Here is a 112,575-nt window from a genome sequence, read left to right as displayed (position 1 = left end):
GGGTGGGGGGGGTGCGAAAATAATAAGAATCCCACGTCTCAAACAACCAAAGACTTGACAAGGCCACAATGGAACTTGCGGATGTGTCTGTACAGATCCCCCGACTGCGTGAAGCGTCTCTCGCACCACTTGCAGCCGTGGGGCTTCTCACGGGTGTGCACGACCGCGTGGCGGCTCAGGTTGTGTGAGTACTGGAAGCTCTTCCCGCACTGCCCGCAGGTGTAGGGCTTCTCGCCCGAGTGCGTCCGCTCGTGCCGCTTCAGGGTGTACATGCAGGAAAAAGTCTTCCCGCAGAGGGTGCAGGTGGGCACCGCGCCGTCGGGGGAGAGGCGGCTCCTGGCGCCGTCCTTATCACGGAAGTGGGAGCTGAGGTGCAGCTGCAGGACGTGAGGGCTGGGGAACACCTTGCTGCACAGCGGGCAGATGCAGATGTGCCCCGGAGGCACCAGCACGCCCGCAGAGATGTCCGCGGGGTCCATGTCGTCCTCGCTCTCCTCTCGCTCTTGGTCTAGGTCCTCCTCCCGGCCGTGAGAGCTGCCATTCCCTGCGAACATGTGTCCTAACCCTGTCACCAGGCTCTTGGCCGAGTTCCCAAAATGCTGACTCTCCGGACTGCCGGCTTCGCCGTCCTCCCGCTCTGACAGCGACTCTTGTTCATCCTTCACCAGTGGCTCGGTGCCCTGCTGCTGGCTGTCGGAAGCCAGCTGTCCGAAGGCATAGGAGGGCTGCAAGGAATCTCTCCCCAGCACGGGTTTGAAAGACAAATCCAGCGCGCAGTCGGCCTCGCTCGACACCGGGGGACGGCTGGCAGACCTCTGGGACAAAGGTCCCACACAACTATTGACATTCGCCTTTGTTTTTCCAGCTGCCGCTGCGCAGGGCTCTGCCTCGGCCGGGCTGAGGCTGGGGGGGCCGCAGGGCCAGGCGGGGTGGGATCCCACCTTCTCCTTGCCCACAGCCCGCTCGTATTCCAATCTCGCTTTGCCCCCCGGCTCGAACTCATCGAGGAAACGCTCCGCTTTGTCCAGCACGGCCGCCTCATCGCCTGGCTTCTCCTCCGAGCCCGATTCTTTATCTTTCAACTTGCCCTTGCAGACTTTCACAATGTCATACATGTGGAGGTAGCTGGCGGCGGCCAGCACATCTTCCACCGGGAGGCTGTGGAACTCCAGCTTTCCCTCGTACATGAATTCGAGCAGCAGGCTGAAGGCAGGGGCCGTGACAATGTCACTGTTCAGATGCACAATATCCCTTTTGTCTAACTGGTCCCTGTAGAAAAGATGGAAGTACATGCTGCAAGAGGCGAGGACGGCTCTGTGCGCTCGGAACTGAGCTTCTCCAACCAACACAGTACAGTCACACAGGAAGCCCTGGTGACGCTGCTGACTCAGACACTGCAGCAACTGGCGGCTATGGTCTGGAAACTCCATTCTTCCTTCATAACCTGTTCAAAACAGGAAAAACTTGAATGCTACTGTAAACTAAAGCCTCCTAGCAGCTGGAGCAAACAGATCGGCTTTGGGGTAACGCGAGGCAAAAGGAGAGCCGCAGAGATAGCGTTTGCTGCTAATTGGGTGTAATGGTTTTATTAAAGGGGGGAGTAGGGGGAAAGAGAAGGGGGCGCGACCATAAGAAAATAGGAGAAAAAAAGAGGAAAAAACAGCACAACAGCTCCTCATCCCCTCGCACCTGCTCCAAACAGGAAAAACTTGATTGGAAGTAAACAAAAGCACAAAAAGCAGCAGTCCCTCCACCTTTGTTTCTTTCACTTAATAAAATTAAGAGGAAAACACGGGGAGGAAAAAAGAAAAAAGAACAACCACCGAACTCCACAGCTCTTCCCGGCCACCCATCTCGGGGCATCCCCCAACACAGCCCATCCCCGTCCCGTACGCAGCCCTTATTTAAACTTTCTCCCTCGTCGTTATGCACCGAACCACAACACAACCCGCGGGAGGCGCTGGGGACGGGGCGGAATCCCCGGTACGGGTAGGGGGGGGGGGGGGGGGGGGGAAAGGGACGGACGCGGGGTGGGCAGAGAGACGGCACCCCCCGAGCTCCGCATGCAGGAAATAAGAGGAAAAAAAAAAAAAAGAAAAAAATAAATTAATTTTTTTTTTTAAAAGGAAAAAAAGTTTCCCTCGAAGTTATTAAAAGCTGAGGGGGGATAAGCGGCGGGAGGAGGGCAGGGCCGGGTGCGGTGCCCGCCGGGCTCTTACCTTCCCGGGGCGCGGAGACGGAGCCGTGCAGGAAGAGCGCGGAGCGGTGCGGGTGCGAGCGCGGCGCGGCGGGAGGGAGGCAGGCGGGCGGGCGGAGGGAAGGAGGAGTGCTCGGTTTGCTAATTACACCGCAAGCTGGAGAGTCAGCTGCTCTGACTTCACTGCGATGGAAATGCTACCTCCAGCTGTGCGCCTTTTAATGCCATATGTTACTCCAAATCTCGCTACCAGCCAACCACAGCTTGCTGCCTTTTAAAGTTCCAGCAACCCCATTTATAGCCCGCGATTAAATCCCACAAACTTGCCCCGAGCCCGCCCCCAAGGACCCCCCCCCCCCTTCCTCACCGCAAAGCTCGTTCCCCGCACCACCGCGGTGACCTTCGCCGGAGCGAGCGAGAGAAGGGAGGGAGTGGGGGGGGGGGGGCCCGCGGGCCCGTTTCTCGGCCGCCCCCCCCTTCCCCTTCTTTGTCGGCTCCGCCCTCCGCAACTTTGCGGGGCTGTCTCTCCCGGGGCTCGGCCGGCCCGTACTCACCGGCGGGCGGCGGCGGGGCTGTGCGGCCGCATGTGCGCGGTGCACGGCGCTCCGCGGGCGCGGCGCGGGGCCGGCGGGGCTGCGGAGCAGGTTGTTCGCCGGCCGCTCTCGCGATACTTTCCTTCCGAGCCGCGGGTGTGAGTGAGTGCGTGTGTGGGAGCGTGTCTGTGTGTGTGTGTGCGCGGCCCCGGCTGGTGCACACAATAGCCCCCGCCGGCCCGGCCAGCCCCGGCGGCCGGTGCGTGCTGCCGGCTGCTCCCTCCTCCTGCTCTTTCTCCTCCTCCTCCTCCTCCTCCTCCCTTCCTCCCCGCCCGGCCGCAGCGTTGGCCGTCCCGCTCCCAACTCCGACGCAGCCCCGCGGAAGGAGCGCGGAGCGGTGCGCCCTGGGAGCGCTGCGGTGTGTCTTTTCCAATATATCTTCATGCATCAGGTTTATCAACCGGCATATTTGTCACTAATTTAATCCACTTCTTTGCTGTGACTGTTTTGCCACTATTCCTTTACAGACTTCAACCATTGAATTGGGTTGGCAGTGAGTGCCAGCCTATTTGGAGCACCTTCAGTGACCGCGTGATCCCAAAGCTCTGCATAATGTAATGCCGTTATGCACAGTGCTCGAACTGGGAAACCCCAGCCCAGAATGGGGAGGTGCCCACTCTAGTGGACAAATTAAAGATGCTGGGGCTGCATCCGTTGCTGTTCGGCACAACCGAGGGCATTAAAAAAGAACAGAGGATTTAATTCCTGCTTGGATTCTTAAGCTAGGAATCATAGGTTCATAGAACATCATGAGTTGTTAGAGACCCACAAGGATCATTGAGTCCAACCCCTGGCTCCACACAGCATCACCCAAATCCAAACCTTATGCCTGAGAACAGTGTCCCAGCGCTCCCTGAACTCCAGCACTGGGCGCTTCCCACTGCCCTGGGCAGCCTTTTCTGTGCCCACCGCCCTCTGGGACACAGCCTTTCCCTAACCCCCCCTTGGGCCCCCCCCTGTAACAGTTCCATGCCGTTCCCTCAGGCCCTGCAGCGGCCAGCGCTGTCCTGCTCCCTGTGAGGAGCTGCAGATGCCATCAGGCCTCCCCTCACCCCCTTCTGCTCTGGGCTGAGCAAACCAAGTAATTGTCTGCAATTTAACAGTGCTCTATTTTTAGTAAACTCGTTACAATTCCATAGTAAACCTGTGATCAGTACCCAGGTTGAAATGCCATGCCGTACACCCGTGCCTGTTCCTTCTTAGCTCGCGCTCCGCATGATGCTGGCTTGCTTTCCAGTAGCTCCTAAACCCTGTGCTTGCCTTCACGCCAGGCAGCAGCAGACACACAATGCAGGTGTTGTGCTGATTTACCTGCGCCTGTATAAAATACTGGTAGTACAACTTGCTAGTGTAAACAGGCCCAGAGCGATTACTCGAGGCAAGGCAACAGGAAGAACTGCCCCAGAAGCTTTATTCTGTGAACTGCTCCGTTCTGAAAGCCCTTGTGAAAGCACAAAGTCACAAGCAAGCAACTGGTTCCGGCCCCATCCCCAAGCAGGGGACCCCATACCATTCAGAACAGGCTCGGTTTTCAGCCTTACCCCGAGGGGAAGGAGCTGTCGGGCCCTCATATCCTGTAGGAAACACTTGGACAAGGGCCTAAGCAGGGGGACATCACCATCATCCCATTGCCAGATGTGGGGATGGCTGCATGGAGCAGGGGCTGATGGAGAAGGCTGGGAGCTGACATATTGGGCACTCTTTGTGCCACATGCATTCCTGGGCTCTGCTAAAACCCTTCTGCAGTTTTAGGGCAGAGTGGAAACTTGGCCGTAATGGCAGGGCTTTCCTTTGCCAGCCCCAGTCCCTGTTCTGTATGCTGCCAAAGCCCACAGAAATTAGTAGAAAACCAACTGGATTGGGTCCATGGAGCCTGAGGACTCGCTTCCATTCCTTCCCCTTTGATCCCAGGAGAGAGCATGTTTACCCAGTGGGGCCTCTCCGTCCCTCTTCGTTGGCCAAATGCAGAAGTGGTAGCAACAGGTTTTTCACGCGGTTTAATCGTTTTCTTTCTCACCTCATTGGGTAGCAGCCTCTTTTGTTTGTTTCTACATGATTTCCGTGCTTTTATGTTTTGTTTTGTTTTGTTTTTCTTTAGCATGGCATCTCCTTTCTGGGAGTCTGGTCACATTTCAGAGGGAGAGGCAGGAACTGTGTAACACTGCAGGCAATGGGGATGTTTCAGATCTATTGGTCATAGCAAGGTTGGTTTGCAAAAGTTCTTCCCAACTTTTCCAAACATTGACTTGTCCCATGCAGACATTTGCATGCATCAGAAGGACCGAATGCTTCATCTTGTCTTCTGAAATAGACCCATGCTATTAAGAGAAGGAGCTGCCACTGGCATCCGTGGATCTTCTCCACTTTGCAATCTGTTCCAGCACTTACCTGCAGTCAGAACCAAGGTCAGCTTTCAGGGGTTGCCCAGTTTACATCCAAGCCATAGACGAGCGGGGTGAACTTTCCACAGATCCTGTCCTAGCACATCTTGTGGGACTCAAGGAAGCATTAACATGCACTACTGCCATTCCAGGCATTAATCTGAGTATATATCACAGACATGCTCCTGGGCCATGTGCTTATGTGCATCCTATTAGCTCTATGGCTGTCCTGCTGATTCATCCCTGATAACAAGACCTTTGTGCACTGGACTGTTGGTGAGCATATATTGCAGTGCCTTACATTTCCACTGTCAAGCCATCCTACAGAATGCATAGACACCTGTTAGCCTTAACCTGCATATATAAATCGCATATTAACTCATATTTTCTGTTGCATCAATAAGGACAGGCTGATCTAGGAACAAGCATTAGAGGTGCAATGGGCTCTGCGGGTTCTGAGCCATCAGACACTTCCCATCGCACCTGCACTGCATCTCCAGCAGCAGCAGCTGGGAGAAAGCTTCTTCCTCCTCATTATTCATCCTTCACAGTTTCACTCTGCCTGCCGAACCCTCAACTTCTGCTTGGTCTTGTTACAATCTGCTGTGTTTTGTATTTCTAGAAAGTGTAAACGAAGGTACATTTTCAGCCTGTAAAAATCTGTTGGTGTTTTTTTTCATGCACAGGGCTTGTACAGGTGGAGGAAATATGTGTGGGATTGATAAGGCACGATCTCCTCTTTGAGAGGATTTTTCCCTTTAGTCCTTGCTAATCACCCTAGCAGCCGTACTTCAATGTTGCTCTTATTTGCTTGCTTACATTCAGAATCTAATATACATTTACTTTGGAATTATCTAATACAATTAAGCAACTTGCTTCCTTTTTGATATTTGCTTTATTTATTTATCCATCCATCAATCCCCAGGAAGCAAAACCAGGAGCCCATGTTATAAATTAACAGGTGGATGGAAGTTTGTAGCAGGATATATAGAGGGTGACAATGAGAGGCTGTAAATAACGGCAGATTGTAAGAGACAAAATTGGTGTCTGCTTTGGGACCAGGCATAAAATTCACCAGGCCCAGGCAAAGCTCTTTAAATCAGCAGCTGATATGTTCTCAGATAAGCTAAGCGGCATTGTAGGGTCCAATGTGGAGTTACAAATATCGTGCTAAAGGAGAAGTTCTTAACTGGTGCTGCTCTATTTGTAGGCAAATAGTACTCTTTGTTAACAATGCACTTTATTTTAGTAACTCCCAGAAGAAAGCAGAGCTAAATATTGCAGACGTGTTTTGCTATGTTGGAAGTGGGAAATCTCACAATGGAAACGCTTGCTAAGCAGAAATATAACCTAGAATAAAAGGCTCAGTACAAGTGGTGTTTGGGTGCCAGTTGAGCAGCGGTTCCTTGGAAAGTGCTTTGTCCCAGGGTAAATCAACCTCACCTCCAACTGTTACCCTGAACTTTGCGAGGCAGAGGATTGATGTGCCCATCTCACTGCCTGCAAAAGGTCTGCTAAGTGCGATGAGTTGTAGGTTGTTGGGTTGGCCAACTGTACTAGAAAGAGCACTGTCATCCTGGTTTGATACATCTGCCATCTCAGGTGTGAAAGGACTCCATCTTTTCCCAAATGCGTGGCATATAATTTTAGTCTTTTCTTGATTTTTGCTGTTCCCTGGCGGTTTTGTATTAAACCAGACAGAGCAAATATAAACAAGTGCAAGCATCCCAGATACAAGTTAAAACAACCAAATAAACATACACACGTACGTCTCACTTGTCTCCATTTCACATCCTAAATCCTTCACTCATGTCCTACATAGCTCACACCATGATTACTACAAACTCTTAGCTGGCCTTAGTGATGCCCATTTCTGCCTTCTCTAAGCCACACAGATGGCTGCAGAAATCACCTCTACTATTTCTTTATCCTTTTTTATTCAAGTTCTGAATCACAACCAAGCTCCTTGCTCCCACCTTCAAGACCTTCTGCATATGGAGTGCTTACACTGGCATCATTTCCTAGCCCCTTTCCCACTCACGCTGGACATTCTCTCACACCCTTGTATCATTTTTATGCTATCCAGGGGGTGTCTCTTACTCAAGGATCCATGCTTCTTCACTATTTTGTCTCTAAATGTATAAACTACCAGTTTTAAAATGTAGTAGGCTTCTTCTGCACGGGCATCTCCTACCAGCATGTCAGCCTCTCTTTGCTCTCATTCTCCCTGATCTGGTCCGAAGAGATGAGGATGGGACGAAACAGCACTGGACAAGAAGGGTTTTGTGGGGAGTGGGAGCTGTGTGCAGAAGGAAGCTGGGCTTGTTGTGCTCCCAAACTCCGCTCAACTCCTTTGTGAGCCCGGATCCAGACTGGGCTGCAAATTGAGAACTGGGGGCTACAAATGGGGAGAGGAAGACTGACCATTTTCCTAGCCGAAAAGAGCTGCTGTTGTCTTACAGTAGCCATCCCACTGGTCGCTCTAGTTCCTTCTAATGTATTCCAGGTGGAGGGAAAGTCCAGAGAATGTAATGTAAGAAATGCAAATAAAAATATCTTTCTAGACTTCCTTCTCTTATGTGCTGTCTGCCAAATCCTTCACTCCCCTCCTTTACTGTTTTGCCTATGGATGTTTTATGCTTTTATCTTTCTGTTCTGGTAAAAGAAGAAATACTTGCTGTGAGTTTACATAACTTGCTTTTTACTGCTCTGGAAATGAATGTGGAACTCTGGTCTTAATTAGACTCTCAGTGTAGGAGAGAACTCTCCTGTTCTAATTAATTGCTGAGATATGTGAATAGCATTAAGAAGGTGGTTGCTGAGTTCAGTGGATGTTGGCTACTCAAAGCTTGTTGCAGGGCTGGGTCTGTGGGACATGAGTGAAATACAGGATGGTGGAGATGTTAGCAGAGAGTTAGAGAAGCTGTGGACGCCCCATCCCTGGAGGTGCCCAAGGCCAGGCTGGATGGGGCTCTGGGCAGCCTGAGCTGGTGGAGGCAGCCAGCCCACACCTGGGGGTTGGAGCTGGGTGGGCTTTAAGGTCCCTTCCAACCCAACCCATTCTGTGATTCTATGATTAGGAGTTGGACTCAATGATCTTTATGGGTATCTTCCAACTGAAAATATGATTTTATGATGCTATGGTCATTTGCAGAAAATGAAAAACAGACTGTGCTAAAAGTAAAACTGAAATCTGAACAATCTCTATCTGCTTCCTGACCAGGAGGTCACACTGCTGATTTAACTCATCTCTACAGGTAAGGCAGACAAATGTGGAGAGATTTGTACAGAGGAGAGATGGCAAAGAAATCATAAATTAGATGGTATTTGAAGTGATGGGAAAATCTGGATAAATAGGAAAATCCTGGCAGAACAGCAGGACAAAAATGGTGAAGTTCTCAAGAGAGGCTGATAAAAAGTATATTTTACATACTGGAAAAATAAGATGGGTAAAGGCTAAACCCCACAATCCCTTACTCACGCAAGGAATCCTGTTGACTGAAATACTTGTGTGGAAGTATTTCTGTGGGTAAGGATCTGTTGGACCACCTCCAGGAGCAGGCTGAGGCCGATGTGTTCGCAGGGACTTCCGTCTGCCACCTCGGCAGTCGCAGGGCGCGTTTTGCCAAATAAATCAAAAGCCCCTCAGCTCAGCGTGTGGGGACACGGGGTGGCAGGATGGTGACACCAGGAGCAGGGCCAGCAGTCGCCAGCACAGCCCCTCTGCTCGGGGACACCGCTGCCAGCACAAACTTACACAAGTCGGGTTGGCGGCTGGCCTAGAACAACACGGGGCTGTTTTTTCCCTTTTGTGCCTGACTCTCTTGAGCTGGAACAATGTGAGAGTTTTTAGTTTTGTACGCAGAAGGAAGAAGGAATACAACCGTTGGTTTTTTTTTGTTTTTTTTTTTTTTTTTTTTAAGTTATTTTTTTCTCTGCTGTACTCATTTCTGTGCGTGGTCTGGTACAAAGCCAGGTCAGCACATATTTTGTCCCGGCGACAAGTGTACGCGCAAAGGGCACAAGAGGCAGCTGTGGTTGAGCAGGGCACCTGCAACAGCCACGGACACCAGAACAAACCCACAGAGTGTGTCCCAAACTTTTATTTTTCTGCAACAGGCTGTTGAAAGGCTACAGCAGCCTTTCTGAGAGGGCAACAGAACGAAGCTTTCAGGGGCTTGATTGATAAATGCGATAAAAAGTCCTACTCACTTTTAGTGCTAGTGACTGAGGGAGCCAAACTGCAAATCCCACACTCATCCAGGGGTTGCATGGGTGTGGGTCTGGCCGTGCGTAGCAGTTCCTACACCCTGTAGCTGGTGGAGTCACCCTGCTGCTGATGGCCCTGGAGGACCAGCACTGGAATAGCTCAGTCCTTCCCCAAGGAAGTCAGGGGAGGAATTGCTCCTCAGCAGCAGCCGGCACCTGACGTCCCTCCAGCATTTTGAAGAAGGGCTGTGAGTGCATGTGGCCCTGATGTGCTGGGAGCCCCTCCTGTGCTTAGTGCCAGGCAGGTGCTGGCTAGCCCGGGACCTAAAGAGTTAATTTCCAAGTGGCTTCTTAGAGCAGATGTTCCCATGTGTATCCCCTCCTTCCCTCTTCTGACACATTTCCTACACAAACAGCAGATTGCATTGCTGCTGTCCTTTTGATCTGCGGGAGGGGGAGGAAAATCCCACACAAATGATATTAGTTCTCTGCTCAGGCAGCCTGGTGACGGCGCGCACAGCCATGTGCCTCCCTCCTGCCTCGTGCTATGCAGATGTCTGCTCTGGAACATCTCCTCTGGTCCTTGCACACCTCTGGAGCTGCTCTCCTTAAAGCCTGTGAGGGAGCATGGCAGTACAGCTGGGCAAATTGGGGGAAAATTGTTATTACAAAGCATTGCTTGCTGTCTAAGCACAGAGAGAGTGGTCGCACACCTCCCTCTTTCCTCCGATATAAAAACAAAACAAATCAGATAAACTTAGAAGGATGGCTTAAGGAGAGCATCCCTGATGGGACTGCAGATACCCTTGACACAATACCTTCTGGGTGCCAAAACTGGCTGCTAGAAAAAATATAGTCAATAAACTTGTTGAAAGGCAATGTCACAAGGCATTGGTTTTGACTGGGAGAGCCACAAAGTGCTGGCAGCACAAAGAGTGTTCTGGAGAACTATCATGGTTTGATCACCCTATTTTTGTGCTCAGCCCTCCATATCACTGCTGTTCTTTGATAGAGAGAAAATACTAGGTAATATGTGCCTTTGGTCTGACCTGAGGCGGCCTTTGTTGTATTATTATCTCTGGATAAAGATAAGGAAGAAAGCTTGATGTCGCTCAGCTCCAGGTGGGAGTGAGAGAAGCCATGTAGACGTATGGTGGAGATAATCACAGAATAATCCAAATTGGAAGAGACCCACAAAGATCATCAGGTCCAAGGAGGTGAGTGAGGTAGTCACTGATATTTCTCGTATCATTCTTATAACTCCTTCCTGTGACTGAACTGGTCTGAAGAAGGTCAGCAGCTACGCATAGAAGACCAAGTATCATCATTCCTTTGGAATGGCTTCGGGATGGAAGCACCTGATTGTTATAAGAAGAATATGTTTTGAGGCAAGGAGTGCAAAGGCTCGGACGTGACATCGTGGCAAGCCATAACAGCAAGGAGGGGAGTGACTGGTTGAAATGCTCTAAACAACAGATTATTTTAAACCAGAAACAATTCCAAAGACTCTCTGCGTATTTGCAGATGTTCTTCATATATAAGGAGAGTCACATGTCGTCAAATAACCCAAGCACTCACTTTGAGAGGAGCTGGTTCCTTGCAGCAGTCATGCAAAAATTCACTTTGTGGTGACAGCAGCACAGGGAAGAGCACGCTTGTCATGTTTCTGGAGGGAGAAGTGCAGGCTGGTTTTCCTTCACAGTGTTCCAGCTGCAGCAGCTTTTCCATGAGTTTTTGTGATGGTTTCTAGACAGAATTTTCTGTCATCTTCTATTTTTCCATTATTGTTGGATTTACCAAATTTCACCTTGACTCCAGGGGAAAGAAGAAACCTGCCCAATTCTTCGTGTTCCTCATTTACACTTTCTCAATATTTTTCTATTGTAAGCCATCATGTGAACCCTTATTACAAAGTACTGGAGTAGAAAAGCTGGAGTTGGCCATTCTTTCAACTCCCTGTAACTTTTCCCAAGCTGATGAAATGATGACAAGTTGGAGACTGAAAACAAAAGCAGTGGGGAGAATGGGGACAAATGGATCCTTTCTAATCCTCACCTGGCATTTCCCCAGTACCTTTCACTTTATTTTGTTTAGCACTAGCAACAATAGGAAACAGAAGTTTTTATCAAGTAACCAGATGTCCTTTGCAATGCTTTGAAAAGTGAATGTTTGGATTATTTGTGTGTTGGCCTTCGTTGCTGTACAGTCTCAGGACTATTAAAAATAGGTTTTGTTTTCTGGCAGCAGAAAAGACACCAGAGTGCTTGAAGCAAATTAAATTTCAAATTCAGAAGAAATAAGGTGAAGGAAGGGGAACAGTAATGGGAGAAAAATTGAAAAAGTTAAAAATAAAAGCTCTGGAGACAAGCGTGTTCAGACAGACATCCTGGCAAGGGCAGTTGCAGCCCCCAGGAGCTGGTGTGAAAGACAAGGAGCTCATCCAGTTTGTGGGAAGATTCCACTGGCCTAGTGGATATACTTGCTTTTAGATGTTATTCTACCCAAGAGATCGTGTTCTATGATATCAGTAGAAGCTGAAAGTAATTTTTTGTGTTTCCCAAGGTAGGCCATACGCTTCATTCCCATCTTCTGCTTGACCCACAGTGTAGCCCGAGCTCTCCTCCTTTTACAGGTTGTCCCAGCAGCATTAGCAGAGCTCTTGGTTCCAGAAGTTGATTCAGGAGACCGTGGGATGCATCTCAGCTTTGACTTCTGGATTAAGCTGTGCTGCAGCACACATACGGCACAGCTGAGGAGCAGAAGGCGAGGAGGTGTTTTTCAGCTGGTAGGAAATGTTTCTTCCTAAGTCTAAATTTTATCAATTTCACTGCATTACATATATTTAGGGATTGTACATGTCCATATATTTCCTACCAATGAGTCTATAACCTTGTGGCAGCCCATAGGCTTAGTAGACTTGCATGCAGCAGGACTCAAATTCTTTCCTTCTAACATCAAGCCATTCATTCATTACTGTGTGATTTATTCAAAGGCTGTAGCATGGAAAATAAGAAATGCCCGTTGTTGCCAATAATACAATCACGTGAGGCTTAATCCTGTAAACACATGAAGTAAAGTTACTTACAGTCCAAGTCTTTGCTGAATGCAGCCATTTGAATGTAAACTCCTCAGCCTGAACATGCATCTGCATAGTATTTAATGCAAAAGGTTTGATCCAGCCTGGGGTCTTTGTGCTAAATATATAATTATTATTATAGTGAGTGTATTAATGATTTGTTTGTGCGCTGCTCTTACATCTAGTGCCAAATATTATAGAGATCGCGTATCTGGGAAGAATTTAGCCCTTAGTATTTTATATCTGTAATAATCCATGACTGAGTTGCTGGATTCCATCTCATTTGTATATGCCATATTTTTTTTTTTTTCCAGAACATCTGTTTAAACCCATGCTGGATAGCTGCCAGATTAGTGGAAAGGATATGGTATAAAGAAGACTTTTGTTTCCTTCAAGCAAGGAGAAAAAATAAGTTACAAGTTGGTGCATATTGCTGAGGAGAAGCAACTTTTTCTCTCCAGAAGCAGATGTCCTGTAGCGTTTGAAAATGAAATGTTTTTGTGTCTTGCAGGCAAAGGTTCTGCATTTCAACAGTATTGATTGTCGGTTCTTACAGGCTGTCAGCCTGCCGTGGTTAACCTACCAGTTGTTTGAGAGACAATCAAGAACAATTAAGAATCACATTTCACAGTTTCAAATGCATCCATATTGCCACTTTATTCAAAATCCTTTTTTTTCTTGTTGGAAAGTACACTGGTGAGAGAGAGGGAGTTTTCTTTTTTCCCCTTGCCAACCATATTTTCATTGCTGGCCAAATTAAAAGAGATATATATTGCTCATAAACTTGCTGCAGTTTCTTGATTAAAATCTTACATGCAGCACTCCTTTCAACATCAATCTATAATAATAAGGAGTGAGCACATTGCATTTCATTTCTTTGTATTGTGCCTGAGAAGTAAAGCAGCAGGGAAACATCTCAGAAAGATTCAGCTGCCGAACAGCCTCACAATGAGAAAAAGGCCGTTCTTTCCAAGGACAAAAACTTGGTGATTGAAATGAGGAAAAGAATGGGTAAATTAAAATCAAGAGGAGCCAAGTGCTGAGCAACTGAGGTTACACTGGTGTTAGCTGCGCAGTGGCTTTGCAGCTGATAGCAGCAAGGTAACAAAGTGCTGAGATCAACCTGTTGCACCAAGACAAGCAGCCCACACGACATGAAGCATGGCATGCTAGCACAACTCCAAGGCCAGTGGTGCCTGGAAGTCTCTCATCACCCCTCTGCCAAACACTTTTCAAGTCTCTGCTAGCTGCTGGCCTGTTGGAGGGATGTGTTGGGGACACTGGGTTTGGGTGCTCTCTTAGCACAGATCAGTGGTGGGGATTGGACCTTTTCCCAGGTAACTAGTGATAGGACAAGAGGTAACAGCTTTAAGTTGCACCAGGGAAGGTTCAGGTTGCACATTAGGAAAGATTCCTCCTCAGAAGGCATGGTGTGGTATTGGCACAGCTGTCCAGGGTGGTGGTGGAGTCACTGCTCCTGGAGGTATTCAAGAATGGGGATGGGTTGAACTAGATGATCTTAGAGGTCTTGGCAACCTTAATGATTCTAAGTTTCTATGATTCCACGATGTGTTGCAGTATGCCAGGCTCTGTGCATGCTGTGTCGTCGCCTTGACTGGTAACTTCAGTCCAAATACTTAGGAATCATCTCAGCCTCATGAGATTGGCTCAGAAGGACCAATGTTATGTGGAGTAACACAGGCAGGTTTTTCTATTGGGATTATGCCCCTTGCAGAACACAGCATTCTGCATTGCACACATGGAAGGCTATTAAGTGTAAAGCCTAAAGCAAAACCGTGTACATAAATCAGAGACTGTCAAATTTCTATGAGATCAACCAGCAGAAGATGTCAGCACATGCTTGTAATTAAGGGGCTCAGAAAGGCTCCCAGTCTGTGACATCATCCTGTCTTGCTTTCCCTCCTGTCCCATCATCATTTAAAAAATAAAGAAACACACAAAAGCAGCACAGAAGGATTAACAAAGTGAAATCTCCACAAGTTAGAATCTCAAGATAATATTTCAGAAATGATTGTTGACAATTTTGGGCAGCAAAAGCATCAAATGAAAAGTGCTGAAAATGGGGAATCACACGAGAAAAAAGGGAAATTATGCAGCTGAATAATATTGTGAAGCCATCTCCCACACGAAAATGTACACAGGTTCTGATACCAAAGTTGGTGTGAGCATAAAAGTGAAGAGTTTCCCATTCAGTAAGACTTCGTCAATTCAAAACTTAGATGACAGGGATTTCTGTGCAGGACCCTTCTCTGAGCACCTTCACCTCTCCCCTGCACAAAACACAAGTTTGTGGTTTCACAATCACATTTTCCTATTTTTAAAACATGTTGTCTCTGCTTCTTGCTTTATGAGAAAGACAGCGAAACTGTAAGAGAAACTCTTGACAGAGGAAACAGAAATGGGTTTACATGCGAGCAACTGAACAAAGTAAACACTGATAAAAATAGAAAGCAAGGTTTATTTTCTCTCTGATCTTTCATTTTGGTGATATTTGTGATTAAGGAGAACTTCCAACACTTCAGACAAAAGGGAGATTTTTAAGGAAGTGAAATAATAGAGAGTTCAGATGTTATCGTACAATGAAATCGTATCTTCTTTTTACTGACAGCAGGATACAAAGATTTCTTGTACTTAGAACTCTACTCTAAACCAGCAAGAATTCTCTATTTAAAAGAACTGCAGGTCTTTGCATCACTCTGAATAGCTCTGTCTCTTTGAAACCGATTCTTCTAGGATTAAGCGTTCAAGAAAACTAAACGTCCTTTTGGCCCCCTCTCCTATGTTTGACCTGAAAAGTTTTCATTGGAGTGACTTAAGCTGGAGAAAATGTCAACTGCCTCAAAAACATGAATGTGATTTATGGTCCCCAAATCTTGGTCCTGATACCAGAGACGAGAAATGTAAGCTTGCTTTGACAAAATGTCTTATGCTGATCTTGATCCAACTGTTGACACTGACATTAAGCAAACATACTAGGGTATAATTACATTTTACACCGATCCATAAAATATTCATGCAATAGTAATGAATACATATATGCAATCGTACAATATCATCATCATAAACTGTGGTCAAATACATATGATATTTGCAATGCTTATACTTTGTGCATATTAATACGTATTCATTAGAACTGAAACTAATTAGCGCACCGTCGGTGACAGCTGAGAATATTAAGTACCACTCCTGAATTACACTTTCACAGGCAATTCTGAAGTGACGCTCATTTTCACGTTGTGGGTCAGTTTACTTCTCCAGCTATGGCAATATTTTTTTGCGATGGAAAGGATAATGTTTATACTGTCATGAGAATGTCCGAGCGATTCCTGTGACTGCTAACCAAATCAGGGAGTTGAAAGCGTCCTTAACTGTACCAATGATAGTCTGTTTTCATATTTAAAATTGGCCTTTCCCACAGCTCATTCAAGTTTATGTTGTAGCCACATGTCCCACAGATAAATAAACAGATGCTCTATATAAAGAGTTAGATCATATTCTGAATGAGTGAGGAACATATGTCATCATTAAGAGAAGCTACAGTGCCAATGCTGGCATTAAGGTAAAGGAAAGAAAACAAGAACTTGAAATGGAGCAGCATAATCCCAAGGAAGTTGTCAGAACCTGGAGAGAGGTTATTTTCACAGGAACTGCCAAGAAAATATCCTTCAGCAGTTTTTGCCGGAAAACAAAAGAATAGCAAGAGAAATGTTTGATTTTTAATTAAAAGATGTCCTCTGTTGTTGGCAGGTTTTGACTGAAACCAAAAAATATGTTTTTTCAATGTGCCCAAACCCTACGTGTTGTTTGAATAGGTTTTTTTGTGAGAGATTTTAAGTGTGCCGTTCCCTAATTAAAACAGTGACAGAATGAATAAAACCCACATTTCCCAGGAATGCTTTTCCTTGTTAAAAACCTAACTTTCGAGTAAGAAATCTTGCTGATTTATCTTTATACACATTACTGATGAAATAGCTGGTAGCAGATCTTTACTGTCCGAACAAAATTAGATCGGTGCCACTGGCAAACTTGCAGAGGGTAGGCTCTGCACTGCCCATGACAAAGATGTTAAAACAGCTCCAGTCCCAATACCAACCCCTGAGGAGCACCATGTGTCAATGGGATTGCTCCGAGAAAAGCACTGTGCACACATAAAAGTTCAGGAAAACCAAAAATGAAAAATCATCTTGTAAGTAAAAAAACAATAATTGTTATCTGCAAAGGCCTCCAGCAATCGTTTTGGCAATTTGATCATAGCAGATGAGCACGGGATGAACGCAGAACATCTGTGGGAAAGCAAAGGGCTGAAAGACGGAGAGGGTTTTGTAATCGGCAGTGCAGAGGTCACAGATGCAGCCAGAAGGTTTATGCGGGATATCGTTTCAAGTGACAGCTGATTTTCTAAATCACAAACTTTCTACAGGATGTTCGAAGGTATAGAATAATAATGTGCAGAGCACTGGGAGGACAGCTGCTTTGACACCAAATTTCCTCTTTAAATTCTCTAAGCCACGGTTTAGGTCTTGGATGAAATCCACAAGGATTGGGGCATCCAAGGGCAGGAAGGGAGAGAAGGCAGCAAGGAAAGGAAAAAGCCCATTGCTCTGCCTTTGGCATAACACAGTGAATTAAGGAAATGTGGGCGTCAGGCTGCAGAGCCCTGTGGCCGCGTGGTGCTTGGGAGAGGTGAGAAGTTCTGCATCTGTGGATCGTGCTCCAGCTCTGGAGGAGGCTGCTGAATTTAGCACGCTGCTGTTGGCTCCTGTTGCGTTGGTCAGTGGCGGTCTGCAACAGTTTGGCAGTGCGTAGCTGGATCTGTGTGAGACTTGGCTGCCTGTGTGATGTTTTTATGTACTTAATTTGAGAAGTGAGCGCACGACAGAAATTTCTGATGGCCTGATGCAACTAAAAGTGTCCTGTGCTCTGTGTGATTAAGAAGTCCCGTAAAGCCCCAGATTGAGGAACAGCCCTGTCTGGAGGAGACACATGTCCTGCACTCCTGATGTGGAAGGGAAACTCGACTAAGAAAGATGTGGGAAAGGTTTTTTTTGGTGCAGAACCATTCACACCAACAAGCTTTGGGCTACTTCTTGCTGAAGGCTGTGCAATCACTCCAGTTAATACATCCCAATCTCTAGAGAGTGAGGGAAGAGGTAGTATGGCCCAAAGCTTGAGCTGTTTTGTCCCACAGGTTGTGGCTCCGTGGGCATGTTGGCCAGGCTGGTAGCTGAGCTCGTCCCTGTGTTGCTACAGCTATTGCATTTTGTGACAGTTTGTGGGAAACATCTGGCACGGCATCTGACTGACAGCTACAGAAAACTGAGAAATATCAAAGCAGCCACCAGGGATAACAAAATGCCATCTGAGGCATCTTAGGCCTAATTTTCTTCTCACAGCCACTAGAGATAAGCCAAGGGTAATTCAGGCAAAGTCAGGGAGAGACAGGCTAAAAGACAGTATGAGTGTTGGTAAAAGCATCACTGCCTTATGCTCAAAGCACTCAGTTGGCCCATCCAGGTTCTCCTGTTTGTACCATCACTGGTTTGGTGCGTGGCTCTGGTTCAAGTTGTTTTTCTTTCCCCCAGTTTCTCTCTCAAAATGAGGAAAGAGACAGTTCTGGTCACATTGATATCTGTCAGTGCATATAGACAAGTTAATCACAGTTATGGAGCCATTCTACTTCCATTTATGACTGTCTGTAGCTTTGGTGACAGTCCCACAGCCGAAGGGAAAATAGGACTAGGAGCTGGAAGGGGAAACTTATCACAGTTCAACCTAAATGCATGTGCATGGGCATTGTGTTCAGGGCAGATGAGGGCCACTTGCTCAAACTTATCATTGGCCATAGTGGATTCTCCATGCAGAATATCTACAGGAAGTCCAGTATTAAAAAATACAGGTTCTAGAGGACTAGAACCATGCTTTAACATTTGGTTTTCCTTCATCCAACACCTGACCACCTTGCTACCACAAACCAAAGCTAATAGTATGATGTGGGGGGGTGAGGTCTCTATAGAACTCAGTTGCAGGATCCAGGTAGTGAACAAGCTACCTCACATCAGCTGAGATGGGGTATCTACATGGGTACTTACTCCCACAAGCAATAACAATAGCTCCTTACAGCAAGTGTGCACAATTTCAGCTCTGCCTTCCCCACCACGAGAAGTGCCATTCCCCTGCACTTACAGCGTGCACATGGTTGTAACAAATTGATTCAGCTGACAAGTGCTAGCTCGTCAAATCGCAGTAGCTCGATAAAGTGTCTGAGCACTAATAGTGAAACCTCACTGAAAAGACCTCCTTGAGGACGCGTTCATTCTTAAGACATGCTAACAGTGGATGTGGTTGTACAGTGAAGAAGCTCTAGCAGGTAGCCCACAGCCTTCTCCCCTACAGGAAGCTCTGCAGCTTCATAACCAGTGACTGCTGCTGCTATCCAAAGTTGTTGCTTAAAATACTCTCTGCTGTTGGAATACACCAGAACAGCTCTCCTCCCACATCCAGCCCCCATACAGAATGATCTAAATGTTAAAGCAGCGACAAAAAGAGTGTTTTTGGAAATAATTAGGTCAATTAAAATGTAACAAGGAGAGTGGTCTAGACACAAAGAGCATTTAAATTAGCAACAAACTGCTTCGTTTGGGCTCTTTGGTTCAATCGCCTATTTAATCATCAATTCATCTATGTGAATTCCTAGCAAATTTGCTAAATTAACATACCCTGAAGGTGGTGACTAAATTATGTATCAATGTCAGTGATGCCTGTTCTCTCTACAGTGTGAGAGAAGCACAGCCAGGCTGTTTAGAGAGAGGCTTTGGTGGTACACATTCTCCAGGGGTCACACAAAATGCTGCAGTTTAAAAAGGTCTGCAAGGTTTAAAAAAAATTCACTTGATTTTGCATTAATAGACTGAGTTTTCATTTAAGCACTTCTCGCCCAAACCTGAAGCTCATGCACAAAGCCACCGCTAAAACAGAGAGCGCTGAAACAAAATTCATTCTCAACCTGTCCTGTACCCCAAAGCTGCAAGCGGCCACATTTGAAGCCAATGGTAATGAAGAAACACTTTGATAAGTGATACACCTCTCAAGTAGGTGGGTTGGAAAGCAGGACCTGGAAGGGTATTGCTCATCCCGGTGCAAGAAAAGATCAGGTTCATGACCACCTGAGGAACCTGAACATCCAGAAGTCCCTATGAGATGCATCCCAGAGTCTTGAGGGAACTGGCTGATATAGTCACCAAGCCACTCTTGACGGTATTTGAAAAGTCATGGTGGTCAGGTAAAGTCCCTGGTGACTGGAAAAAAAGACACTGTCACACTTATTTTTAAGAAAGGTAGAAAGGATGACTCCCATCAGCCTCACCTCTGTGCTGGGGAACGTCATGGAATAGATCCTTCTGTAAGATATGTTAAGACATGGATGAGTGGGAGGTGGTAAGGGATAACCAGCACGGCTTCACCAAGGGCAGAGCCACTGTCATCTATCTGGACTTCAGTAAAGCCTTTTACATAGACCCTACAACATCCTTCTCTCCAAATTGGAAAGACCTGAGAGCAGCCTTTCAGTATCTAAAGAGAGGCTGTAAAAAAGAAGGGGACAGACTCTTTAGCAGGACTTGTTGTGATAGCACAAGGAGGAATGGTTACAAACTAAAAGAGAGGAATTTTAGATTGGATTTAAGGAAGAAACTTTTTACAATAAAGGTGGTGAAGCACTGGTACAGGTTGCCCAGAGGTGGTGGATGCCCTGTCCCTCTAGAAACCCAAGGCCAGGCTGTACTCTGAGCACCTGATAGCGCTGTGGATGTCCCTCTTCACTGCAGGGGAGTTGGACTGGATGGCTTGTAATGGTTCTTTCCAACTCAAATGATTCTGTGGTTCTATAAGAAAATCTGCAAGTGGGAGATGATGCGGGAACCATAATGACATACCAAGAAGCTAGCCCTGGCCCTTGTACAACCCTTGTCTGAGGCCATACCAGCTGTCAGTGCCTTCTGCAAGTGGGACTAACTCTCAGCTGGGGTGAAGCTGGCCCTGTGGAAGACATATAAAAGAATAACCATCATTTAGGTCATTCCTCCCAGGCAGTGAAACAAGCTAAGTGATAAAAAAAAAAAAAATAAAAAATCTGGTTTGCTTTTAGAATTGATGCCGTGCTAGAAACAAAGGTGTTCTCCAGGGCTCAAATGTGAGCTTCTCTAACACGGTCTGAGTCCTTCAGGCCTGCAATGGACTTCAGCAGGACTGAAGCCATCTCTGAAGGAAACAAGTACAAAGTGCATCCAAAAGGCATCTTTGAAGGAATCTTTTGAAGGAAACATGGTTGGGGAGTCAAGGGAGGATGAAGAAGATGTGCTGGGAAAAAGTATGAGAGGAAAACTGGAAGCAAAATGGTGTTTGAAGTGCCTACCTTCATGCTGCACACTCTACATGCTTTACTCTCCATCCAGTGTACTCTCATTTTGGCCTCAGCAATTTGAGGAAGCCCCTGCTGTGCAGTCAGCAACAGATTGAGTATTCAATCTCAAGCTTTGCCTAAAGCAAAAAGGATGACATTATTTGCCACATGCCATAGCTCTTCTTACAGATTCCCTGCAACGGGACAAGCTTGCCTGGTGAGATCGGTCCAAAGGGTGCTTTCAGGTGCTGCTCCTGAGTGAGGTGCATGTTGCCAGCATGCAGCCATCCTCACCGGGTTACCTGGTGACCTGAGAGCAGGGCTGCTGCCAAAGGGCTCAGTGCTGCTGGGGTGGTGTTCAAGTGCCTAGAGATAGAGGGATGGGTGCAGTCTTGGCAAGATTTGAAAAGCTAGATAAGGAGAAATGAATAACGAGGCATCTGACTTGAGCTGAAGATTTGCTTCTCTCCTCAGGATTGGTGAACTGCTTTGGCTACAGCAAGATGCAGTTTGAATCTTTGCCAGTTGCCTGTATTAAACTGAACCTTTTTTTTTTTTCTTTCTTTCTTAAGATCAGAGATTGCTTTGTTCAATGTTGGAGCACGTCAGAAATTCTTCTGCAATCCTTGGAAGTGTGAGTGCAGGGGGGGCAGCGAGGAAGGAGTTGCCAGATTGCTGCCTTTGGCACTGGTGCTGCGATTCAGTGAGGGTTTTGAGAAACAAGAGGGGCTGCATAGATGTGGGCAGCTCCCTGGGTACCCCTCTGTGCCCGATGCGAGGCATTTGGTTAAAAAATAGGAGATGGTCCCTCTGCGCAGCTTGGGCTGGCTGTTTTCAGAAAGGTTTGCCCTTCAGAGCAGGAGCTTTCAGAGCCATGCTTTCTTCCTCAGCCACTTGCTGGCTTGCAGAATCCGTGCTGCCTTCCCAGATGGGTCCGATAACGGCACGGAGCTGGCTGGCCCCGGGCCCTAGGGTTTTAAAGGGCAGCCACAGCACTGCGGTGCGGAGCAGAGCCAGGAGGGCGGCTGGAAGAACTTTGACTTCAGCAGAAAGTGAAATGATTTGGGCAGTAGATGAATACGGCAAGTATATGCTAAGATCTGCCAGATCTAAAATGAAAATAGAGGCAACTTTGGCATTCCTTTACTTTACAATGCCTGATTGAAGAATTTGGTCACATGGCAGGAAAGAAGGTCATTGAAGGGAACTGTTTGAACAGAAGCTCATTCGTATTTTAAACTGGTCACATGCCTTTTCATCCGTGTCCTCTCTGACATGACTCTCCTTTTCCTTCATCTTTATTTACATTGATCTATTTTGATATTTTGCTGTGCATTGTAAGCAGACTTTTATCTGTTAGCAGCATGAGAGGGTGGCTGAAGCATCCCTGCTGCTGGCGCTGCATACAAGAGGAATCATTTCTGCTAATGAAGGAGCATTACAGCAATTGCATTGACATGATGCATTTTATGCTGACTGGTCAAGATCAATTTTATAAACAAACCAGCTCTCAAGTGCTGCATTTCCATTTGTCTCTGCACTCAAGCACATGACAGACACATTCCTTGTCACGTTCCAGACTGGAACAAAAAGTATCTTAAACAGTAGGGCTCGTTAGCTAACATTATCAGAAGTACTATATAGAGATGTAACCTTAGTGCAGTACTGACTGAGGAATGGGCTTTGTGCTCATGAAATAGCAATGTTTGTAAAGCATGCCATACATAACAAGGAGAATCTCATCCTGCAGAGCAAGGAGACATGTTGGCTGCTTCAAAGAAATAGATTTAGTTCATACCTGAAAATAATTTGATCTTTAGTTTTTCTCCACATTACTTACTATGTCTGAACAGCTTATATGAGCTATTGACAGCAGAAATTGTTGGGGAGTTACGGCTTTTTAAGATCTGACTTTCTCAGCAGTTGCAAATACAAGACCAGAATGCTGATGAGCTCTAAGATGACATATGCATAAAATAAAGGACCCCAAGAATATCATAATTCAAGGCTACTTAAAGTGAAATGTGGTTTTGTAAACATGACGCATATTGTGACTTGGGGAATCTGAGCCCTGAGCAGAAAGCCAAGCTGAATACATTTGCAGAGAATGTGCAGTTAGTACCTCCACCGTGATAAGATTACAATGAGCGTTTTCGACTCCTGCTAACTATAAACAGAAATCTGAGCCGTGTGGGTCAACGTAATGACTCAGCAATCCAAGCACCTCCATCCTGCTGCAGTCAGAGGACTGCAATTTGGTTCCCAGAACCACGTTTATGATTTCCAGGGGGAACAGGAGATGAGTCAGGGAATTAGAGCAACCTTGCACCGCATAACGAGCGTTCGTGGCTTGATCAATGGCACTGGGAAGCACTGCTGTAGGGAACCCCTGCAACAGTGTCGCAGTGTGCTCGCTGCTACAGAGCACAGTGGAGGCTACCAGTGCTGTCTTATGTGTGGGAGGGAAGAAAAAAAGATGGCAAGGAAATGAAGCGAGAATTTTCTGTAGCATCACGTAGCAAATAGTATTTACCCTATTGGGTGTGAGATAAAGCATACTGCATGCTGGCCATGATGCACATAGGAACAAAACTTTATATCCCATAGCTCAAAAAACACTATTATTTTTAAGGTGCCAGCAAGCTGGAAAGCACTGCAAAAAAAGCCCCACAGCATTCCCCTGTGGGAGTGTGTCCTCAGCAGTCAGCTGCAGCACCGGGCAGGTAATTAACAAATGCCTGGATGGAATGAGCGAGGGCTTGTTTATCAATCAACATGCTATTAATTATCTCACGTGTCAATTTTAATTGAAGCGATTTGTATTAATAATAGCAGTCTGCCCAACTTGTATGGCATACCTGCAGGGATATGTGCTTGTTCTTATGTTTTCCTCTTGGCACATATTCTAACCCGGATAACATCTTCCCAATTTCAAAATACTGGCTATTTTTTCGGAGATAACTAGCTGTGTAACTAATGGTTATTCATTAATAGAACCTATACATGGAAAACCATCACCTAACAAATGTCTGAAATTAAAAAAAAATAAAGAATACAAAATAACGCTGTTATGTAAGAAACTGTCTAGCTGAAGACATGCCATAAAAAAAAATCTCCGATGGCACACATAAAGGGGTAACATTATTTGCAAATTACAATAATAGCTTTCCACAGCTGTTCGCATGAAGAGGGAAAGCTGTGTGGCTGATGGTATTTTATTTAAGATTTGGATCCATATGGATTAAGTTTTTTAAAAAATCAATGCCTCTTTTCATTTTACCTGTTCTTACTTTGCTAGAGGAAATGCTGTTGCTCAGTTACTCAGTGACTGTCATAATCCCAGGATCACGTTGAGCCTCTTCTGGAACTGAATCATCCCAGGTGTGCTTTCAATTTAAAACTGATTCTGCGAGGACAAATATTAGGGCAATCACAGCTGCTTCTGTGCTACAGAACATGATTATTATTTTATCATTTACGGTATTGCCAAAGCTGCCTTGTGCTATGCAGTGCCCTGGCACCTCACAGGAGGCAGCATCTGCCCCCAAAGAACCTATCATCACAAAAACCAGAGAGTGGGCTGGGGGAAGGGAATTAATCAATTATTGACTTTCTCTGTATTAAATACAGGAGTGTCTGAGGTACAGAGATTAAATGACTTGGCGAGGTTATGCAGAGAGCCTTTAAAACAGCTGGGAATTGAAAGTAGCCCTCTTCCATCTAAATTCAGACGTGTTGAGTCATCAGTCAATAACAAGACTGATTTCCATGGCAGGAGCTTTTGGAGGCTTTAATCGGGTTTCACGTCCTATTATGCAGGATACCATGTAAATATAGAATAGCAGAGGCTCTCTGCAGGCATGTCCTCAAGCAATCCCCAATGATTTCAGGGGAGCTCTATGCATCCAGAAGGATGTCCTGGGGTAGACCTGATTTCCTAAATAGGGACAAAGTGAGAGTAACACCAGCATTATGTGCTGAGTATGGTAAGAGCTGAGAAGGGGGGTAGCATCCAAACAGGTAATTTTTATAGCGCAGAAATGTAAGTTGTTTTCAGCCTGAATTTTGTGGAGTTTCTGCACGTGCCTGATTCTCATTCCTAATATCTTATTAAATTTATGAACAGTTTCAGTTCATGAGGCAGCATCCTTTTCAGTGGCTGTGTCTGCATTAACATATTGGATTAGGGAATGTGCTTTGGAAGCAACTCCCCTGATCATGCCAATTCACAGAATTATAAAATCATGGAATGGTTTGTGTTGGAAGAAACCTTAAAGCACACCCAGATCAAGTTGCCTGCAGTGGGGAGGTGCCATCCAACCTGGCCTTGAGCACCTTCAGGAATGGGGCACCCACTCTGGGAAGCAGCTGGGAAGGATCTCTGGGAAGCAGCTGCCAGGGCCTCATCTCCCTCTAAGTAAAGAATTTCTTCCTAACATCTAACTTAAATCTCCCCTCTTTTAGTTAAAAGCCAATCCACTGCACTTTGGTTCATATCACGGAGCAGCCTTGGAACATGTGTGCTGGGCTCCCTTCCAGTAAATCCAGAGATGTCCTCCAGAATGGTTTCTCTAAGCTCTGACCACCACCAGGAATTGAGCCCATGAGACCCATTTACACCTAATCTGAAGCGTGACCCTTCACCAACGCACAGTGTGGAGTCAGGACCTCCACACCATTGCACTGCACTAGAAGACAGCTCCTCAAAGACCACGACTGCTCAAGCAGATCCGTCTCATCTTGCTTTCTTACCCACAGGAAACTTCAGGCCGGGGGGGAGAGGAAGAGGTTCAGGCCTGGAGAGGAGCCCTGTCCGTATAAGCAGGATGGAGTAACTTGCTCTGGCCGCAGTGCTACAGCCACAAACCTAAATGTAGGCACAGCTAACAAAAACAGCAAAGAGGTAGCCAAAGGCTAGTCAGAGCTTTCAAGAATTTTCTGACTGCAACAAATCAGTCCAAAGAGAAGATCTCAGTGATCTCACTGAAGACAAGGGGTATCATCCAGGCTGGCTGTGACTCTGGGCAGCCTGGTCTGGTGGTTGGCAACCGTGCACATAGCAGGGGGGTTGAAACTAGATGATCATTATGGTCCTTTTCAACCCAGGCCATTCTATGATTCTATGATTTCTGCACTCATAAGGTCAAACTCAGTCAGACACTGAGGAAATACAGGATAAATGCTTAAACTGGAAAAAAAGAAAAAAAGAAAAAAAGAAAAAAAATGCTCTGAATAGAGTTTTGCACTTACTGCACCATATAGTATCTTATTACCAGGGCTTCTCTTTCACAGAACAGCTTCATGTATTCTAAATACAGCCAAAACACCTCTCTTGTTGCTTCACAAAACCATTGTTTTTTTGGCTGGCGTCTGACTGCACAAACAAGGACATGGCAGGGCTCTGTTTCAAAGAAATGATGTGAAGATATGAATTTATCCTTCTCCTCTTTCCTGGCTTATCCTTGGTTCATGGTAGTGTGATCTTTTCTACCCATGGGTGTGAATACAGATGAAGACACACTAAGAGCAGTTTTATGGCTGCGGGAGCTGGGAGGTCAGCCCAGAATGATGCTGCCCTTCAAAGTTTTCAAACTATAAAATTTTGATGAAGTGATTCAAATTGTAGCAGATTCTCGTGTGCATGCAGATGCCATTAAATTGCACTGAGGAAATTAAAATCCCTTCTCTTCTAGCATCAATATACAAATAATAACAGAAATTTTTCTCTGGATAAATGTCTCAGGTACATGTTAAAGGATTGAAGCCGCTGTCGCCCTAATGCCTAAAACCCTAACAGCTCTGTTAAAGCTCTTGATCTCAAGGAAATTGTAAAGATCATAAGAAAGATTGACTGGCTCTGCATAGGTTCCACCTGGAGCATAGCACAGCCAACATCAGTGTTCCAACAGTGCTGTGCTCGTGCCCAGCTGTGCTGCTGCTCCTTCTGCATTTCCACGTGGAGATCTGCAGGGGCAATCAATCACTAATACTGCACTCAAGTTAATATGCCTATATTGAGCTTAACTGCATAATTTTAAGTGAAGAGCATAATCAGTGATGGATATGTGAGAGATGGGAATGCAACAGGAACCTGACTGTTTTTACTCTGGTTTGTTTGTTTGTTTGTTTGTTTTTCCAATATATGTATATAAGTTCACTATTTCAGTGTCATAGGATTTTCCCTTCTGAATACAACTAGAATTGTGATGTTTCCTCACACAGGTTACTGGAATTTCAGCATTCTCAAGCATTTTCCCAGAACTAAGTACTCATGAAATGTTACTTCATGAACAAGGGGGGAAATCAACAGTTTGAGGTAGAATTCAGTCATCAGCATCAGAAACTCTGTCTTCTGATGTGCTTCTGCAGACCCGAATGATGACTGATCTAGAGTGGGACTTGTGGTTATCACTGTAACAACAAAAACAGCTGTGGTGGTGTATGGGACAGAAGTGATACATACACTATTTTTATATGCTCTATATCTAACTAGTGCATTTTCTATACAAACCAATTCAGTTCCTGTTTATGTTTCCCACAGTGTGTTTGCCATCCTATGTTATGGCTATCATTATTCCAAACGAAGAGGACTGCTCAGCTCTCACTTTGGAGTTTGTCAACACCATTCCTGACTCAGCCAGACAGGCTCACTGCAGGACTGGGAAATGCACCTTCTTCCTCCTGCTCCAGCTGGAGGAAGCGCACTGCCTCCCCAGGGCTCCCCAGCTTCAGCATGCTGGTGACCAGGAAACAGAAGCTGGCAACTGAACAAAGGTCTCCTGCCCTTCCTCTTGAAGGGGTTTTAGCAAGCTATTAGGAAGAGCTCCCCAAAACACCCTAGCAAACAGCATAATTCAGACCGCTGCTGATCAAGGTGCCCGTTTAGCTGGCACTCAGCCTTATATGGACAAGACAAATTTCTAAAAAGCAAAGTCACCATGTTTCAATAGGACTATAATTATTATTCTTTTCTAGATAGCCTGCTATTGTTTTGCTGCTGAGAAATACACCTTCAAGAATTGGATTTGTTCAATTTTAGAAGTACAACTCTGTTTCTGGCACTACTAAACCCATTCTTAATTTTCATATTCAGTAAGCTATATTTTTGTCCTAGACCAAACCTCATTTGGTCATTTAAAAACCTTCAGTACCTAGTTCAAAAACCCCAGGGGCTGTCACATAGTCTTTCCATTTGAGTACACCCCACCTTTTAAAAAGGGAGGAACACATTTCCTGATGGCCCATAGATGTGCTGCCGCTACTTGCATCATAGAACAGAACTTGTTCTACTGGTGGTTAATTCAGTAATTCCATTTCATCTTAATATGCTATTCCTTCTTTTTATGCCTGGTTGGGTATAAAACTTTTTTTTTTTTAATCCGAAGCTGAATAATTTCAACATTTTAAAATGACTTTAACAGTTACATCAAATTCTATCATAGAATCATAGAACCATAGAATGGCCTGGGTTGAAAAGGACCACAATGGTCATCTAGTTTCAACCCCCTGCTGTGTGCAGGGTCGCCAACCACCAGACCAGGCTGCCCAGAGCCACATCCAGCCTGGCCTTGAATGCCTCCAGGGATGGGGCATCCACAACCTCCTTGGGCAACCTGTTCCAGTGCCTCACCACCCTCTGTGTGAAAAACTTCCTCCTAATATCTAACCTAAACCTCCCCTCTTAGTTTAAAGCCATTCCCCTTGTCCTATCACTATCCACCATCGTAAACAGCCGTTCCCCCTCCCCCTGTTTTCATGCTCCCTTCAAGTATTGGAAGGTGACAAATTATTAAAAATGGATGGAAACTATTCTTTTGGTGTGGCATCAACTGTTCTCTGCCATTAGCCCCTGCGTTCATTATTTTAGGGTGATATGATACCAAGGAAGACCTGACGCACCTTATCCTGAAGCACGTAAGAAATGAGAGTAAACAGATGAAATCTGAGGACGCACCCAGGGAAATCTAGGGACTTCCCTCAAAATTAGGGTTTATAGACTATAATCCCCTTGATGATAACTGAGTGATAAAGCACACGTTGTTTGCATTTATAACAATTATTGAGTGATTTCATTGTTCCCACTGAAGAAAAGGCCTGCTTTTGTTCATTGCTGATACAAAGTCACTCTTGTTGCAGACTAGGCACTTCCTACTTTACCTGGATATTTTTATCAGCAGTACGTTGCTGTGTGTGAGAAAAGCCTTACTCCTGTCTCTGAATCTAACTTCCCTCTTAAATTTGGGGAATATCAGCTCCACATCGGGATCCAAACTGCTTAGTATGGATCTGTCTTTCATCGTGGTGAATCAACAGTCCGCGAATCTAAACAATCTCTTTGTGTTTTTTTTTTTTAATTGCACTTCCTTTTTAGCAAACAACGGAGGTTTATTTTCTTCTCTTCAGGACTGAAAACAGTGTTTACTGTATGACCTTATTTTTAAAACTGCTGCTTCATTTGCAGGGGGAAGTCCTAATGACCTTGATCACCATGCAGTCTGGGAGCTTATTAATCAGGACTGGGTTTGGCAGGAAGGCAAGAAGCTCTCCTGCAATCAGATCTATTACCAGAGATCCCCCCACCTATACAGAAGCATCTCACAGACAGTAAAGTCCAGTACTTACACATGCTCTTTATTGCTAGGCATAATTGCAGGCTAAAGACTCAAAATTAGTTCATAAGTGGATATTCTTCTTGTACTTGTAAGTTCTATATGTGCCCTGTTAGCTCTGAGCTTTGCATGCTGACAATTAATTTCCTTTTAAATTTATCTCTGACACCTACCTACATTTTATTCTATGCTTAATATTCTGAACTTAATGCATAGTATGTAGAAATATGATTTTTCTTTTCCATTACGTTAGGGTGTGGACAGTTATCCGCCATTTCATTCTGTTCCGATCCCAGTATAAATCCTTCCACTGACAGCAGATGCAGATCTGACCCGATGCCAGGCAATTGGGCCTGCACCAGGGGGATCTGTGCATTCTGCCAAGTTGCCTGAATGTTGTATTTTTTTAAATTATGCTGAAACAAGCCCCAGTGAACCTAAAGGAGAGCTATGGTGTAGCATTCTGCCAGGAGGAACTGGCCTGTTTGCTGGTGGGAAAAGAGGCTTTTTTCCCTCCATCCTGAAGAAGGGCTTAGTCTTTTCTTTCAAGCTCCTTTAGTGCACTGATGTACACACAATCTGATGATAGACTGAACGCTCAGAAAATTAGTGACAGATAAGATTATTTGGACAGACTTCCTAGTTGATTACAATGGAAGAAGGATATAAAACGTGAATTTCAGTAAGAACGTACACAATGACACAAAGGGAAAATCTCTTAGTATATCAAATAGATTTGCTGCCTGTGTAAATGCAGAGCTGTGTTCCCCAGCTTTACTCTGTAAATGCTTTTTATGCACCTTTATTTTGTTAACAGTGCAAAGCTGTGGGAAGATGTGCCATTTTCTAAATTCTAACGAGCTTCCAATTACAGAAACACGATCATCAGTGATCATATGCTTCTGAACAAATCAAATCACTCTTACGGCCCAGTTAGATTTTATGGCAGTGTCAATTAGAAAATAAACAAAATCCCTTAATGAGTAAACAGGGAAAATTTTGATACTGGAAGCACAGAGAAATCATAAATCTTTCAAAGCCATTTCCACAACATCATTTTTCAGAGCGGAACAGCTCTTAAAATCTGACAAAATACTGCCCTGCTGCAAGCGATAGTTCTTGTTACCGCAGCAATCTGTAACATTTTGGGAATGGCTTTAAACTGAAGGAGGGTTAGGAAGCAATTCTTCACTCAGAGAGCAATGAGGCCCTGGCAGTGAGTGCCCCATTGCTGGAGGTGCCCAAGGCTAGGCTGGATGGGGTCCTGGGCAGCCTGAGCTGGTAGGGGGCAATCAGCACATGGCAGGGGGTTGGAGTTGGGTGGGCTTTGAGGTCCCCTCCAACTGGAGCCATTCTGTGATTGTATGAGATGTGTGTATTGAGAGCAGAACAGCCTAGCAAGCAGCAGGGAGGCTGGGATGCAGCATCTAAATTCATGGCCTGGATTGCTACCCAGTCCCCAGGCAGTCCTGCTTGCTGTGGGAAGGGATACTGAAACATCCTCTAAGTGATACCGCATTATTGAATCAATCAGGATTTAGGAGGCGCAGGGAAAACCTGCAGCGTGTTAAGTAGATTTGTATGGCTTCAGAAAAGCTTCACAAAGTTGCTTTGGTGCTGTACAGGAGCCACACACTTTCTGAGCAGCAGAGGTGCCACGAAACCACCGGGACCCGTGCTTTATCCTGCTTTTTAGAGTTCACTGCCGACACTTCGGGAACTCTTTGACGAGACCGGACAACAGGCTGTTAACGCCGGCAGCTTCCCGCAGCCCTAAGCCAGGAGAAGCCACAAAGTGACCCACACCCGGGGCTCTGGCAACGGGACGGCGGTGCCTCTCAAGGAGGGCAGCCCGAAGCGGGGCCCGGAGCCGGGCAGGCGGCGGGCCGAGGGGAGCAGCGAGGCGGAGCAGGGCGGCCCCACGGCGCGGCGGGGCGGGCGGGAAGCGGAGCGGCGGCGGTAGGACCCGGCGGCCGCTCCCCGGAGGATGTGAGCGAGCGCGTGTGGGACGAGCCCGGCTCCGGCTGCGGGGAGCTCGGCCCTGCGGCTCCGGGGTGCTGCTGAGCGAGGCGAGAGGCGCAGCCTCCTCCTCTCGGCCAGAGGCAGGAGCGAGGCGGAGAGGCGGGGAAGGCAGGCCGGCAGCCCGTGTGAGCCCCATGGGCCGAGCGACTGCGAGAAGGGGAGGAGGAGCCGGCCCGCCGCCCGCCGCCCGGGGATGGTGAGGAGGCGGCGGCTGCCGTGAGCCCAGTTAGGCCTTCGCTCGGCGCCCGCCCGCCGGGCTCTCCCTTCCTCCGCTCGCTCGCTCCCCCCTTCCCTCCCCTTCCCCTGCTCCTTCCCCTGCCGCCGCCGCCGCCCTCCCATCACCTCCTCCCCGGGCTCCCGCAGCCATGTAAGTGACCCGCTCCCCGGGGTGGGAAGGGCTGGGGGAAGGAAGCGCCGGGGCCTGCTCCGCCGCGCGTTGTGCGGGGCCGGGAGGGGCGGCCAGGCGAGGCGAGGCGAGGCGGCCGCTCTCCGCCTTCCCTGGGCGGCGGCCGCCGGGCGCCCACTGACCCGCGTAGGCCGCGGCGGGGGCTGCTGCCGGCCCGGGCTGAGGCGCCGCGGGGCCGCGCGTGGCGTGCGGTGGGGGGGAGGAGAGGGCCGCGGCCCCGCGGGAGCCGGGCCGGAGGGCTCAGGGTGAACGGGAAGCTTGGCTTCCCTGGGATGCGGGGGATGGAAGCGCTGCAGGGTGGGGGGCTCCCCCGGCCGCCCTCGGGGCTTGCGGCGGCTGGGTCGTCCCCGAGCATCTCCGAGGGAAAAGGGGCTCGGGGCAGAGGGAGGCACGGGGCATTTTCCGAAGTGTTGCACAGAAAGCGGCCGAGCGCTCTTCCATCTCCTCCCCCCGCCCCCATTTTTTCTCTTTATCTTTTGTGCGGCCCCGCGCTGCGTTGCGGACTGGGGTGCGTGTCTGTGTGTGTCGGTGCCGGGCAGTGCTGCTGGGCCCCATTGCTTTGACTTTTCCCTGGGGCGGTGTTGTGCAGAGGTGCGGGGAGCTGCCTGCAGCCGACAGCCCCCTCCCTCAATATACCCCCCCCAGGTGAAGTTCTGCAATTGCTGAAACGTTCCTGCAGACTTCTAGGACTTTTCCTTTGGATCCTTTGTAGAACGCAGAATTCTATCGGAGCGTGTGAGCATGCTGTTTGCTGTGTGTTTTACTGACAGAAAGGTACTGATGCAGGTTGCACCTTATTGGGATTTCCCCCTGCCCCTGGGAAAGGATTTAACCATTTTTTTCTCTGCTTTATTTTTCTTCCATCCCACCCATTACAAGAGCTAATCCCTGCTTTACTCTTGTTTGTTGTATTTGTGCCACCAGGAGGGATGTACATTTTGAAATACAGTTACAAAGGGGCGTTACTAGCACTTAATTCAGAAGAGTATTTGTTTACAGGTAAATAAATGTAACACAGTCTATGACTAGTAATTACCTTTTTGTAGCAGCTAATTTCCTGATGACAGCAACGGCATTTGTCTGAGTTAATAGATTTAAAGGCACTGTGGAACTACCTTTGATTTTTTTAAATAGGAGGGTTTTCCTTATGTACATTGTGTATAGAACTGCTTTTGGTTCTGAGCTGCAGCAGTAAATCAAATCTAAGAATTGATCCAGTGTCCGCAAGTAACCTGTAGCTCTGGCATTGCTGGCTTATAGAAACAACCTGTAAGTAATTACGAATAGGATTAAATAGGTTCATGAGTGACTTGGTTTGTTTGGGAGACAGAACAAAACTTCTGTTATAAATACTTTGAAATGGAATTTGATTAAATGCATCTTAAGTTGGTACAGAAGTTCTGAGCAGCACAGTCATTAAATTATATGAGGGTAAACTGTAAAAGGCCTTCTTCTTGTTTTGGAACATAAAGAAGATTTTGTCTAGCCTATGTCTTTGACAGAGAGTATGAAGAGCTCTCTTTTTCTGCCATTGCTTAGTTTTGAAATACGCAGTTCAGTTTGTCCTATCAAACTGCAGTTGTGGTTGCAGCTTGGACAGCTGCGTGTCGTAACTCTGGCCCCTCACCTGAACAAAATCAACCTCCTGTCTATTGATTAGTGAAGACATGAGAGCACAGGCATTCCGAATTGCAGCCTTGTAAACCTAGACTGTGCTGACGGATTGGAAGAAAAGTGGATGCAGCTTTAGAGATCTTTTTTCTTCTCCGCTTACTGTTTTTCCAGCAGTTCTTAGTATCAGAGAAGCATTTCTAAACCTTGTGATAAGCTGCACATACAATCATGAAATACTCATTTAGACATGATGTTCTAAATGGAACATCACATGAGCTAGTAGCAAATATTTGTGACCATGCATAACTCATGGTCCACAATGCATTTTTGTAAAGCAAGCTAAGATGCTGGAAAAACCTGGTCCTTCTGTGCTCTCTTGAAAGCTGTCTGCCCAGATTGAGTAACTGGGTCATGGTGTGTAGCCTCTGTGAGTTCGTGGGGCCTTGAGTGCTTTGGAAGCACTGCTTCTCCTGGGTAGGATTTGCATAATGCAGGAGATGTACTTCACTGGTCAGAGCGTGGTGGAGATACTTCTCTGTATGCTCTACTTAAAATGTTGGCTAGAGCCCAACTTTGTTGTGCTTGTGCCATTTGGATGCAGTTGGCTGTGAGCTTAAAATGAGATCAGGGATATGCTGCAGAAAGAGAGCGTGGGTTGCTTGTGCGATGCATGGGCCCCAAAACACACCTCTGCTCCCCTGCAGTTCTTGTGCAGCTTGCCTACTGCGTGACAGCGCCTTGCAACCAAGTTCTGCTGTTGTGCGTTAAGGGAACGTGCACTGCGTCACGTGAGGGCATCAGGGCTGCCAGTCTGCATCCCGTGTTGGGTGTTGGGATGGGCAAAGCGCTAGTCCAGGAGCGTGCTTTGCTGTAACCTGCTTTCTGATCTGTGCTGACTGGCACAGCTGAGTGACGGGGGTGGGACTGAGGCTGGTGGGTTTGATCTTCCTCTGAGAGAGGCTTACTCCTTCACAAGGATGAATTCATTACCGTGATGCTCCTGCATCCCGTAAGCTTGTTTCAGATTCACTGTTAATGGAAGAATTAATTTTCTTCCTGCTCTGCTTTTGGGTGTGAATAGAAAGAAATATAAAATTTGACCTTGGAAAGAAGGTGAATTGAGAAGGACAAATTGATCTCTTGATTTCAGGGGTATTTGGGAACAAGAGAACGTGAATGTAAGTACAAGAGCATACAAAAAAAAGGAGCTTTCCCAAATACAGGAGAGATGATTCTGCTCCACCTTCTGTTTAAGCTGATTCCTTAAAGCAGCTTCGTTGTTTCAGTGCACAGGGAAATGAGTTATCTCATTACTTATGAAAGTTAATAACCTTTAGGGGATTAATGTATGCATTAGATCAGTATTCACTGGGGCACAGTGCTGATGTTGTGCTATTTGTGATTTGCTGTGCTTCTGCTGTGTGAGGAATATTTTGGTATTGAAAAAGGTATTACAGAAAGTGTATTGAATGTCCAGCAAACTGAATGCTGAGAGAAAGACAGAGTTGTTTAGCTTTTGACAGTACTCAGTCATGTGCAGACACAGACTGAAGCAGCCAGGTCATACTCACCTCAGATGCCCTCTGCTCACTGGGAACCATTCCTAGATGGCCATAAAGGAGGGCTGTAATAATTCTTTTTTTTTTTTTTCCTTCTCTCTAAAGATTTCATGCAAATGGAACTTTCTCTGGTTTACACATCTTCAGAAACACATAGGCCAGTAGTTAACTTGCTCATCTGTTCCAGGAAATTACCATTATTTGCTAGCAGTCTATTTGATTACCTTGTATTTGAATACATTTATTAAGCACAACTTGGATGTGTATTTCGAACTACCAGGTAGAGTGAGTTTGCTGCTGTTGGAGCTTTGGACGTTCTATTGCACAGCAAGAAGGCATTCCCAGCTCCAAGTAAAGTTCCCCCTTAGAAAAGAAATGCTTTGGCATTGCTGAAGGAACAGGGTGGAGCTGATGCTCTAGTGTGGTGGAAGCAGCTGGGCAGGTAGGCACATCCCTGATGGCAGAGCTGCACTAATAAGTGGAGGATGCTTGTTGTATGGGAACTGGAGGTGGAGGACAGTCCAGGCTTTTTGGGCACTACAGAAACTGGAAAAAGTAGTTCTTCTGACCTTTGGTTTTCATTGCTGATTTGCTGTTTTTTGGTCTACATAGTCACTGATTCAGATTGAGATGACAGTTTAGGCTGTGAGGAGCAGGAGGCTGCCAGGTGGTAATCCTAGCAAGTGTTAACACAGAAAAACCTGAAGTATGTTAGAGGTTCTATGATTTTGTGCCATCGCACTTTTTTCTGGTATTAGTAAAAGGATGGTCCTTTCTACAGACTAGTTTGGTTCATAGCTTTCTTTCTTTCTTTTTTTTTTTTTTAAAGTATGAGTCTTGAAAAGGATGTTGATTGCTTAACATGTTAAAATTGCAGAATTGAAGACACAGAGCTAGGCTACACAGACCCCACTTTCTGTTACAGCACCACGTTAGATGCATTTATTTTCACACCTTGGTGTTGTGTTTCCTTACCTAAGCTGTGATAATCTTAGGGGTTTTGCTCAACACTTTGCAAATCTCTCGATGCTGAAGCGAAGCCTTTAGCAAGGTTTGGTCTCTTACTGATGTCAACAAGTAGATCTAGCTGGAGTGACTGTTGTGCATGCATTTTTGAAAGGAGAGTGAAAGCCTGCTGGGTTCATCAAGTTGTGTCTTAATTGCTCTGGATCTGAAGGAGTTTGTTCAAAGACAACTGGTGGCTGTGGGTTGCTGGTCTCTATTTTGCAGCATATGGTTTTCACATATTTATTTATGAATTTAAGAATTCTTACAAGTCTCTTGTTCCAATGTCATTTTTTTGTGTGTGTTTTTCCTCCCTCGGGCAAATGTTGTATCTGTTTCTTTGAGATGATAATTGTAAGCAGTCAGAAATGGCAGATTCATAATTTGGAAAAATATCTGCTGTTTCCAGGGGGAAAAAAACAAATAAAATAAAATGTTACTGGAAATAGTGATAAATAGTTAAAGTTCATAGGTAAAAATACTAGGATTGGCTTTTCTTCTCTCGCATCTCCTCCCTGTCAATTTCTGCTTCTAGTGACCATTCCAATTTGACTTCCTTGCTTTGAAAATAGTTACAGAGCACTGGCAATGAATGGCACAGGCCCCTCTGTCCTTGCTAATGTCTCAGTTCTGGGTTGGATTCATTTTGACCACCTGCTTCTTCCATCCAGGCTTGTGTCTTAGTGAGTTATGTGAAATTAGTTGCTTTTTAATCTGGTTTCTGATGAGTATCACCTGCGTGCTCACAAATAATTGATGCACACATGCCAAGTGCATGCAGAGATGATATATATTTGTTGGTGGGAATGTGATGCCTCGATGTTTGGAGAGAGACCAGTAAAAGCCAGGTCTTTGCTGGCTTGTTACAAGTGCTGCTATGTTAGTTATTACTTAGTTATTGCTTAGAACGTGCCACTAGATTTTTTTGATTGCCTAAGCAATATCAAATGGGATGAACAAATGGATGCTTCTGAGAGCTCAGAAGTCATTAAAGAAAAGCTGCATAGATATATGGTATAGAACTATACCACAAGCAGAAAGTATAATAATATTCAATTCAGGAAAAAAAAATAAAAGCTGATCTTTCTGGAAAGAGCTACTTTCATTGAGGGAAAGAAAGATGAAGAGCATTTTGTGTGATAGTCAGCCATGAGATAGCCAAACCTTATTGAAAATGTGTCTATTTCGAGCTACTTGGACAGAGACTTCATCTCATAAAGCAAGAAGGTAGAAATCCTAAGGTGTCCTTAGGTTATTTCATTGCAAGAAGGAGCAGCAATCTGCAGTGAGTTACAGAAACATGATAAAATTGATCAGGATGCTTCTAAGGGCTGATTTAGGATAACGTGGGCTTATCTGGGAATCGTTGTAGAGAGGCAGGAATTATATCAAATATAGAAAAGGTGATTTTGGGGGAAGACAAGGAGATTTGAGTGAGATAACAAGATAATGTGCAGCAAAGTATTGGGAATTTTTACTCTTGGGAGCACATCCCTAAGATGCACCGTGTATTTGTTGATAGACTGATGCACAGCAGGCTGTAAATAAACCTTCCTGAGGGGATTCTGGAAGTCTTACCTGGAAATATTTAGAATTCGACTTTGCTGAGTCTTGGATTTTTTCCTTGTTGAGGGGAGTTTGATGTTGTTGGAGAGCTGGAAGGTGCCTACTGGGCAGGGACTTGCAGCCACTTCTAATCTAGACAGATATTGTGAGTCTGCCAGCGGTCAGCCAGCTCAGTGAGGAAGCAGGGCTTCAGCAGGCACTTCTTCCAGCACCTTCACCTGCTGAGACACAGCAATCCCTGTGAAGAACAAAGCCCTCATTTAGGATTTGTAATAATAGTTAAAAAAAAAAAAAAATAGCCAACAACCCAGCAGTGAAAACTACTCCCTGTTGTACCCCTGATTTAACGTAAGTGATGTACTTCAAATAATGGTGGGCTTTTGTTTGTTTGTTTGATTCTTTTAGAAGTAGCTGAGAAGGAGAAAGACAAGAAAAAGAACATCCTTTTTGTGGACCCTTCTGCTGGAGATCAGAAATTTCAACATTTGACATAAACTGATCTACCAAGAGACATTCCTGCCATTATGAATGAAGTAGCGATAGTGAAGGAAGGATGGCTCCACAAACGAGGTAAGTGGCTCTCCTCTTCAGGACGACTGGTTTGGGTCCTGCAACATGGGATCTGCCCTTTAGCAAGGTATATTTAGATAGTCAGTTCTTATTTTCTTGCTCGCCTCAGTGGGAAACTGCCTGTAAGGAGTGTGTGTGACTTTCTGTCAAGCTGAGCAGATGTGTTACAAGGGGATTTCTTTGGGTTCATGCATGTGCGTGTGTTCACATAAAACTGCAGCAGCTCTTTGGTTTGAAAATGATGATGAAGATAGCAACCAGAGATGATACTTAGAGTGTTAAAGGTTCAGCTGAGGCAAATCATTTGTTTTATATGTAGATCTGTAGCTTTTCTTTTTCCCTTTGTATGCTGTTAGAAGGTAGAATTGTCTTGAAGTGAGCCTTGATTTGAATGGTGATCAGTCTTTGCGAGCAGTGCTGTTCTCTTGCAGGGACTTGCCAGAGAACACATTTTTCTGTTTGCCTGAACCTCTCTTGGTACTGGTGCCCTGGACACAAAGAGCAACCTTGAGTTTGTGCACTCTGTGTTTTTGCTTTACCGCTAACAAAGTATGATTTTTATCCAACATTTTCTTGACTGGATGGTGAAACTGCAGTAACGCAGTCACGTGTACCATTATGCTTTTTGCATTCTTAAGTGTTGTATTTCCAAAACGCCGGATTTGTACTTCATTTTTGAGAGGATAGGTGGGTGTTTTCAACACCGCTCTTGGCTTACCTGCTTCTTTATATTCTGCTATTGTTTCTTGTAAGAGAGAGAACACTGCTAGGTACTTTCCTTAATATCGTCATTTTTTGGACCAAAACCAGAACCCGTGTGCTCCAGCAGTAGGAGAACTTGTATGGTTTTGCAAACTCAGGATTTTTCCAGAGGGTTTGCAACAACATGCCTGAAGGTGCAAAGGTATAGTGTAATTATTTTTGGAAGAAAATGGGAATTCATTATCATAACCTTGATAAAGGCTGATCATTCATCTGCAACAATGAAGCTTATAATCCATGATTTAATAGGGTGGAAGCTGGATGCAGTTTGGCAAATTATCTGATGCTTGATGTAAAAGTGCTTTGATAAGTTTTTTTCATGTTTTTGTTCTGGTCTGTTTTACTTAAAAGCAAGGATAGGAATGCTCTCATTCACTCATTACCTTCAGTAATGCACCAGATAATTCTGGTGTACTCAGGCTGCCTTATTCTTGTGACAAAATTGTGAATTACACTGTTTGGTTAGAACAGGAGGAAGAAACACAAAGTATGTTTCCCTTTCCCATTTATGTATATAGAAACTTATTAAATAAGTGATACATTTTTAGTTTTAAATGGCATATTTAGGCTGCAGTGTTTTTTAGTCTTCTTGTTACAGTTTTTTTCTGTACTTTTTAATTTTTTATTTTATTTATTTATATTTTTTTTTGAGGAGCACTGCACAAAAATCTGAGGGAGACATTTAGTTTTAAAAATCTGCAAATGGAATTTGAAAACCACACAGATTATCAGGATGATCCAGGTGTTTCTGAAACTTTGAAGCAGTCATATTTCAGTCTTGTTTTAATTTAGCCTTGAGTACTGAATTCACATTGTTTCTGGAATTACAATGAATCTACTTTCATGTAAGGAGACCTTTGCAAGTCCTAGTAAAAGATGCTCTGATCTCTTGATCTGATACTTTTCTTTTTAAAATCACCTTACAGAATCAGATTATTGTCTCGGATGGCTTGCTGGCAGTACTCTGAGATTGTCTGTAGAATGCATTTCCATTTCCAAAATGTTGTTCTGCATAATTGAGATTGCAAATTTGTGCCTAAACTGTCAAATGTATCTTGGTGGTTCTTGGATGCCAGTTGTCCCAGCCTTTTTTAATCAGTTCCCCATTGCTTTTTTGCCTTCTTGGTAGGTACGGTGACTCCTACCTCACCCTGCTTAATATATTTTGCCACTGTTAATTTGGCATTGTCTAATTGGTTTTAGAAAGCAGTGCTGTATCTTCCCAGCTTACTCTGGTGTATTCTGTGTGCCAGTTCCGTTACTCTCTTAATGGTTGTAGCTGCTGTGAGATCTGTTGAGAAACTCAATTCTTTTGGCTTGGGGGAGGTGAATCTGATCCATTTGTGTATATGTTTTGTAAACGACTTTTCTTTTTAATCACTTATTGTCAGACCCTATCAGTTTGCTTGCTCTGCAAGATGAAGTGCTACAACCACAGGATGTTTCCAAAACTGATGTCTGATACTGTGAACTTCTGAAGTCAAGGCATAAACAGTAATTACTGCAGGGAGGGACTGCTAAAGGGTTTTATATTTAGGAAATGTATATTGTTTGTCTTATAAAACTGAAGGTTGGACTGCTTGTGGTCTTTGAAGATCCTAGGGCTTGTCACATGCAAATATTTTGTAGCAACTGGCCAAAATCCAGGTTGGGCAATTAACATTCTCTCTACCTAAATTTCCCCCATAGCTTTGGTTGGATATGGTATCTCTTAGTTCATGTCCTGAGCAGTTGAACAGCGCGACTGTGTGCAGTTAAACAGTTGCTACATCTCAATTAAGCAGAGGCTTAATTTTGGTAGTTTTAATGATTTGTGTATGTATAAATCAGTTGGTAAAGTGCTCTGGAGTCCTTCTGGATGGCAGGTGTATGTAAGCATAAAGCTGTCATTATCAGGAGCAGGTGTTTTGGCCTGGCAGAGAAATAGCAGGGCTTTCTAGAATTCTAGGGTTGTTTTCTTCTGTCAGCTCGCTTTACATTTTGGTTTTTGTTTCCAAGATTAAAAATACAAATGGAGAAATGAAATTAAACATCTCTGCCTGGCTGCGAGCTCCTGGCAGTTCTGTAAGTCAGTCGCTTAAAGGAAGTTCTACTTCCAGTAGCACAGATGTTTGTTTGTGCAGAGGCCAGAGTCATCTCCACGACATGCCTAACCTCAACCAGACAGAAATGTAAGAATTCATGAATGAACTTTTTTCCCACTTGGCGGGACTTGTTGCTGTTACTCCAGTCACAGAGAGGCGACAGACTCTTGCAAGACAAAAACGGTAGTTAAATTACTAACCAGTTTGTGCAGAACTGCGTAGCTGAAGGCTTGAAACATGCACATGAAAAGCATGGAGTGAAGAAACTCCGATTTGGGCCAGTGCACTGTGTGTGTATTCAGCCCATGCAGTCCCTGGGAGTTAAGCAGGGGGATTGTTCATTGGGACACATGGGGGAAGCAGGTAGCTACAGAGGTGCTGTTCTCGTGATTGTATAGGAAGGAGCAAAGAGAAAAATTATCTGTCTAAACTGCTGCTTGCTGAAATATCACTGATCACAGATCACTGGTTTTCTAGATGTTTATAAGGCGTATCTTTACTTCTGGTTGTGCGCTGTGGAACTTGTAGATAAAAGAGAAATACCTGAGTGCATTTCATTAACTTTGCTGCTTCATTTTTAAAGATCTCACTGGATTTGTCATATATTCCTGTTCTGGTCCCTGCTTATGAAAGTCCTTCTATTGTCTTCAGTCTTCATCCTGTTTTTTTTTTTTTTTTTTTAAGTCTTTCTGCAAGGCTAACAAAGAGTGGGATTGTGCATGCTGATGCTCTGTCATCTCTGTCTTCCCTACTATGTCCGGTTTTCCTATTAGGGCATAAACTCAATGGAGAGAGGAGTCTTTGGAGAGAGAGAGAGAGGGTAGGACGGAAGAAGGGGGAGGGAAAAATGTGCACTGATATTTATGAAAGGAAATAGAAATCTAGATTTCTCACTCTGAGAACTTTGAAGCAATTTTGAGCAATAGGAGAAACATTATGGATGTGTATTCATCCATTAATATTTGGCAGCAAATGTGGAGCTGCTTTCTTGTTTGTTTTTAAATAGCCGAAGAACACAGCGCAGTGATTTTAACCATGAAAACCAAAGCATGTCCTCCAAATGTCAATTTGTGTGGGCTTCTGGACGAACAGACTATTTGAGTAGTTGAAGTCTAGCTGCCAGTCTGATGAAAATTGCTAAAGACGCTTAGATGAGAGATGACACAAAAGATACTTATTCCACTGCTGGAAATACTACTAAATTTGTTAAAGAATTGTTTCTTTAATGAAATGGAGCGACACAGATGTTCTAATAAATAACTACAAGTCCTCGGTGGTTTGCCTTCTTACAGCTACATTGCATAAAATGAATGCAGGATCCTCATACAAATAAAAGCTAAGAGTTAAAAACTGATTGTTGCTCTTTTCACCTTATTTAGCAGAGTAATGCAGACTGTAAATTTTACTTCTGTTATTTTGAGGGCAACTTCACACTTCTAGTGTTCTGTTAGTATCACAATGGGATCATAAGATGTTTGACCAGAAGTTAACTCTCTTTCAAGCCAGTGAGTGTCTTGTGTTGCCATTTTCCTTCACCCCTTCTTTCTTTTCTCTTTCCTGTTTTCATCATGTTCTCTACTTGTTTTGGTTTGTGTGTGTGTTTCCTAATTTGGGGGTCTTTTTTTTTTCTCTCTCTCTTATCCTTGGCTTCCGTCTGTCTTGGGTTGTAGCCGGGTGCTTTCTTGATGACCTGTGTAACTAGAGCCATCAAGGTTCACATTACTTCAAGAAGTGTCTGGCTTTCATGGTATTTCAAAGGAGTGGCTGGGGCATTTGATACAAAGGATCCTAAGGTACATCTGAACTCTGAGGATGCCAGCTATAGAGAAGCGCAGCTGCTGTAGAGGGAAAACTGAGGGTAAAAGGAAAGGTAAGAAACAAGATAGGAGCTGAACAAAGAGTGGAAGGGGGAAGTTTGTAACAGGGATACAATCTGATGTCATTTCCAGAGCTGAAGGCTTGGGTGTAAAGGGAAATCTCTTGCTGTTCTTCTTGAAAACAAAAGATAAGCTGTGTCAGTTAGTGGTTTTTGTTGTGTGTCTCTTTTTCAACACAAGGGGCAATAGTTTTGCAATGCTAGCTCTGGGTTGCTTTCATTTTGCTAGCCCTGTTCTGGGAAAAGGGAACTGGGGAGGAACCAGGAAATTATCGACCAATAAATCTGACCTCGATGGTAGGCAAGATGCTAGAGACATTAAGAAAGGATGAGATCACAAAACATCTGGAGAAATATGAGCTGATAATGGCTAGTCAGCTTGACTCTTGGAGGGTAAACCTCATATGACGGAATTATTTGTGGAGAGATCATAGGAAACAAACTGGGTACAGTGTACTGTAAAAAGTCTGCTTTGGACAGCAGGGAGGCCAGATGCTGAGGATTACTGAGCACAGCGTAACTGTAGCGTACTGTGCCTTTGAGAGGAGAAAGAGCTAGTGCTGCCTAGAGATTGCTCGTCTTCCTACCACTGAGCAGCAGACTGCTTCAGCTTCTGATCATCTCGGTTACTTTCCAGTGTCTTTTTTGAAATGTCTTTCTGCCCAGGACTTGGTGTCACAGCTTCACATTTCTGAAAGGCAAAGTCTGAACATTTGTTTGTTTGTTTCCCCAGAAAAAAACTTACTCTCACCAAAATTTGTATTCCGGCATTTTCCCTGCCAACATACAGTTCTGCAGTAAGAATAAAGTTCTTAACCAGTTCTTTGGAGAAGTCATATTAGGTTAGGTCTTTTTCTCTGTGTTTGTGAACTGTTTGGAACTTGCAAGTGGTACCAAGCCCGCTCGGTTTGAATGACGAAGAGGAACAGCTCAGATGTAGATGCTCAAGATTGTTTGTGGCAGTTCTGGAAGTTTACTTTTGTATTCTGCATTATTGTACGTCAGCAGCCAAACAAAGTAGGTCTCAGTTTTATCTCTAAAATTGCTGCTACTTCTTGTTGAAAGAGATCTGAGAATGAGGGATCTAGGACACTGCAAGCCTTATTTAAAGTGAGCCCAGCAATGTTTTATACAGTGGTTTACACAGAAACCGTCTGCATTGTCTTTGATCCTCTCCTCTCCTTCCTGGTTCTTTTATTTTAGAGGAGAAAATAAATATTTGTCCACATGTGGTTTTCTATTTCTTTTCTTTCCCCTTCTCTTAGTAGACATATTGAGAAGTCATCAGGTCTGCATTGAGGAAGAAGTAAGTACTAAGGGAGTATGCTATTTTGAGATGAGGAGAGGGCAGAGAATAAAGCTCTGCACATTGTTCTGGCGGGAGTGATTTTAAGCAGGGAACTGTGCAGTGTCTTTTGAATTTGGTGCCCAGTCCTTCCCTTGGAATTTCTTCCCTGCAAACCAGTGTGAATGCCAGATGCTTCCCTGCCCTTCCTCTGTTTCATGCTCGTGCTCCCGCTGTGTCCACACCTCCAGCTGCACTCCTTGCCTTTGCCAGAACTGGCTCAGGCTTAGCACCAGTAGCCTTAGACTTCACCATCTGAAAGAACTGGCCAGGGTTTACACTGTTAGACTAGGTGGTCACCTGTAGTTGGGTCTCCATTTACCCACAGTTTGCTGTCAGGTTCTCCTAAAAACTGTTTAGGGTGGTTGTTGGCCTCAGGATCATGCAAGGAATAAAGAAACAAACCTTATATGTGTTGGAAAGAGTGTACTTAACTCTGAACTTTTCATTTGAATGAATTTTGAAAGATGGAGCATTGTTGTGAGAAAATAACTGCCAGCCTCGTGTTGTTTTATTTCTTTTCCCTTTTATGTATTGAAGTAACTGATTTACTAAGAGAAGAAATGAGTTGAACTTTTCTGAAAAATAATCTCTCAAGGGGAGAAGACAGGAGGAGGGATTATTATTTTCAGATGCACATTGTACCTGAAACATAATGCATCTTGAAGGGGGAACAAAAAGCAGGAAACTATATGAGGAAAGAGGAAGAAAAAGAATGGAGGAAGAATGACACCATATTAGGTGTGAAGTAGTGTGCTGCTGTGAGAAGTGTTTATTGCAACTTAAAGTGGGAAATAGTGAAGACCAAAGTTAAGTGAGAACATATTATGAACTCTTTGATTATTCTCCCAACTCTTCAAGTTGAGCCAAAAATGTGAAAAGATAGCTGGTCAAACAATGTTGTGAAATTTGTCAATTAATGCAAAAGTGCATGGTTGTGTCTGCAGACAGCTGAGGTAAGCAGTCATCACAGCCTACAGGCAGAAGAAGAGAGCTGTCAGTTGATGCCTTCTCAGTCTCTTGGGTAAATCAGGAGAGTGATTCTGAAGTAGAGATGTGCTCTGAGCCTGTGGTTCTGTGTATGGCTGCAGAGTTGTTGTGCGGCTGCTGGAGCTGAGCAGAGCACCCATTCAGTCAACAGGGCTGTCAGATCACCACGATGTTCAGCTTTAATAACGTACTCTTAATAGGGACCACAAAACATGCATGCCAGGGAGTTGGGCTTTGTGTTGGCTGTGAACCGTGACCTTCACAGGAGATGGCTGTGTTGAGGACTGGAGCTTGCTACCAAAATGTGTGGCGGTGTGCTGATAGGAAAGTCTGACTCATTGAGTTGACACTGTGGATTTCAGGTGCTGACTGGGGTTCGTGGCTGCTTGCAGCAGTCGCTGTTACTTCTCAGATTTGAGGTGCAGGCCTTATGTGTTTGCAAAAATCAGTTCCCACCAATAGATGGTGAGAGTTTTGACAGTTTTGCCCCTTTTTCTTAGGTGGAGGAGTGTGCTAATCCTCACTATCTAGAGGAAAGCTGGAAAATGTAACCTGAGAGGCTTAGTAACAGTTCAGACCAAGGAGAAGAAAAAGGGCTGTTTAATTGTTGTTAATTATAACTCTTAGAGCGTTATGTGATTTAGAATAATTTTGAAGGTATGCTTGTATTTTTCTGAGTTCTTTCCTTCTATATCTGTAACTCTGCCAGTGGATATGGGGATCAAGAAAAACATCCTAATTACACTCCAGAAAGTCTCTGTTAAGAAAGAACAACTTTTGTGTTTGCTGGAAGAGGCTTGATGCCTCTAATGGATAATAGGCACATATAAATAAAACTGTAATTGAACTTACTTTTGTGCATTAAAATCCAGTAAAGTCTCAAGACTTAATAGGAAAAAATACTTGCATAGAAAACACATTGCAAGAATTTTAAGTCTGTTTGTATGCTATACTACATCTGCATACGTACCACTACCATGTTTGGAATAATTTAGTTACAGTGGTCAGGAAGATGCTTACACTAGGTAGGGTTTATGCCCTGAAACACAAGGATGCTCACTGCTTTATCTATTTCTGCCATCATTCCTTGATTTGACTTCACCAAGAGGAGCGTCAGTAAAATGTGACACCCTTGGATAAAACCGTTGAGCAGTTCAAAATCCACTGTTAGGTCTCTTCACAGCTGCACAGAGGGAATGCTGCCTTGTACTTGCTTGTTGCTTTTCATGGGCTTGCAGGCACACATTATTCTGTCTGGATTGTTTTTTGCATGTGTGTCATAGAAATACCCACTCCTATCTATGGGCTGTAGACCTTCTGTAAATAGTTACTGAAATGGAAGTATGTTCATTGTATAGACTATTTACATTCTTTTTAAAAAGTTCTGATCATGCAGTCTCCTTCCTCTCTTATCATCATTAAGTAGAAATTAAACTTCGGGCGCACCGCAAGAAATGACAGCTTATCAGCTGAAGGCTCTCACTTAATTCAAGGCATCACTCAAAGTATGGCTTTAGCATTTTGGCTGTACTGTGTGTTTATGCATGGACCAGACTTAAATCTGTGATAATTTATGATGGCAACACAAGCTGTGGGGTTTGGAAGTAATTTTATAGGTGGAAATTGGTTTCTGAGCATAGGGTGTGAATTCCGTGCTGCTGTAAATTCAGTAATCGAGCCATTCTGTGACAAATATTTTTTGTGTTGCTTTGGCAGTATTTTGAAAACGTTGCTTTAAATTGGTAGGTGAAATGCCACTAATCACTGTGCCATTTTCTTTTTCTCTCTGTGTATGTGTATTATTAAATCTAGCCTTTTAAAGTGGCCTTCATTAGAGAAATGGTGTCTGGTTTAATGCTGCCTCTGATGCCTTTCAGGCAGTTGAACGAGTAGGATAATAATGAACTTTTTCAACCTGAAGTTTTCCTTGCATCAGAGATCTCTGTAGTTTTAGACTGTCTTTTCTGGTACAGGTAAAGCTTTCACACTGCATGAATGTTTGAAGATACACAACTGATTTATCTCCAGGTGCAGAAGCTGAAGTTGTCTTGTTACTTGCATGATAGAAGTATTTATCCTAAATGAGAATTAGGAAAAATTACTTTTTTATACTTGGAAAATCCCTTGGGAACTTGCCAGCAACAGCCTTCAGTTGACTTGTGGAGGCACTGCCTACCAAACACTATTGTGACAGCTCGTTTCTGTTGTTTCTGCAAGGGTTTATCCAGTAAAGTCGAGATATCTTGCTCCAAGAGAAGGGGAGAGATGCGGAGATTACATCATCGTGGAAGAATACCAGAATAGTTAGCTTTAAAGCCATTCAAGACTACATTGGCACCCCTTTGTTATACAGTGTAGCTGAAAACGAACTGCAGCAATAATGAACCAATCCATCTAAATCACAGCAGCTGAACAACTGACTGTTCTATCTCAAAATGCAAATGCGTTGTGCAGAATGGATTTAATTGTAAATGTTTACTTAGTGGGGAATATGAGCCTTTTAGTTTGTGACAATAATCATGAATACAAAGGCCCAAAGAATTTTAGGGTTTACAAAGCTTGTCCTGTTCTCATAACAATATTTCAAAGTCCATTTTTTAAAGAAATCTACCATTTGGCTTTTTTTCTAGCCGGTGAATAGAAATCCTAACTGCCCAATCACTAAGCCACATGTTGAAAACCAAAAGATAAGTTTAGCTATGCGTATTTAGATCGCGCGGGCTTTTCTGTGTATTTCTTTCACATCTGTGTTAGGGCTTTTTAATAGCTTCAGGTAATAAGGAAAAAATGCTGACTTTCAAGGCTCAGATTTGTTTTTACAGTGCGTGTAGTGTTACACAGAGTATCAGCATTCTCTTCCAGGTTCACATAGCGAGGTGCCTCTCAAACAAGTCAAGGGTTATACTTAGGAATTTCTGTTCCAGTTTAAAACAAAACAAAAACAAACCAACATGTTGAAATCTTCCTTTGTTAAATTCTTGAAACCAGGCCCCAGACTGCAGCTCTCGAAGACGAGTCTCTGTCACTACTTTGATTTTTTTAATTAAAATAAAATAGGATTGCAGTCTTTTGGGGAAAGGAAAAAGCTTACAGAGCTTTACTAGAAAAAAGAAAGAGAAAGCGTACATATCGGCCTCCAAGCTGTTACTGGGTATCTTTTGGTGTAAGAAAAGACACATTATTTTGAAAACATACGCATACCAAAAAAAAGCCACCCAGCAGTGTTCATGTTTATGCTTCTGTTGGCATTTTGTGTGTGCGTTCTTTAATATATTTCACATGTGGAGTAGTCCTCCTGAAAAAGAGACAACAAACGCCCCTGAAGAATAGGCCTTTGTGACACTGGAGAAGTTTACTGTGCCAAAGTTATGGTAAGAATTTGTAAATTTTGGCTGCTGGAGTGCTTCCTTCCCCTGCTATGTTTTTAATGTTGGAAACTTATAAGTGTGGAATAGAGAGTGGCTTTTTGTTGTTGTTGGTATTTTTTTAAACTGACAATGCAAACATTCATTTCACAAACTAAACCACCATCCACGTGGCGCTGCTGGCTGTATACAAACACCCTGTTGAGCTTGTTCTGCAGAAATCTGCTGTGGGCTTCCTGGGTTGCACGGAAATGGTTGGCCACTCTTTTCAGGACCGTGGTGCTGACCCAGCCTGTAGCTGCTCAGATTGAGTGTGCCAGATTCATATCCCTGAAAGAAATGCTTTTAATTGGAGCGAAGCCCTCAAAGCCTGGCTGTTTTTCTATGTCTCTTTCTCTCTGTCTGTTTCACAGGCTTCATTTCTGCTATCTTGGGGATTGTTTTGTTTTGCCCGTATTGCTTGGACAAAGCTGAACCTATCAGGAAGATGTTTAGTTTTTCCTCATCACAAAATACATTTCTATGTATGATGTCCTTTCTTCATCTTGCTCTTGTGTTGAACATTGTAGGTTTTGGGTAGGTAAGATCACTTGGGATCAGTACCTGTGGCCTGAGGACTCAGTGATGAGCTAGCCAACAGCACCTTGTTGTCCTTAGAGGGTTTTCTGGAGTTACCAGGGACAGAATTTGAGTCCAAGGCTGGACTGTCATGGTGACAAAATATTTAGAAAACATTTTCTTGCTTGAAACAAAAGCTTGGATTGTGCAACACAAAGTACTGTCCCAGTCTATTAAACGACTCTGTGTGTGCTTTAAAGGGTTCTGACTGTTCCATGACCATCAGCTCTTACCACATTCAGTGTGTTCAGGTAAAACAACGCTTTTCCCCTCTGAACTCTCAGCTTTCCAAGCTGGATTAATGCTCCCCCTTTACACAATGGCCTTATGAAGTTGTAGCAGCCAAATCTGGCCTCATGCTTTGAACAAAGTGGACAGTCCTATTCTAGATCCAGCAAAGCTGCTTATTTTCTGCATCTGTGGTGGCTCTGCTGCATCGTGAGCAATGCGCAGAACTTCAGCCTTGCTGTTGGCATCGGTTGCTCTGATCCTGAGTAACCTGTAGGATCAGGTAAGTGGGTTAGTGGGTAACTGTTGAGTTAGAACGTGGTGCAGTAAGAGTCATTTGTACCATAGGAGTTTCATACTTTCACAGTAATTGCTATTACTTCTCAATGTCTGAGATTTTGTGATGTCCCAGCCTTACTGATACCTACCTTGAGAGGAAGGCGGTGATCTGAAGTGACTGTAGACATTTGCAGTGGCTGCAGTAGATGGTTTATTGGGAATCATGTAAAATGATTTTAAGATGGGAGAGATCTGCGAAAATGAGGTGAAGATTGTTTGCTAGCCAGTTCATCATAACTGCACCATTTGAAGTTCATGCATTTTTTTTTTCCAGTATAATCTTATCTTCGGTGGAAATGCTGGTTGTGATTTTGAAGGAAGGAATGGTTTTACTTGGTACTACTTATATTGCCTTCTCTGCTCAGAGCAGCAGGTGGGCAAGTTTCTTTCTGAAATAGTGACTTTTCCCAGTTCTAAAGCAACTACAACCAAATTGTTTGCAGAGACTGTATTTTTTTTTGATCTTCAAAGAAACTGAAGTTGTTGGACCATAACGTTCTTCAAGAAAACGGGAAACAAAAGTGAAACACTGAGGTGGTGGTGGTGTGGAATATACTTTTCTTAGATTTGCATCATCTTGCAACTTTATATGCTTGGCATGTAACCCTGTCCCATTCAGAGTGCTGCTGCAGAGCTAGTTCCTTTGGACTGCTGCGCTTTTGCTATCTGCTAGTTCCTCTGTTGCATTGAATTGCAAAAGCAGCTGCTTTTCCTTTTCATACCTATTTTTACCGTCCCTAATTTGCTATTAAGATGTTAACTTCTGCCTCCAGCTAGCCTAGCACGTCTCAATGCAGTGACTACAACATGGGGGCAAGCAACTACTTCTGTGCTTTCTCTTGTGCCACCCTTTCACACTTGGAAACGTTCCCTGTAAACATCTGCAGTGCTGCTTTATTATCCTCTTCAAAAGCTTTCGCTCCTTGTGTTGCTTATAAAAGGCCTTGATGAACTTGCATTGCTTTACTGAGACACTGAGACTGCTCTTCACTGTGATGCCCACTGTCTGTCTTCTTTTCCCCTCTTTTTTTCTTTTTTTTTTTTTTCACTGTTCCTGCCTTATAACACAAAACTCTGCAGAACAGGAACTGTCTCATTGTTCTGTTTGTACAGCAGGTGGTTCAGGTCCAGATGTTTATCTGAAATTGCAATGTACTGCAGCAATACAAATTAGGCTTTAGAAAGCTGTATCTAAAATATGGAGAGAAAAAGGTCACATTTACTGTGGTTATTTTTGTGAGGCTTTTATGGTAGCTTTTTTTTTTTTTTTTTTTTTTTTTTAACATTAACAGGTGACTGGTTGGAATGCACAAAAATTAATATATATGAAGTTTTCTTCCCACTTTAAGGCAACGCTTCTCCCTAAGGGCTTCTCAGGAGGAAAGCTTCTCAGCAGCAGCTCCAGGCTACTTGGAGAGGGCTTCCTCAACTCTTCTTAGTTTCTCAAAGAGATTTGTTTACTCCCTTGACGAGACTGGGTGTGATTATAGCAAAACCTCCTTTTTGTGGAGGCTCTTCTCTTTTTGGGTACCATTTTAGAAGTGGAATGACACTCAACAGGATGTGTGGTTGTAGACACGTATTCAAACTTCAGAGGCAATGCATAGCTTGTTGACCATGCACTATCCTGTGCTATTTCTCTCACGATTCATGTGGTAGAATAAAACATGGAGGAACACAGAATTCATTTCTCTTCCTTATGCCTACTACACACAGAGAATATTTATTGATACTCATCTTTCTGCTGCCTCTTATAATCCTCAAATCAGTTACTGGAGGCAAGGAGATTAAAATGAGGGCAAACGGCCAAGCAGACTTGAGGTTTTGTTTCTTGAATTTGATTTGAAAGTGGAAGTTTGATAAAGTTGCACCTCTGCTAGTTCCTTGCAACATAAAGTATTATGTGATTTTTATTTTTATTTTATTTTTTCACCAGCTTGATATTGGTAATCATGTGTAAAGCAAAGTCAGATCTGAAGGAGAATAGCAGACTTCTTTCTAGATGAGAGCAGTTTGGTTTTTGTTTTGAGATTCCTTGTGATGACCAACAAACAGAAAATAAGCAGTAGTTTCTCTGTTGTCAGCAGGCTTTGTCATTTTTCAGCACTGTCTGACGTGTTCAACTACAGAAGTCGGTTTCTCAGGGCAAAGGTTCACATGGTGTAGTAATAAACAAACCTTGCTAGTTCACTACTTGTTAGTAATCTGAATCTGTGCTTTGGAACTAAAAGTTGCTTTTTCTTTTAATTACTGGGATGTCAGGCCTACTAAGAATGCTATGTAGCTTTAAAGCTTGCTGGGATTTGTTGTTGTTATGTTTATTGTTTCTATGAGTAAGTAGGAATGTTTCTAACTTCACTCTTTTCGCTCTTCTGGGAGAGGAACGTTCCCAAGTTGAAATATGGGTTGCAGGATGTGTTGTGGGGCCAGCTCTGTTCTTTCCAGTCTTCTCCAATTAAGGCTGGAGATATTTTATGTTGCTCACGGAGATTAAGTGCCTGGATGGTCATCTTCATCTATAGCTGATGCTGCAGCTGCTTGGGAATCTGTCTGTAGCTGAGTGTAGTAGATGAGATGAGCTCTGAGTTCATGTTTTGTTCATGGTGGCTGAAGTTTATTGAAAAAGTCTGTTGGAAAAATTAGACTTGGGCCAGCTTATCAGCAGAGATGAACAGAATAGGCTGTGGTAGCAGAGGTGACCTGGAAGCTTTGTGCAGCTATCGGGTGCCCGCAGCTAGTACCAACCCACACGTTTCTTCCTTGGCACTGGTCTGGGTACTGGTAACATCCGTTCATGTGGCTTGCTACTGATGGTGCAACAGTTTGTTAGCCTCTTAGCCTGTGTCCAGTATGACGAGCAGCCACGTTTTGGAGTCAGACTTAGTACACCAGGTAATCCATCCGGTGATGGATCTTTTCTGTTTGCATCAGTGTAATTGTGACCACAAGCAGCTGACACTGTCAAGAGGTTGCAAACTCCATAAAGTTATAGAAGCTTGTTTCACAGCTGATGCTCTAGACGTCTGCAGTTGGAATCCCAAATTTTGGCACCTGAGGTGACATTTCACTCAGAAGAAAGATGCTTTGAGGGCAGTGTTAAAGTCTGGCTGCACCCTGAACAAGAAAACTTGAGCTCTTTGCAGCCTCTAACTTTTTTTTATCTGAAACAAGGCTGTTGGGTGAAGCCTGGAGCCAGAATCTGTCTATGGCTCTACATCAGATCTGCGTCTAGATCCCTGTCTGAAAAGAGATAGCTGTAGTCTCAAAGGGATTTTTTAATTTCTTATTGTTTTATAACCCCAAATCTCCAGAGTAGGGAGATTCATGAAGGATGCGTGTCTAATACCAGTTTCCTATTAAAACTTTCACTAATTATTTTGAAATTGTACCTATGGCTTGCCAGGGATTATTTTATTTTTCTACTTTGGAAACTTTGTATGTCTTCCTTCCTTTTCCCACAATAACAGGATAGTGCTGACTATTTTGGAAATTTTCTTTGTTCAGATTTGGATTTCTGAACGCAAACAACACGCATGTCTGCTACCCTGCTCCATTTCTGATGGGCCGAAAGCACTGCTAATAGCAGGGGTAGGTGCTCCCCATTGAAGAGGGATGATAGGTGGGTCAGACTGAAGGCTGAGCATCCAGAAGCTGAGGTGGTGGCTGTGGTATTGTGCAAGGACAGGGTGACGACTGTCCCCCTCTACTCTGCTCTTGTGAGGCTCCATCTGGAGTACTGTGTCCTGGTCTGGAGCCCCCAGTACAGAAAAGACAGGGAGCTGTTGGAGGGGGTTCAGAGGAGAGCCACAAAGATGATCAGGGGACTGGAGCACCTTCCCTGTTGAAGACAGGCTGAGGGAGCTGGGCTTGTTCAGCCTGGAGAAAAGAAGGCTGTGGGGTGACCTCACTGCAGCCTTTCAGTACCTAAAGGGAGCCTACAAACAGGAGGGGAGTCAACTCTTTGAAAGGGTAGATAACTGCAGGACAAGGCGAAATGGTGTTAAGTTGAGGGAGGGAAGATTGAGGTTGGATGTCAGGGGGAAGTTCCTTACCCAGAGAGTGGTGAGGTGCTGGAACAGCTGCCCAGAGAGGTTGTGGATGCCCCATCCACATGTGGTGGGGGCAGTGTGGTGTTCAAGGCCAGGTTGGATGGGGCCCTGGGCAGCCTGGTCTGGTATTAAATGGGAAGGTTGATGGCCCTGCGTGTGGCAGGGGGATTGGAGCTTCATGGTCCTTGAGGTCCCTTCAATCCCTGGCCGTTCTGTGATTCTGTATTAGAGTGCTGTCCTGGAACTGAGAATTGAAGCCAGTCCTCCCCTGCTCCACCATAAACTTCCTTCTGTATGATCATCTCGGATAAGGTTATTTTTATTTCTCTGCACCCCAGTTCCCTATCTGTAAAATGGCGATAGCAGCACTTCCCTACTTCACAGGGATGTTGTGAGGACAACCGCAGCTCAGACTGTGGGGCTCTTGGATGCTGTGGTAACTTGGGGCACAGATGGAAGAAGGGAAATGTTCCGCATAAAAGCTTTCTGTTCTTTAAGCCCAGCAGTAGGTTACAGCCCTGATGCGAGTGTGGTTTCCACTCATGTCATGACTGGTGCCGTGTCTTTTCCCTGAATGTTTCCTTGCTGAAATAGTGTGTGCATACCAGCACAGCACTTAGTGTCCTTATGGGAAGCTATTGTTTGCATCATTGGCTGCAGGCTCTGAGCGAGACTTACTATTTGTATTTGCCTGTGTGGGCCGCTCACAGTGAGTGAATGGAGTACGTGCTTCTGGCAGCAGCTACCCTGTGTATCTCACAGGCTGACTCAGGTGCTGGAAGGAGTTAAAAATCAATGGATCTTCACTTGTGAAATTCCTACTAATCTAGAGGTTTCTGTGAGCAAGACGTGGACTGCAGCCTGGCAAGAATTGTACTTGACACAACTGGTTAAATTTCATAGAAACCACATCCTTTTTGTTGCCACTGACAACATAACATTCCCTAACGTTTGATTTCAAGTGGTGCTTTATTACCCAGATGTACGTGTAAATGTACTTCTGAAGAATTTCTGTCTAAAGACACTACAGGAAAGTGCTGTTTTTTCTATTTTTACATAGTACCTACTTATATATAGATATGTGTCGAGTAGAAGCAGGTAAAACACAAGAACCCTATCTGCTCAACATTTACATTATCATATGTCCAAAGGGAAGGCTGCAGAGAGCTGAATATGTGTTCAGTTGAATCTTGCACATGCAAATCGAAGTGTGTTTTTTGGGGTGATTTTTGGGCTGGGAGGTAGGAGTGTGCTTCGCTTACTGCTTTGCTCCTTGAAACGTGTGGCTCATGCCATCTTCCTTGTTCACCTGCTTTGATAAATGCTATATTTAGTTGTCTCTGCCCATCCACTTGAACAGGACAAAAATAACTTCAGTGTAATCCATCCTCTCAGTCCTTTCCTCTCCACCCCTTCCCTCCCCTCTCCTTTCCTGCTGCTGGATTTAAGGCATTCAGTTGTTTGGCTGTGGCAGATTTTTTTGTTTGGTTTTGTTTTCTTTCCTTACAAGAAGGGCTTGCGAGCAGGAGAAAACGTTTATACTCTGCAATAAAACTGTGGAGAGTACACAGGCTCTCAGAAACACTTCTTCCTCTGTCACAGCTCTTGCTTAGGGGTCAGAGTCTGTGCAGAGTGCATGGAGGGAGGTGAAGCAGAGGGATTGGGAAATGACTTGGATGTGGCATACATCTGTCTGACAAAAAGCCAACCGTGCCAGGGGAGAAATGGACAAAACAAATCGTGTTTCAGTGCTGAACTCTCAGGCTGAACCTAAAGATTGCACAGGAGCAAATCTGCAGATAAGTTTCCGATGGACCTTGACTCCTGTTGTGCAAGTGCTGCGTCGTATTTAGTGCAGAGGAGATGGCCGTGGGTGTCCCTGCTCAGGCTTCTGCTGCATCCCACCACTGAAATGCTCCATTGTAATTAGTGCCTGTCACAAAGCAGTGCTGGCCCAACCACCAGGAGCGGGCAGGTGCCCAGCCCCTTGACTTCAGTAGGCATTAAACACCAAATTACTTACAAGCAAGTTTGTTTACCTAACTTTGGATGTTGACTGTTTTTGTCTACGAATTGGAGAAAGAGATCCACTGAACTGACCAAAATGTTTGCTGCCTATTTTATCTAAAATATTATTGTCTTCCACAACGAAGCTGATTGTGATTTGAGGGAGACTGTATTGTTTTGGTGAAACTGCTTTGGGATGCAGCCTGCCAAGTTTTTGTGTATCTGGAGCTGAGTGTTCAGTGTGTTGTTATTACGAACAGACGCATTGTCTGGAGGTGGTGGGGCTGCATTTCTTCCCACACACACACACGCACAAACACACACATGGACTTCTAATTTAAGCAATTTTTAGTTTGTGTTAAAGGTGATTCTGAGGAATGCAAAGATTTAGGGAAAAGCCTTCAGTCAAGATCGTGAAAAACCTTTGCTTGTTTTTGCAGGACAGGATGTCAGAAGGGTTGTGTTTGGAAACCAGTCATAACTTCAAATATTCACATTCTCCTTTCTTCTTCCTCCTGTGCTCTACAAGCCCAGGAGCAGTGGTGAAGCTCCGACCCAGCAGACATTGCTGGAAGTGTTCAAGGCCAGGTTGCGTGGGGCTCCAGTGTGTGATTTAGTGGGTGGCAGCCAGCCCACAACAGGGTGGGGGGGTTGGAACTGGATGATCTTTGAGGTCTCTTCCAACTCAATCCATTGTATGATGTGGACACAGAAGATGGCAGCCGTGGCGGCACCAGTTGTCACTTCTCGGCATGACTTCTGTGGTGGGAAGTGTGTTGGGCAGTAAAGTGAAACCACTGACCAAACCCAGTTTGCACTTTGGAACCTAAATCCAGAGTTGATCCTCCAGACCACACGTTTGTTAAAAGGGTGTGCTGCCCTTGCCTGCTTCTGTGCAATGGGGTCACACTGGCCCCCATGCTCTGTTCTGCTTTTCAAGTGAAGTTCGCTTTAATTTCTAGGAATGTTAATTCCTTGCTTCAGAAGCACAAATATGCATTTGGAGCCTTTAAAAGGGAGTGGGCCCTGAATTGAAAGTGCACTTCTGCTTCAAGGCATAGCGTAATCCTTTTAGTAGTTTGGATTACTGAGATTGTAGTGGGCAGGCCGGGATGCCTCGCAGACATCTGTTTTTCTGTCTATTGAGTCAAGTCAATATCCTCAAAACTGTAATTTTCACTGTAATGATGGATTACACTTGTCAGAGCGTATAGAGTTTTGTCGTGTGTGCTTAATAAAAAGAAAACAGATTCTTGTGCTTATTTTTGAAGTCAAATACATCTGAACTAAAGCTCAGCGTATGCAAGACAAACTACGCTTTAATTTTACAATTGTCTGATGGGACTTTGCGATTTATTTGTTGTTACTTCCTTAATGATGCTGCAGTCAGAGGCACTGTTTTGCTAAATGTTGTGTAAAAAGTAAATTGTAGCACAGCAGATGTTGGTATTTGGATGGATGTCGGTGCAATGGGGGGACAGCAACAGTCATCTCTGTCAGCTGTCTTCAGACTCCACAGGCCTGCTGTGTGGTTACTTTGGTGTGTAAAAACAGCTCGTTTTGCAACTGGGAAGTTTGGCATTACATTTGGCACAGAGCCATCGAGCTGGGTTTAACGCAAGTGTTTATCCAGCGATTTTCTCAAAATTGGTAACTTGGAGAAAATGTTTATTAAACTTCAGTACAAAGGAAGGGGAAGGGGGAGTTGTAGCTGGATCTTTTCTTTATAAAAAGAAATCAATGTTTGTAATGCTGAGGATTTCTTAATTCCTGCCCCCTCCCTCCCCAGCCCTGTCTGCCTTCAGCTGCCCTTTTATCCTTTCAAACCTTTTTGCAGCTTGCTGTTTATAATTTCCTTTTTAAAGATTAAAACAAGGAAGCATAGCAGATGAAATACAAAGTGTACAGTGTGCAGTCATTACCTTTCTCTCCATTCTGTGTTTTGTTGTGGATTAAGTGCAAAGAATTGAGACTGGAAATGGAGCTGCTTAATTACCCTCTCCTCCTGCCTTTCTGTTGAAATTCCACTTGAATCACAGAACGTGAACCCTGATTTGCAGAGCAGCTGATTTTTTGTGTGATAAATTACTGTAGATTTTACCTTTTGGTTAAATGGGAGGATCCCTGAAGGCCACCAAGAATTTTTTGTACAATCCCATCAATATCAGGCATATTTCTTTGTGAAAACAGCAGTTTGGACTGCATTTTTAATGAACAGGGCAGAGGAGAGCAGCAGTTTTGCAAAGCAGCAGCAGTTTTAATCAGATTTTATACCTTAAATTGGGAACCTTTTGATTAAAGATTCATTGGGAAACTCTGTCGTAACAGAGGCATTTAGTTTGGATTAATTTTTCTAATCCATTCCAATATTTTATTGCCCTTGTGATTAAATAATTAAATGCCTTTGTTGTTTGAAATAGATGCTATTCTTTTGGAAAAGGCAGTAGGAGATTGGGATTCTCTGGTGAAGGAAGAAAAGTAAGCAAACTAAGAATAGTGACCCAGTGGTGAACCCTGTGCTTTGGTAATTTTATAGATGAACAACATTTTTATTACCAAGTGTGATATCACATGGATCCTTTTGTTTTGTTTTATTTGATGATGTTACCAGTAGCTTCCAGTTTCTGTGCCCAAAGGTGGCTTTGTTTAGAAAACCAGAATTTGAAGGAAGTTCTGCCCACTATGAAAATCAATTTAGTTTGCTGTGGATGAATGAAAATTGCAGATTAACTGCTGCATGTGTGCTGTGGCTGCTTTTTGGAAACTTTTTTTTTTTTTTTTTTTTGCTTGTGTTGATATTGAAATTATAATCCTGGTCTTATTTTTTTTTTTTTATTTTCATTGCACAAGTGATGGTGGCGGGGAATAAGAGCAGTAAAGCAAATTTGGGAATAATCTAAACTTTACAGCATCCCCAAAACAGGGAATGAGCTGAGGCTTCATGGTCAGCCTGACCTTGGAGTTTCTGCTGCAGGAATTGGCTCTGCTTGCCTGTAAAAGAGCAGGGTCATTGCAGTGATGTTATGTGCTCCCTAATAGGCTCTGTGCCAGCTCTGCCTAACATACCTGTGTGTGTGAGTGTGTTTAAAGGATGCAGTGCAGCTACTTAAAATGGTTTGCATTGGATTTGGCCATGCTCCAAAAATGAGGTTCTGAACAAGTAGCAATGCTGTGCCCATGGGCTGGGCTGAACCTGCCCCAACCCAGTGCCATCACCCTGCCTGCAGAGACCCAGTGCTGGAAGCATGCAGTACATCCCCTTTTTCAGTACCCTCCTCTCAGATGCAGCAGGCTTCAGCCAGAGCAGCTGGGGCTTGGCTCATCCATTCCCCTCACTGCAGCTGGCCTCTGTCCTCTCTCTTTCTCCAGCTCCCCTCCCACCTTGCTGGCAGCAGCTTTTCCAGGGTGGCTTTGCTTGGCTTGACCCCTGCAGAATGGAGGAGCCCCCAGCAGCTGCCGCACAAGGTGTGGCATCAGATCAGGAACTAGACGAAGGAAATGCTGCATCCTAAGCATGTGCTAAGCAGCAAGCTACAAAGTGGGGTTTGCACGTGGGCTTTGCTGCACACGTGCCTGCTCAGCCCACTGCAGAAGTCCCTGAGGCATGAACATTGCCCCACATGACCTTCTTCAGGAATGCTACCCTAGGTGACCTTTAGGTTTTTCATTTTTATGTAAGTTTGAAGCTTTACATATTGCTCTCAAGTGTTCTCCTTCTCATCCTTAATACATGGTTTTCTAACTCTCCTGGACAGCTGCTGTAGTTTTTGCAGGTTTTTCCTCATCTACAAACTTCAAGGGTAGCTGAACCCAGCCAGGCAAGGGACTGTCTTGGTTTTTGTTTTGCTTCTGTTCTTTAGTAAGAAAACAGACATCTGGAATTTTAGCCACATGTTCCTGATGTAACAGGGTAGGGCACTACAGGCTGGGAAGTACCACTCATGCTCTCATCTTCCTGTGCCCATCTACTTTTTTTTTTGCTTTTGTGCACTGTATGCCTTCTATTTTTGCTGCTTGTATTTAATGAAAAGTGGCTTTAACATACCAAGAAGCTGTTTCAAGATGCTGTTGCAATATGAAAATTAATTCATGGCAATGCTATCAAGGTAGATGGGTCTTTATTCAGATGCATCAGTTATTTTTCATTCCTCCTTCTGTAAGAAGCAGATTTTCACATGACTGCATGTAACAAATCTTGCTTAGAGATGCTGTGATGAGCTTATTAGAATGGATGCTTTTGGGGTTCAAAAATGAATAGTCATGTTTATATTAATACACTTCAGTATTAGAGCAGTAAATTGTGGTACCACTGAAATTCGCCAGGAATTTTGCTTTCTCATTACACTTAAACTCAATGTTTTTGCTGCACGTTGTAAATCTAAATAATTCTGATAGTTCTTAGGTGACAGAAATGCGTCTGCCTGAGCTTGTGACCCTGGTGCAGCAGCAGGGTGGAATGCACTCTGCTTCACAGTGACGGCACATCTCAATCCAGGCCCCAAGCTGGCCCTAGCAGATCTCTTCCTGCCCTTACATTCCTTGGTTTCTCTCACCCATGTGCTGACAAAACTGTTTAGCAGTGACAAGGACATAAAAATTCAAGTGGAACTTGAAGGCTGGGTGAGATGACACAATTCTGTGGCTGTATGTTCTAGCTGCTGGCACTTCTTGCAGCTGTGCTGTGTTTTGGGGTGCCTTGTAGGTCCCCTCCTGTTCCCTGGTGCTGGACAGGCTCTCCCCCTGTCGGCTCTTGCTAAGAGAGGGGAATCCTTGGCGAGGTTTCCTGTGCCTGTGTTGCTTGGCTGAGCTCAGCACCAAGGCTCGGAGGAGCGTTCCCTCTCACATTTCCCAGTGTTGAAGTTGCTTTCATAAATTCACAATATGCAGTTGAGTTGCTTTGCCGAATTCCTCTGAATTGAGCCAGGCAGTCTTGTTGCTTATCTGAAGGATACTTCCATTGCTGAGTTTAGGGTAGTGACTCAGTGGAAGTTATCTGAGAATACTAAATTTGGAGGTGAAACCAGGAGGTTGCCATGATAACAAATATTAGGACTTACTTTCTGGGAAGTGCTTCTAATTCTTTCATTGATGGCCGTTAAACGACTCAAGATAAATGAAGCTTTTTATTAGAACTAGCCTGCTCTCAGTGTGTTCTTCCTGGATTTTGGAGACTTGCTAATGAAGAAACGAGAAAGGAAATCCAAATTAGCCCCAATCATATAAGCAGCTCCCCTTTTTTATGCTGCTGCTTATTTTTGTTACTGAAATACTTGCCTGGCTTAGCTCTAAAGCATCTTTTATGGAGTATTTACCCAGTAGCTGTTTGTGTAAATGTTTTAAATTCTGCATTGATTTTTTTTCTTTTCTTGGCACTTTTAAGAAATTTCCTAAAGCACAACGTGGTCATGCCATTACTGGTTGAGTTTGTATTGTAAGTGGCCTAAAAAGACTCTGTGTATTTATTTATGTTGAAAATTAGGGCTCAAAATGAGAAGCTAAAGGATAACAATGTGATGTGTGCATGTTTTACCCTACATAAAATGCTTATTTGTGAAAGCCCAAGTTCAGTGGCTCAGTTTTTACAAACAGAGCTTGGTTTGATTTGATTTGGTTTCAAACTGCCTCTGAAGTTTGTCCATATCATCTGTTTCAGCAAAACTGCTGCCATAAATCTCTTCTAATGTCCTTTAGATTTTTTTTTTTTTTCCTGCCATTTCTTTACAGTTCCCTAAGGTTTTGATCTGCTTTATGAATGGCACAATGATGCAGGCATGGAGCCTGGAAGAAGCAGCCCGGAGCTCTTCAGTCCTTGGTGCAGCCCTTCGTGTATGGCTGCATCCCAGCAGCTCCCTCCAACTTAATGGCTTGCCCTGTACAAACCTGAGATTTCAGTGGGGCAGAGTGGGGGAGGAGACCTCAAATTGTTTTTTATTCAATTAGAGGTGCCTTCCTCGAGGACCCTCTGTGTGCTGTGTGTAGGCAGCCTTGGGAATACAGGCTAGAGGTGATACTTTTGGACCTATTTTGTTTAAGATGTGGAAGAGCTCTGGCTTGTGTGTGTTTCATTGCTTTGTCCCTGGTTGCACTGTCCAAAGGTTTCTGCAGAGGACGTTGCTGAGGAACATAACTGAGTATGTCCCATTCACATAAGGCATGCCTTCAGATTAGTATAGGAATCACTGTTGTGGATGCTTCTGCTAAGAGATCAAGTAATTAAATCAGCTTTTAGATGATGTATAGAAAAGCTCTTCCTTGTTCAAATACACCAGGGTGTGGTGTGTTTTGGTGTTGGGTTTTTGTGCTTTGTGTTCTTAGTAGAGATCATAACATCTTGGGAGGATTATGTCACGCCCTTTTATGAATACATTCACTGTGTTTAAGAGCCTGATTCGCAGAAGTGCTGATTGTGTTGACTTCATGTTGAGCTCGAGGAAAGTTGGAGGAACCTCCTTTATCTAAAGGAAGATATTTAAAAAGTTACAGAGGTTTATTAGCCTAAGTGCTTCGTTAGCTGCTTGTGCTATCTTCCATCATAGTGTCAAGTTAAAAATTACTTGGGGAGAAATAATTGTTCCGAGCAGATTTAATTCAGTTCAGTGAATCTGACACATCCTCTGTCATGTTTATTTATTTATAAAAATGAGAGTTGGGCACCTGTCAAAAGCAGAGGCACACATGATGGCATTTTCTCTTTGTTACAGGAGTGCTTTGTTGTGTTCAATTCTGTAGCTGCTTGCGAGCCTATTACAGCACAGAGCTCTGTCATTGCCTTGGACACCTCGTGGTAGCTTTAAGTCCTTTTGCTCCCACCGCAAGGTAACAGAGATGAAATTCACTCTTAGGTTTTCAGCACGGTTGAAGAAATCGCTTCCTAACTTCCAGTAATTTATGTAGCAAGTCCTTAAAACTGCTGTTTTTAATGAAACTTCATTTACATCTTCTCCCACTGGAGACAGCTGTAGGTTAGGACTAGCCTGACTAAGCTGTGCCAAAGGTAGGAGTAAGGAGTTTTTTTACATGCTGATTAATTCTCTTTCATTCCTCTGGGAATATCTGGTATTGCTTAAACTGATTGCTGTAAGCAATATGCCAACATTTTTGACCTTCTAAACTGAAATTCAGCACAAAAAAAAAAAAAAAACAAAAAAAACCCAACCCCTCCATGTTTGAGTTTTACATAACCCTACAGTTGGAATACAGTGGTTTTATGAATAAGATGTCATCGGTGGTGGTAGTGGTGATCTCAGAGCCTTTGAAACAGATAAAATTGGAACGTGGCAGTTGTCCATGAGCAAAGCATTGGGTGACAACCTGATTTTGTTACTCCATAATCTGACTTTTGATCGCTCCCATGGCCTGGCTTCGTTAATCAGAGCATCCGTTCCTTGCTTTCATTAAGGGTTTTAATTCGGAGCTGTTGTGTAACTACAGACTGGGGCACCTTCGTGTGTGTGTATTTTCCTACCCAGCTCACGTATAGCATTGACAGAAGCGAGAGGTCGGCGTTATTTGTTGTTTTCCAAAGTTAATTTACAGATGTGGGATGCCAGGTGAAGAGCAACTGCAGCGTGCTGGCTTTGAAGGCGCTGGCGCCGAGTGCGGTGCGAAGATCTCCCTTTGTCAGGCTGAACATTGAATCGCTCCCCTTTGCCCCACCTCCAGCCTCCCTCTTCCTCCCCTCCCTCCCCAAATTCCCCGAAGAGATGATAATGAAGCAGGTGCCATATATCGTAGCTTTGTGCGAGCGTGAGAAACAGCCGCCGCTTCAGAATAGCCGGAGCCGCTCAGGAGGAGGAGGCATTTCTTCTTAACCTGTTGGCAACAACGTCAATCATTGTCCCGTCGCCCGCACCGCGCTGCCATCCAGCTGCACGCAGAGCGGCTCGGCATAAAGCGGGGAGCGGATTTGCGGTGCCCTGAATTAGCTCCTTGTGCCGGCGGGGTCCCCGCCGGGGCGGCTGCAGACGGGCTGCTGACTCAGGCTTGACCTCCCCATTGGGGAGCACCCGGGGCTGCAGTCTGAGCCGCCTCATTGAGATGCAGGGCACGGGCGACGCGGCCGCAGCTGTATGCTGGAGGCGAGGACTGAGAACTCATCCAGAGTGACCAAGAAAAAAAAATAATCAAAGAACTGGCCCCCTTCTGTACTCCTCTGAATAGGCAGACAGAGCAGAGGTCCTCCTCTCTCCGCGAGCGTGTTGGGAAAGACATTAGAGTGCCCTGTTGTTTTTTTCTTCTTTCCTAAAAAAGCTACCTCAAACCTGGCGCTGTTTTGAAACCTTGTTTTGACAGTTTGTGGAGGCGGGGGGGGAGGAAGAGTGCTGCAGCAGCCCAATGGATGGCTGTGCAGCTATTTGAAAAATAAAAAGTGAATTCAGATTTTTCATTTGGGTCGCTCTCGCCCTGCTTAATTGTTTCGTATCAAGTATTTACGATCCAGAATCGGCTCCCTGTGCTTGGGAAGGGTGTGCTTCTGAGCGCTTTAGAAATGCAAAGGAGAAATTCGAGCCCCTGCTTTCTTTTTGAAATCTGTTTTGATTTCAGCTGGTTTGCCAGTGAGCGGACACTGATTTGCTCAACCAGCAGAAACTAGCTGTAAATCCACCTTCCTCTTTCCAGACATGCCAGCGTGCATGAGATGGCAGCTCCTGAAAGCTTCACGTCTTGAGGGAAGCTGGCATCTGCGTCAGGGAAGCCTTATTAGGCAGACAGGGTGCAGAGCGCTCTCCGCTGCCATTGAAGTTTTAGAACTGACTCAGTCTGTCTCTGACCAGTGGCACATGAGCGCCGCGCTTGGCACAGCCCTCGTGTCTCGCTCGGCTGGCTGTGTGCTGCGCGATCAAGGAATGCAACGCGTTCAGAGCGTGTGGGAACGGACCAGAGGCTTACATAACTTAAAGCCCTTGTATTTTGAGTGTTACCTTTAATTGTAATTAATGATGCCGCTTTTGGTGCTCAAAGCAGAATATAGAATGCATTATTTATCCATAGATTCGCAGTAGCCGATAGAGCGTGCTTAATGTAACTGAGACGTTGTTGTTGCTCGGTGTTGCTGGGCTTGTTCTGGTTACTTTGGGGCATAAGAAAGTTAATAGCAGGTCCAGGACTTCTGTAAATATCAAGGGTATCGTTGGATGCTGACTTGGTTAACCTAATGATTTTTTTAAACCGTTGGTATGTATGAGTTGATTAAAAAAATAAGCAACGATTCCTTAAGTATAGTCTGTTCCGAATTAAAGGGTGTGGCGTTGGCTTTGAATGAGCTTGATGCAGCAACAAGCATGCAGCAGTTGGTAAATAAAGATGGATTTTCTTTTGTTCTGCTGGTGCTTGCTGCTCATTATTCTCCACTTACCCCGTAAGCTTCCCAGGGAGTGGCAGCTGTTTCTGATGTTAGACACTCTATCAGTGGTAGACAGCTCCAGATTCGGTGAGATACTGTTGGGGAGAGCAGAGGAAAATAACCTAACCCTGCATTATTGTAAATCCTCAGCAGAATTAACTTTTCATGAACCAGAGGAGTTTTGTGTTTGACTTTCCAAAATATTCAGGCGTAAGTTTGCTCTGCAGTACGTGTGACTGGGAAAAGCTTCTTTGGCATGAGGTGGATTTACATTCTGAGCGTGTATTAAGTATTTTAATATGCAGTGTGTGGGGGCAGACACAAAGCAATAAAGTGAAATCGGTCTATAACGGTCTTGGTGTGTATTTGCAGATATGTACAGTTTGGGAATCTTTGCAACTTGAAAATTGCTTTGAGTAAACAGAACGACACATAAAGGTTTTAAATAATAAAGCTGGCGTGTTATAGAGGAGTCTGTTTGATTCCAGGATTTTATATGTAGGATTTACAACTCATGCTTTTGCTTTTCTGTCTCTGCAGTGTTAGCATTCTGTTACTGAAAACAAAGAAGGCTCTGCCAGGGCATTACACAAGCAATGAATCACAGAGGAAAAAATGTTTTGCTTTGTGAATTGTTCACTTTTCCATGGTGGATCATTATTATTATTATTAAGTGTTGTCTAATAGAATCTGCCACACATGCTTGTGCTTACTCTGTTTCTTCTAGAGAAACAACATAGCTAAAACCATGAGTGACTTCAAGCAACTTCTTGCTTTTATTATTCTTAAAACCGCAACAGGAACAAAAATCACAGGACAAAAATCGAAACAGTTCAGTTCGCTCTTCAGGCACGGTGGCTTAATGAGGAAGGAAAAGGTGTTTTTTGGTCAGGTTGTAGAAAGTTTGTAGTGTTTCTGCTGATTTAGTTACTAAAAAGGATGTAAAGTTGTTTCTTAAGAATATTCACTTTGTATGTTTTGTTGATGACTTTGTTGGTGATCTGAATTTCAGAACAGAAGAATGAGAGTTAGTTCCAACTTGTCTATATAAGATCAGATTAACAAGTAAACTGATTGGGGTGTCACAAAGAAGGCACTGGCATGCTGCTGCAAGGTGCAGGAGTGTAACCTCAGAGCTTGTTACATAATAAAATGTACACTGCAGATGCTGCAGTGTGCCTCATACTGTCCTTGGCAAGAGCAATAATCAATAATGTGTAAGCTTGCCATGTTGCAGCATTCATTAAGTTCCAGATATGGAAAAAGCAGTTTATTTACTTATTTACAAATTAAAAAGTTAGATGAAGAACCTGACCCAGCTAAAGCAATAAGTGAACGAAGGTCCAAGAGGAGTGGTTCTTGTGAAATGCTAATGGACTGCTTGGTCTTTTGTTTCCAGTGAAAGGTAAATGATAGACTTGTACAACAGTGGAGTCACAGAATGGTTTGGGCTGGAAGAGACCTTAAGAGCCCACCCCGTTCCATCCCTCAGCTATGGGCTGGTTGCCTCCCATCAGATGACGCTGCCCAGGGCCCCATCCAGCCTGGCCTTGGGCACCTCCAGGGATGGGGCAGAAAGAGTGAGTGTGGAGGATGATGGTGTGTGTGGAATATATGGAATACACCATGATAAGGACTATGTGATTAGTCCTGTTAGGTGATGTATTTCTAACAGAAACAGATCAGTGGAATAAAGCTGTAAGAAAGTATTAGAGCCAAACTTAAGCCTCTAATAAAACATAAAATAGGATGAGGGAGAGGAGGAGACTCTTGTGAAAGTAGAGTGTGATTTGGTGTAAAAATATGCATATTTCACTGAAAATAACCAGGTATTATTTCAGAATATCTTTTAAAAAAAAAAAGTTCATGTCTCCTGTAAATACAGACTGGGAAGATGCGTAATGTACAGCAGGCAAGACTCTAACACTCTCTAACTTGCCCCTCATGTAGTTGGTTGTTAGTTTTTTTTCTTTGTTTGGTTTTTTTAACATACCATCCAGTGTGGATTTAGTCATAAGCGTGGGCGTGTGATGGAGAAGGAAGGCCTAGCTCTTCTGGGTTTGCTTAGGTCAAGAGAAGAAAACACCAATGTGGAAGGTACATCGCAGAGTCCCGACGGCTGCCTGCCCAGCCCGCTTACCTGGCAGAGCTCTCCGGAGGCACTGGGCCGAGCGCATTCTGTTTTCTTATTCCTGTAGTCCCATCTGGGGTGTAATAGTAATGAGATTGGAGTAATCTCACTGATCTGGGCTGAGTTGGATTGATAATTTAAATGTGAAAGGCTGCATAATCTCCTACTGACCCCAGAAAGTTCTCAGCTTTTAATTAAGGTCAAAATCAAGAAGGTGACAACAAAAGCTCCTACATTTACTGCCTTGCCTATAAATGCCAGGACAGTGCTCTAGGTGAGTCCTTCTGAAACTCCTGTAGTGACACAGACATTTTTGTAAAGCTCTTCTAGGTCAGTATAATACTTGCAGCTGCAACCGATGTCTTTAAAAGAAATACTGCATAGGTTTGTGTCCGTTTCTTTTACTCTCATCAGTTTTGACTGAGCTGTTGGATCAGTGCAAACAGATATTTTTTGAAGGGCAACTCAGTAAATTTTTGTTTCTTGCTTTAGAATAGAAAGTTAAAGGCCTAACCAAGGGCTAAAAACTTGAAAGCAACAGTCAGGATGCAAGTGGCACCAGGGAGAATAGCAGGTTGCTGTAGCCAGTAAATTTAAGGAGCCCTTTCTTCTCCCTGCTCTTGGCTGCTGCTAGAATTGCTTACTGGCAGGTGAAACAGCAGGCAGTGGGTGCTAGGGAGGTGCTCAGACCTGCTGCTGCTCACCTGAGCGATGCTTGGTGTCTGATCTGCTCCCTCATCCTCTCCCTGCTGTTGATCAAACAGACAAACATAAAACCTTACTGCAGGGAGAAGGCTGCAGCTGCTGCCCAGCTGTGGGTGGTTTGCAGTGACAGCTTTGGTTTGTTTTCTCTCTTCTAAATCAGTTGTTGGTAGGGATGGGCAGAGGTGAAATGTGGCCTGTACTGTGGGTTGAGTAGCACCTGGAGTGAGGCTTTTGTGATTCAGCTGTGTAGAAATGTTACCTACAGATCTGGGAATAGCATGGGCAGGCAGCACAGGGGGAACTGATGCACACTGACTCCCAGAACAGATGTAGGTGGAACTCCAGACTGCCATCCTTGAAGCCCACTTGAGGAGCTCTGATAACTCACTTGGAGGTTTTAATCAGCACTTTTCTTCAACTGCTGAAGGTTTAGAACATGGCTGGGATAGTCATCAACCAGTATCTGCTCAGTGTTACCAAGTGAGCAGTAGCACAGTGCGGTCAAGGGATCCTCTCTAAAATGAAAGGTGGGGTGTATTTCAGAAGAGATGCTTATTTTCTTGTTTGTGGTGGCTGTACATCATCCAGTGTTTTCTCCTTTTGTATTGTGATATATCATCTCATGTTTCATGCTTCAGATGTTGTGAGAGGAGTGAGTGATGTTATGTAACGTAAGCAGAGAATTATCTTTTTATGTTCTAAAAATGACTGTTGGTTTGATAAAGCAGTTGACTAATTAGTAAATTACCCATTGTTGTTTAAAATACTTGCACTGCAAAATGTAAATGAAAAAAATTTCTCCACTTGTCAGTATGAAAAATGACAATAGCAAAAATAATACATAGGACATCTGCTCTGATTTTTAAAAAATTTAAAATGCATTTAAGGCAGATGTTGTAGAATTTGAATGGAAATAGGAATAGATAGAAGAACAAAACAGAGCTGTTTACCTTTTGTGAAGTCCCATTCTTATGGGTAGCATCACTAAAAATATCTGACTCAGTGCTTGTATTTTTCCACTGCTCGTATCAGAATGAACTGAATGTTCTTAAAGCTGCTGCTATGTCAGGAGTTTGAGTTTCAATACTTAAAATATATATAGGTTGGTGAATCAGTATTGTGGGGTGTTTTGATGATATCTTTCTTTTCCCACTTGTTTTTTGCAGGAGAATACATCAAAACATGGAGGCCTCGGTATTTTCTTTTAAAGAATGACGGCACGTTCATTGGCTACAAGGAGCGACCGCAAGATGTTGACCAACGAGAATCGCCTTTAAATAACTTCTCAGTAGCTCGTAAGTGGTTTTAGGTGCTCTCTCATCCAGTTTGGGGGCTGAAATCCCAGTCATAGCCCTGGGAATCTGCATCAGTAATGTTCAAGTCTGCCCAGACTGACATATCTAATCTAGATTTAAAAAAAACCAAACACAACAAAACAACACCATGTTTCTCAGTAATGACTGTGTAGGTTTGATGCTGTAGGGGTTTTGAAGTTTTCTACTGATTTTCGTTCTCTGGTTGTAGAATAAACAGGTTTACTTGTTGCTGTTTTGTTTGTCTGTTATTCAGCAAGTATTAACCAAGTGTGTGGTACTTGGCAAGTAGGCACAGCCAAAGCATTTCAGCCACCAGATGTAGATTCAAGGGGCACTAATATCAATTGAAATTATTTGACTGGTAGTATAACACGGAACAAGCTCTGGTTTTAATAAAACACGCTCGTTTTTTCTTCCTTTTGAAAACAAAACCACATTTCTTTTTTTAGAGCCAACAGAAAGGTTTGTAAATAATATCTTCTAACCTCTGCACTCTGTCCTTTGCAAACATTTCCATCTTTGCTCAGGTGCCACGGCACAGGATGTGATAGAAGAACCTGAGGAACATTTCCTTCTCTTGCTCCTGTTTTTAACCTTTCTCTTCATACTTCCAGCTTTTATTTTCTCCAGTTCTTGATCTTTCCTCTCTCTTGCCTGTGTCTCATTTCACTGCTTAAAAATAGATCACTGTGGCACCTGTTATTAGCAGTAATCTGTTTCTGATGACTACTGGAAGCAGAGCTGTGCAGAGAGAAGCACAGGGCATTTTCCTTCTTGTTACAGGAATGCATGGGATTCATCTTGTCATAGAACCATAGAGGTGTTAAGGTTGGAAATGACCTCCAAGATCATCCAGTCCAACATCAACCCATCCCCACCATGCACACTAAAACGTGTCCCTCAGTGCCACATTTACCCTTTTCTTGACAATTTTCAGGCTGAGATGTTTGAGCAGGTTTATTTTGGAGCACCTTTGGCTGTGCAGCACCAGGCATTAATGCAAACGTTAGTTTTCTCTGGTAGTGACAAATATACCTGTTAGGAGTGATGATGGGGAAAATAACGGGCGTGCTGCTGTTGCCTGGTGTGCTCCAGTGTAGGATGCCAGGAGAGATTAGAGGAATTTTGCCTCATTTTAGAGAGAGTTGTCTTAGAATTTTTACTGCACTAATGACATGGCGCTTTCCCCTTTGGGTGGGTATCTACTTATGGATCAAGAAGGTAAAAAAACAGTGGCAGAAAGCTGTGAATTCATAAATTAATTCAGCACTTGGTCTGTAGCCAGAGGCTTTTACCAAATGCACTTTCTGCAGGACGCTTCCCTTCTGTTGCTGCTAACTGCATTACTTACAGTAATTATTTACTGCAGATCACTGCTAAGGAATAAAAAAGGACGTCTGTTGCCTTCCCTTTGTCCAAGTTGCTTTCAGAAAGAGTTAACTTAAATTGATTTTCACAACAGAAATATGTTGCTTTTTTTGGCAAATTGAGCTTGTCAGTCTTGGCATTTATATATAAACAAGTTTGTTGCCATGGTATCAGAGCATTGTCAAAAAGATGAGACACATGCCTGTACAGTGAGGTACCCCAGAAGAAGGACTGCAGGGAGGGGTGGGTGGAAGGATGTTCTTAGCAGCATGTTCTCCTATCTGGAGAGCCAGTAGCAGGTCGGGAAGACCTCGGTGCTCATGGGGATGGGCTCCTCACTACGAGTCAGTACTGTGCTGTGGATCTCGCTGAAGCAGCTGTTGCCTCACCAGGATTTAATTTTTCATATAGGCACTGGCATGCAGTGTTGTTAGCATCTGATGTGTGGTTCCCTTCTCGGTACCCTCCACGCTTGCATTACTCGGGTTTGTTTTGCACCACAACTCTTCCCTTTGAACCTGCTTGCCTTCTTTCACTTGAGTTAACTTGTCGAGTTCACGTGAGTCAATTGGAGCAAGCTCTGCAGGAATTCTCAGGCCAGAGTGGCTCTGCACTGCAGAGGATGCCTGCAGAAGGCTCGTGCCAGTGGAGCTGGGGTGGCTTCAGCTTAAACGTTCTGTAAAAATTGATCCTTTCACTTTTCTTTTTCTTTTTTTTTTTTCCTGTTATTATTATCCTCTTTTTTTTTTTTTTTTTTTTTTTTTTTTTTGTTAATCAGAGAGAGAGAGGGTTTTTTTTTTGTTGTTGTTTTTAATGAGATGGCAGGCTGTCCCTGTCAGTCTGTTCTTTGGAAGGGGTCCCATGTTTCTGATTAAAAATTTTACCCTTTTCTGCTCTAAAATAATGTTGGCTTTCTTTAGCTTTGCAACTAAAAGTTATTTTTTCTGTTTTTCTGTCCACAACTAAGGGACTCTTCTCATTAGAAACGTAAAATTCATATTAATTCATATTTTATCAATCCATGAAAAGTAGAGATACTGAAATCGGGAGAAAACAGTGAAAGGTAGTAACATTGTCTAATAATGCTGTATCTTTCCCAGTAACAGTTATGGAGAAAGCAATAACAATAAATGCAAAATGTACTTTAATTTTGCAGGATTTTTTTATGTGCTTTACAATCTTCTTTACCTCAGGCCTTCTCCATTCAACCTACAAGGATTTTGAAATCCTTGAAAACTTGTTTAAAAAGCCCACATGTAAAAAAAAGGAATCACTTTATATAAAAATAAGTAAACCTCTACTTCTCATTTAAAACAGCTGAGTATGTTTGAAGTTGAATGATATGCATATGTAGTTTATTTTACCTGGATGTTACCTACTGGTGATTTTTTTTTTTTCCCAAACTTGTAAAAGATGATACTTGAGCACTAACTGTGATTTCTAAGTCATACCTGTGCCCGTGTTAAGATAGATGGAATAGAAATGCTGGTACCTAGATAGTTAGTTATGCTCCAGACACCCTGCAGATAAATAACCAATAGAATGTTGTAAATCTGTTAGGTAAGTAGCCTTCGTACTGATTGTAATCTCAGATTACCATGTATGTTTGCCCATTAGGTTATAAGCTCTTAAAACTGGGTAGCTGAGAAGAGCAGTGTATTGTGATAAACAGCACAGAGAGGGAAGGGCTGTTCCTTTTAGGATGAAGGGATTATTTCTCTGGCTGTCCAAAAGGAGGGTGGACTGCAGTGGTTTTGTTGCACAGCTGAAAACATAATTGCTCAACAGTGAGTGCTCCTTTTGGGAGAGGACTGGGTATCTGCAGTCAGGCATTTTTCACAGGGCACAGTATGGCCAGATCTGTAGGCACATTTTCTGAGTCTGCTGCTATTCCAGCCAATTAAATGTAGGTCTCTAACTCAGGGCTTCCACCTCCTGACTTTGGCCGTGCTGAGCTATTTGGCAGAGGGGATCTGCTCAGTGATGCTAGAATAGAAAAGCACCTCAACGCAGTATTCCTTTTTGACTTTCAAACTCTTATTTATTCACCTTTGTTACTTTCCAGCTTGCCTTTTTTATTTTTATTTTTTTTTCCCCATCTCCTTCCTTAAAGAAACCAAACCAGGAACTGGAAGGATGCCTGACATTATTGGTTTAAAGTGTGATGTCATTATATAGGGAGCAGAGTTTGACACTTTCATTGCAAGTAATCTGCCTTTTAGCTTAAGTGCTGGTGAAGCAAATATTGTGACATTTTAGAAAGTCACTGGGATAATAGTAAGTGTCTTTCAAACACAAAATGGTAATTTACATTTGAATGCCTTGGTGTCTATTCCTGTTAGGAACAATTTCTCTGTCCTACTTACTTTAAAAGACCAAACACCAGGAAAGAATCAAGAGGTTCTTTAGAGCAATTTAAATCATTTTTAACAGGCTGCTGTTTATTTGTTACAAATGAAGGATATGTATGCTGTCCTGTCTGACAGGAAAAACTGCCGTCAAAGTGAGTAAATGACCACCAGCCCGTAGATGAAATGTGATGTTTTTATACAGCAGAACCCCAGATGTGCCATGAATCAGACCTGATATTATGTGGAGTCTGTATTTGTGGTCTGCTATAGCAGTGCCTGTTGCTGTACATGATAATAGGAGACAACTTTGGTGCTTCTTGTGCTTACTAACTACAATAAAGACTACAGAGTTGGTTCTAAAAGTAGGAAAAAACCCACTGCTTCCTAACTTGAGTGATAGAATCCATGAGCTGGTTCTTCCCATATGCAGCAAAGTGGAAGCTACAAATTTTTTGAAACCTGTCATTTACAGCCCTTACACTGGTAAAGCAAGTTAAAAATAAAGCCTTCTGCATTTTTTCTCATGTGCTGTTATGATTGAGCAGGGTAATTAGACAGCATATTGTTCACTAAACAAAACATTTCTGTGTGACATACTTGAATTATAGTGGTTATTAACTGACAAATCTCTATTATTCGTCTTGCTGTATGCATTAAAGATTGCTGGATCAGCAGGCTTAACAGATATCGATGAACATTGCTGACTTGGGGGAAGAGCAGTGCTATTTATTTGGTCCCCTTCTGTGACAGACATCTTCTGTGGGTTATTGGGCTGAAATTAAATGGTTAAATTTTAGAGCTCGTGATTAAATCGAAGCATCTATGCCACTTATTCAGGGTATTTATTCTGAGGCACTGAATATGCATCTAAAGACTGTTATAAAAAAGTAAGCAAGCAACACCTCTCAGTTTGTTTCCTTATCATGTTGTACTGGTGGGTAAGTACAGTATGAGTTTTGGATTTGCAGAAGATTAGAAATAGCCTTGTTTTCTTTTGTAAGACTTCAGCCAAATTCAGTATCTGTCGTGTCTGCGTTGTGCAGTTTCATAGGGGACAGTCCCAGCCTTCATCTAGTTGTGTAAAGCAGTCGGGCAAAAACAGGAGATACAGCAAACAAAAAAAAGAAGAGCAGCTTAGCTAAGGTGGCAGATCTTGGAGCAGTTAAATTGCTCAGAACAGGGCCTACTGGGCTGTGCCAGGTCCTGCAGTTGTGTTCAGCATTAGTGGCCATTCTGCAGAAGATGCTGGAGGTGCTGGAAGGCAGAATACAGCACTCTGGAAGCATGACCACGTTGTTTTGTGGAAGTCCTTTAATCTCGGTGAATAAAGGAGTGCTGTTTATCACACTAAAACCTTTTCATGACTCATTAATAAACTTTCTCTTATCTAATTGCTGTACTTTAGTAGGGTGCAGTATAACCTCAGCGTGCTATTAAAGAAAAATTAGATTTTCTTGTCATGAAAAATGCAAAGTTACTCATTGAAAACCTTATAATTCCAGTAGCAAATGAGGCATGAAATATATTGCCAAAATACAGCACCCAAAAACACTGGGGGTAAATATTTTATCTGGGTGCTAATTAAGAGCTTGAATTTAAAACTGAGCACTCTAAATTTTCACAATAATAAAATTAGCCTAACGATACCGGTGGATCCCTACTAATGTGGACCGTTAATCCACATTAATAATCTGGCCATATCCTGTCCTCAGCTTGTGCACAGCTGAATGTGTTTGTAGCTCTGGCAGGAAGCAGAAATTTCTCCTTGCCTTTTCAGTGCCTTCCTTTCACTTGGAAGTTGATTTAGACCCTGAAGACCAAATCACAGTTTGTGAGTTTGTGGTTTCATTAACTGCTAGGAAGAATCGTTAATGGAAGAACACTTCTCCCATTATCCTTCTACTCACTTTGAGTTTGCTTGAAGAGGAACTTTTTAATTAGCACTGGATTTTATTTTAATATAAATCTGGAAACTGTAGTGCCTTGGCTTCTGCTGTCATTTAATCAACCTTCTTCTGGTTTGGTTTGGTTTTGGCTGCTTTATAGTTTGTGTACCCTTGATCAGGTGCCCAAATTTGAAGGGTAAGCACTCATCATATCCTACAAAGCCTAAAACAGAAGATGTGTTTATTTTACTTAAAAATAAATAAATCATGCTCAGCTCTTCAAGGGGCATTTTTATGAAGAATGTGGTATTTTTGAATCTGGCCACGTTTCCTCAGAGGTTCGAGGTGCTGTTTGAATGCTGACAGGGATGACAGTCCATGCAGCTGAGCACAGCTCTCTGCGTGCTGGTTGCAGTAGGGTCTTTTTTGGGTGTTGTTCCCTCTAATGTTTGAGGGCTGAAATGCTTTGTGCCAGAGTCTAATCTCCATCAGAGCGATGAAAAATGACTGAATACACTTTCCAGCAACTCCTTGAAAGCCAAAGGCTGGATTTTGTGACTGGAACATCAGAGGGTGGGAACGTAGAGGCTTGGCTTTAATTTCAGTAGATGTAATTGCTGTGCTATCAGCTGACTTTGTCCATGTGTTGGTGGATGACCTTTGGAGTGTAGGATCTGTGTCTGAATGGTTTCTGTGTCATCACAACGCATTTCTACTTACCTCTCCAGGCAGAGCAAACATGGAGCCTTTCTAAGCAGAATTCGTTCTCAGTGCTGCTTAGATTGCTATCTCACAAGCTATTTATTGGTTTCATCAACACAGTAAATTGTTTCAAGTTGCCTAAAGAAGTACTTACAGAGATTTCAATGGCTGATTAATTGCAACAGTTTGCTAGATAAGAATAAAGACAAATGATTATTTAAACCTGCTTATGTACCATGACTCTTTCTTCCTTGATTGTGGTAGAGTGCCAGCTGATGAAGACAGAACGACCTAAACCAAACACATTTATCATTAGATGCCTCCAGTGGACCACAGTAATTGAAAGAACATTTCATGTGGAGACTCCAGAGGAGCGGTATGTTTCATTCATATTTAATACATAAAACTACTTGCACAAGCAGATGTGAGTGTTCAGCATTAGCAATAAGTCCTTTTCTGAAGCTCTTACTTACCAGGTGATGCACATTCTAGACTGAAAAGTAACAATTTTTGAGCGTCTCAGGTTTAGTTTGTGTTGTAGCACAGAAGGTTCCTTAAAGAGGGGTTGGCTTTTAAGGAGGATATTGTCTGTCACTGAAATGATGTTGGTTTGGATATCCAAAAAAGCCAGGTGTATGTCTGTACCCGCACACAGGTAATTATTTCTGGAAGGTTGGGCTTCATTTCTTACTGGGAACTATGTGGTATGTGAAGTGTTTCTGACCTGGGAGTTTCGGGAAGGATGAACATGAGTGAAAGAGATGCAAGCAAAGTTGAGTTGTGTCACAATGCTGACCTTTTAATTTCTTTTCAGACTCCTTGTTTTTAAAGGAAAAAATGTTAGTAGTATCACTGCTGATTGCTAATGTTTTATGCAAATTAGATAATAAAGGTGATAGTTATCTGCTGCAGGTGCAGATTTCTATTTCAGCTGTTAGGAAACAAAGCTAAGAGCATGCATCCTGTGCTCTCATCATTAGAGAATTGATCTCTTAGCTCCTAACAGAAGAGACTTCCAGCACAGCTACTCTACAACTACAGAGTATTTAAATATTTACTTGCTCTTCAGGAACTGAACTTAAATTATTCCAGTATCATTGCCCTAGGGGAAGGAGTATTTTAAAACCAGGGTCCTCCCTAGATATAACACTGGTATGTGTCTGATTTTAACGTTCCTTGCTTTTTTGTCCTGTAGCCTTTATGTGTAGTGATTTAAAGACGCTTCTTGTTTATCGCTTTTGATTCTATCACAGTATTCAGAAGAAAGTGAAATCAAATTAAAGCAAAGAAAAATAAACTGGTCCTTGTTTCGTTTAGTAGCTTTGCAGTCACTGACCCTAAAGTGAGTGAATAACAGTTTCCACTTGGGGAAATTTCAGTCTTGTTTTGTTCGCTCCTAGCCAATGGAGTCAGCTCGGTGATGCTTCAGATCTTGGGCATTAGTCACCTCTGTTGTGTACACTTGAGATGTAAAAGCTGAAGGTGAAATTCTGGTATCCCAGAAATCAGAGATTGACTTCAGGAAGGCCATGATCTTAACTAAGTCAGTAATAAATCCTGAAACAGAAGCTGAGGTAGCCTTTAGCTTCTCTCTGCCAGTTCTGAATAACAAACATGACTTTTAAATGAAGGACTACATTTGTGATTTTTAGTGAAGGAGTCTCTGCTGGGAGCATGGGAGAACATCCAGAACTTCCTATGTTTAGCATTACCTTACTGCCCCAGAGAGGGCTGGATAGCATTTGTTGAAGAGCATTTTGCAGACACATCACATAGAAGAGGTGATTTTTTAATTTTTTTTTCTTTATCCCCAAACTGGTGATTCTGTACAGCTGTCTTACCTCTTGGAGATGAGGGAAGATTTCCTAGATTTCTCCTATATGTGTGAAGTAGAAATGGATGCTGTATTAGTCAGGCAAAATCCCCCCCAAAACCTGAATGGGCCATAAAGAATCTTACACGTAATCAGTGCAGATTGTGTTAGAATCTTATTTCAGGTACTTTTCCTATGGGCTTCGGTCCCTGTGTGGAATACTTTGCTTTTTTCATCCAACAAAAATTGCAATTCAGATGGTCAGGCATGATTTTTTTTTTTTTTTAATCTGGTATTTCATCATATTATTTCATACAGCCAGTGAAAAAACATTGTGACATTGCTTAGGATGGTATGGCTTCTCCTGTACATTGCTGATCATGCGTGGCGTTGCTCAGCATTGTCTACTTATTTATATTCCTGCTGTCACGAGAGTAGTTTACCTGTGATGTCCTAGGAAGAAGAGTTTAGCCAGTGCCCCCCAAATTCCAAGTAGACCACAACATGCTGTTCCTTAAAGATGCAGAAGACACAATAAAAAATGGTAAATTCACGTAGTCCACAAAACGTCTCTTCAGCCCCTGTACACCTTACAGGTTTTCCCAGAACCCTGATAAACACTGGGTTATGTTTTGTGATCAGTGCATTTGCAGTGAAATGAGGTGAATGCCAAAAACTTTAACTTGAGTAGTTTTCAAAGGTATGAAATTTCATAAAGTTCAGTGCAGGGAAGATGGTCTGCATAGGTGTTAAAGGGGTCAGTAGCAGAGCAGCAGTTGCTGAAATGGCCCTGGGAACTTTCTTGTAACCATACCTCTGTCACTCTTTTTGCTGACACTCTGCTGAACTTTTTACAAAAGAGCTGCTGTCATCCATCTATCCAAGAGAAGAATAACTTAAACCTTTTCCTAGAACATTCCCTGCTGTTGAAACTTGGGATATGTGTGTGAAGAGGTGGCATAGTGCCCCCAGCAGTTTGATATACGTGTTTCAGTGCACTGTAGGAATGGAAGAGCTGTATTTAATTGCTTGTGCTGTGTGGCATGGGATCCTTCTACTTCTTGGTTTTGACAAGTCTGCTTTTGTTATGTGAATCTCTGTATCACTAGGTCATATCTTGACCCAGTGACTGACAGTGAATTAGAAGTCTTGTGTGCTAAAGAGTCTTAAGTTGATATGGAGTGTTGGGACTTCTGCTGCCTTTTATTTTCTAGTGATGAAGACATGGCCTGAAAGTGCTCTTGAAAATGTATTTTTATAGTGCTTGAAAACACATGATTCAGTGTACATTGCATTGGTGTGTTTGAGAGCATTAATTCTTCTGTATTCCTTGGAGACCCTTGCTGTGGCCAACAGTAATCTGGAGTTGCAAGTAACAGATGTCACTGCTTGTATTTTTCCAGGGAAGAATGGACAAAAGCCATCCAAACTGTAGCAGACAGCCTTAAGAAACAGGAGGAAGAGATGATGGATTTTAGATCTGGTTCTCCTAGTGATAATTCAGGTGCTGAAGAAATGGAAGTTTCCATGACAAAGCCAAAACACAAAGTGGTAAGCAAGCACAGCAGGAATAACCATAAATTTTAGGTCTTCTTGAATGTAGACAAGAAGCAACCATCAAGGCATATCTGTTCCTGTAACAATTACGCAGTTTTTGTAGATGTGACTTCTGGATGAAGCAGCTGTCAGAGATGAGGAGGTACCAATCAAAGCCTGACTGGGTTTGTCAGCATTCTAAACTTGGATATAATGCTTCACTTCTAAGACAAGCTTAGATATAGAAGAAGTTTGCCCATTTTCTTGTGGTAACAGAAACTGAAATTGTAGCTTCCACTGTACCTTGACTCTGTGTGAACTCTGTGCGCTGTGTTGTTGCAGGCTACTGCAGTATACACCAGTATCTGCAGTATGCAGATTTAGGGTGGATCCAGAGGGTTTGATTTCTCTGGGTTAAGGCCCTGGGTTTACTGACAGCCACTGATATGTCTGTCCATAGTGTTCATAGAGCTTGGGTTTTTGCATCAAGTAGAGTAATGACTGAATGGGCTTGCATGGCACAGTATGTGCCAGTGTAGATTCTCTGCCCTTTGGAGTCCTTCTGGACATCTTCCTTCAGCCTTTTCTCTGCCCTATCTGTGCTTCTTATTTGGGTTTCCATTTTCCGAAGAATTCCCATTGGCAATTGTAATTGAAAATTGATTTAACCTTCTCCTGTGCAAATGCCACGTCTGGATAATACCAAAGCATTTCTTTGTGTCCTTGTCTCACTATTGTCATCCCCCGTTACATTCATAATTTTGCTTCAATTTTGGCAGAACTGTTGAAATTTTTAAAGATAAAATATGAACTATCCACCAGAGGCTGGTCTGTATGTCTGCCAGCCTTGTGTCATGCTCTTGGTTTTAGACTGGTGTGGGTGACTGTTTATGTGTCACTCTGAATTGTAGCTGCCATTAGCCTTCTGCATCCTTCACCGAGCAGATACAAATCTTTCTGAGTGCTGACAAAGCGATTGAAATGTCTGTAGAGTGATAATATGCTAAGTAGTGAATGAGTTTTCTGTTAGCAGGCAGTTTATGGTTTTTCTTGGTTTGATTATGTTTCATAAGTGTACTGGTACTCATGAACCAGGCCAACATGAAAGCTGGGGAGTGACTTTTTGTAAGGGCATGTAACAACAGGAGGAAGGGAAATGGCTTTAAAGTGGAAGAGGGCAGATTTAGACTAGATATTAGGAAGAAATTCTTTATTGTGAGGGTGGTGAGACACTGGAACAGGTTGCCCAGAGAGGCTGTGGATGCCCCCTCCCTGGAAGCATTCAAGGTCAGGCTGGATGAGGGCTTTGACCAACCTGCTCTAGAGGGAGGTGTTCCTGCCTAAAGCAGGGAGGTAGAACTAGATGATCTTAAAGGTCCCTTCCAACCCAAACCATTCTGTGATTATGATTCTATGATTATGATTTCTATGGAAGAATCATTTCTACTTCTGTTTTCAGCTAGGCAAAAGTGTTAATGCATGCACATAGGGTTCTTACAGGAATGAGAAATCTTAGTCTGAGAATGATGTACTTATTGGTAGTTCATATAATTCAGTTCTTATTTATCTGTGTCATTAACAGACCATGAATGAATTTGAATACCTTAAGCTACTGGGAAAAGGCACTTTTGGAAAGGTCATTTTAGTTAAAGAAAAAGCAACTGGACGGTATTATGCTATGAAAATTCTGAAGAAGGAAGTTATTGTAGCAAAGGTGAGTAGATGGGAAAGTCGGGAGTGTGGTTCACTCTTGCTGTAGCCTTCTGGAAAGTCATAACAAGGGTACTGTGAGCACTTGTAATAATTGCTCCAGTAGTGTTTGAAATAAAGCCCCTGATCTGCAGAATCACTGCAGTGATTTCCCTCTGCCTGTGTTTCAGGATGAAGTAGCACACACGCTGACGGAAAACCGTGTTTTACAGAACTCACGGCATCCGTTCCTAACAGTAAGTGCTTGTGCCTTTATTGATTGCAACTTAACATCGTGACAACTGAGACTTTCCTTATTTTTGGTTGGTTACACAGTGATCTGTGTTTTTAGAGCAGGTATATATTCTTGTATGTTTCATTTTTGGGTAGCATAAATTATAATCCTTTCTAGAGTTTTGTGGATCAGATCTTCAGTGCCTCTTGAAATCAGAGACTTTGTATTTTCAGGATGTGATTTCATATAATGGCTCACCTGTATCTCTTGAGAGAAGTATTTGCTTTCCCTGTCCTCCAAATGCTTGCTGTCCTCTGTGACAGAGACCAGGATGACTCAGACCTTGTGACACATGAGTTCAGGGTTACATAGTGGGAAAAGCTCTTCAATTTTTCTTTCCTTTTCAAATTCCCACAAACAGCTCACTGTGCAATCAGAGCTGTTGTGGTGCCAGCAGAAGCGTGGGGGTGAGACGGGAGAGCAGGACCGTGCTTTATCTGTTGCTTTCCATTTAGATTGGCTAACTGTTAAATGAAGCTGTAGCCTCACTTTACAACTCTAGCAGTCTCTCTGGATTGAGTTCTAATTCAAGACTTTGTAGTATTCATTACAAGTTTGCTTTGAATCATTTCCAACCACTTCAGGCCTCTAAGAGACCTGTGTAGTATCCTGGTGTTTTCCTTCATCCAGATACACTTGAGTTTAACTGGAATTTAAACTTTTTAAGTGTGACTTCTGGAAGTAAATATTAGCTGAATTGAGTATAATCAGTTCGTGCTTGCTGACATGTCTAGAACCTGATTCTCCCTTTCTTTTGCTGGTATAAAAATGATTTCATTAATAATGAAGATGATGATGATACCACATGTGGTATTTTCTCATTGCTTTCATAAACCCTAAAGTCCAAAACAAGGGCTGTCTTGAAGTCAGTTAGGAGAGCAGGTTGTGACCAAGAAACGTAAGACCATGGCAAACAAGTTGGTGTTACTCTTGCTGCAGGAGTACCCATGACACAACTGTGCAAAGGCACCTTGTGACACTCCATCACACCCTCTGTCTGATCTGTTTTTGCAAATTGCTCACAAGTGCATATTGATAGCATTGCTCAATCCCCTGGCAGGCTGTCAACAGAGAGCAGTTGCAGTGAGCAGGGCAGAGACCAGGGGGCTGGTGTCTGTAAGTGCACTTGTTTCACACTAATGGGCTTGCAGCCAGCATGGCAAAACTTTGTGCTCTTGGATTTGGCTGTGGCCCGTTGTCTGAGAGATCAAACTGGGAGCTTGTGGCCTGTGAAGGATATTTCAGTGCCACTGCCAGTGCATTTTGTGCCATTGTAATGGGTTAGGGCTTCTCACAACATTATAGCATTACCAGTAGCTTCTGCAAGGGATTTTTTTTTTGCAATGTTGCATTAAATATATTTAATAAAATAAGTTGGCAGTGGATCAGCACTCAGCTCAAATGAGAAACTGCGAGTATTATATGAGAGTCAAGGACAAAAAGTCCACTGAAATCTTATCTTTTGTCTGTCTGTGATTCTGAAAACTTATTCAGCATGCTTTTTATAACTGTCTGTGTGATCACCTGAGTTTTTGTTTAAATCTGTTTCAGGCTTTAAAGTATTCCTTTCAGACACACGATCGCTTGTGTTTTGTTATGGAGTATGCTAACGGAGGGGAGGTAAGGGAAATGTAACAATGTTTGGTATTGTAGGATATTCCTGTACTAGTATTAATCGTGCTTGGCATTGTTCAGCTAAGGTCTGTGTTTGCATTTCTATATTATCCAAATAATAAATGCATTTGCATTTCTAGTTAATCCAAATTGTCCCAGCTAAACAGAGCTGTCTGCAGTTTTAACTAATGTTAAGAATTAAGACTCGTATTTCTTCACTTTCAGTAAGTGCAGGTTGGGGTGTAGGTATGTATTTTACACATGACAACAACATACTTTAATCTGACAGTTAGTTATTCAGAAAAGCAACTTGGTTTCTGTTTGCTTTTCAGGTAGGTTTTAATACTTCTAGATGAATATTATGAGCACATCACTATGGAGAGAATTTGAAGTGCAGCAAAATGCTGTTAGTTAAGATGGAAAAGATGAAATACCAACATTTCTCTAAACTGAGCCATAAGATAGTTTTAATATGTAATTGTAATTTGATTAGAAGGTTTTATTTTCTGTACACACAAGAAAGTGTAGCTCACAAACTAGTTATCAGCATGCATCTGTGAATATGAGTTATAATGCATTGTTTATGATGGTTTTTAAAACACTTGGGAACTCAACTGGATGCAGATGGGAAGGGGTTTTCTCTTAGGTAACATCAGGTGCAGGATGGCCTGCGAGGTGTTAGACGTAACACAGAAACGTTCACAATGTAAACGTGAGACACTGTTGGTCTTGTAGTTGTTTTTCCATCTGTCGAGAGAGCGTGTGTTTTCTGAAGACCGGGCGCGTTTCTACGGAGCTGAGATTGTTTCAGCACTGGATTACCTGCATTCAGAGAAGAATGTGGTCTACAGAGATTTGAAGGTACGGAGAAAAACAATTTCAGAGGCTTTTTGGATTTGGGCTTTTGGTTTCTTAGTCACAGAAGTAAGTGAGCCTTCACTGTAAGAAAGCCTTCTCTCACTGAAGTTTAACATAACTGTTATTGCAGCTGTCGGGTTTGACTTTACAGGGTGTCTAAACACCTTTGTAGCATTAGAGCTTGTCTAATGCATTTATCAGGGCTCTGGCAGTGTTTTGGAGAATACAAAGAGCGTTTGAGCATCGTGGGTTATGTTCTCACCTGACTGCTTGTTCCAAAAGAAACCTTTCTGGCTTCATGTGTGATGAAATACAATTCTGGACTCTTCATGCCAGGTCTTATCAGATACGTGCAAATTCACACTTGTGTGGATGTTGTTCTTCCTTTCAGTCTGCTGTGCATCACTATCTTCATAGTACCTTCTTGCAGAGAGAAAATTGCATAAAGTTCAAATGGCTTATGTTTGGGGAGCAGAGAGGGAAAAGCACCGAGTAAGAAATCTCAGGGAAAACAAACTAGGGAAGTTCTCAAGGGTATTGCAACAGCAAAACTGGTTTTCTGAGAAGTGTTTTCAGGAGAGAATGAGGTGATGCTACTGGGAGCACGCAAGGTAATATTTGCAGGCTACTTCAGAGTTCTTTTAGGGATTCCTGCTGGAATTCTGTATCCCATATCGCTGTGATTCCTTTGAAATTGCACTTTGTTTCATGCATAGTTGAAGCTCTGTCTTGAAATCTGGATGGCCTTGTTCAAAATTGGTAGTGCAAACTAGAATGAACAGATGTACAAAACGATTCCCATATCAAGGGTATCTGACAAACGGTTCCTTAAACTTACACTCATTTACTTTCATTCATTTACAAATCTTTAGTAGTGCAGAGTATTTTATACAGTCACTTAAGAATAAAAGCAGGGATGAAGTCATGTGAGAAGTAACAATGCGTTATTTTTAAAAGAATCTGGTGTTCTGTTGGTGATAATATTTTGGAAGCACAAATATGTTTATATTCTGTATCTTTTTGTATATATGACTGGTTACCCAAAGACTGCAAATGAGTCACCTAATGCTCCCTGAAGGATTAGGGAAAGTGATATAAATGCATATTTACATCACACGTGCTTTGGCAGCTACTGTAATTCAGACTCCAGTGAAAACATGTTTCAAAACTGTAATCAATCTGCAGAAATGGTTTTTATTGACTTGCTCAGGAGCAGTGTATGTTATATCTGATGTGTTTCCTTTGGGTTTTCTTCTCAGCTGGAAAATCTTATGCTGGATAAAGATGGACACATAAAAATTACAGACTTTGGACTATGTAAAGAAGGCATAAAAGATGGAGCAACAATGAAGACTTTCTGTGGCACTCCAGAGTATCTTGCACCAGAGGTCTGTTTACATTGGCTTTTCTACAAAATCATATTCTTAAATGCCATCCATGACAGCTTTACCAATCCGTAATGACTCCTATTGTTATTGTGTTCATACAGCACTACTGTCACATAACACACACTCCAAATCTTTTATTCATCATTCTGGGACATACCAGAATGAAGATGTGTGATAATTTCCAGATGTGGTAGCATTTTCCTGTTGCTCTAGGGAATATTTACATTTTAACAGAGGAGTGCTTGCTTCTTGTGTCAGAAGTCTAATTTAAACAAAACAGCACAAAAACTTGTACAAAGGAGCAAGCTCTTTTTTCAGTGTTCAGCACTGTGTATGTTAAAAATGCCAACTGCTTCATGGCTGAAAAGGTCTTCCTCAGGGTTGATTTATTAAGAAAATAATCACAGAATCATAGAATGGCCTGAGTTGAAAAGGACCACAGTGATCATGTAGTTTCAATCCCCCTGCTGTGTGCAGGTCGCCAACCAGCAGACCAGGCTGCCCAGAGCCACATCCACCTGGCCTTGAATGCCTGCAGGGATGGGGCATCCACAGCCTCCTTGGGCAACCTGTTCCAGTGCGTCACCACCCTCTGTGTGAAAAACTTCCTCCTAATGTCTAACCTAAACCTCCCCCATCTCAGTTTAAGACCATTCCTCCTTGTCCTATCACTATCCACCCTTGTAAACATCTGTTCCCAAGCAGGGAAGCCCAAGCAGGGAACTAGAATCCCCAGGCATACATTTTGGGGGCTGTTTTTTCTACAAAAAGTGTTGTTGCAAAGCATAAAATCCAAATCCAAGGTTGTAATATTCATCCTGGAAATAGTTCTTTGGGAAGTTGTGCAACACAGGTGCTGTTAGAGCAGTGAGTTAGTGAAGGGCAGATCAAAAGCGAAATTGTGTGATAGAGAAGATGTATACGTGGTATTCTGCAGGCAGATGCTGGTTTTCTCTGCCTACGCTCTAACCTGTCTGGAAGCAGTTGCTGTATTAGCAGGGCACAGTGCCTGAGCTCATGCCCCATGCCTCACAGAAGGGCTCATTGCCTGCACTTTGCCATTTACCTATGGCGTTAGGGCTGCCATCCAGCTCAGAGCGCAGGCAGGAGCAAGTCTTGGGCTGCCAGCAGATTAGGTATTGCAGGCACACCCAGGATGTATTCTTTCTCCGAGGTGTGCATTGCAAACCTTCCTTGAGTTGAAAGTACGCAGAGGTACAAAGCACAAAAGACCGAAGTGGAGGAGGAATATTGCTGTGGAGAGCTGATGTCGCTGCTGATCAGTGCTTTTGCAGCTTGCGTGGTGGTGGCAGTGGAGGCAGTTGTACGCTCTCATATTTTTGTTTTAACTACCAGCTGCTCTCAAGGGCCTGCAGTCTTCGTAATAATGAGGAACGTGGGCACCTGTCGAAGTAGCTTGCAGCAAAGAGGTGGAGCCAGCTCTCCATGGATCACTAGAAGTCTTCAGTATTTCTAAATGGGGCCCGTGCAGCTCAATTTGAGATGCGCTGACGCAGGGAGTAATTAGCAGCACAACAAAGAGTATTTTTTGTTCATAAACATGGCTTTTATTTGGTGGCTCTCCTCCTAAAATCAATGGCTGAACTTCAGTTTCTCATCGAGGATTTTGTGAGGTGATTAAGAAGTACTTGTTTTTTCTTAACTTGGCACGTGGCAGTTCCCTGTGTAGGTGGTTATTTTTTCAGTTATACTGTTTGCTGTTGTTTTTCATATTTATGACAAGTTGGTTCTTCCAAAACCCTGAAGGACAAATCCTTCTGATTAACCCAGCTCTCTCCTTTGCTTTCAAATCCGTCTGTGAGCTGGAGTGTTAAACTCTGGAGGCTTTTGTCATCTGGTTGATAGCATGCAAAAAATCTGGAAATTGTGTGTGAGTGATGTTCTGTGCATTTAAGGTCAAACATCCTTAAAAGCAGAGGCCTCGTTCTCATTATCTGTGTCTGTAACTTGAATCTGGTGAGCAGCCTGTTTGTACAGTTGCTGCATAGTTGTTTTTAGGTTCATATTGGAATCTTGTGCATGGATGACAGTGACTGAACCATGTCAACTTTGATGTGTCAGATATATCAATGACTGTGATGTTTACAGCTGTTGTGCCTTCTCTTTCACATTCCATCTCACAGCAGTCTAGAGCTGCTTGTTAGGGATTGATCATCCTTTAAGTGAAATGACCTTGTTATTTCACTGCTGTCCTGCACGTTGCAGTAAATCATGGGTACGTGTAATACCTTTTGCATTAAGGTGTATTTTTAATACTTGCACCATTACTCTGTTTTATGCAATTACAAGTATGAGCATTTGTGTGTTCACATTCATGATAAAGCACTTTGAAGAAATTAGCATTTTATATTCCGTTTGGAATTAATGGAGGAGGGGAAAGGCTCGTAGTTAGCAACCTGCACTACAATGCATTTGTAGTATCCTCTCTACAGTGATGTTTGAATTGCTCTGTGCCTTTTGAAAGCACCTGTAGCACTGCCCATACTACAACCAAAGCGCTGGTAGTGTTTTGCTTTCAGTCCCCTCCTTTCGTAGCTCCTGCAGCAACCTATAAATACACAAGCAGAGACCCCGGACAAATTTATTTTAGGTAAACTCAAGCAGGGCAGCGGGAGCAGGAAGCATTGATTGGAAGTGGGGCACTCTGTGCAGGAGCTGCACAGTCACACAAGGGCCACGGTGCCTGGGGAAGGCTGGCTCCTGGAATCCTGTCCGGCCGGCAGCTGTGTCGGCCGTATACAGATATGGGGCAGCTGCAGAGCCAGCTGTCGTTTGGTGTGAATCATACGGCAGGGGATGCTGTAAATAGACCAGCGTGGGGTAATCTAATACCTGGCAGCCTTTTGATTTTTACTGCAGGCCCTTTCCCTCGTTCAGATAATTAAGGGGAATAATTAGTGAATAAAGAGAGGCGCAGCGCAAACAGTTGTTCCAGAGAGTCTCAATATTTAAGTTTTGCACACACACAAAAATTTCTGAAGGTTTTCAGGAGGTTCGGATCCTGCTTCTGTTAAAGGGAAAGCTGCCAACTTCAACTGACTCTTTCACCCTTTTAGTTTTGAATGCAGAGAATTCTGTACTTCAGCAATGTAAAATTCACTCAGCCGCCGTGCACTGAGAGGGAATGGAGGTGGCCTGGCAATGGTTTTGACTCTTGGTGACAGTACACAGTTCAGTGCAGACCTGTGAAAAGACTGAAGATGACAAGTAAAACCTGAGGACAGGGTCTGGAATATGAGACTGATGGTGTCAACTACAGACGACTATATTGGAGACACGAAGTCTGGGGAAGTGCTCCCAGCATCCACTCCATGAGCCACAAAACGTTCCTGATCTCCTCAGCAACTGTTGGTGCAAAGGATGAGGAATGCAGTGTGAAAGTACTGCTGTGGAGCAAGGGCACTGCTGAGCCCCGAGGCCCTGCATTAATCAGGGATTTGTTGGGTAGAAATGCCCAGGGGAGGGGAAAAATGAATGTGCTGAATCCCTTCTGCTGTGAGAAATGGAAGAAGCTGAAATGAGGGCCTTCAGTGTTGGAGCCAGTGTGGAAGTCCCACTGGAGGGTGGAAGGGAAATATTTCACTTTGGCTGCCATTTTACAGCCTTGCAGTCGGTCAAGTGTTAGGAGGGGAGTTCTGGCTCTTAGGGCTGAATGTGGATTAGTCATTTGGTGTGTGTGGGTGGTCTTTTGTGATTTGCAGAGTAGCCCTTTGAGTAGGAGCAGGTTAATACAGAGATGATTGTAATGATCAGTTTGATTTTCAGTTTGTTGCTTCTGAAGTAACAGACCAGCGGGCTTTTTTCCTCTTCCCAAAACGGCTCCTTGATTTTATATTCATATATATATGTATATATATACTGTTCCAAATAGGAGCTCATTAAAAAAAAATAAAATATATATATAGATATAGATATATAGATATAAGATCCCATTTGGAACAGTTTGTGATGAATAAGTGAAAATTCAGCAGCTGGCTCTGTAATGTGAGAACTGTCCTCAGCCTTTGGGCTTTCAAAGGTTCTGCTTACCATCGATGCAGTGAGAGGGGGGAGGGTTGAAGAAGGAAGAGAACATTGCCATAACATGCACACTTTCTTCTCTTCCCCACCTTGCTCATCTACAGTGCTCTTTTGTCTCTTGACCTTTGTTTTCAAGGAGGATCTTCTGAAAACACTCTGTGCTAATAGATTCAGCTCTGTAACACGAGAACATGAATTTGCTGGTGTAAATTTTGCCTCTTGAGTTCTGTGTTCATTCCCAACATAGAAATGTATTCTAAAGCCTCCTTACCTTTCTGCAGGTGCTGGAAGATAACGACTATGGTCGTGCAGTGGACTGGTGGGGATTAGGAGTTGTGATGTATGAAATGATGTGTGGCCGGCTCCCTTTCTACAATCAGGACCATGAAAAGCTCTTTGAACTCATCCTTATGGAAGAGATTAGATTTCCACGCACTTTGTCACCTGAAGCAAAATCTCTCTTGTCAGGTTTGCTGAAGAAAGATCCTAAGCAAAGGTGAGGCTTTTTCTTAATGCTGGTGTTTTTAAACACTCATTCCCTCAGAAATAGCTAAATAAATCAAGGAAATACATCTTTTAAAGCCTTCACAAAAACGTTAGTAACTGTGCTGTGTAGAGGTGTGCCTGTGAAAGGGAGCTGTCTTTTTAGACAAGTGACTTAAAAGTGGCCGTTCCTGTACTGCCATTTAAATGATCCATATCTCCACCATTGAGAAGCAATTGAAGAGGATTCTGCACAAAGGAGACTGAATGCACCCATGCCAGTCTTTTTGTCTTTAAAAATGAGGAAGGTATTTTGGATGAAATTGTGAATTTGTTTTTAACTGGTTCAAAATTATCATTCACCAAGTAGAGCTGAGAGATGTAGCACACAGACCTATTCAGATTCATCTTAACTTTTGACTCAAGCTGGCTTGCAGATGGCAACATGAAGCAGTTTTGTTGTTCAGAAGACCGAATTTCAGAGCTCTATGGCTGCCAGCTATAGCTTTGGACAAAGCAAGTTAACCTTGCTTTTGGTCATAACTAATCTGATCGTTGCTGTGAGTTATCAGCTGCTCTACAGTAATTGTTTTACCATCTATCCAAGTTCAGGCTGCTTACAGTAAGCTTTCTGAATTTTCTGTTCAGTCTGTGCCAGTGATCTATCATCCTGCTTTGGACAGCAGGTGGTGGTGTTCGTACCGTGTTTGTGGTAGAGTTCATACTGTGCTTTAATCTACTTTTCCCATTTCCTCCTTTTGTTTTAAAAAAAAAAAAGTAGCCTATGTCTTAATACCAAACAAAAACAACATCAACAAAAAAGAAAACTCCAAACCCTTAATGGCTACCAAACAAAACATAACAAAAAATAGAACAGGATCCAAAAAGGATGTTGACCTTTGCACCAAGGGTAAACATCACTCTGAAAACCTGCTATCTTGTCAGCCCAGACTCTTTTTAAACAAGCGAAAATAGTGACTCTGAACCTTCCCACCATAAAAGAACCCAAGCTCAGAAACCTTTCACACGAGATGTAAGTAAAATGTTCCAGTTTGCTTTCTGATGTTTGTTAAGTTTGTGCATACACACACACACATGTAACGTGAAAATGCTTTTTGCCAGTTTGGAATTTCTTAGAGCAGGGATTTTTGTCACGAGAGTGGACTCCCTCCATCACTACTTTTGATTGTGTGATGGATGAGCAACCCTCTGGTTACCCTGCCCAGCAAATGTGGCTGCAGCCCCTGCCAGCAGGATTCCTGTCTAGGAAAGTCCTGGGTTAAATACAATTGTGACCCTCTTGTAGCTTATTCAGGTGGGGCCTTTCAATCTCTGGAAACACAAGCAGCATCTGCTGTAATTTGTTCTTAAAGGAGCATCTCTGATGAACCAAACTACAATTTGTTTACAAACAAAGAACGCCCACTTGTTTCTAATTGCAAGGTTTTTCCAGTGCCAATAATTACTCCACAATATGCTCATTTTGTACAAATAGCCACTTCTTCACGTGTGTCTTCAGCAGGCTTGGAACCAGTGATGCTCTGATATGTTGGACAGATGATTTTCATGCTGCTGATAGAAATAACTATAGACTAGAGAAGCCTGCACACATGCCTGCACCTTGCTAATTACACTCGTGCCTCCCAAGCTTTTTGGATTGTGGACCATTCCTAAATATTGGTTTCTCACCAATTGCTGTTCACCCAGCTTTTTAACTGCAGTTGGGATTCTGCAGTGCACTGCACCTGGTGGTGTTGGGCAGCAGGGAGAGCTGAGCTGGGGGCACTGGGGGTGGCAGTCCTGAATCCTGCCCTGCCCTTGTAGTGTTATGGGTTTTACTGTCAGCTGTTCACACGGTGTGGTCTGTGTTGGGGCGCCTGGGAGACGTGGTGATTGACTCATGATGAGGTCATTCAGCCATGCTAAAGGAAAACACCCAGATAGCCACAGAATACAGTCAATTGAAATTAAATAATGTGCAGCAGTCCATTTCACATTAGCCTGGTGATGATATTTTGGGGAATTTGTGTAATTCAACAGAAATCCCCTCCTCAGCAAAGCCCAGTGATTGGCAGAAGTTGGCTTCGTTGTAGTGTCTGTGGCAGAAAACATCATCACTGGCATTTCAGGTACTGCTAGTGGGCTCGAGAGTGGGACAGAGAAGATGAGCAAAAGGAAAATGAAACAGGGGCATATTCTCCTTTCCAGTAAAATCCCCCCAACCCCCCAGAAAAAGTTGAAATAACGAAACTCTGCGTAAATCGTAAATGAATAATGACCAGAGTTGGTGAATTAAATCTTACAAATTACCTTTTGTACGTAAGCTGGAAATAGAGGAGCAGTCTTAGCATTCTGCTTTCAGTAATAGCAGCTCCCAAGCATATGGGGAAAATATGAAGAACAATAAATTGCATTCTGCTTTTAATAATGGCTGTTTTCTAAATTTGGTCATATAAAATCCATTTTGTAAGAGAAAAGGAATTTTGAAGTTTCTTTTGGGATTGATATAAGTTTATTAATCTTGTAATGTGAGCCTTAATTTTCCTAAGAAGGAAAAAACCTATTCTACAAATACTTCCTTTTAGTGTGACCTGAAATTCTCCTTTGCTGCTTTGTGACATAGATCAAATGGAAGGAGGTAATCATAGCATATTTGTACACATAAAACAGCAAAGTTGGTGGCATTCTTATTATTCTTTATCTAACTGTAAGGTCTGCAACTTGTGAGCGTGGGCATGCATCAGAGGGCTCCATGTAGATGGGCTGAGCTTAAGTGTGTGGGTGCATTGTAACCAGCAGAGTCTCGGAGGCACTGAACCTTGGCAGGTTTTAAACCTGAGGGATCTCCAAGGCTGTTTCCTCTGAATTTTGATGCTGTTTTCACTGCATCCCTTTGTGCTCCCCAGCATAGAGCAGGGTGGCCTCCAGTGTTCAGCCTCTTTCCATGTGTTTATTACAAGCTGCTTTGTTTCATCAGTGCTGCCTTTGCTGGTGCTATGGGACCTTGCCATGCAGGAAGTAAGAGGAGGAAGACCTGTTATAAGGTTGGACGACTGCACAGAGCTGCAGATGTCTGTGCTCTCTGTGGTTCTTTGCTATGTGAAGGATAAGCAGCGTGAGCAAACCTGCTCTCAGGTATAGCAAAGTCGGCAGCCCTTGCAGCTGTTGGCTTTGGAAGAGATGGGGGTGGCAACTGTAAGGACTGCAGACCCCCCTGCTTCCTCTGCAATAAGCTCTTGAATAGCTGCTCCTGTTCTGTAGCATGCTTCTTGTCCTGTTGGCTTGCAGAGCTTTGGCATCACTTGTGACAGGCATCTGGTGTCTGAAACTTGTGTGCTGTAAGTACAAAAAAGTTGTCATCTCCAGAAGAGCCTCAACATCCTGGTTATCCCTTGAACTGCTCAGCAGGTCTGTGCACATTTCACCAAGCGCTGTGAAGGGAGGCTGAGCTTTAGCTGTTGTGCATGGTAACATTAGTCACATTAATAACATTGCTACTTCACCCTGAGTTGCTCAGGATCAGTCTGGATGTGAGTTTGAGAAAACTCAGGCCAGAGCTTCTCTGTGCTGCTGGCCCCAGGCAAGCTGGGTAGGTGCAATTCATAAATATGTGTCTGTGGTTGCTAGAGGTCTGTGAGGGTAAGGACCATACCAAGGTACAGTCCTGCTCTCCTTCCTGACAGTATCACAGAAGCTGAAATAACCATCTGTGTGCTCCAACCCGGTGAACACAAGGAGCTTTTGCTGAGCTGCTGTTCCTGAGCCAAGTGGGTGTATTTACACTATTCAAGAACCATTTTAAGAGGTGGGGGGAGTCAGAGAACTCACATGAAAGCAAAACAGCAACTAAACTTTGGAGTCCCTAAAGCTGCGACTGTCTTTTCATGTGAGGATGGGGCACATGCAAGTGTGTAAACAGCAGAAGTCTGTAACCTGGAAGTATGGCAGGCTTTTGCCCACAGTCACAATCTTTAGTGGCTTCCAACATTGGTGAATCAGGAGATGAGGAACGGGATGGTTGGGCAGGCCAGAGTGAACATGGTTGCTGCTTGCTTCCCTGCATTGGAGCCCTGCTGCCCTTATGGTAAAAAAAAAAAAATGTTTGGAACAAGAAGTTCATGGGATGTTTTAAAAAACTGAGAATAGACCTGGGTGCTGAGTGCTGCTTACCTTTACATGGACGGGTAGAAAGCAAAAAAAAAGTCCTGTTACTTAATAATTGTAATCATCTGGTCTGTGATAACAGTGCCTTCATTGTTGAGTGTCTGTGCATATGCTATGTTTATAATATACATCTCTACAATGACCATATACATACTTAAAGTTTTGTAAATAGTTTCTCTATGGTATGATAGCTCTTTGCCCTTGGCTTCTGGAATACAGGCACTTGTGATTAAATGATTAAAGTAACCTGCAAGTAACACACAATATCATACAGTTAAAAGTGTGGAAACGATTTGAATTTAACAATAATGGTGTATTTGTAAATAATTTTCTTCTTGGAATCTAGCTGAAGCACCAAACCAGAGGATCTCAGGTTTTGAGGGAAGTTAAATTAATAACCAGAAACATTCAGCAGGTCCATTTTAAGGAGACCAACTTGGATTAAAAAAAATAAATAAAATGTTTTTCAGTCTCTACATGTTCTGAGATATTCCCTTGTATACGGAAAGCCTCAGCAGCCTTTTATTTTTGGGTTCTCTTTATACAGATTTTGGTTCTGTTTGAAGACTTAGACAAATAGAATTTAACTTCACTGTACAGGAGTCTTGAAAAAGGCTGCTGTTCATGCTGTATTTTTCTTCAGTTGTTGCATATTCTTACAAGGAGAGAAACTTGTTGGGCTTTCAGTTCTCAGCATGCTTTTTGCATTGGTTGCTGACACGATTTTATTCACCTTGAGAGGCTCTTTTCATAATAATTCTGAAAAACATAAGCGTATTTTGGAATAAGTTCATATCCAAAACACGCGTTTTCTATCGTTTTTCCATTAGATTTGAATGGGTTTGTTTAATATTAACAGTTTTTAAAAGGTAAGTAAAACATCTGGGGTTTCTCTTGGCCTTTCCCTGAGTGTGTGTTTGCCCTTCATGGAACAAAGGCTCATAATAGATAATGTATTCTCCAAAGCACTTGTGTATGGCTGCAATCATCCAGCCTTTCTGCATACTTGTACATAACAGTACTTGGGTTCTTCGTAGCTTTTAGTCACTTCATAACTCCCAAACTTAGTTGCTGGAGTGCAGCCTGGTGCCATCTGGGAGTAAAGAGGAAAGAACCGATGGATTCCACCCTCTTCTTCACTGGCCATCTTCGTCTGCACCAGGGAAGCAGCGGAGGAGCCTGATATAGACTTGGCAAACCCTCTAGACCTGCAGGGAACCAACTGAGAGATGATTACTCACAGATTTTGTCTCTGTTCCCAGGCTACCCTGGCGTTTGTCTCTGTTCCAGGTGGCTTTGCAGCTGTATGCCATGCTGGCACAGAAAGGGGAGAGCCATCATCCAGCCTGTTGTGGCCGGGCTCTGGCGTGGGCTTGGGTTTGCACTGGGAGTTTACGGGGGAGGCAGAGCGTCCCTCAGCGCTTTGTGACTTGAAGCCTGGCAGTCTGTTGTATGTTGCACTGCAGGTTTCCTGAAGAAACAGAGACGGGCAGACCCCTTAGAATACTGTGCCACTGAATGGAAACAGGGCCAGGGAGCAAGCATGGGTGCTGAACTAGTAAGCCTTGATCACCTGGAGCCAATGTTCCAAGCCCATAAAATCAAGTTAACTTTTCAGTTTGCCAATGGCATTGGGATGGCAGCAGGAACAGAAGGCTCGCAGATACCAGAGGTCGGGCTGGGTGAACAGGGATGGCACTTCTCGTGCTCGAAAGCCAGAGTGTCTCTTCACCTTGTTATCCAGCGTAAGTCTCCTGCTGATGGCTCAGTATGTGTTTAGTTTTCACAGTGCATTGTCTTTGTGTGCACGTGTGGTTCAGTATTTCAGAGAACACTTTAACCTCCACAGCAAAATTTAAGCATCTGTTAGCTCCAGACTGCAGCTAAACTGATTACGTCTGTAAGCTGTGTGGACAGTTTTATTCTGGAATAAAAATGCTTTATCTTGATATACCTTTAAGTCAATAAAACACCCTTTGTGCTTTCTTGAAACTGAAGAGAAGGAAGGATTTGCATACAAGATGATATTATCATTGCAGTTGTCAACTGTTTTCTTTAATGGAAATTTAAATCAGATTGCATAGATCAGTTTGTCTTAAAAATCCTTGCCTCTCTTAAGCATCAAAATCAAACTCAGTTTTACTGCTGCCATTGCTCTGCTCTTGAAATCTCTAAGGGGTAGTCACTTGTTAATTCAGGAGGAGGGAAGGCCAGGTTGCTCAGACCCTTACTTGCAGTATCTGCTCTAGGCTGTAGGACAGCATCCTTTCTGAGGTTTGTTTAACAGAAGCCTTAATTACATACTGCGATTCCTTAGTGTGTTTTCAAACCTTTTAGACAAACTGTGTTGACATCTAAAATAGACTGTCCTGCAGGCCTTGCAGAAAAAACAAATGTGAAGCAAATGCCAGAATTGCTCTGGAATGTGTTATGTAAACTCCAAATTTCTTCAGTACAATTTAATAAAAATCGTATGAAGAAAAAATAACTGTATTCAACCACCTCTTTATTTTGCCCCAAACAGGTTAGGAGGCGGTCCTGATGATGCCAAGGAGATTATGCAACACAAATTCTTTGCTGGCATTGTTTGGCAAGATGTATACGAGAAAAAGGTACTGAAACAACTCTTCTCCCAAGGTGAATGGTAGCGCACCTCAGATTTTGTTGCCTTTGGTACGGTACACACAAGTTCTCCGCAGAAGAGGTTTGCAATTGTTTTTGTCAAGGCTGAATTGCTCCTTGCTTCTTAAAATCCTGTGGCTGAATTGCTTCAGAACCAAAGGTTTGGTTTGTTTTTTTCCCTGCATTGAGAAGCCTCTGTCAATAAGAGATGGTTTCCTGTGACTGAATAAATAGGCTATAGCCAAAATTGCTTCCAAATGTAGATGCTATATAAGCTTTTGAAATAGCATTTCCTGTGAATTCCTGTTGCCGTTTCTTGCTATCAACTGATGTACCCCTTGTGATTTATGGAGCCTGAAAGTTGGGAACTGCTGGTTCCTGAGCATCTGGAAGCAAAGCTTTGTAGAAGCAGAGTAGAAGACTGGCAGTGCCATTCCCTTTGTTTTTCTTGTCTTGAATGACAAAATCAGGCTGAATTGAGCAGGCACAGTGAAGTACAGTCTTTTGCATCAATTCAAGCCTAAGGTGTGTGTGTCTTTGGTGAGAAGGAATGTTGTGAAGTGTCGCCCTTCATGGCTTTTCTCCTCAGCTTTCCTTGAGACCCACTGAGTCTGTAGGCGTTCCAGTGAGTTTCATCAGCTGTGTCTGTCTCACTGCCCCTTCACTCCCAGGTCACTCAGTGCACTCTTCTGGGATGTCCCTGTTGATGCTTTTGATCTGCTGTTGTCCTCTCCCATTTAACTCTCATCAGCTACCATTTCCTAACAGTCACATGAAATGCATCTAACTAAAGCTTAGGTCTGGTGATTCAAGGCTCCCATTTACTGATGTCATATGATCTCACCCAACCTCAGTCTTCCCTCATTTTCCTCCTTCCCCTGCAACCCCATGAGATACCAGGTCTAGTTGAATCTGTCAGTAGAGTTCAGTTCTCCCTCCAGTTGATGAAAGCAGGCAAGAAAGGAGTTCTAATTCCTTGGATTCTTTTGGTAAAACTAATGCAGTGCAATTTTTGTTTTCCTAGAAAGCAGAGAATGACAGCACTGCTTTCCATACTGCAGTAAGAGAATTGTCCAGTGCTTCTATACAAGGAGAGCTCTGTTTCCTTCTTGTTCACTTCCTCCTAGATTTGTATGACTAAAAGGAACTGAAAAATTAGAAAGTAGCTCTTTGTGCCTTGAAAGCGTATGAAGCTTTGAGATCTGTCCTTTCAAAATGTCTCTTGCAGAGTTCCATGCAACCTATGAGGTAGGTTTGGGCAGGAGGGAACAGTGTGGCTTGTGCAAGGAGGCTGGATTCTGCTTTTGTTCCTATCCCATCAATACTGCACCTGAAATTGGATGTAAGCTGTTATCTATTATAGAAATAGCTGTGCTGTGTAAATGAAGAGATTTCATACAGCCCATGAGCAATTGCTGCCTGAGTTCTGGGTGGTCCAGTGAGGTTCTTGCAGCATTTACCTGAAATGCAGCATGATGGATAAATCTGCAATTCTGTCAGCTGCCTGGGGTTGTTGTGCACTCAGCTTGGTTACCCCCCATCTTCAGAAAATGGCAAATATGTTTATGAGTGCAGGTTTAGGGTACTCAGGAACACTTGCTTGGTAATTAAGCTTTTTGGAAACAGAGCTGTGCTTTGAGTTATAAGCGGTTTTGAATAACTGAGGTTGTCCCAGGAACGTAAAATATTCATTAGACTGTACTTAGACTGTCCTGGAGAAGTGCTTATATTTGTCTCTGGTATAACAAAAGGTGCAGTTCAATTTGCAGTGCTTTGCCCATCCACACGTGAGACGTACGCAATGCGATGTTAATATCAAGCAGGTTTTACTGGGCTCTTTTGCCTCTTAAGCCAGCATAAGCCTGCGGGTATCAAGCTGGTCTGCAGCAGTGGGAGGCTACAGGTGGCACCTCTGCTGGGTGAGCTGCAGAGCTATTGCAGTGACAGCTTTTCAGTAAAGCAACATATTTGCTTGCTAAAGCCAGCAGTGTAGCTTTCTGTGGCTTCCCCTCTGTTTCCAGCTTAATGTTCTGAATTTGACAGCTAGGAAAAGAATTTTGTCTTGTGGGTGCAGCATAATCTGTCTCAAATTGCTTTTAACAGATCCTAAAATAAAAGGAAGAAATGATCCAGGCAGCAGTCGCCCATTACACATGCGTTCTGACTTAGGGCTGCTGCTCCAAGTCGCTCTGATGTGCACAGTTCAGGTGTCTGCTGCAGTGCCCAAGTCCTAAATCACTGTGCGCTGCACAAAGCAAGCCAGAGCGGCTGGGAGCTCTGCCATGCCCAAAGCACCCTGGGCTTGAAAAGGACAGACCGAGCTTCATGCGCACATGCACGCACGGCTTGTGAAACAGCATACACAGGTTCACTTTAAGGTAACAGGCAGAAAACTGCTATGAGGAGAAAGAATAGAAATGATGTGATAAATAATACTCATCCTCAGCGGGGCTTTATGCGTAATGCTGCTGGTTTGACTTGATCGGAATACTGTTATTAGCATGACAATGCGCGCCATTCCCTCTTCAATAGCTCTGGGAGGACTGCAGGGCGCAGAGGGACTGCTGCCTTTGGGATATCCGGTTTCCTTTTCCGTTTCAAATTCGGGACATAAAGCCCGACCTAATTTTTTTTACAGAAACATTTGCCAGGCTCCTTGAAGCCATACTTGGGAACAGAGAGCAATTACCAATTAAAAAAGGATGATGAATACGTACTGTAATTTTGCTCTCTTCTATAATAAAGATAGAATTTGTATGTCCCTTAGTATTTAAAGATTGGTTTTAAACTGCAGAATGCTTCTTTGTATTTGGAAATAAAGCCATATGTGTTGATTACATTGCTTAGAGGCTTTACACTGAAAAAGAAGGGGCTGTATTGTCGTGTGGGAAAGTCAGAGCAGCGCTGTTAGGTGCTCTCAAAAAGAAGGCTAATGAGGAGCTTGAAGGCAGTGATTTTCCTATTAGCTGACTTGCCAAACAGATGATTCTTCAGCTTTCCTCCAGCTTGGATCTGAAGGTGGAAAAGAGATCCTTTTGTACGTTCAAGATATGATGATATTTTCCAGGTAGTGATTTCTGCCGCTCTGTTTGTGCAAGAGCAAAAGTGCATCTCAGGGTCACTGCTTAATTCCAGTCTGAGCCATTTACCACTTGCCCAGATGAACCTTTCCCTGCGGTTTCAGCTTGGAAGCCATATACTTCCTCAATCACGCTCCAGGATTGTTGCCTGGTGTGGCTCAGCGCTATTAAAAGATGGCCACATTTAACCCCAGCGGTGGGTGACCCGAAGCCCAGCTGAGAGCTGCGCGTGCCCTCTGTGGGCAGGCTGAGGGCAGTGTTTACATCGTGTTCCTCGTGTATCGTGCGGCGGGGAGGTGAGCAAGGTCTGAATCCCACATACTTTGCCCTCCAAAATTGTACGTGTTCCAGCTCCGTGCATCTGCGTGCAGCCGGCTCTGGCACCCCGCTTCCCAGCCTTTCTTCTCCTGCAGCCCCGTTCAAGCAGCTCAGCTCCATCTGGAGTTCCAGTTGCCAAGGCTTGCCTATGTACACATGAATGATTTCTGGCCCTTCTGCCCAAGTGCATTTCAAGAATGGGACCCAAACAGTGCTGTAACAAGAGGATGATGGTTACTGCTGCTTTTTTTTTTTTTTTGTAACACTTTGATTTATTTATTTATTTATTTATTTAAGTTCAGCATTTACATCAAACTGCTTCTTGGGGATTGGGAGCGTAATGCTTGATGTAGCTGCTGCTGTGACCCACGTTCTCCCAGGCTGCTGCAGTCATGTTTTGAGCTGCTGGGGCACAGTAACTGTAGTTGGAATGTTTTTGTGAATGTTATCACTCTTATTCCTCAGTACGGGAGAGAGGTGAGCCTATTGGAGCGTGTCCAGAGGAAGGCTGTGAAAATGACCCAAGGAGGGGCAGGCTGAGAGAGCTGGGGCTTGGGGGAGACCTTTCAGTATCTGAAGAGGGGCTGAAAAGGAGAAGGGGATGGACTCCTTAGCAGGGTCTGTTGTGACAGGACAAGGGGAAATGGTTTCAAACTAACAGAGGAGAGACTTAGACCGGCTATTAGGAAAGTTTTTTACAGTGAGGTTGGCGAGGCACTGGCACAGGTTGCTCAGAGAGGTGGTGGGTGCTCCGTCCTGAGAAACAGCCACGGTCAGGCTGGACGGGGCTCTGAGCACCTGATGGAGCTGTGGGTGTCCCTGTTCACTGCAGGGGAGTTGGATTAGATGGCCTTTAAAGGTCCCTTCCAACTCCGATGGTTCTGTGACTTTTTCTGCAAGGATTACTGATCCATTTGCAGTTGCTGGTTCTTACCTCCTTTTCAACCTCCTCGAGTGTAAATCAGGCTGGATTTGCATATAATTAGGAAGAGAAGCAGTATGTACTGTTCATTTTAATATCTTACATGTATGTTATTTTTTACTTGAAGTGACATTAGGAGCGTAGGATTTTCTTAGTACAATTAAATTCTAGAAGTGCAACGTCTTAAAGGCCTCAGAAGTGCACACCTAGCCTTAATGCATGCTGTTCCTTTTTTATGGACTGCTGGGTTTTTTTGAAGCCATTGTAGCTTATAACCATGCTTCAGATCCTGCCTGCTTGAAGCAGTGCTTCGTGAACCTGGAAACAAACAGTATCTTTCTGTTTTTCATAGCTTGTACCTCCGTTTAAGCCACAAGTTACATCTGAAACAGATACAAGATACTTCGATGAAGAATTTACAGCACAGATGATTACAATCACTCCTCCTGACCAAGGTAAAGTTCTCCCAAACATTTCCTGCTGTCTTTTCCAGACCAGTAGAAACAATTTGCTGTAAGGTTATTTGTTAGAACGTGTGCAAAAATGTGTGAGCATCTTCATGTATTTGACCAAGAATTTGTCTGAATTTCAGAATCAATGTGAAACTTTCCACACATCTTTCCTGCTTAAGAAATGGGAAACTCAGTTTAAAAGACACTGAAGTTATTTATTCTGTTGTCTTTTCAAAATCTGCATAGTCCTCTGCTGGGGAAAAAAGCTCTGTCCATGAGCTTTGCTGCGTGCATCTGTTCACACGCTGGGTATATGCAGTCAGTTGAGTCTGGGTTGATGTCCATTCTCAGTCAGTCTTTCATTCGAATGGAGCATGTTCAGTACTTTGAAATAGCAGCTGCCAAAGATTCAGAGCACTGAATATGAAGTTAAGTGATGAAAGCCCCTAGCAGTTTCAAATAGAGATCCAAACAACCATTTGCACAGTAAACATAAACTCAGGATCTGCTCCTATGCCCAGTGAACAGGGAGAGATTTCAGACTTGATGTCTCTTTGTCTTTTCCAGCTGTGGAAGAAGAAATCAACGCTGCCATTTCTGAGAGAGATTTACTGTGTGTTATCTCCATGTTTGTTTATGTAAAATAAAAAAAGAACCAAATGTTGTCTAATGGGTTTGTTCTGTTTGTTTTTCTTCCTCCAGATGACAGCATGGATTGTGTAGACAATGAGAGAAGACCTCATTTTCCTCAGTTCTCCTATTCAGCCAGTGGAACCGCTTAATGTTTTGCAGTGTTTTCCCATTCAGAAACAAAACAGACTGCATTTTGGGGACCTTACTTCAATGGACACTAGAGAACTTTCTATATTATCTGAATTACAAACTGTGTTTGTATTACGATTTAGATGAATTTGTAGGAAGCCTCACAGATTCTGTATTTAAAACAATTCTTTGATGCATTTTTGAGAAGGAAAGCAAATCCATTCTTAAAGTATTATGTCAAGGCTCTTATGCTGAACGACCATAGGTTTTTAAGAATATGCACCAAAACTGTTTACTTTAGAATTAATTAAGGTATTCAACATATCAGCAACTCTGACCAGAGCATCCCCTTGTTTTATTTATTTCATACAGTTCATTGTCTAAATATAGAATCTGCACTCTGAACAATTAGATTTATATAGGAAGATATAAGACTTTAGTAGTTAGTGCAATAATAGAAGCAACAAAGTGAACAAACTCTGGAGGATTAAGGTTCAAACTCATTTTGGACAGCAGTTGAAGTGTCATCCAGCTCCAGAAAACCAACTATAGGAACAGCATTAATGGCCTCAGTGAGGTAAATCAAAAAGCAAAAGTTATTTTTGTTATAACATCTGCTACAAGACATTACATATCAAACCGAATCCAGTGGAATCTGGTCCATTGCTACATAGCACAGATGAGTGTTCCGTTCAGGACAGTGCATTTAATTGTTCCATTTGTGTAGGTTAGGAATACTTCATAGGATTGGCTTCTCAGAACATAGCAAATGCTTACTTTACCAATTAATTTGAACTGCAACAACACAGAATCATCCACTTTCACCACTGTATAAAATGCCATGCAGGTCTACATGAGAAACCACCTGAAGGAGCGAGTTATGCAGACAGACGTCCGTTTTGGCACTGAAGTAATGACTTGTTGCCGCTTTTTTTTTAATGAAAAGATATATGAATATATATAAACACTTAATGATTTTTTGCATCATGCCAGATCATTTCCTCTTTCTTGAGTGTGCGTTAAAGGTATCAGCTGACAGTTCACAGTGCCTTCTCACTCTTGAAGATTCACTTTACCAGTGTTTCCCATGTGTAAGAAAAAAAACTAGGTTGAAACTTCGTATGTGTTTGAATAATAATGGTGTTCAAAAAGTGAATTTTTTTTTTTGTTTCTTCATTTTTTTTTAACCTTAGTGGAAAAATTCCCCTCACCCTGTTTTTGTTGTATCAATTTCTTTGTAATTTTCATAAAAGCAGTCTTATTCTGTCTCTCCTGCGAATGAATTTATTCCAATGTAGGTTGCATTCTCTTAAATTGCTTTTTTGTGTTTGTTTTTTTTTTTTTTGTTCTCTTGACTGTATAAAAAACGATTCCATGTACCACCGTTAACTAGCATTTGATTTTTATTTGAAAAGGAGTATATTGTGAACCCCTTTGCTTCCCCTTTCCATCAGAGCCTGCTGCGTTTGCACAGAGAACCATCATCTTGACTTTTTTTTTTTAACAACGTTCAACTCTAGTATTTTTACTTATGATATGGAAGTTTCCCTCCAAATACTTAAATAAAAATTGCTTTAACACGTTAGGTTCTTATTTATTGTAGTAGGAGCCTTCTGAATCTGTACAGATGCAACAGTTGCTCCTGTTTCAAGAGTCGGTGAAGGGATTTTAGCTTTTCTGTCCCTCCCTGGTTGTTACATCTCTGTGCTGATTGTGGTGTTAGGACAGTTTTGGTAAAGTTTGGTGAAGTGAAATACGCCCTGCTGTGGAATCACTCTTGAGGGAAAGGAGGACGGGCCTCTCTGCTGTCCTCCCAGTGCTAGCAACAGTGAGTTACTGAGGCCCCAAACCTAAAGGTATTTCTGTTTCAGTCACTCTGGCCAGTGCACAACATATAACACTGTTTCCTTTCTAGGGACTGGTATTAATCACTTCTGGGAGCCAGTTACACAAGGCTGGAATGTCCTTTTTCAAATGAGAATACAGAGAAAAGTGCAAGAGCATCCAAGAACAACTGTAATTTGCTTCAAACTAAGCACAGAAGTTGCAACCGTTGTAAGCCTTTAAATGTCCAAAACATTCTTTTGGTTCAAGGAGTAGGCTGTAATTCTCAGTAGAATTTATTGCATGTTTTATGCAAAGATGGAAAGTGAAAGGAGGATCTGTCTGTAGAGTATACCTTAAATTGGTGCTGGACTGCCCATCTCTTAACAGCTTCTTCCTTTGCTTAAACCTTCATCTGAATTTGCAGCCAGCTCAGGGATGAAGTCCAGAGAACTCTTCTGCAAGTCTACAAGCCCTGACCAGATCAGAACTAACGTCCTTCGTGCATCCAAATGTAGACAACGCTAAGGAGCAAAGGTTACCACAATCTGCCCCAAGGAAAATGTGTTTTTCCAAATGCAGGAACAGATGAGGATCAGGTCGGTCTGTTGAGGCGCTGTCTGAGAACAGTGGGGTTTTTTTGCTAGTTGTTCCTATTGGATTTTTGTTTTAACTTCCATATCTACGATGGAATTAAGAGGACAAAACGTCTGTCAGAAAGTGTGGTAATCTTAGCATTGCTGGCAACAGTGAACTGAGGGCCACTCCTCAGCACAGGGTCTTCTGGATGTGAGTCCTCATTTCACCTGTGGTTTTTCAAAGCCTGTTGTCTTGACTGAATACTCACCCGCAGCCTACTGCAGATATAAAATATGTTCTTTAAGTTTTGATTGAACAGAGAAAATGAGAAGAAGCTGATATGGTACTGCTGTCTTTCCCTGGCACAAGTCTGTGAGCTGCCTTGTTCATCTCATTGCTTTTATATAGCACATGCAGAAAGTGCTTAAATCTCGTGCATTCATTTAGCTGGTGTGTTTAAAACATACAAACAGAACTTGTAAAGCTGTCAGAACCTCTTTGTTCTTCCCTCTGGCACTGACAAATGTCATCGTGTTCTTCTGTTAGGCGTTGCAGCAAAGATCTTACAATCCCATTGATCTGACACTGGTGTCTTTTTCAGTGTGTGTTCCTATACTGTGTATAGTCTGCTGTTGACCAGGCCACCGGTCCTCCATGTCACAGGTTGTTCCTGTGTTCCCTGATGCCTTTTCTCTGCTACTGCTTGAAATACTGATAGCAGTGCCTTCTAGCTCCTATTTTTTGTGCAGCTTTTTTTGCCTTCATTTTTGTACATGGAAGGAATGCCTCCAGACATCTTCTAAATTATTGCTTTCCTGACCTCCTGCTTAATCTCAAGTTGTCCTTGCTGTGATGTCCAGCCTGGATACCAGCCAGGTATCCTGGCTGAGCTGTGCCATCTTCTTTCTCCCTGCTGCTTATTTTTTGTCTGGTTCTGGGTCCTTACCCCCAAAATGCTGGCAGAGCTCAGTGTAATGGGGTCCCTTTCAAGATGAAGATGGTGCATGCTGAGTGCTACGCCTCCTGAATGCAGAACATTGCTCACAGGTGTGTGCTGCAGCCCGAGAACCTGGCTGTAAAATCAGGCTGGGAGAAAACAGGAGAAAAACTTACATTTGCAACAGTATAAAAGCAAGCAGCGTTTCTCTGTTAACTAGGAGCTAACTGCAGTCCAGAGACATGGTCAGCTGAAAGCTGCTCGGAACATGCGCTGCTGCTATTTGGGGCTAAGAGACTTTGCCCAAAGCCAGGTGATACTGCAAATCCCATTATGTGTCCTGAGAAGTTACAGTCTCGTCAGGTTTGGCAAACTGTTCTTTCTCTAAACTGGCACAGGACTGCTGTGCTTTCTGTGCAGAGCTTTGAATGCTGAACTGACCTCTCGCATCTCACAACAAAGCGAACTGCTGCTTCTGCAGTTTTCTTTCTACATCATCATCTTTCCATGAGCTCCACGTGCACTCCAGCTGCTGCACTGCTCTCATGCAGGCCCAAAATTGTACTGTTTGGATTTCCTCACAGTTTTCCAAGTATTTTTTTTTTTTAGATGGGAGGTGAAAACCTTCCTTGATTGTTTGAAGTTTCCAGATTTTGCCTCCAGCAGCAGGACTTGCTTAGGATGGAGGTCTGCGGTGGGAATGTAAGCCCCAAGCAGCTGGAGACGCAGAGCTTGCTAACGTGAAGCGCCTGTGAGAGTTGTGGGGGTTTCTGCCTGAGAAGTCTGGGAATTGGTAAGTTAGGAGGAAGGTTTGATTTGCTTCGCTGTATCTTAAAGAGCTTTGGAGGTAAAAACACATTTGAAGAAATGAGCATATGTGAAAGGATCTTGTTTCTTCAGCGTTGCAAATGAGTGTGTTTGTCTTCCACTTTGAGCTCAATTTTCTTAATAACAGGGAGGTTAATTGCCACTAGAAGTAAAACGAAAAGAACATACAGTGCCTATAGCAAATGAGAGCTTATTATCCCAAATGCAGCTGAGTGTACAGACGTTTCGTAGTTCTGTCTAATGGAACATATGTCGCATTCTAATCAGGTGATGACTGGTTGCTCTGTGTTTGAAATCATTTTAAACAAAGCCGTTTCATTACAGTAGTCCCTGCATGCCTTTTCCCTCTCCTCTTTCTTTATTTGGGTAGTTATTTACTGCTGGTCCCCATCGTGGTGTTGTGCACATGGTGGGCCCTCCTTTGGGGACCAGGTGAAGGACTTTGTGTGTGACACCTCTGCAGCTTTCCAGCGCACTCTCTGCTCAGTTCTTGGTTTTTCCCTCCCAGAGAGGTTGTTTCACGTGGCTGTCTGCACTGAGCTCAGTATTGGCTCCCCTAGAAATGGACTTTATCAACACTTTCCTGTATTAAATGTAAGTCCAGTCATTCTGTTTATATGATTTTTTGCAGTTTTTCATTCGTGTTCCCTATTCCATTGCCACACCTGTTGTATTTTGCATCTTCCACTGGGTCTCTTAAGTGTGTTTCAGAAAGACTGCTGCCCAGGCTGCTCTTGTTGTGTTTCCTGGATTCCGATGGTTGTTATGATTCCACACCTTTTTTAAGTTAAATATTCACCCCACAGAAGAGACAAAAATCATTTTGACTACAAGAGTGGAAATTAATCACAGAACCAGATGAGATGCAATCCTACCACCGGCGTGATCTTTTTTTATGGACTCCCCACCATCGCATCTCTTTGCATTATTGTGTCCTTGAAACAGGAGAAAACCTGTTTGGATGTAATAAAAATCCTTATCACTGTGAAGGAGGTGGCGGGTTGCTCAGAGAGGCTGTGGAGTCACCATCCTTTGGGCTGTGACCCACCTGGACAGTGAAGCTCGGAGCAACCTGCTTTTGCTGACTGTGCCCTGTGTATTTTCCTATCTCCAAGCTTGAATGTGTTTGATTGTTTTTTCTTTAAACAACAGCAAACTTTTCTTAGGTATTTGCTAAGTTGGTGATTTTAAAGAATGTATGGATGTGCAGAAAGATCAGAAGACAAACCCCTCTGTGAATTGTAATAATGAAATCAGTGATACTGTTTTTAAGAAAGATGGTTGCTGCATGTAGTTGACTTTCCATATATTATAATCTGCTACAATTTTTCCTTCTTCTGCTGTTCCTGGGGAAAGGAAACTAACCAGAAGACTGTAATATCTGGTGACAATCCAGTAACGAGTACAAAGTGAAACTGAATGAAAACGGAGTGGAAAGAGCAAGGTCTCTTGCTGCAAATGGAAAGTTGCAGAGGAAGGAAAGTATAAAAACAAACCAAAAAATGTACTTATGTACACAGGTGAGGTTTTCATAAATTTAATGTATAACTAAGACAAAGGGCTCAAACTTAGTCCCTCCCTGTAGTTGATTGTAAAGCTTGAAGTCACGTTACCTTTCCAAAGTTTTACGTTCTGTGCTCGTTGGCTCAGCTGTTGAGGAAGAGCAAATCAAAGGTGACAGCTTGTTATTTAAAATGGCCTTCCTTGGATTTCTCCTGTTCCCTTGGTCACCCCACAGTTGTTTTTTTTTTCAGGTAATTTTGAGAAACCTGTCATTTCTGTTCTATTTGTCAGAGATAGAAAAGCACTGGCACTGACTGCTGAAGTTTCTGGGTGATGGTGGCAATGGTATCTGTGGTTCCCCTGTGTAAAACAGTCCTGTCAGCTTTTCCTTAAGATCAGTGCTGGTAATTTTTTTGTTTTTGTTGTTTTTGTTAGCAATCTCTTCGTTGTGACAAAACACAGGTGCGCGTTATGAGAAGCATCCTGGTTGCCTTCTTAAGTGTGAAGAACACCGTAGATATAAATGAACCCATTTTATAACAGGCTCAGCTGAAATGCATGCAGTAGCAAGACGTGTGCACGTGTACAAGGAGCATGGGATCCGAGCACACAGACTGGTGGAGGCCCTGAGGGGTGGAGAGCTGCTCGAGGGGAAGGCTGTAACAGCACAAAGAAGCTTCCAACTCCCCATCTGGAAAAATCCCCCACAGGAGCACAGGCAATGGCAATGCCATCTGTCTTCTGCAGAGCACATCTCTCTTGGGAACAGAAAAAAGCAGGCACACGGAGGTGGGCTCTCACTTCCCCACCACACCGAGACCAGTTTTCTCTATCCTGTCCCCTCTCCCCCTTTGCTTACTTTTAAGTAAGTTTTGTCTGAGTACCAGTACTCTTCCTTTTGTCTTTTGATGTTTTCCTTATGATAACCTTCCTCCTTTCCATCTCTTTGCAGCATACAAGAAGCAATGGTTTTCTTCCTTCTCTTTTTCCCTATCTTCACTGTCGTTCTTATGCCTTCTTAGCTCGTTTCAGACCTGCAGTCCCTTCTAGAAGGTGTGTAAAGTAAGAGATACTGTGTCAATTTAAGTAATTAATTTCTCTTGGGCAGTGTTCTGACCTTCAGGTCACTGCAGAGACTTCAGGAACCCCATATACAGTTAAACTCCATTGTAAATGGTATAAAGAAGCTGCTAGACCTCTGGCCTTCATCTCAGACAAGTGTGGATTTAATGAGTGTAAGGAGTTATGGTAAAGCCTGTCAGTATTCCTTCTTCCACTGATGCTCTCTGGCACGGTGCATGGACTGGAAGAAGGCTCTGACCATAGGCTGCAGTCCCTGCTGCTTGTCTGGGTGTGCTGACTTTGCTACAAGATGTACAGTACTGGAGACTATACAGTATTTAGCTTCAGGCAGGGATTGAATCTCATTTGGATAGTGCAGTTCCTTAATGTGGAAATGGAATGAGCTGAATTCTGTCACCTGCCCAAACCCTTAGGGACCACTCTAGAAACCTTGAGGATAGAAGTTTACTGTAGAATCCTATGATGCATTTTGGCGTGCCCTGCTGACTCAACCAAAGGAAAGATTACATCTCCCCTTGAGTTTTAAAGTCATTTGCTATTTTGATATTTTCAGTATCAATTCTGCTGCGTAAGCACAACTAGAAATCAGTAGGGCAAGAAGAGGAGGTAACTGCACCTTCTGTCATTCGTTTCTTTTCCTTAACAGATTTAGAAATGTTTGTTTCTTTATAAGAAATGTGGTCATTCCTCACTGCTTGGCATCCAATTCTATTTCAGAGTGAGAGTTCCCTAAATTGAGTGAATTTAAATGTAAAACATCCAGGAAAAGCCAAAAAGAACACCTGCATCCTTTACCTAAGTTGGCTGTGGTACAAACTACAGAGTTTCACCTATCTTACCTGCAGTTAAATCCCTGGTAAGACGTTGACTGAAATTCATTCCCTTTAATTCTTTAAAAATCTCATAAACTCCTAAGAACCCTTGTCAATCTGGGAAACTAACACCAATCTTCTACAGCGTGCTCAGGTTCACTGTGACAGGCTGCAGCCTGCATATCCTGCTTTAATCTGCTCTTCCAGCACTATGAAAGGCCTGCAGTCAGACTCAAATAAATATATAAAGAATTAAACTCCCAGAGCACAAGACTTAATCATACCCCTTCCCATCCTACTTCTGCTGCATGACTGAGGCTGTGTTTGGCACTCCTCCCTCATCATCCCCTGGGTACCCACTCAGTTTCTAAGAGGAACTGTGGAGAAGTCCTTCCAGGCAGCTCTGTGGAAATTGCCCACAGAGGGAAGGGAAGATTCTGCACCCTATTCCTGGATGATACAAGTCCTATCCTCCAGTTGCCCTGCTTTGCTCCAGCCAGTCTGCAAAACAGCTTCAAAATAAAATCGAGACAAAATACTGTATATATCGTCCCATCACACACACCTTATTTAGGCAGCTAAGTGAAATACAAACATATGGACTCCATAAATTCTTCTGTAAATGGCTTTATGTGGAACACTGAGCCAAAGCAATGGTTATCATTAAACACTGACAACGCCAACAACTTCTATGCAGGACCAGATCCTCAGCAGCGTAGCTCTGTTTGCTCAGTGACACCGGGCTGATTTACACCAGCAGAAAACACAATGCTTTGGGCTTTGTGCTCGTGCACTCAGCGAGCTGCTCTGAAACCAGCAAGGAGCCCATGCTCTCCTCTTGAACAAGAGCTTTAAGAAGTGTTGGAGCTCAACTCCCGGTGAAGCGAGGCTTTGTAGCACTTGCAGAAAAGCGGTAACGGATAGCGAGTCTCTCAATAAACATAAAATCAACAGTAAACATATAATCAACATATAATCAACAATAAACATATGATCAACATATAATCACAGCAAACCTGACTGAAACAACTGAAATAAAATACTGTTGGAGACAGGTTTAAACATAGACGGACATGAGAACATGTGAAGAGCAGTTTTGCTGGGGCAAACTATCAGTAATACAAAATAGCACAGGGAGTGTGTCAAAAGAGTTTAACAAACAACAGTCCTTCCAACCTACTGAATATTGTTTGTAATTAATGGTAAACTATGTGTAATCAAGGTATTTCAAAAGCATTCTGAACAACAACAAACCACATTATATGAAAAGAAGGATTGAAGTAAGTACCTTAAATTTATGTCACACCTTACAAGAAGCTCAGTTCATAGCACTTTCACTTGTGTGGCATCTGACCAGATTGCCAAAACCCATTCTTACAGAGTGCTGCAGGGCACTGTAACTTCAGTGATTCATACATGCAGCTGTTGGAACGGCTTGTTGGGTTGTGAAAAAACCCACAGTGCCAAGTGCTGATCTAAGAGAACTCAGATCTCCACCAGCCCTCTTGGCTCCGAGCAGTTACTGAACAACAGATGGTAGCATGAGTTAAGCAAACTATGAAAATATTCGGAGTGGAGGAATAAAGTTAAAAGCCTTGCAAGAACTGAAATTCTCAAGAAAATCCAGAGAACAAATGTTGAAGTTTGAACAAGTTTTCATGTGCAAGTGATGTATGCCACTAAAAACATCAAGAGGCGATCTCATTTCTGAAGCACTCATAATGAAAGTTATCATTTAACTTGGAAGAAGACACTACCTGTGAAATTAACGCGATGGGAGCTTCAGATAAAGTCCAAAGCCACACCTTCTGCATATAAGCTGTGTTTGCACTGTAAAGCACAACTGGAGACAATATCTGGAACTAAGGAAAAGACAAAAGAAACAGAAACGATGTCATTTTACAGTAGTTTACAGCAAGGAAACGGCATCTTGAGCTCAGTTGATCTCTTCAGGAGAGATAGACAGAACTGCAGCAGCAAATGGAAAATCTGTTAGCATGAAGGTGGACAGAAGTGCACAAGTTGTTGCTACATCCACATCAGCAGAACCAGCACAGAAGGGACAAAGTCAGTAGAAGAGATCTGAAAAAATGCAGGCTCAACACTTGAACACGCATGGAATAAACACTGTGGGAGACTTGTGGCTGTAAATAATTAAAGTCCCTCTCACTCTCTTTACAATAGATTCCTGTTGTTGGTCTCATTAGCACAGTGCACTCGTTGGGTGCGTGAGGCCCAACATAATGCAGAAAGATTTCAAAGACATTTTCTGGACTTACAGATGCTTGTGTTGAGTAGTGCTGAGGTAAGCTCACATTAACAAAGTATTTTCCTATGGAACTTTGTTACTCCAGACAATTACTGAATTACAAAGGCCTTGCATTCTTGTCAAAATCTTACCTAAACACACAGCTATCTAAAAATCCCTCTGTAAGTAGTAAAGCATGAAACTACATTCAACCAAGACCAAGTTCTCTCATTGTCAGAGAAGTGAAGACTTACAGGGCAATCCTGAATTTAATTAACTCAGCTGAATATGAAACATTATGAAGAATACTGGAGCTCACTCTTAACATCTGGAGAAGTCCATGAACATTTGCAGACTGAATGCACTTTCAGCTGTATTTTTTTTTACTGTACCACAATAATGTGCCTCCACACAGTGCTCCTCCAAAAGACCGGCTCAGGTTTCTAGCTTTATTTTTTACTAGGTTTAAAGCTATTTTCCAGTCTAGTTTGTGACAGTAAATAATGTTGGTGTTCTGGAAAGAGATATCAGAACAATTAGGTTACTCATTTAGCAAGATAATACTCAGTGCAAGAAAGCGTGGGAGAATCAATCTTCTGAAATGAAACTCATTGGGACAGAGATAAAAAAATTAATGCACTTTTATGTATGTGAGACACTTGTTTGAAAATTTAACTATTTCTGTATGTTCATAAGCTTATACTCTGCGCTCTGTAACACAACCCATCGAAACACTAAGGATATGAGTAAGTGTCATCATACGAGTAGTTGTAGCAAAGTAAACAGGATGCAAGAGTGGACATATTCAGACCACACATCCTTTTACCAGTTCCTCAATTCTAAGGGTTATCGGTAGGCGCTGCGTGGAACAGCAGAAGAATGGAACAGGTCAAAGAGTTCCAGTGCTACTATGAATTCTTCAGTCTTCAAAAGCAGCGCATGTGTAGACTCAGATGTACAATCCCAAAATACCTGTGCTCGTGACAGAAGGCAACAGACATGCCCTATCTGTAAAATGGGGAGGGCCAGGCTT

General features: G+C 43.2%; 2 protein-coding genes across 6 annotated transcripts in view; one reads left to right on the top strand and one right to left on the bottom strand.

Annotated features, from left to right (window-relative positions):
• Window positions 1–2,805, bottom strand: part of ZBTB42 (zinc finger and BTB domain containing 42) — an 8,447-nt gene extending 5,642 nt beyond the window's left edge. The window contains exons 1-2 of one of the 5 annotated variants that reach the window (XM_042814748.1): window positions 2,752–2,794; window positions 7–1,444 (exon numbers count right to left, since the gene is read on the bottom strand). In XM_042814748.1, coding sequence (XP_042670682.1) covers window positions 39–1,430 — 1,392 coding nt within the window. In that variant the 5' untranslated portion in view covers window positions 1,431–1,444; window positions 2,752–2,794 and the 3' untranslated portion in view covers window positions 7–38. Of the gene's footprint in view, window positions 1–6; window positions 1,445–2,219; window positions 2,386–2,564; window positions 2,638–2,751 lie in introns of those variants that run through there. The other 4 variants (XM_042814750.1, XM_042814751.1, XR_006168170.1 and 1 more) reach the window with 4 other exon arrangements.
• A 28,975-nt stretch (window positions 2,806–31,780) lies between these two features.
• On the top strand, window positions 31,781–103,308 carry AKT1 (AKT serine/threonine kinase 1). Its single transcript, XM_042813570.1, has 14 exons — window positions 31,781–31,873; window positions 38,062–38,226; window positions 69,235–69,363; window positions 75,956–76,067; window positions 78,908–79,055; window positions 80,623–80,754; window positions 80,921–80,986; window positions 82,576–82,644; window positions 83,374–83,499; window positions 84,756–84,884; window positions 89,207–89,421; window positions 96,097–96,184; window positions 100,867–100,969; window positions 101,669–103,308. The coding sequence occupies exons 2-14, from the start codon at window positions 38,181–38,183 to the stop codon at window positions 101,746–101,748; spliced, it is 1,443 nt and encodes a 480-aa protein (XP_042669504.1). The 5' UTR covers window positions 31,781–31,873; window positions 38,062–38,180; the 3' UTR covers window positions 101,749–103,308.
• Window positions 103,309–112,575: the final 9,267 nt, after the last annotated feature.

Source organism: Centrocercus urophasianus, unplaced genomic scaffold (genome assembly GCF_019232065.1).
Source record: "Centrocercus urophasianus isolate 14NV4802_14NV808 unplaced genomic scaffold, USGS_Curo_1.0 seq_14, whole genome shotgun sequence".
Taxonomy (NCBI): domain Eukaryota; kingdom Metazoa; phylum Chordata; class Aves; order Galliformes; family Phasianidae; genus Centrocercus; species Centrocercus urophasianus.
This window is presented reverse-complemented; position numbering and strand designations above follow the sequence as displayed.

Excerpts from the sequence above, each read along its gene's own strand:
- AKT1 (XM_042813570.1), top strand. The coding sequence starts at position 38,181 with ATGAATGAAGTAGCGATAGTGAAGGAAGGATGGCTCCACAAACGAG. Across the intron at positions 69,364-75,955 it reads AAATAACTTCTCAGTAGCTC|AGTGCCAGCTGATGAAGACA; the intron begins GTAAGTGGTTTT and ends TGATTGTGGTAG. Across the intron at positions 83,500-84,755 it reads TGGTCTACAGAGATTTGAAG|CTGGAAAATCTTATGCTGGA; the intron begins GTACGGAGAAAA and ends TTTTCTTCTCAG.